The 131549-nt window shown below is 57.6% G+C and overlaps 14 protein-coding genes across 21 annotated transcripts; 4 read left to right on the forward strand and 10 right to left on the reverse strand.

The window, feature by feature from the left end:
- Positions 1-7093: 7093 nt before the first annotated feature.
- Positions 7094-9268, reverse strand: FXYD2 (FXYD domain containing ion transport regulator 2). The gene is made up of 6 exons (XM_064731870.1): positions 9131-9268; positions 8375-8413; positions 8189-8263; positions 7581-7617; positions 7416-7446; positions 7094-7289 (listed from the first exon to the last, which is right to left on the reverse strand). Exons 1-5 carry the CDS (start codon positions 9138-9140, stop codon positions 7422-7424), a joined length of 186 nt encoding a protein of 61 aa, XP_064587940.1. The 5' UTR covers positions 9141-9268; the 3' UTR covers positions 7094-7289; positions 7416-7421.
- A 1390-nt stretch (positions 9269-10658) lies between these two features.
- FXYD6 (FXYD domain containing ion transport regulator 6) lies at positions 10659-20677 on the reverse strand. 2 transcript variants are annotated; one of them, XM_064731868.1, is made up of 8 exons: positions 20558-20677; positions 13720-13782; positions 13487-13528; positions 13310-13384; positions 13150-13186; positions 12868-12917; positions 12724-12767; positions 10659-12357 (listed from the first exon to the last, which is right to left on the reverse strand). In XM_064731868.1, the coding sequence occupies exons 2-7, from the start codon at positions 13775-13777 to the stop codon at positions 12739-12741; spliced, it is 291 nt and encodes a 96-aa protein (XP_064587938.1). In that variant the 5' UTR covers positions 13778-13782; positions 20558-20677; the 3' UTR covers positions 10659-12357; positions 12724-12738. The 2 variants fall into 2 exon arrangements, with proteins under 2 accessions (XP_064587938.1, XP_064587939.1); XM_064731869.1 differs by having other exon boundaries at positions 13720-13779; positions 20558-20676.
- Positions 20678-26376: 5699 nt separating this feature from the next.
- TMPRSS13 (transmembrane serine protease 13) lies at positions 26377-35388 on the reverse strand. The gene is made up of 13 exons (XM_064732049.1): positions 35362-35388; positions 30615-30789; positions 30230-30331; positions 29497-29619; positions 29290-29419; positions 29047-29139; positions 28919-28962; positions 28520-28679; positions 27845-28017; positions 27305-27403; positions 26856-26998; positions 26613-26765; positions 26377-26510 (listed from the first exon to the last, which is right to left on the reverse strand). Exons 1-13 carry the CDS (start codon positions 35380-35382, stop codon positions 26496-26498), a joined length of 1431 nt encoding a protein of 476 aa, XP_064588119.1. The 5' UTR covers positions 35383-35388; the 3' UTR covers positions 26377-26495.
- A 3390-nt stretch (positions 35389-38778) lies between these two features.
- Positions 38779-43164, forward strand: IL10RA (interleukin 10 receptor subunit alpha). Its single transcript, XM_064732124.1, has 7 exons — positions 38779-38867; positions 39638-39758; positions 39852-40030; positions 40700-40866; positions 41171-41321; positions 41480-41604; positions 41707-43164. The coding sequence occupies exons 1-7, from the start codon at positions 38804-38806 to the stop codon at positions 42628-42630; spliced, it is 1731 nt and encodes a 576-aa protein (XP_064588194.1). The 5' UTR covers positions 38779-38803; the 3' UTR covers positions 42631-43164.
- On the reverse strand, positions 43165-49670 carry SMIM35 (small integral membrane protein 35). The gene is made up of 6 exons (XM_064731872.1): positions 49658-49670; positions 47941-48249; positions 46330-46446; positions 45815-45848; positions 45542-45671; positions 43165-45379 (listed from the first exon to the last, which is right to left on the reverse strand). Exons 1-5 carry the CDS (start codon positions 49668-49670, stop codon positions 45566-45568), a joined length of 579 nt encoding a protein of 192 aa, XP_064587942.1. The 3' UTR covers positions 43165-45379; positions 45542-45565.
- A 481-nt stretch (positions 49671-50151) lies between these two features.
- On the forward strand, positions 50152-57673 carry TMPRSS4 (transmembrane serine protease 4). Its single transcript, XM_064731873.1, is given in 13 exon segments — positions 50152-50316; positions 50319-50432; positions 53915-53945; positions 54085-54198; positions 54329-54481; positions 54568-54697; positions 55326-55427; positions 55515-55555; positions 55941-56100; positions 56477-56643; positions 56802-56897; positions 56986-57125; positions 57254-57673. Coding segments are annotated over 13 exon segments (1833 nt in total).
- Positions 57674-57998: 325 nt separating this feature from the next.
- On the reverse strand, positions 57999-66065 carry SCN4B (sodium voltage-gated channel beta subunit 4). 4 transcript variants are annotated; one of them, XM_064732107.1, is made up of 6 exons: positions 65962-66065; positions 64575-64828; positions 61894-62057; positions 61010-61235; positions 60702-60831; positions 57999-60333 (listed from the first exon to the last, which is right to left on the reverse strand). In XM_064732107.1, exons 1-6 carry the CDS (start codon positions 66006-66008, stop codon positions 60240-60242), a joined length of 915 nt encoding a protein of 304 aa, XP_064588177.1. In that variant the 5' UTR covers positions 66009-66065; the 3' UTR covers positions 57999-60239. The 4 variants fall into 4 exon arrangements, with proteins under 4 accessions (XP_064588177.1, XP_064588178.1, XP_064588181.1 ...); XM_064732108.1 differs by lacking the exons at positions 64575-64828; positions 65962-66065 and adding an exon at positions 64217-64561 and having other exon boundaries at positions 58000-60333; XM_064732110.1 differs by lacking the exons at positions 64575-64828; positions 65962-66065 and adding an exon at positions 65005-65132 and having other exon boundaries at positions 58002-60333.
- Positions 66066-70828: 4763 nt separating this feature from the next.
- Positions 70829-76652, reverse strand: SCN2B (sodium voltage-gated channel beta subunit 2). Of its 2 annotated transcripts, none has more exons than XM_064731884.1 (4): positions 76418-76652; positions 73579-73745; positions 73226-73436; positions 70829-72915 (listed from the first exon to the last, which is right to left on the reverse strand). In XM_064731884.1, exons 1-4 carry the CDS (start codon positions 76485-76487, stop codon positions 72716-72718), a joined length of 648 nt encoding a protein of 215 aa, XP_064587954.1. In that variant the 5' UTR covers positions 76488-76652; the 3' UTR covers positions 70829-72715. The 2 variants fall into 2 exon arrangements, with proteins under 2 accessions (XP_064587954.1, XP_064587955.1); XM_064731885.1 differs by lacking the exon at positions 76418-76652 and adding an exon at positions 74762-76403.
- A 1533-nt stretch (positions 76653-78185) lies between these two features.
- Positions 78186-84555, reverse strand: LOC135457362 (junctional adhesion molecule-like). Of its 3 annotated transcripts, none has more exons than XM_064731881.1 (9): positions 83731-83951; positions 83475-83620; positions 81850-81898; positions 80479-80636; positions 79754-79979; positions 79500-79611; positions 79121-79181; positions 78841-78936; positions 78186-78673 (listed from the first exon to the last, which is right to left on the reverse strand). In XM_064731881.1, the coding sequence occupies exons 3-9, from the start codon at positions 81890-81892 to the stop codon at positions 78512-78514; spliced, it is 858 nt and encodes a 285-aa protein (XP_064587951.1). In that variant the 5' UTR covers positions 81893-81898; positions 83475-83620; positions 83731-83951; the 3' UTR covers positions 78186-78511. The 3 variants fall into 3 exon arrangements, with proteins under 3 accessions (XP_064587951.1, XP_064587952.1, XP_064587950.1); XM_064731882.1 differs by lacking the exon at positions 83731-83951 and adding an exon at positions 84398-84555 and having other exon boundaries at positions 78189-78673; XM_064731880.1 differs by lacking the exons at positions 81850-81898; positions 83475-83620; positions 83731-83951 and having other exon boundaries at positions 78202-78673; positions 80479-81467.
- Positions 84556-85221: 666 nt separating this feature from the next.
- On the reverse strand, positions 85222-92202 carry MPZL3 (myelin protein zero like 3). The gene is made up of 6 exons (XM_064731883.1): positions 92081-92202; positions 91125-91291; positions 90524-90734; positions 89357-89522; positions 88556-88619; positions 85222-86305 (listed from the first exon to the last, which is right to left on the reverse strand). The coding sequence occupies exons 1-6, from the start codon at positions 92157-92159 to the stop codon at positions 86279-86281; spliced, it is 714 nt and encodes a 237-aa protein (XP_064587953.1). The 5' UTR covers positions 92160-92202; the 3' UTR covers positions 85222-86278.
- A 1047-nt stretch (positions 92203-93249) lies between these two features.
- MPZL2 (myelin protein zero like 2) lies at positions 93250-99186 on the reverse strand. Its single transcript, XM_064732024.1, has 6 exons — positions 98863-99186; positions 97303-97469; positions 96595-96805; positions 95537-95690; positions 94636-94723; positions 93250-94128 (listed from the first exon to the last, which is right to left on the reverse strand). The coding sequence occupies exons 1-5, from the start codon at positions 98909-98911 to the stop codon at positions 94663-94665; spliced, it is 642 nt and encodes a 213-aa protein (XP_064588094.1). The 5' UTR covers positions 98912-99186; the 3' UTR covers positions 93250-94128; positions 94636-94662.
- A 2325-nt stretch (positions 99187-101511) lies between these two features.
- LOC135457453 (T-cell surface glycoprotein CD3 epsilon chain) lies at positions 101512-105658 on the forward strand. The gene is made up of 7 exons (XM_064732046.1): positions 101512-101720; positions 102695-102715; positions 102968-102982; positions 103109-103312; positions 103523-103675; positions 104547-104593; positions 105402-105658. Exons 1-7 carry the CDS (start codon positions 101672-101674, stop codon positions 105456-105458), a joined length of 546 nt encoding a protein of 181 aa, XP_064588116.1. The 5' UTR covers positions 101512-101671; the 3' UTR covers positions 105459-105658.
- A 775-nt stretch (positions 105659-106433) lies between these two features.
- On the reverse strand, positions 106434-108139 carry LOC135457479 (T-cell surface glycoprotein CD3 gamma chain-like). Its single transcript, XM_064732092.1, has 5 exons — positions 107996-108139; positions 107503-107706; positions 107091-107222; positions 106890-106930; positions 106434-106652 (listed from the first exon to the last, which is right to left on the reverse strand). Exons 1-5 carry the CDS (start codon positions 108066-108068, stop codon positions 106590-106592), a joined length of 513 nt encoding a protein of 170 aa, XP_064588162.1. The 5' UTR covers positions 108069-108139; the 3' UTR covers positions 106434-106589.
- A 683-nt stretch (positions 108140-108822) lies between these two features.
- Positions 108823-117249, forward strand: ZW10 (zw10 kinetochore protein). The gene is made up of 16 exons (XM_064732091.1): positions 108823-108942; positions 109297-109431; positions 109927-110028; positions 110323-110400; positions 110503-110662; positions 110827-110976; positions 111376-111567; positions 111749-111900; positions 112085-112267; positions 112450-112688; positions 113461-113532; positions 114133-114302; positions 114882-115012; positions 115256-115387; positions 115587-115789; positions 116054-117249. The coding sequence occupies exons 1-16, from the start codon at positions 108826-108828 to the stop codon at positions 116172-116174; spliced, it is 2337 nt and encodes a 778-aa protein (XP_064588161.1). The 5' UTR covers positions 108823-108825; the 3' UTR covers positions 116175-117249.
- The last annotated feature ends 14300 nt before the right edge of the window (positions 117250-131549 follow it).

The following is a 131549-nucleotide window of genomic DNA, read 5'->3' on the forward strand; positions in this document are numbered from 1 at the left end:
GGGAAATTGGTATGCAGGCCCATTCCCAGGCAAGCGGCAGAGCCCGGGCTCTGGGGAGCCCCAGGCACATGCCAGGCATCTGCCCCCTTCCCTCCCCGGCAGCTGCTGCAGGATGGCAGCACAGCCCGGCCCAGCCTGCTCACAGCGAGCTGCCAGCCTGGAACCTGCCACAGCGCTTTGCCAACCAGCACCCAGCCCTCGGCCTCAGGTGGGATTGGTACCCTCCTACACTCGGGAGTGAATGAACGGGGGAGCGTGGGCTGGCTGGGCACCCGCTGGCACAGCACCCACGGGGCCCCACATCTCTGTGTGAGCCATGTGAGCAGGGGGAGTAAACGCTGCTCATTTTTAGCTCCTGTGGCTGCTCAGCAGCTCTCATGAGCTTCCTCACCATGCCCAGCTCAGAGGACCAACCCAGCACCCTGACCTGCCCCACCAAGGGCTCCTTCCTCCAGGACAGGGGCTGGGAGCAGCACCGGAGTGCAAACCTGAGGCTGGCAGGGCGAGTGCTCAGCCTGGCTCACACTGGGGCAGCCCTGGTGAGTCCTTGGGCTGCCTGTGCCGTTCTCTCTGGCCCTGTTTGCTCCTCCATGGATGGCTCAGCCCAGGCCCTGAGCATGGCTCAGCCCAGGCCCTGTGCCAGCTCACTGAGCCGGGCACACGTGCAGGGCTGGCAGCACTGGGCAGGCAGCCAGAGCTCTGGAGCAGGAGCTCCTGGCAGCCCACACCTGGGGCTCAGCTCTGGCCCAGCCACCCTTTGGGGACATCAGCCTGCCCACAGCCCCGTGTTTGGTGTGCACAGGAAGCGTTTGTGTGTCGCCTTTGCCCACAAAGCTGGTGTCCTGCTAGCAAGCAGAGCCGCAGCGTGTGCTTCGTGTGGTGTGATGAGGAAAGGCAGGAAATCTCCAGGGTAATTATTTGGGCAGCACAGGCGGCTCGCAGGCAGCCAGGCCAGCAGTGGCTGGTGAGGAGAAGTGTGTCCCAGGCTCCCCGTACCACTGCCCTGCTGCCAGGCAGCCAGCAGAGCCAGCAGCCAGCCCAGCTGCACGGTTCAAAGGTGAAACTCCCACTGAGGAATTCATTCCCTGGCCCAAACCCTGCATGAGACGCAGGAGAAATGATGGCAACGTGTGCCCACGCACAGCTCTGAGGCCCAGCAGGCCCTGGGAGGAGGGACCCTTCCTTCAGCACGGCAGGAATTGCACAGGATGGGTTCTGCTGCCTCTCCTGAGGTCACAGGGCATCCTGCAGCCCTCTGGAAACATCCCCCCTTCAATCTCCCGCTTGCCAGGCATTTCTTGTGCCTCTGGGCAGTTACACCCAGCTCCAGGCTGCCCCATAGCTCTGGGGATTTCAGCAGTGTCCCTGTGAGCCAGTGAGCTATTTCCCCCTAAAGGCAATTCTTCCACTAATACTCAGAAAACCCACTCTCCGTGCGGGCACACAGAGGGGAACGGCCAAGAGGAAGGTGGGCACAGCCCCCGGGGCCAATCCCCACATCCCTCCTGCCGGGGCACACCTCACCTCCCGCATCCCTCGGGCCGGGCACGTCCCATCTCCCACATCCTGCATCCCTCCGACCCGGGCACACCTCACCCACATCCTCCCGGTCTGGGCATATCCCACCTCCCGCATCCCCCCGGCCCGGGCACACCTCACATCCCGCATTCCCCCGACCCGGGCACTCCTCACCTCCCGCATCCCTCATCCCCCTGGTCTGGGCACATCCCACCTCCGGCCCGGGCACACCGCACCTCCCGCCGGCCCCAGCCCCGCGCCCTCGGCCGCCCTCGCAGACAAATCCCCGCAGGAAGCGCTCATTAAAACAACAGGGCTACTTATCTGTCTGGAGCCGATTGGCACAAAGCGCTTCCCACGCGTCCCAACTTACCCTCGCAGCCCCTCTCCGGGCAGGGCCAGCCCGCTGTGACCCCTCACCGGACAGCCCGGCCCGCAGAGACAAAGAGCTGGGTCCTGCACAGCCCCTGTGCCAGCCCAGCCCCACCTGGAACAGGTGGGCAGGTGTGGGGTAATTGCAGGATGGGGTTCAGCTGATTGTTGGGTGCACCTGTGTGGAAGAGCGCTGGGCACGCCTGGGTAGGATTCCTTCCAGCCAAACCTGTTCTGGAACACCGTGCTTCTCCTTCCCAACCCCAAGGCTGGCTCGGTGTGGATGCTGAGGGGGGAAGGACCCCACTGGGCTGTGGCTGCACCCCCAGTGCCTCAGTTTCCCCGGTGGCAGAGGGGACAGGTGGATGCCACATGGAGTGGAGGGAGGATAAACGCCCTGAAGGCGTCCAGGGCTGTGCCTCAGTAAAATCCCTGCACAAACAGGTGCCAGCAGGTCAGTGTACCCAAAAATGACATCCTGCTTGAGCCCTTTGTGCGTGCACTGCAGAACAGCTGCGTTTCCATAAGGGAACCCCGGCACTCGTGACTGCGAGCAGACAGCGACACCAAAACGGGGAACTGTTTAAAACCCCAGCCCAAACCATCCTGCGGTTCTGTTCTCCCGCGTTCCCCGTGCCCGAATCCTCGCCGGGCAGCCGGGATGCTCCCAAGGCTTCCCGAGGAGCAGCTCTTTCCCGGCGAGAAGCTGGGGTTTGGTTCCCTCTAGTGTCGCTGCGCTCCGCGGCTGAGCGGGACCGGGGCAGGGGGAACGGGGCCGGGGGTTCGAGGGGAGCGGGGAGCAGAACGGGATCCGGGTCCTCGCCAGCTCCAGGGGCTTTGCACGGTTTTACCAAGCTCCAGGGGCTAAACAGCCTGCCCAGGACAGCCGTGGAGGGATTTAAAGCAGGGATTTAGGAGACAGATGTGTACAGATGTGACCTCTGGGGACCACTAAACCTCTGCTTTAGTGCTGGCAGCGTTGGTTAATGGACTTGGATGGTCTTAGAGGGGTTTTCCAACCTCTGTGATTGCAAGGCACGGTCCTGAAACACGGGCTGGGTTCATGGGGACCCTCCTGTGCTTCCAGGCACGTCCTGCTGTGCATCCCACTGCAAATCCCACCGGGAGGAGCCAGCCTGCCCGTCCTGGGCTGCCTTGAGGAGATACTCCCAACCACCTCCTCTTTGGGGGACTTGTGACATGGAAATGGGGGCTGGAATTGCATTCTCTGGGGCTGGAATGGCATTTCCTGGGGCTGCAATGCCATTCCCTGGGCCAGTAATGCCATTCCCTGGGGCTAGAATGCCATTCCCTGGGGCAGTAATGCCTTTTTCTGGGCCTATAATGCCATTCCCTGGGCCTGTAATGCCATTTTCTGGGGCTATAATGCCCTTTCCTGGGTCAGTATTGCCATTTCCTGGGCCTGGAGGGTAATTCCAGCTCTGCTGCCCTTGCAGAGGTGCTGCTGCTGGATGTGCTGCCTTTTCGGGAGCAGAGCAGGGCAGAGAAAACCCAAGGCACGTGTCTGGCTGCCCGCCAGCCCAGCCCATCTCTCCTCTCTCCAGCGCTCCTCTCTGGCTCCCTGAGTCACCATTTGCTGCTCTCCTCTTTAAACTAACGAGGAGACATTTTGCATTTGTGCTTCCTCATGGGCGAAATGCGTCCCTGGCACCGCGGGCAGGGCTGGCAGCTCCTCCCTGGCTGCTCCGTGCTGCCTCATCTCCTCTCTCCCAGTCAGGGATGAGCACAGGCCACAGCCAGCCAGAGCCCCTCTCCCTCCTACCTGTCCATCCAGAGCCTGGTGAAGCAAACAGGGAATAAATAACCAGCTCCGAGGGGAAGCTGTTTGCCTCTGGAAGCCTTCCCAGAGGAAAAGGGCACTCCAGTTGCCCACTGTATTATTTACCAAATCCCCTTTGTGCCGCAGAAAAAGATTTGCTCTGAGAAGATTAATGGCTCAAGGGGCTGTGAGAGAAATCCCCCGGGATTGCCTGGTTCAGGGGAGAAGGCCAACACCTCCTCACCGAGGAGCACAGGGAAAGGGCCGGGGGCTGGCCTTGCCCGTGGGTTTGGGTGCTGCCCCTGTCCCCCATCAGTGTCCCCATAATATTTTCTGAAAAATCCTCTTTGCCCAGGATCTTGTCCTGGGGAGCTGAGAGGTCTCAGAAAAAAATGAAAGCAAAAATTGTCTGATTGCTTGCGAATGTGGTCTGGAGATGGTTTACCAACAGGTGCATCTTTGATTGGTTCCATGTGAATTGTTTTTAACTAGTGACAAATCACCACCAGCTGTGTCGGACTCTGAGGGGTCAGGCATGAGCTTTCATTTTCATTGTTGTTTAACCTTCTGATATGGCCTTTCTCTTTCTTTAATATGGTTTTGGTATATGATATGATATAGTAATATAATATAATATAATATAATATAATATAATATAATATAATATAATATAATATAATATAATATAATATAATATAATATAATATAATATAATATAATATATATTTCATTATAAAATTGTATAAATTATGTGTTATATATTATATATAATATATATTATATAGTATATATTATATAGTATAAAATTATACATATATATTATGTAATATATCACAAAAGAATAAATCAGCCTTCTGGAAACACGGAGTCAAATTCTCGCCTCTCACCTCGTCCCAGAAACCTCACACCCCATCTCCAGCTGGGGCGTGGGGCCGTGCAGGTGCAGGCACACGTGGCTGTCCCCAAGCCCCCAAGCCGTGCAGAATAATGCCATTAATGCCATCTGGTGCCCAGACAGAGCTCCAGACACGGCTTTTCCTCCCCTAATCCCCGGCCCCGGAGCCACGGGGGTTCTGTCTGCGGGGTCCTGGGGAGGGAAGGGCAGGGCAGGAGGGGAGCCCTGGGCTCAGGGCTGCGGGACCTGGATGAGGATGGGTTCACCTCACACCCTGCTGAGGATGAGTTCCCTTCACACCCTGCTGCCCTCCTCCCTGCTGGGACCCTCAGCTGCTGCTTTTGGGGGACACAGCCCCACCGGACCCAGTGAGGCACGGCCAGAGCAGTTCTGGTGTGACCAAACCCTTCAGTGCTGCTAAACAGGCACTTTGCATAGAATCTCAGGATCGTTTAGTTGCACAAACACCTCTAAGACGGATGGAGTTTAACCATTAACCATTTTCTTCCTTGGTTGAAGGACTCCTGTTCTGCTTGAGCTGTGCAAAGCTGTAACGAGTCTTTATTAGTGGGTCACTCTCAAGTCAAAATTATATTCCAAAATAATCTCCTTACTGTGTTAAATAAGCACCTCAGATTAGACAAATTGCACGGATTTTGCCTAATAACCTTCCCCCAGCTAATCCTATTTTTCTGTCAATGTCTGACCTCCATTGAAGCCCACAGGAACCCCAGAGTTGGTTTCTCCATCCCGGCTGTGCTGGGATGCTCGGGGTCACTGTGGGCGGCCCCTTGCACACCTGAACAACCACAGTGGCTTCAGGTGAGGGGAGGACACCCCTGAGCTGGGGTTCCTCACCCAAACCACTCCCGGGTCAAGCAGCCCCCAGACTGACAAATGTTCAGTAACACATAATAACAAAGTAATGAGATGGGACGGAACAGAGAAGAAAGGCAAGGTGAAATATTATTATTAGGATTATGTACGACTACTTACTAAAAGCTCTTAAAAAGGCTGATGGTGTTTTCAGGGGAGGAGTCAAATGCATATATTTCTGCATTCCATTTGCTGCAAATAAGCAGCTGTCATTTTGCTGAATTTTAGTAATTCTTGTTATTTATATGCTGCAGCCAAAATGACGTTTAAAACATATTTGGTGTCTTTGCGTTTGTGGGTTTTTCTCATTCTCTCAGCCCTTCAATATTCCAAATGATGCAATTAAGGTTTTTACAGTTGGGGTTTCACTTTATATTTCATTCCTGGTAAATGCATATCCATAAATGCTGCCCCAGGCTGGGAGTGAGCTCCCTCCTGCTGCATCCCTGCCTGATCCCTCCTTCTCTGCGTGCTTGGGGTGCCCAGGGCCCCTTTGTCCCCAGGCTGCAGGGGTTGGGGACAGGCAGCCCTGTGCCCTGCTGTCACTAGGTGTCTGTGTCGGGCCAGCTCTGGCGCTCAGAGCCAACCTCCCTCCTCCTCGCTCGCCGCCCAATTGTGGGAGAGTTTTGCTCTTTTTATTTTTTTCCTTTTTTTTTTTTTTTTTCTTTTTTTTTTAATAGGCGTTTCTGGCTGAATCCAAAGCTGAGAGAGGCCGAGAGTTCCCGCAGAGCTCCGTGCTTCATCTGAGCCCCGCTCCTGACCCAGAAGGATCATGTTCTATGGAGCTGGGCTGGGCTGACCTTGCCTGGACACCACTTACCCAGCTACTCCACCTCTCCCCTTCCCAGCAGGGCAGGCAGGGATTAAAAACAGGGAAAATCCCCCAAACGCGCGGGGAAAAAGATAAAGGCAGTTTATAAAGTGAAAGCAGGGGGAGCGTGAGCTCAAGAAAAGGGAAAAAGAGGAAACGCAGAAGGCTGAAATTCTCCGCTTGCCCTCTGCAGGTGATGCCCAACCCTCGCTGGGGAGTCAGGACTGTTCTGCGAGGCAAATGTAACTCACGAGCACCCCCCTTTCTCCTTTCCCTTTTCTCCCATACCTGAGCAGGGGTCACATTCCTGCTCTGGAATGTCCCTTTGGCCACTTTGGGGCTGTCCTGGCCGTGTCCCCTGGCGGGATCCTGCCCATCCCAGGGACAGCGCTGCTGTGGGAGCAGCAGGAACCAGAACTGGAGTGTTCCCAACACCTCCCCAGCTCCCAGCACACAGCCCAGCACGGCCAGGGTGCCAGGGAGAGAATTAACCCCATCCCAGCACACAGCCCAGCATGGCCAGGGACAGAATTAACCCCATCCCAGCACACAGCCCAGCACGGCCAGGGTGCCAGGGACAGAATTAACCCCATCCCAGCCAGACATGAGCACACAAAGAGCCCCGCGGTGCTGCCAGCTGCTGCCTGCGCATCCCAAGGGAAAGGGAGGTGCCGCAGGATCCAGGACCCGCAGCTGGGAGAAGAAACAACCGGAGCAAAGCCAGGGCGGAGGCGGCTGCCCCGTGCCCCGGGCTGCCGGAGCCTTTCCTGGGTCTGCAGGGCAGAAAAGGGGTTGGAGCCGGGCCAGGAGAGTGGGCGATTCAAACGCCTCGGGCACGCAGTTTAACCTCTCAGAGCTGAACTTTATTAGCCAAGGAACTGTCGATGGGTCCAAGAGAAGGGGAAGCACGAGGGTAATTTGCCTTCTGGCCCTGCGGGGTAATGGATCCACTGGAGCGGGGTCAGGGGTGGCCGCTGGCCAGGAGTGCTGGGCTTCGGCTGCAGCTCTGCTTCCATGGGGGCACCGCAGCTCTGGAGCTGGGGAGAGCGAGGGGGACATGGCCAGCGTGCCCCAGCCCCTCTCCTCCCGGACAGACCCCCAGGAGTATTTTCCTGGAGCACGAGTACCCCAGAGCATCGCTGCCCAGCGCAGGGAGCTCCTACCTGCACCTACAGCTCGTCCTCGTTCCCTTGTCTGTGGAGCAAAAAGCAAAGGGAGAAGTGTTACACTGGGCAACGCGGCTGAGAGAGGGGGGAACAGGGGTTGGACCCTGCCCTGTCAGCTGGCAGGACTGGAGCAGGCAGCAGAGATGAAAACCCAACACCCACCTCCTCTTCTTCCTCCCTCCGCAGTGGAACCGCTGGCCTGGGGGCGAGAGGAGCGACTGAGGCTGAGCCTTCCCCCACCCATCCCAGCCACCCTGCAGCCCTGGCACTGCCCACAGGCTCCAGCTGCCCCATGACTGCAAGTGCTGCTGCTTTCCATGGTTTTTTTTTCCCTAAAATTAGTGATCACCATCCTTGCAGCAGCTGTGACTGCGGCCACCCTGCACAGAGCGGTGCCAGAACACCCTGGCAGGGCCACAGTGCTGACACTGGGTCAGTCTGGGAGCTGCCGAGGTTGGAGGGCTCTGAGAACGCTGGCCCCCCTCTCTGGAAATGTCAGAGTTTTCTCTGCTATTTTTAATGAGTGACCTTCCCTCTGAAGCCCGGGCGCTGGCAGGGAAACACAAAATATTTACGTGGTCTCCCTCCCAACTCGCCCTGAGCTGGGAGCGTGCCTGGATGGAAAGTTCCCAGGCAGCCCCGAGGGCAGGCTGTGCCCACCCCTGCTGCTGTGGGCAGGGTTGGTGCCCCCCAGTCCCTTCCCGGCCAGAGCAGGGGCTGAGTGCAGCAGGAGCAGAGCCCAGGGGTGTCCGGCCCACCCAGGCACTTACTGAGGATGATGAGGAGCCCGATGACAAAAGCCACGACGGCGAAGATGAGCCCCCCGTTGCGGATGGTGTCATAGTCTGGGGAGGAGCACGGCCAGGAGGTGTCAGGCCAGCCCCAGGCTCTCGCAGAGCCCAATGCAGGGTATCAGGGGCTGCCTTCCCCCTGCCCAGCCCCGGGCACACACTCACCGTAGCTGAACCTGTCCTGGCCCTGCTCAGGCACTTGCTCTGAAAAGAGGAGAAACTCCAGTGAGAGCCACGTCTCCACAGTGCGGAGTGGGAGAGAGCAGGACCAGCAAGTGACAGCGCTGTGGCCTCCTTGGCACGCAGCTGAGCCAGGAAACTCCTGGGTCTCACCCCGGGAGCTTCAACATCCTTGGCAAATTCACGGCATGCACTGCAGGCTGCATTTGGAGGATGTTTGTCCTGGGCAAATTCACGGCATGCACTGCAGGCTGCACTTGCAGGATATTGGACAAATTGCAGGATCCTGGGCAAATTCACGGCATGCACTGCAAGCTGCACTTGCAGGATGCTCGGGAGCCTTTGAGCTCCAGGTGCAGCTGCAGGCAGGACCCAGTGCCCCCTCGGGAAGTGCCACTGCCTGCAGGACTCCAAAGCGGCTCTGTCCCCTCAGAGCACACACTGAACAAGCCCTGGGGCTCACACCTCGCACCAGACGCACCCCAACAACCCCTGTCCGTGTCACCGAGCTCGTCACCGTGTCACCGCTCCAGCCGCCTTACCTGACAGCTCAGCCCTGTGCCGGGAGCAGCTCGGAAGGAGAAATCACGCCCAGGAGAAGCCAGACTCCGGCTGGCACCGATGCGGAGCTCTGAGGATCCAACCCCGCGTGTGCCCACCCCAAATCCTCACCGAGAGCTTCCCCCGCGGTGGGAGGGACGGGCGCTGCTGTCGCAGGGAGGTGTCCCTTACTGTCCTTACCGTCACCCATGGCCTCGGCGTGTCGTCGCTCCGGCGGGCGCCTCGCTCTGCGAGTGGGCACCCACGGGAGCGCGCATTAATTGGGAGACAAACCTCATTAAACATTAATGGCCTCGGTGTAATGTTTATCGCAGTCACGAGGGGAGGCACAGGGCTCCCGCCCGCCTTTGGGAAAGAGGGAGGGCAGGGCAGGGGCAGCGCCCACCGTGCCAGCCGTGGGCAGGGCTGGGCACCCCGAGCTGCGCGTCCTTGTCGCGGCGCTCCCTCCCGTTCCCATTGTCCGCCCTGCTGGGCTTCACCTCCCGCCGCGGTGACCGGCCGAGGATGGGCTCACACACAGGCTGCGACCGCCTTTTGCTGGAGAGGAGCGGGCAGCACGGCCCGTCCTGCCAGCCTGGCACCGAGGGTGTGCCCCCTTGGCCGGGCCAACCCCTCCGTGCCAGCTCCGCGCCCTCCGGGCCCGGCGGCACCGCGCATCCCTGCGGACGGGGGGCACCGGGATGCCGCGCCCCTCCCCGGGCGGTGCCAGCCCCGGGCCCGGCGTGGCCAGCTGCCAGCAGGGCTGTGCAATCCAGTTTGCTCTAATCTCGCCATCAGCGAGCGGCAATCACGCGCTCGAACCGATTAACCCGGCCGGGGCTGGGAGCCGGCCCCGAGGGACGCTCGCTCCCCTCGGCAGGGCTGGCACAGCCCCGGAGCCCCCGGCAGCCCGGCCCCGGTGCCACGGGGCGCAGCCAAGCCCCAGGAGGGTGCTGGCCCAGGTGGGGCCGTCACAGCGGCTCCGCTGTCACCGCGCCCTGGCAGCGCTCAGCATCCGCCGGAGCGGCGCGCCAGCAGCGCGACACAGCGGCTCCCAAAAACCCAGGGACAAAAGTGCCCGTGGGAGGGTCCCCAGCAGCGCGACACAGCGGCTCCCAAAAACCCAGGGACAAAAGTGCCCGTGGCCGCGCCTCCAGGTACCGTGACACAGCTGTTCCCAAAAAACCGAGGGACAAAAGCGTCCGCGGCCGCTCCCCCAGCAGCCAGACACGGCGGCTCCCAAAAACCGAGAAACAAAAGTGTCCGCGGCCGCGCCTCCAGCACCGTGACACGGCGGCTCCCAAAAAACTGAGGGACAAAAGTGTCCATGGCCAAAGTGTCCGCGGCCGCGCCCCCAGCAGCCTGACCCAGAGTCTCCCAAAAAACCGAGGGACAAAAGCGTCCGCGACCGCTCCCCCAGCAGCCAGACACGGCGGCTCCCAAAAACCGAGAAACAAAAGTGTCCGCGGCCGCGCCCCCAGCACCGTGACACTGCCGCTCCCAAAAACCGAGGGACAAAAGCGTCCGCGGCCGCGGCCCCGCGCTCCCTTCCCACGGGCTCCGGCTCTCACTGAGCTGCAGAGGGAGCAGGAGGGGGCTCGGCCGGCACAAAGCCCGGCTGTGCTGCCCAGGGCGCTGCCCCCGCTCCCCTGACCCTGGCACGGCGTGGGAAGCTGCCAGGCTGCCCTGGGAACGCCGCGGCCCCCGAGACAAGGCAGGCAGGCACCGATAGAAACGATATTTTATTCCTTCCCCCTTAGGTCACAGCACAGAGCACACCAGCCCTCCAGCACAGCAGCACACTCGCCTATTTAAAAGGAGACACAATAGCTCAGTTTATTTTACAACAGTCAGGGTTTGGCCATTTCACACACCACAGGGAGCTCTTTGTTTCGTGGTAACACCGACGGCACACTAGGGACAGCACCGGGACACACACCGTGGCACTCGGGGGCCGGGCTGGGCTCTGCCCTGCACGGAGCTCTCTGCAACAGCCAGGACAGAGGGAAGGGACACAACACGAGAGACACGGCCCCTCTGCCTGGCACAGATGGGACAGGGCTTCCCGGTGCCACCGAGTGATGCCGAGCATGCAGGGACACAGAGCACGCTGGAGGCAGGCCGCCACAGTGGGATGGACACAGCAGAAACTCCTCTCAAAACCATCCTGGGGGACAGGATCCCCTTCCCGGTGTGGGGATGGCACCCTGAGGGGTTTCAGAGAAGCCCTGGGGACCCCCCAGTGCTGCCCCAGCCAAGCTGGCAGTGCCCAGCCCCAGCCGAGGCTTTACCTGCCCATGGATGAGGGGAAGAGCCAAAAATCACAGCTTTGCCTCTGGCCCATGAGAGGACACAGGGTGACAATGACCTCCGGGCTCAGCACGTTGTCACAGTGCAAGCTCAGGTGTGCAAAAGCCCCGAGGATCTCTCAGTGCCACTCGCTGCTGCTCCATGGGGAGAGGGGACAGCTGGCACAGGGGGTGACATGAAACCACCACGGGACAACACACAGCACTGACACAGGTGGCACAGGGGGTGACAAGGCGCCAGCAGGGGCAGGAGCACCAGGAGGAGATGGCCCTGCCCCTTCTGTGCCACAGACAAGCACAGACAGGATCTCTGGTTCCCTTCAGCTCCCAGACTGTGCCACCCACCCAGCTCTGGCTCACGGGCAGGAGTTGGTGTGTGCTGGTCAGGGAGGTCACTGCTGTGCCGCTGCCCTCACCCACGGTGTCACCGTGCTGGGGACCTCACGGGCTCCGCTGCCCCCACACTTAAAGCAGTGTAACACAGGTCTAACAGGGACAGAAACAACTCCTTGGCAGGGAGTGCCCAGCAGGAGAGCTCCCTTCAGCCCTGAATCCAGCACCCCAGTGACCCCAGCGAGGAGGGCTGAGCCATGGGAGGTCCCTGCCTGGCCCACCCCCCACCATGGCTGTTTTAGGCTGGGGCATGCAGGGGGTTATTGCTGAAATGGGGACGGGTGGCCCTGAAATGGCTGGGCAGCTCCCCAGGGCACTGCAGGTCCCCAAGCCCTGCCCAAAGCCAGGGGGGCTGTGCTGCTGACCCACAGCCCCCTGTCCCCAGGCGTGGGGGGCACCCCAAAGGGCAGCGACCTGCCAGTCCTACAGAGCCCGAACCACACACACAGCACGAGGAGGGTGAGGAGAAAGTCACGATTACAACACCAGCAACAACGAGCCCTAGAGGTAAGGATCATCTCACAGCAACGTGGCACACCACGGGAGGCAGAGAGGACGGTGAGCAGAGTTCAGTGGGGTTAGGGACAGAGAACCGGTGCTGGAGCACAGAGGGGACACGGACACGGCAGCCCCGCGGCTCCTGAGAGGTTCCTGCAGCTGGGGTTTCAGTCTCCTCACAGGCTGCGGGCATCTGCGCTCTGGGTGTCCCTCCTGGGGTCTCTGGCTCTGCGTGGGGAGCAGGGCAGGGGTCAGGCTTTAACCCATTGCTGCCATGGCCAGGCTATCCCCACCCTGCTGCCAACACCCTAACACCAAAACCGCTGAGGGGTGGAGGAGCAGCAGAAAAGGAAGTGTAACACAAGGGAAAATCCGGACAGATGCTTCCTTTTCCTGCTGGGCTGCCTGTGGACACTCAGGCCCTCACCAGTGCTGAGTTTCCCTGCTGTGGACCCCACCAGTGCTCACCCCCAGCCCATCCCAGGGATGCAGAGCTGCCCAGTCCCACTGCTGTGCTCAGAGCAGCCATCCCCACAGGCAGCCCCAGCTGTCCCTCCCATCCTGATTCTCCCTCCCATCCTGGCCTGGACTCACAGCATTGGCTCCTGCTCAGTTCTCTGCCTTCGGTGCCGCTGTTGCTGCAAAGGCAAGAGCAGAGAGGATTGTGGTGCCTGCCCAGCATTGGGAGGGGGCTGTGGCAGGGGGGGTGGCCCAGGGACCACAGGACAGTGACCTTACCATTTGAGGTGATCAGGGTCTCTGCCTGAGCCTCCTCGTCCCCTGGAGCCCTGCAAGGAGAGGAGCATGGTGAGGGCAGAGCTGGGGTCTGATGGGGCTGGGGTCTGAGCTCCACCAGGGGCTGGGGTGGCCAGGAAGGTGCAGGGGCAGCAGGCAGAGCTGCTCCCCCAGTTTGGGCACCCCAAAGGGACACCCAGAGAGTGCAGCCGCTGTGCCAGCTGTGAGAGGGAGCCCAGGAGGATCCAGAGGGGCTTTCCAAGGGAGATGCTCCCCACCACTCACCTGGGCTTCTGCTTGAAACTGCACCTGCACCTCCTGCCTGCAAGGGGAGAGAAGCAACGTGAGTGTGGCCCAAAGGGGAATGGGATGGGGCCTTTCCCACCACGGGAACAGCCCCGCAGCCCCACCTGCCAGCCCAGCACCCAGCACGTCCCCAACTCACTGAGGATGAGGAGAATGCCCACGGTGAACAGGACCACAGCGAACACCAGCCCCCCGATCCTCAGGCTCTGGTAATCTGGGAGGGGGGGACACACAGGGCTCATTGCTGCTGGCTCCAGGGCAGGGACAGCTCCCTGCTGCCCACGGCACCCCCACACACTCAGCCATGCTCACTCACCATAGTTAAAGGGATCCTCCTCCTCCTTCTCCTGGGTGGCCACTGCGAACGAGCAGAATGGGGTGTGAGGTGAGGGAGCCCCTGGTGAGCCCTGCCAGCTCCCCACAAACCCTGGGGCTCTGGGCTCTCATGGCTGCTGCCCCACATCCCCTCCAGCCCCTTGGGTCCGTGTGGAGGCTTTCCAGGTTCCCCAGCCCGTTCCTGAGCTGTGTGGGGGCAGCACGGGCACTCACCGTCTGCCAGGGCTGCGGGCACCAGCAGGGAGCACAGGAACATGAGCGCGGCCTCCATGGCTGCTGGAGAGAGGGGAGAGAGACTGTCAGCACTGGGACAAGGCCAGGGAGCACGGGGGAGGCTGCAGGCAGCCCAAGGCCAGCCCATGCCATGGGTAGAGCCAGGCTGGTCCTGGCAAACACCCAGGGCACCCGGTGCCATCGCTGTGCCCAGCCCAGCAGCTCAAAGGCAGAAAGGAAAGGGGTTCAGCAGCCACACAGACTTTTTTTGGATGCATTTTCGACCGTCTCCACTTGGCACAAATCTCAGTGCAGTCTCGAGTTTGTTCTGCAGGCAATGGGGCCAAGAGCCCAACAATCCCACCCTGGGCATCCCTGGAGCACTGTCCAAATGCTCCTGGAGCTCTGGCAGCCGCTGTGCCCATTCCCTGGGGAGCCTGGGCAGTGCCAGCACCCTCTGGGGGAAGAACCTTTTCCTAATATTCAACCTAAACCTCCACAGAGACAAAAATAATAAAAAAGAGGCTGGATTTACAGTTACCCTAGTTTGCTAAAACATCAAGCCTCAATCCCGCTGTCTTAGGAAGAAGTTGGCATCACTTAACCAGTTTGCTGAATATTTCCAGCCTCTAAACTGGGACAGACTCCATTCACACTTGGGATTATTATTTTTTTAATGTGGTTTTCGTTTCAATTAAAAACTTTCTTGAGAAGATTTAAGGGACGCCACGGAAGAAGAGGCAAGAAGAGCAATTTTAGTTCGCTCTTCCTACATCTGCTCTTAAAACTTCATTGGTTTTGAGCATCCCAGGGCTCTTCTCGGCACAGCACCCGGCCATGAGCCCCCGACCCGGCCCCTGGTGATGATCTGTCCCAATTAGCAGAGCAATTACACCGGCAATGAGGCCAGTGGCCCTGCTGGGACTGAGCTCAAAGACTCGCTCGCCCTCCGGGCTCCCTGCAGCACCAAGGAGAGGCCAGAAATAACCTCGGTGTCCCCTCCTGTCCCTGTCCCTTCACTGGGGACACCCGGCCGGAGCTCGGACCGTTCCCCCGGCTCTGAGGATGCTGTGGCCGGGCTGTGACGCTCCGGGCCAGCTCGGGCAGGGAGACACGACCCCAGCTGCCCTTGTGTCACTATAGGGCATGAAAGAACACAAGTGCACATCGCTGTTCTCAAGGTGAAGAGAAAAGGGAAGTTTATTTTCTGACTCTAACATTTATAGTTTTCCAAAAGTGACAGCGGATTGGAGGATGGCAGTGCCACCTCTCCAATGACACTGGTCAAACCAACAGTCCATCAACTTTCTCCTCTTCTATAAAGGAATGCAAAACAATGAGTTATTTACAGAAAGTGTGTGAGAAAGCTCACTACCAGAATGTCAACATCAGATGACTTAGAAAATCTTAAAAACCCAAGATGACACCCTTGGGATGGGCACCTTCACTGTCGGGGCAGCACTGCTGTGCCCAGGAGGGCATCGCTACCCACGGCCGGCTGCAGCATCGCTCCTGTCCCCCAGGGGACATCCGGGGACAGCCAGGGGACAGCGGGGAGCTGCTCCCCGTCCTGCACTGCAGACCCGGTTTTCTGCAGAGGGAACACCTGGCAGTGGAGGGCTGGGCCGATGCAGCCCCTCGGAGCGCGTGGTGCCAGGCTGGCCCTGTCAGTGTCCCCACAGCTCCCCATGCCGTGTCAGCGGTGCCAGGCGCTCACCCCGTGCCCTGTGCCGGGCTGGGTGCCCATACATGGTCCGGGCCATGGAGAGGGCTCGGGGCTGCCAGGGAGGTTATCGGGAGCGCCGAGCGCTCCGGAGCCACCGCAGCTGCCGCGCTGGATTAGTGCCGATAAGGAAGGGGCCCTGGACATGGCAGGAATTCAGCTCGCTCGCTGACGAGGCAGAGAGCCGCTCTCCAGCAGCCCCTGCGGAGCCTGACCTGATTCCGCTGCAAGCTCCAACCCCCAGACCCTGCCATGGCCCCTTCCCGCAGTTTGTGCTCCACACTCCCAGACAAGCACAGCAATGCCCACCAGGGCTGGCCCAGCAGCTCCCAGTGCACCCACAGAGGAGGCAGCTCCGGCCCCTTCTTGCACTTTGTGCTCCACATTCCCGGGACTGGCACAGCAGTGCCCACCAGGGCTGGCCCAGCAGTTCCCATCGCACCCATAGAGGAGGCAGCTCCGGCCCCTTTCCGCAGTTTGTGCTCCACATTCCCGGGACTGGCACAGCAATGCCCACCAGAGCCGGCCCCAGCAGCTCCCATCGCACCCACAGAGGTGGGAGCCCCACCGACCCTCCCAGACCCTGCCTTGCTCACCACAGCCAGCGGCATCCCAGGGTAACTCCCGTCCCTCCCTCCCTCCCACGGTTTGCATTCCGAAGGCGAAGTGTTAACCCGAACACTGCAGGGTTTCATCCCCCTCTGCTGCAGCTGCCGGGCAGACAAACGCCCTCGTTTGCTGAGATGCAGATTTCGGGGTAATTACCAGCTCTTAGAAACGCACACAAAGAGCCCACAGCTGGTGACACAGTCACTGCGAGCTGCACAAGCCCCTTTTCTTGCGTTGGAAGCTGCAAATTCAGCCACTTTACCCCACGAGGCCTCTGTGTGTGCACAAGGGCTGCGACCCAGCTCTCGTGCTGGGATCGATATTAATTGGCTCCCATATTTCTCAAACAAATAATTCACCAGATTTTTGCTGTTTTGCTGATGTTTGCTCACTGCTGGAGCATTCCCTAAAGAACACACTCGGGGAATTTTGTGTTATTTCCTGCCCTGAGCCCCTCCACGTGGCACTGGGCCCTGCCCAGCCATACACACACACACACCCCACAAAGCTTTTGCTCAGCGTTTGGCTCCTCGCACGCAGCGCGGCAGAGTTCGCTGCTGGGCCGAGCCAAGCACGCAGCACACATATGCTCTTTGTTTTTCCATCTCAGTTCCTAGAATTCACACACTTGCCTGCGCTCAGCCTTATCTCTGCACGAGTGAGCCGCCAGGGTTGGCAGTGTCCCTGCTCCCAAGGCAAACACGGCGCCGCGCAGCGCAAACCAACCCAGCTCGCCTCCAAGGGAGCATATGCCTTGCAAAGAGCCACAGGTTTTTTGGGTTGCTCCAAGCTGGCCCACCCACCTCTTCCTGAAGCTGAAATAAAGTGAGAAGAGCGAGCGCTGCCGAGGGTTTGCCGCTCTGCTTGCCTCATGGTGACTCCAGCTGTGCCTTGGCACAGGAACGGAGAGGAAAACAGCAGCTGCCACGTCCCACAGCCCAGATCTTTCCTTGTTTGCTCCCCACTGGTAACACAAAGTTTGGAGTCAGCACGGGCAGTGGCAATGCCTGTGACTCAGCCAAAACAAGGGGGTTTCCTGTTAAAACTGCGAGATCCGGTGAAAAATGGAGAGAGGCGGAGCAGCACCGGAGCTGAGCAGCAGCGTCCAGAACTCGCCTTCCCTCTCATGCCAGCTCAGCCTGCTGCTTTTTGGGGGACACCAGATATGTTCTCACCATCCCTACCCCCATAGAAAAGCCGGTGGCAGGAGGAGGCAGCAGGAATTTGTGAGAGGCTCAGGGGGCAGGAAGTGGCCGCAGAGTGAGGAAATACACGGAGTTTGCTGTTCTCTGGGAGGATGTGGATGGGAGTGGGCTGGGGTGTCACAGACATGTTTTATGAAAAATCCTTTCCTTAGGATTTTTCCTCCTGATAAGCTGAGAAGCCTCAGGAACAGAATGCAATCAATGGTTATCTGCTGCTGTGGAATGCAACAGGTGCATCTGGGATTGGTCTCATGTGGTTGTTTCTAATTAATGGCCAGTCACAGTCAGCTGGCTCGGACTCTCTGTCTGAGACAGAAGCCTTTGTTTTTCATTCTTTCTTTTTCTATTCTTAGCCAGCCCTCTGATGAAATCCTTTTTTTTATTCTTTTAGCATAGTTTTAATATAACATATATCATAAAATAATAAATCAAGACTTCTGAAACATGGAGCCAACATTCTCGTCTCTTCCCTCATCCTGGTACCCCTGTGAACACGGTCACATTGGGGGATTAACCCAGTGCTGCCAGAGGCCCCACGGTGAGGGTCAGTTCTCCGTGCCCAGCACAGCCAGGGTGACACCAACAAGGCTGGGTGACAGGGCAGGGTGCCACCCTGGCATTGGGAGCCGCCTGCACCCACGCGCGCCACCGATGATTCACAGCCCTGCCACACGCACAGCCACCACTCCCTCCATGCAGAGCACAGCCACGGCTCCTCCTCAGCCTCTTCCTCCTGCAGGATCCCTCCTTCCCATTCCCACTGGCTTGGTGTGTGTGCGTGCATGGAGCCCAGGCCAGGAGAGGAGCAGCAAATCCGGGCAGACAGAGCCAGTCTCTCCTGCCCGGCTCAGCTCTCTGCAGAACAGCAAATCCTGCCAGAGCGAGGCAGGTGAATTTGTAACGCCGTTGGATCTCCAAGTCCCCTTTTCCTTTTCATTGTTTTGCATGGCTCTGCCCTGTCAAGTCTCAGCCATCACAGCGCAGCCTCCGCCTTCCGTCAGGAGTCCTCAGGGCATCTCCTGAAGATCAGAGCCAGTTAAAATCTCTGGTTTCTGTGCAGAGCCCCCCAGACCGCGACAGCAGCGCTCCGTTGCCCGGGGCAGTGAAGAGCGTGCATGTGTGAATGGACATTTCCAGCTCTGCATAGATGGGCTCTTCTGCCATTTCACGTCAGCATCAATCTGCCTATTAATGTGCCTGTTGTTGTGCCTCGTGCTGCTAAATGAGAGAGGAGAGGAGATTTCCAGCCCTCACCATTCCGGTGTGGATGGCCCTTCCCAAATCCGGTGCTGATTCAGAGGCTGGGAGACACGCTTTGCTGCAGTGTGATTGTCTCTTCTGCTGGTTTGGGGTGTCTCTGAGCACACCATCCCTCACCTGTACCCCAGAACTCTGTTTGCCTCCTGCAGGGCTTCTTCCAGCCTCATGGACTGACCTTAAACCATTGAAGAGTCTCAGCCATGTGAGGCTCAGCACAGTCCCCAGACCCCCGAGGACACCCCAATGAGGCAGTGAGGTCAATCCTTCACTGGGTGAGGTGCAAACCCTGCTGAGCTTAAGGCTGCCTGGCCAGGGAACCCAGTCTGGGCTCCAGCAGGTACAAAGCATCACCTCCCACAGGAGTCTGTTGCTCCTGGTCCCTCCTTATTTGATTAACAGATAACCAAGGACTGTAAACCTGACCGTGCACCTGCCTGGACTCACCACACCCTGGTTTGGCCACACACCAGCTGAATAACCTGGCTCTGCAGGGGCATCAGCCAGGAGAATCCCACAGGTGAGACAAAGGAGGGGTTCCCTGGAGGATCCTGGTGGTGAGAGTGCCCCAGACCATCAGAACAGCCCGGCAGAGCAGCAGGGAGCTGTCTGAGGCTCCTGAGTGCGCTGGGTACCACAGCAGGGCCACGCTCTGCAGCACATCAGAGCAGACATTTTCTCCCTTCTCTCCTCTGCTGTCACCACCATGAGCACAAGGCAGGCAGCAGTGCCCAGCAGCACTGCCCCAGCACAGAGTGGTGGGAGGTGGCACAGCCCCTGGCTGGCACAGGGCAGGACAGGACACCTCCCTGCTGCCAGTGCCAGCGGTGCCCTTGCCATGCTCGGGGACACAACAGCTGCAGAGCTCAGCAGCCTCGTCACACCTTGCAAACACACAAACAGCCTGCAAGGCAAACATGGGGAGCAGCTGGACACAGAGCTGCTGCTTTGCTGTGCCAGGGAGTGCCCTCCATGCCCAGCACAGAGCCGTGGCTCTCCACCATGTTTTACCTGAATGGGCACGTTGGGACAAAGCAGATAGAATTTCCAGGTGAGTTTGGGCCATGAGGCCGATGGGGGGAAGGTGCAGGCAGACTCACACCTTGCAGGCACAGGATATCCTCCAGCAGGTTCCACAGGTGGCCTGGCTTGGCAGCCATGGCATCCATGCTGGCAGCTCTTCACTCCCCTCCGCTTTGGAACCGTGGTCCAGTTGTGCATGAGCAGGGATTCTCCGGGTTTGTCTTTGTTTCAAACTGGGAGCAAAACCACCCAGCGGGGCTGGAAATCCCAGCAGGACCCACCAGCATCTCGGAGCGCTGCGGGCTTGCCAACATGGGTGCTCCATTCCAATCCACACACGGCTTTCCCCGAGAGGAGAGGCTGCTCCTTCACGCTGCTCATTCACATCCACACAAACCACCTGTCACTCTCCCTCCCACAGAAACATCCCTGCGAGATCCAAGTTCCACCACATGGACTCCAAAACCCGTTTCTTTGGAAGCATTAATCACACACCCTGAGAGAGACACGCTGCTCTTCCCTTCCTCCCTCCCTCCGTACGCCTTCCCGGGCTGAGCGCTCGGCTGTTTACGCACGGTGTTACTACAACACGGAACAACAGGAGCCACAGCGCTGCCAAGGGCTGCCGGAGCGGGATCCCCCGGCTCCCCCCGGCTCCCCGGGATCCCCCCGCAGCCCGGGATCTCCCCGGGATCCCCCGGTTCCCCGCAGCTCTGCACATCGCCGCCCGTGCCCGGCTCTCCCCGCGGTGGTCGCGGGTGGGGCATCCCCCCCAGCACGGGGGGCTGGTAACCAGGCAACGGTGGGCTGAGGGAAAGCGCGGTACCCGGCGTTGCCATGGCAGCCGCCGGGGCCGGGATGCGGGCGGCGAGGGGCGATGCCCCGGGGCAGCGGGGCGGGGGCGCTGGCAGCGGGCTGGGCTCGGTCCCGCGGCCGGGACCGGGGCTCGCACCCCGAGCCCCCCGTTCCCTCCCTCCTTTCCTCCCCACCGCCCCCGAGACCCCTGGGCGGCCGGACCCACCTGAGCTGGCCGGGCGGAGCCGGGCCGAGCCGGGCTGGCCCCGCGGCTCCGGGCGGTGCCGGGGAGCGGAGCGGAGCGCGGAGCTCGGAGCGGGGCTGCCGCACAAAGGGGAGCGGGCGGGCGGGGCGGGGGCGGCGCTGCGGGGCGGGGGGCGCGGGCAGCGGCGGGGGCGCGGCCAGCACGGCCCGGCCCCCGCGGCTCCCTGAGCCCCCCAGAGGAAGGCACGGGGATGCTCAGGGGGATGGAGCAACGCTGCTCCGGACACTGCCGGGGTGTCCGGTCTGGAGAGGAGACGCTCCACGGAGAGCTCAGAGCCCCGTCCCGCGCCTAAAGGGGCTCCAGGAGAGCTGGAGAGGGACTGAGGGCAAGAAATGCATTGTAGACACAAGAGGGAATGGCTTCCACAGCCAGAGGACAGAGTTAAATGGGATATGGGGAGGAAATTCTTCCCTGTGTGGGCGGTGAGGCTCTGGCACAGGGTGACCAGAGGAGCTGTGGCTGCCCCATCCCTGGAAGTGTCCAAGACCAGGTTGGACAAGAAACGGACTGGAGACACAAGAGGGAATGGCTTCCACTGCCGGAGGACAGGGTTAAATGGGATATAGGGAAGAAATTCTTCCCCATGTGGGCGGTAAGGCTCTGGCCTAGAGAAACTGTGACTGCCCCGTCCCTGGAAGTGTCCAAGGCCAGGTTGGATGGGGCTTGGAGCAAGCTGGGATAGTGGAAGGTGTGTCAGGGATTTGGAGCTTGCTGGCCTTGAAGATCCCTTCCAGCCCGAAGCATTCAGTGGTTTTACAGCAGTCAGGGTGCCTGCAGGGTGCAGGTGTGGAGGGAAATGCTCACCTGGCTGTGAAACCTCCCTTCCCACAGCCCAGCAGGCCTGGACTCTGCCCTGAGCTGTGCTCAGAGCCAGGAACAGCCTGGGAGCTCAGAAAACACACACAGATGAATTGCAAACACAGCGCAGAGCCCCTGCTGCCTCCTGAGAGCTGGGAAAGGGGTGCCAGGCTGCCAGGCCAGGGGCACAGCTCACAGGGCTTCAGTCACATCACTCAGCCCATCTCAGGGCAGGCTGGGCAGCAGGGCCACGTCCAGCCTGGCTCAGTGTCAGGCACACCCAGGACCTGGTGCCTGCCCTGTATCCAGCAGCACCTGGCACAAAACCAGACCTGGAGTGGCCAGGGCAGGTCTGGAACCAGGGCGCGCTTCAGCCAGCCAGGACAGCACGCTGTGTGCCAGGAGGGCTGTGCAGAGCTCTGAAAGCCCTGACACAGAGCTTTGTGGCAGGCCCCAGCTCTCCCATCACACAGCCGGGCGTGCTGGGAGCAGCAGGATGGGCAGGAGATCCTCGGTCAGTCATTGGGAACAGGGTGCTGCGGGCACTGCCAGGCTGGAGCTGAGAGCTGTGGGCACCACCCTGTCGCAGACACATCTCTGCCTGCCTGGAGAGCCATTTCTGCTTGGAAAAACACCTCAGCAATGCTGTCAGCACCGAGCTGGCTCATCCCTGCCACCTCCAACGCAGCTGAGATAGAGATCAGGCAGTGACGGCACCGCTCCATCCTCAGCCATCTCCTGCTTCCAGTAAAACATAAAGAGAAAATAAACCAGCACTGGCATTTCAAGGCAATTATTCAAAGGGTCAGGAGATACAGACCAACACTGAGGAGCTGGAAAGCATCAAGTCCCTCTAATGCATGGGGATAACAGGATAAGGCTGTCAGTTACCCTGCAGAGAGGGAGGCAGGGATCAAACCATCATAATCAAGTTTTGGCCTTCTCTGACCTTATCTGCCTCTCAGCTGTCATTATCCACAGCACACAGTAAAACATGCAGGTGTGACCATGCCCTGGGGGCTGCAGTGAGCATGGTGGAGCTCTGAGCACAGATGTCCCATGCAGCAGCAGCCAGGACACAGCTGGGTGTGCTCTGTGCTTTCCCTCCCTCCCTTGGTTCTTTATTCACAAATTCCCAAGGAGCTGCCCAAAGTGAGTAGAATTTTAAAAATCAGCATCAATTGTCTTTTTTCCTGTAGAAGCTCAGGTAAAATGGAGATCCCAGTGTGAATGTGGGGAGGGAAGAGGAAAAGCAGCTCCAGCAGTCACTCGTGGTGAGCATCTGCTCCCCAGAGCTGGGCTGCTGGAGAGGCTGCACCGAGCTCCAGCTTCTCCTCTGGAGAAACTGGGCCAAAAGTAATGCAGAGGCCAGGCAGGAGACGCTGATTTATGTTAGCAAGGGGGCTGGGCTGGCTGCTCAGTGTCTGGGAGAGCAGGAGCACAGCCACAGCTCCAGCAGGGCAGGGCTGATCCTGATCCCAGCCTGTGTCCCTTACCCTGGAGCAGGCATCCCCTCTCTGTGGGCCTGGGGCAGGGATGGAGCCACCTGCTCTCCAGAAATTCCCCTCCTGTTTTAAGGTCTCTCTCTGTAATGCCAAGCCTGGAAATTGCCTGTTCAGAGGCAGTGCAGCCCTGGGTCCCATCTGGGAGATGGGAGAGCGGAGCAGCGACAAAGCTGTGTGCAGCCATAAGGCTGTGTTTACCCCAATAACATCATTTTCCATCAGGCCCAGCCAGTCCTGCTGCCCTGGATCCCTTCTGGGGGGGGATTGAGCATTTCTGGTGCTCTGGATCCATTCTGGAGGGAGATTAAGCATTCCTGGTGCCCTGGATCCCTGCTGGAGCAGGACTGAGCATTCCTGATGCTCTGGATTATTGGAATAGCAACACACTGCAACACTGGATCCCTGCAGAAGCAGGGGTTGAGCATTCTTGGTGCCCTGGATCCCTTTAGGAGCAGGAATTGAGCATTCCTGGATCCCTGCAGGAACAGGGATTGAGCATTCCTGGATCCCTGGATCCCTACAGAAGCAGGGATTGAGCATTCCTGGTGCCCTGGATCCCTGCAGGAACAGGGATTGAGCATTCCTGGTGCCTTGGATCCCTGCTGGAGCTGAAATTGAACATTCCTGGTGCTCCTGCCCCACCGAGCCCAGCTCCAGCTGAACTCCACCCGTGCCAAGTGATGATGTTACTGACCAGGGAAAGGAACCAATCCCCAACTAGAGGAAAGGCATTTTTGCAGGCAAACATCATCGCTGGAACCCTGTAAACAAAACGTGTTTTGACACAGCAGAACAAAGAGCTATAAAAGGAGAGATCTGGGAAAACCGCGGCTAATGGGCAGTAATTCACGTGGTGCCTGCCAGGCTGTATTTTTGTAATTTGTGTCCCTTTGGGATGCTGCCCACGACTTCCAGAGCTCAGAAGAGCTTGGGAACAGCTGTGGGGCGATGCTCAGCACCCTTTGTCTTGGAAGATGCTGTGGAGGAGGACATTGAGCAAACAAAGGGCTTTGTAAAAGCCACAGGTGATGGCCTGTGCTGTCCCTCGGGGCTGGGCTGGCACCCAGCACAGCTCTGCTCCCCCAGAAATGGAAGCAAAGTGGTGTCCAAGGCGTCTGCTCCATCTGCACAGCCTTTGGGAGCAGCACGACAGCCGTGGCCAGGCTGCACAGGAAATAATCACTGCTAATCTGCTTAGAAATCTCCATCCCCTGGGAAAGCACAGCATACCTGCCTGTGGGGCTGGGGGGACACACTGCTGGATGCCAGGCTGAGAATAAATAAATTACATTGGTATTAGGGGCTGAAAGCCTTTCTCTGCTGTTAGAGACTTTCAGAAGAGCAATAACCCCTGAGGAGGAGAAATCCACAGCAGAAGAGAAGGTCCCACACGTGCTGAAATGTTGCATTACTGGCCCCAGGAACACAGCTCCAGCAAGATCAGCTCTTTCTGGGTTCCAGTTTTTGGGTTATCCCTTCTCAAAAGATCAATTTGTCCAGTAATGAACCACCAGGAGCTGCTGCTCTGCTCTGACTTATCTACAGAAAATCCTAGGCCCCTCTGGACAAACCTAGGCTGGGTCTGTGCCTTAAGGCCCACTGAATTTCCACTTTAACCAGACTAGGGAAGCCAGAGCCCCATCTCTAACTCACAATCAGCTGCTTCTGTTTATGGAAACTTGTGCTGCCCTGCACACTGAGGTCAGGCACTGCTGCCTGTGCAGGCTTGGTGTGGGGGGAGCAGAGCCCCCCAGGCCAGGCTGGAGCCCAACAGGGCTGCCCAGGGCCCCCTTGTCCAGGTGGGGAGGTGGGAGCAGCCCCCTGGCCCTGGGGAGGTGGGATTAGCCCCTGGCCCTGCTCACCCCGTTCTCCAGGGCAGCTCCTGAGCCCTGAGAGGTTTCTGTTCTGCTGCTCTGAAATGGGATTTGAGGTCAGGCTGATTTGGCTCTTCCCAAAAGGCACAGGATCCCTCCCTTTGTTTCAGTTCAGGTCAGGGGCAGCCCCCCAGCCCTGTCCAAAGGCACAGAAGGGAACAAGGCCAGGGACTCCCCCAGCCCTTCCCAGCAGCAGCAGGTGCAGCCCCAGCCCCAGGAGAGGCAGGTGCTTTCTGCACACCCAGATATGCTATCACAGCACACACACAGCTGCCATAACCTTTTCCAGGGGAAGTGGTCAGCGCTGAGAACCCAGGGGATGTCCCCAGGACCTGAGCAGCAGAAAGATCCCTTTTCTCCCAGCCACGAGCAGCAGGTGATGAGCAGGAAGGGCCACTCCATAAACCCCGTGCTCCCCAGGGATCCTTGGCACGCTGCTCCTTCCTTTCCAGCCCGCCCCAAAGAGCCATCTCCACGGGGGACACTACCAAAACATTTATTAGACGAGTGCAGGGTGGCCAGGCTCCACAGGACCCCCCCCTGCAGCTGTCCTCAGGGCTGGGGAGGGGGGCAGGCAGGCTCTGCTCACCCTGGGCATCTCCCTGTGTGCCCAGCGCCCACCAGGAGATGAAGGCACTTGTTTCCCCGAGGGAAATGTCCCTGCTGGGGCACGGGCAGGGAGGACAGGCAGGGGGCAGCACCGCGGAGCTCCCAGCAGGGACATCCAGGGCTGCTCCCTCTGCTTCTGTCCCAGCTGCCACAGCCACCCCCGGGGCTCACAGTGCCCCAAACCCCGCCCGGAGCGCACTGAGAGCGGCCGCGGGGCTGGGAGGGAGCGCGGGCTCCGACCGGAGCCACGGCATGGAAAAATAAACAGCTCTGCGTTTCTCTGGCAGGCAGGGACATCCTTAAAAGGAACTTCCTAAATCCCTCGGCAAACAGCAGGGCAGCGGCCGCGCCTCCCAGAGGGAGGAATATCAGCAGCTCGGGGCTCCCCTTGGGGCAGAGCCCGCAGGTGTGGCAGGGTGGACACGGCTGCCACATCCTGCAGCCTGAGGTGGCACAGCTGTGACTGAAGGAGAGAGCTCCCTCTGCATGGGCACAGCTGTGACCTGGCTAAAGGAGAGAGCTCCATCTCCATGGGCACTGCTGGCTAAAGGAGAGGGTTCCCTCTGCATGGGCACTGCTGTGATCCAGCTAAAGGAGAGGGTTCCCTCTGCACGGGCACTGCTGGCAGCTGTGACTAAAGGAGAGAGCTCCCTCTCCAGGGGCAATACTGTGACCTGACTAAAGGAGAGAGCTCCAAATCCATGGGCACTGCAGTGACCCAGCTAAAGGAGAGGGTGCCCTCTCCACGGGCACAGCTGGCAGCCCCTCGCCTGCTGAGGATGCCAGGGCCCCTCCAGGAAGCACTCACACAGCCTGTCCAGACAGGTCTATTTACAGGAGAGCTACACACACGGGGCAGGGAGGTGTCCCCAGCCAGCACGGCCAGCTGCTGGCATGGGCTGTGTCCCCCCGGGCCCGGCTGGGTGCTGTGCCCAGCCACCACCACGCCACCCCTGGCACCAGGCGAGGGCAGGGGCGGTTTGCAGGTGCTGTTTCCAACTTCGGGGGCAGCCACGGGTCCCTGGCTGCAGGGACAGTCCGGAGAGGTGGGGGTTGGCAGGTGGCATCCTGCCCGGGGCAGTGGCCCGTGCCAGCCCAGTGTCCATCCTGCCCTTAGTCGTTCTCGCTCTGCAAGGGACAGAGAGGGGAGCGGGGTAAGTGCCAGGGCTGGGCTGGGGGCACAGCCCCTGTCCAGGGCCGCCCTGCCCAGGCCCAGCCCTGCCACCTCACCTCCATTTTGCTGTATATCCAGCTGAGGAGCTTTGTCACACGCGTGTACACCCCAGGCTTGTTCTTCTGGCCACATCCTGTCCCCCAGCTCGTCACCCCGGCCACGTACCAGCGGCCATCGTCCTCGCACACCAGGGGCCCTCCGCTGTCGCCCTGGCTCACAGGGGCAGAGCAGTGAGGAGGGGAGGCAGGAGATGGGTCCCCAAATGGGGGCAGCGGTGCCCAGGTGTGCCCCCGGCTCACCTGGCAGGCGTCCTTGCCTCCCTGCAGGTACCCAGCGCACATCATGCGGGGGGTCAGGTAGCCCTCGTACACCTTGTCGCTGTTGCAGATCTTGTAGTCGATCAGCTTCACCTCGGCCTCCCGCAGCTTCGGGGAGGTGTTATCTGCAAGGCAGGAAGAGCTGTGGGCCAGGGGGGGCCTCGCCATCCCCCGGCCCCTCACCAGCGAGGGAGGAAGCGGCCTCTTCTCGCAGGGGTGATTTCTGATAAGCCTCGAAGCCGCAGGGCTATCCCGGGAGTTATCCCTGGGGAAAGCCCTCCGGGGCAGTCCCAGGAGTTATCACTGTTATCCCTACGGGAAAGCCCTCCGGGGCAATCCCGGGAGTAATCCCTGCAGGAAAGCCCTCCAGGACCCCGGCAGGGCTGTGCTCGGGGCAGGGGCTGCCTGCGGGAGCCGCGGTCCCCCCTCACCTTCGTTCTCCCGGGTCTTGCCGAAGCCGGTGATGAAGCAGGACCGGCCGGTCTGGAATCGCTGGCCGTGCATGGGCAGGCAGGCGGGGCGCACCTGGGCTGCAGGAGCGGGATGGAGCCAGGGATGAGTCACCGGCACAGAAATCAGCACGGCCCCGCAGCCAGGGAGGAGCGTGGGGCGCAGGAGAGGCTCCCTCCGTGCCCATCCCTGCGGCCCCTGTGGGGCTGGGGGCACAGCTGAGCCCACGGCTGCTTCCTGGCCATGGGACAGGCAAGGTGGCCACAGCACAGCTGGATGTGTTTAGGAAAAGCCTGGATGTGGCACTGAGTGCCATGGTTAATTGAGGAGTTAGGGCATGGGTTGGACTCAATGCTCTCTAAGGTCTCTTCCAACCTGGTGATTCTGTGAGTTCTGTGGATGCCCCAGCTGGCAGCAGCCCCACACACCCCATGGTTCCCAGGGCACACCTCTCAGTCCTGCCCACCTCCCTGTCCCCCAAACACCAGCCAGCCAAGGCCAGGTGAGCCGGGTGACCTCACCTGAGAGCGCCAGTGGCCTGGAGAGCTTCATGAGGGCGATGTCGTAGTCGTCGTGGTCGTCACTGTAGTTGGAGTTGATGATGACCTGGGACACGGGGATGCCCTCCATGGGCTGCTTCAGGTCTGACACCCCCCCGTACACCTTCCAGTCATCCAGGATCTTCATGCTGTTCCTGGCAGGGCGAGAGGGGCAGGAGGGAGTGAGTGTGATGTTCACATGTACACAGGGGTCTTAGGATGAGGGAAGAGACGAGGATCTGACTCTGTGTTTCAGAAAGCTTGATTTATTATTTTATGATTTATATTATATTATATTATATTATATTATATTATATTATAAAGATACTAAAAGAATAGAAGAAAGGATTCCATCAGAAGGCTGGCTAAGAATAGAAAAAAAAAGAATGAAAAACAAAGGCTTCTGTCTCAGACAGAGAGTCCGAGCCAGCTGACTGTGATTGGCCATTAATTAGAAACAACCACATGAGGCCAATCACAGATGCACCTGTTGCATTCCACAGCAGCAGATAACCATTGTTTGCATTTTGTTCCTGAGGCTTCTCAGCTTCTCAGGAGGAAAGCTCCTAAGGAAAGGATTTTCCATAGAAGATGTCTGTGACAGAGAGAGCCGGGCGTGGGGCTGGGCTGGGTGCCCAGGCTGGCAGCAGCACTCACATGAAGAAGCAGTGGGCAGCCGTGAGCACCCACTGGGCATCAATGATTGTGCCGCCGCAGATGTGGATGGGCCCGTACTGCACGCTGACCTGCCAGGGCCATTTGTTCACAGAGGTCTCCTTCCCACCGATGATCCGGCCAGAAATCCTCTGCCCGCAGGCTGGGGGGACAGCAGGGCTGGGAGAAAGGCTCTGGGGGAAGGGAGCATGGAGGGGGACACACACAGAGCATCCCCACCACCCGCAGGAGCCACATTTATTGCAGGGAATGCAATGTTGGTGCTTTTCTAGCACCCAGAAGATGTCCCGTTTGCCCACCCCTGTGCTGAGAAGGGGATAAGGGCTCCCAAGCCTGTGCAAAGGGCACCCACCCTCGGCTGTGTCCTAGCCAGCTCCTTACTTGTGCATCGCAGGGAGACGTACTTTCCTGTGAGACACTGGGAGCTGCGGGAGAGAGGAGGGACAGCCAGCCTCAGCCTCAGCTCTGTCCCTGTGGCACCAGGACAGGGCTGAGGGGGACCCTGGTACCTGTTGAGGCTCTGCTGGATGGTCTCTCGCTCATCAGTCACCGTGAGGCTCTTGCCAGGGACACGCAGGGGGATGAACTCGGTCTGGGATGCGCTGGGAGGGGAGAGGACAGACAGTGAGGGTTCCCCCGTGGGTCACTCACTGTGCCCAGAGGGGGAAACAGCACAGCAGACCCTGCCCTCAGGCAGGGCAGGGCTTTGGCAGCACCCATCAGAGCAGAACAACCCATCCTCCAGGAGTTACTTCTGGAATCCCAGCTGCCGGCAGGTTTTCCTGGAGAAGGACTCGTCCCAGTCACTGCTGCACACTGGCAGCCACTGGCTCTCGGTGCTGGAGTACACGTGGAGCAAGGACTCCTCGGAGGAGAAGCGCACTGTGGGATGGAGCAGGAGGGTCAGGGGTGCTCCTGGGGCTCCCCCCATTGCCCCCATCCCATCTCCCGTGCCTCACCACAGCCCAGCTCGTCGCTCCTCTGGGAGCAGTCGACGACGCCGTCGCAGCGCACAGGGCTGTCCTTGCAGCTCTCTGCTGGCTCCTTGTACAGGATGCCCGTCTGTGACCTCCAGAACATGACTGGAAGCGGGAGAACACCACGCTGAGGCCAGGGCTGCCCATGGGTGACGGGCTGTGTCCCATCTGGGTGGGCATCTGGAGCGTTCACATTCACTGGGTGTGAGTGTGAGGTGTGTGTGAGCAAGAGTGAGGAGCTGCTGGGGGAGGTCTGGGCACCCTGAGCACCCCCTGTGCTGCCCAGCTGCTCCCAGCCCCTCTCCCTTCACCCACAGGAAATGCATTCAGCCTGTGAGGGCTTCGAGCCCGGGGCTGGAGAGTGGCAGCAGGATTGAAGGGATTCCCCGGTGTCTGTGCCTCTTCTGCCCACGGACCATGGTTTGCCTTGGGGAGGGCAGCTCTGGGTGCTGCTGGCTTGAGCTGCTCACCAGAAGGAAAGCCCACTGCAGCCCCAACCCCTGAAACTGGCACCAGCCCAGCAGCAGAGCTCATTTTCTCCATCCCCAGCTCCTGTCTCTCCAGCAGATGTCAGGAACGCTCAGGGAACGGGAGGAGCTCATCCCTGTCTCTGAGCCAGGGGATTCTCTCTGGGAATTCCCAGTGTGGGTATCCCCCGACTCTGCTGACCCCCAGCTCCCCTGAGCCCCCCGGGCAGGGCCCCCACCCCACTCACACAGCAGGATGAGGGCGATGAGCAGCACGATGAGCACCGAGACGCAGAAGATGAGCGCGAGCCGCCGCTGGCTCATGCAGGGAGCTCTGAACATGGAGGATCCTGGCAGCAGGGCAGGGGCAGGGTCAGGGTCAGGGTCAGGGTCAGGGTCAGGGTCAGGGTCAGGGTCAGGGTCAGGGTCAGGGTCAGGGTCAGGGTCAGGGTCAGGAGCCACCTCTGGGCTGTGGGAGAGCAGTGCCATGCACAGCCCAGCCTGTCCTGTGGTCACTGTGCTCTCCCTCGCCCCCACACCTCTCACACCCCAGCTGTGACCTCCCTGCCTCCCTCCATCCCTCCCCAGCCTGGCAGGCACCAGGCCATGGGTCAGCCCTGTCCCCATCCTCACGGGAGCTGTCACAGGCCGAGCAGGGGCTCGGGGCCGGGCCGGACTCGGGGCTGTAGGGTTTGAAGCTGATGCCCAGGACGTTCTCTCGAGGTGCTGGAGGTCGGGCACCGAAGATGCTGCTGGCCGTGGAGACATGGAGCAGGCTGGGAGGGACACTGCTGGGCGAGGCAGTGGTCTGTGGGCAGAGGGGACTGTCACCAGCAGTGACTGCTGCCCACCAGAGCCCCCCACCCTCAGAGACAGAGCTGAGCCCCCCTGGCACCACAATGAGCCAGCAGAGTCACTCCCCAGATCCTCTCTCTGTACCAGAACCTGAGCCACATCCCACCCAGGATGGCCAAAACCCTCCCTGGCACTGGGTTTTCCCCCTTCAGGCAGCTGAGCTCCCCAAAGGCATCACTGGGAGCCGAGCAATCAGCTGGGTATTTGGCACGGTGACAGTCACGCCGTGGCCCAGTTCCACGGGGCCAGTGCCCCAATTTATGCATCTATCCCTAATTAGCCATTTGAAAAATACAGTGCAATTTCCAGCTGTCGTTTAGTAACACTTAATAATCGGTGTTTTCCAAGCCCTGAAACGTCCTGCGCCCTGGAATGCTGCTCTGCAGTTGTGTCACTCCTGATCCATGAATTCACGAAAGAAAATGTATCTGTTTCCTTTCCTCAAAATGCACTCTCCCAAATGCTCCCTTGGTGACAGAAGCCAGGGCCTCTCATTTCCCTCCAGAGATGAACAAATCCCTAAATAAATGCTGCTTCCTCTACCTTTTGTGGGATGGATGGGGCTTGGAGCACCCTGGTCCAGTGGGAGGTGTCCCTGCCCATGGAAAGGGGCTGGAACTGGGTGAGCCTTCAATCCCCTTCCATCCAAACCATTCTGGGGAATGAGAACTGGGGAGCCCAAGGAGAGCCACCACCCTGCAGGGACCACTCACCACCCAGAGATGGGCTATACGACATTTCTCTGAGAGCCTGTCTCTGGTTTTTGGCCCTGCACTGCTCTGAGCACAGCTCTGGAGCGGGCCGGGCAGGGACACGGGCACAGGGGGACACTGCTGGGAGCCCCCTTACCCTCCCATCTGGCTTTTCTCCCCTCTCGTGTTCCCTGCCAGGAGCCTGGAGCCCTGCTGAGCAGCTCGAGAGGCTGCTGGTGCTGTGTGAGCGTGGCTGTGCCCTCCCTGGTGATGCTGCTGTCACTTCCTGGGCTTTACCTGTGAGTCACAGCCCGGCGTGGCCACGTGTCCTGTATGGGTCTGAGCCCAGCCATGCACTGGGGACACCTGTGCTGTACAGTGGGGGCACACCTGTGCTGTGCAGTGGGGATACACCTGTGCTGTACACTGGGGGCACACCTGAGCTGTACACTGGGGATACACCTGTGCTGTATAGTGAGCACACCTGTGCTGTACACCAGGGGCAAACCTGTGCCACACACCAGGGACATCTGCCCTGCACATCAGAGACACCTACCCTGAGCACCGGGCACACACCTGTGCTGCACACTGGGCACACACCTGTGCCCTGCACACCTGGCACACACCTGCCCTGCTTGGGCCATGCCTGCTGAGCCCATCCTACAGAGCTGGTGGCCACAGCACTCCTGGCTTGGGGCCACCCTCCCTGGCCAGCAGCGTGTGCAGGGCCACCCCCGGCACAAACCTCCTCCCACCCCCGGGCCCTTGGCACAGGCACTGCTGGTGTCCCCTGGCCATGGGGAGCCTCCTCCCCACTCTTGTGGAGCTCGCCGGGCTCCTGTGCACGGGGAGGAGCGAGAGAGGCACTTTCTGTTTCACTGCACCAGCCCCACTCCCAGCCCTTCCCCAGCAGCCGGGATCTGCTCCACGTTTGCCCACACCCCCATTTCCCAGCACTGCTGCAGCCTTGCCCTCTCCCAAGGGTGCCAGGGAGCCCAGGAGGGCCCCTCAGTTTCCTCCTCGAGGCTGGGGGTGCCCTGCAGTGCCCTAATGAGCCTGAGCAGTCACAGTGCTGATGGGATCTCAGTTCTCATGCACCCACATTGTGGGGCATCCCTGGGTACCCTCAGTGCCCGCTGTGGGTGACAGCCAGAGCTGTGGCAGCTCCTGGGCAGAGCAATGTGGGGATGCCCGGAACCCTTCCTGAGAAAGCAATTTCTCCTGCCTGCATTGAAATGAGGTTTTTGTAAATACCCTTTTCCCCTGGCATTTGTGTGCTGTCCCCACGCCTCATGTGTCACATCTCACCCTGCAGCAGCTGTGACCCTTTGCTCTAGCAGCTCTACAATCCCCCAAAGGACAAACCTCTCCACCACACACAGAAAGCACAGCCCAGCGTGCCCAGGGAGCCAGCAGTGCTGGATGCCACAGCACTCCCACCTGCAGTGTGCAAACACATCAAATTAACACCGAAACGTGCCACAGGTCATGCTGCTCCGAGCGCTCCTCAGCAGGAAGCACATGCCCTTGCTTACACGCAGGTGAACTCCCAGCTGCTTCTTTCCTTAAAAACTTTAAATAATTCTGTGGGCTGCCAGGAAGGGTGACAGAGCCCTTACCACGGTGAGCAGTGTGGAGCAAACTGAGGTGGTTTTGCAGAGATGTTCCTGTTGCTGGGGAGAGTGCGTGACCCCGGCGAGCGAGCGAGCGAGCGCCGGCTCCTGCCCACAAAACCTTTAAACCTTTACTCATCCCTCGCTGGCTTTTGAGTAAAAGTCAGAGGCAGAGCCCAGCCCGGATCACAGGCGCCGCTGCGGTTTCAGCCCTTTCCCCCACGGCTCTGCAGGTGCTGCAGCAGCCTCAGCAGTGATCCGTGCCCAGGGTGATCCATCCACAGCAGTGATCTGTGCCCAGGGCATGGGGGCACGGGCAGCCCCTGCCTGGCACAGAGGGCTGGCATCCACAGGACAGCCAGGAGGGACACTGGGACACTCAGGGGCTCCTGGCCAGCTTTGCTCACCTTGCAGACAGTGCACACTGCCTGTCTGCAGCTCGAGCCCTCTGCTAAACCTGTCAGGAGTGCAAACAGCACCTCACACCCCATCCCAGAGCAGAGCTGGGCACGGCCCCCAAACCAAGGGCAGCAGCTCTGCCCATCCCCTTTGCACCCTGCGCTGGGCACTGACCTGCAGCTCCACGCCCTGCCATGATGGAGGGAAGGCCCCCAAACCCACGGCAGCCAGGACAATGAGCAGGGGAAAGGTGATCCAGGCACGGCTGGAGGCTCCAGGGAAAGCAGCCAGCAGGCAGCCGCGGTTTCGGAGTGGGAGGGAAAGCGGAAGCCAGGGAACACCTGGGTGCTGTAACCAGACCTGGGCCCAGTCCTGGGGGAGCAGCAGGACACAGAGCCCCCAAAAACCCCGAGCAGCAAGGGGGGAGAGAGGGAAAGAGGCAGCCTGGCTTCAACGAGCTGCCTCAGATCCTCCTCCCCACCTGAGCCCACCCTCAGCACAGCTCCTGTGCCCAGTCTGGGAGCTCCTGAAGCACCCATTGTCTGCTCAGAGCAGCCCAGCCAGCACACAACTGAGACATTGTCCTCACCAGGACAGAGGTGTCCCCTGCCTAGAGAGTCCCCATCCTCTGGGTGACAGCATTCTGCTCAAGTGCCACTGCTGAGCGGGGCCTGCCTGGGAGGGGACAGAGCCCAGCACCAGAACAAGGACAGAGGGCACTGCCAAGGCCCTGACACACACAGCACAGTGAAATCCCAGTCAGGCACTGTCACTCTGCAAGTGCGGGTGAGTGACTGTTTATTGAGCCAGGGACAGCTCATTCTGTGCCACTGTGGGCACCCTTTGGGCACAGACCAGAAATGGTCCAGGGGCAGCGTAACCACTGCTCACCTCACTCCACAGAGGCGCAAACAGAGGCCTGGAAAGACAGAGAGACCCTGCTGCCATGGCAGAGCCAAGGGTGGCTCCTGGCACTCCTGATGGCCCATTTAACCCAGGTGACAATGCCAAGGTGCCCCAGTGGGGCTGTCCAGTATTGGGCAATGGTCCCTGCATGTGGCCATGCCAGTTCCTGCCCCACCATCACCAAGATGCAGTGATGCCACCCAGAGCTGGGACCACTCTGCATCTCCCCAGAGCCAGCCAACACCCAGCACGAGCCCGCTGTGCCCCTCCTGGCAGCCCCCCAGGCCCAGGGGCAGGAAGGGGACGCTGTCAGAGCCGGCTCTCCTCCCCTGGAGCCCCACACGTCCCGGATGTCGCTGGCACCCGGCGCTGCTCAGCACGGTAATTACTCGCTGCCTCGCCCGGTGCCCGGCCGGGATGGATGTTTTCCCCATGACAGGATGCTCAGCAGAGCCCCACATCCCGGGCTCAGCAGGTCCCAGCCAGCCCAGCCCAAAAGGGCGCAGGGAAAACTGCCTGGAGAGCAGGTGAGGGGAGCTGTGCCCACCAGCGCGGCGCTGCTGGAAACAGAGCCAGAGGGCTCAGCAACGTGCCAAGGGGCACCAGATCCTTCTGACAGCACCCTCAGCTCACAGCTCAGTGTGGCAAAGCACCCGGAGGAGCCTCGGCACCTCTGCCAGCACCAGGGATGCTGTGGTTGCCCTCCCTCCCTCCAGTGGGTGCCGGAGGCTGCGGCTCCTCAGGCAGCTCCTGCGGCTCCTTCTCCCTCCGGCTGCCGTGGGGAGCACCCGGAGAGCAGGAGCAGAGAGAGGGCAGGAGCAGAGAGCAGAGAGCAGGAGCAGAGAGCAGGAGCAGAGCCGGTCCCCCATACCCCGAGGGGAGCGGGTCCGCGGCGCCCGCAGCTCCCGCACTTACCGGGGAGGTTTTGCCGTCCATGGGCCGGGCTCGGGGCTGGGCTGGGCTCAGAGCCGCGGCTCGGCCATGCCAGCAGCGCGGTGCCGAGCGGGGCCAGCTCGGCTGGGGCCGGCCCAGGAGGTGTTTGGCGAGCGGGCTCGTACGTCAGTGCCGGCAGCGCAGCAAACCTGTCGGACCTGCCCGGCCCCGGCGCCGCCGGTTTCCCAACAGCTCCTCAACACCTGCGCTCTGCCGGCCGGCCAGGGGCCTGCGAGCGGGGCAGAGCCGGCCCCAGGGAACAGCGGCATCCCGGGGCTTCCCTGGCTCACCCGAACCCCCTTCCTCCCCTCCGTGCCCCCCACTCACTCACCCACCCGCGGCTCTCCTGCCCGGCACAGCGCAGAGCAGGGGATGCACAGCCGTGCCCAGCCAGGAGAACCTCGCTGCTGTGAGCCACAAGTCAGGAATTCCCTGTCCCAAAGGAAATGAAGCGCAGTTTCCCTCCGGTTCCTCTAGAGGATTTTAATTCCTTTGCTGATGGAGCGATGCTTCTGCCAGGAGCCAGCCCAGCGTCCTGCCTGCCCTGCAGGCACAGCCTGGGGATGCTCTGCTTGACCAAGGACTCAGGGAGGAACAGGTGAAAATTCCAGGATTAAGGGAGAAGGGCCCAGCTTCACCCTCCATCATGACCCTCAGTGCCACAGGTTTCTCCTGGCATCATTCTCAGTGTAAATCCCTCGTTCATCCAGCTCCCCACCCACGCCTGCTCATCAGAAGGGCAGGAGACAAATGGGGACATCCAGGCTTGGAGGAGCCCTGGTGCAAAACTCCTTTGGAGGCTGAAAAGTCTGGGCTGGATCCCTCTGACCTCTCATGCAAAATTCCTTTGGAAGCTGGAAAGTTTGGGCTGGATCCCTCTGACCCCTCCTGCTCCCAGCTCACAGAGGGGTTCTGAGCCAGCCCTCACCCCACAGTTCACACCTCTGTAGTTTTCACAGCCAGGAGTGGTTTTTGGGGGTTTTGTTTGCTTTCTGTGCCTCTGCAGGTGGTGCCTGCTGAGTGCCAAGGTGGCCAAGCACTGAGCTGCACCCCAGGCAGCCCTGAGCCCTCCTGAGCTGCTGCATCCACCCCAGAAAGGGATTCTCAGAAAACACCTCCAGGAATTGCTCATTGCCTGCTACAAAGCCACCTACAGAGAGCAGTTCCAGGGAACAGCGTGTGTGCCTTGACCCCAGCAGCCTGATGGTAAATGTCAGCATGCACACAGCTCCAGGCTGAAATCCTCACCTTTCCTGCTGCTGTGAGCCCTCCCTGCTCCCTCCTGCCCTCCCAGCCATGAAAGAGGAGCTGGAACGCACAGCCAGAGCCGGCTCCACCAGCCCAGGAGAGCTGCTCCAGCCTCTGGGCTCCAGGGAACTGGGCTGAGGATCCTGGATTGCTCTGTCCTGTGGCAGGGCTGTGCAGAACCAGCCCTCCGGGCCCATCCCTGCCCTGCTCCTGCAGCCTCACCTGCCTGGCCCTGCTGTCAGCCTGGGGAAGCTTCCTGAGGGACAGCAGGGAGGGAAATGCACAGCCCCAGGTGCTCCTGGGCTGGGTTTCTCCGTGGTGTGTCCTCAGGGAGGCATTTCAGGGTCAGCCTCATCAGCCCAGCTCTCAGTGTGCCCTCTCCTGTGGCACCTGGAGAGCTGTGCCCTCCCTGCAGAGCTCAGGCTCCAGCCCAAGCCCCCTCTGTGGCCACATTTTTCTTCCCAAGAATATTTCTGGGTTTCACATTCTCTGAACCTCAGAGAAAGGAAACAAAATTCTTATCATTTGCTATGCCTGTTGTGCCAAAGTAGGATGAAATACGGAGATTGTTTACCCACAGTGATGGGGTTTTGTTTCCTTGGCCTATCAGGGTGTGTGTGTGTTGGGACTGTTGGGTGACCGTCACGAGATTTGGGTAGTTGAATGCTTGGCACATTCAGTTTAGATGTAATGTAACATAGTGTAACATAGTATAATAAAGTATATAGTATAATATATATATTATATATATAATAAGGTATATAGTATAATATATATATAGTATAAAATAATATAGTATAATAAAGCAATTAATTAACCTTCTGATAAGATGGAGTCAGATGCATTTTCTCTCCCCTCTGTTGGGAGCAAAAACATCATCTACAGCCCTGCTGCAACATCATCCAAGCATTCTGCAGAACTCTTGTTCCTCCTCAGCCTCTTTCACTTTCCTCTAAATTGCCAACCGCTTCTCCCAGTTCTCTGAAGCGCCTCACCCGCAGGGCCAGCCCCTCTGTGGCTTTTCCACAGAACTCCCACTCTCCTGCCTTTTGGTCCCGTTGTTTCTCATTGCCATGACTTGCCCAAAACACAGTCTGTGCCTTTGGGGGGCAGCTGCAGAGTGGCAGGACACCACTCTGATGGGGATACACCAGGGCAGGGAGCAGATCTGCTGCTGGTGCTCCAGCCAGGCTGAGAGTTTTGGCAGCTCCTGGCCTTTGTCAGAAAGGATAAGTCCGAGAAAACAGGAGAAATCTCCCACTTCAGCCTTTAAGATGGTTCTTCCAAAAGGAGCCTGCATGTCTGTGCCCACCTTGATGCTCTCTGTCCACAGCACTTTTGGTTTCTCTTGCTCTTGTTGTCTGTGTTCTTTCCACGAATTCCCCAGCGGGAAATTCCTCTTGTTGTGCAAAATCACTCTCCATCACATGAGGACCCCAGGAAAGCCCTCAAGCCAGCTCTGGGGCAAAGCAGAGCACTCACACTCAGGCTGCTGGGTGGTGATTTGGGTAGGACATCCCCCAGACCCCACAACCACGGGATCACAGCCACACCTTTGGGGCCTCCAGAGCCCTGGGGACAGTGGCAGCCCCTGTGTCACACGGGATTTCCAATGCCACCCCTGTGTGAGGCTGTTTGCAGGACACAGGATAGCCCAGAGGGTTTCACTCAGCCCCAGGAATGGAGAAAGGGGAATTGCAGGCTGAGCCCAAAGGGAGGGACAGCCAGAACCCCCTCCTGGGGCTGCAGGGCTGCTGGAACCTGGCTGGATTCAGCTGCTGGCAGGACAGGACACGGAGCTGTGCTCAGGAAAACCCCTGTGCCAGGTCACCCTCGGTGCTACCACTCACCTGTGCCCTGCTTTTATCATCTCATTTCACAACAAAACGGCAGAGGCATCCCTTACTCGTTCTCTCCTTTCTCAGCACAGCCCAGCTCTGCTCAGAAAAGCCCCAGAGCTGTTCCTCTCCAGCTCTGTCGGAAAGCCCAGCCCAGGCTGAGGCTGGCGGTGAGTGGGTGGACAGCAAAGAGAAGTGGAAGTGGCTGCTCGGTGACTTTCCTGACGCCTCGGAGACGTCACTGAGCCGGCCCCTGGGGGAAAAACGAGCGCTCGGCTCCCGCCGGGGCACAGCCCGGCCCCGCTCTGCGCTGCTGCCACGGAGGATGCTGAGCGGCCATGGTCCCCTCTGCCACCGCCCTGGCGCTCGGCCTGGCGCTGCTCCTCGCCTGCCCTACCCACGGTGAGTCCCTCCTGCCGGCTTTCATCGCCCTGCTGGCCCAGGCTGAGCCTCGCAGCTCCGGGTGGGATCCGTGGGATGGGGGACAGGATGGGAGGCACAGCCTGGACGCCTTTGCTGGGTGCTCAGTGCTCAGATCGGCGCTTGGGAGCAGGGCATGGCCAGGGCTCCTCACTCACTGCTTGCCTTTCACTGCTGGTTGGGAGCCCCAGGACTCAGTGAATTGCAGCAGCCTCGCCTGTCCCCCCTGGTCCCCATGTCCCCATTGTCCCCATTGTCCCCATGAGGGGCCACAGGCAGTGGGGACATGGCACTGGGCTGGGGGTTGGCCAGCAGGCAGCAGCTGCCAGGGACACCTGCAAGCGAAAAGTGTCAGATGTCATCAGCGGGGCTTTTCTGCCAGGTGACAACACGGAGATCAGGCAGGAGGTGTGAAAAGTCTGGTTTCACCCAGGCAGCAGAAGAGCAAAACAGGAAAGCCGAGTCCAAACAGAGCTGGTGGCGAGCGGCAGGGGATGGGGGATGCAAATACAGCTCCTTCCCTGGGGCTGAGAAGCACCAAGAAACCCCAGCTGGGCTGTCCCAAAAAAGAAAGAGGAAGGAGAAGAGGGGGCTGAGCAAATCCTGGAAGCTGGAAAGAGAAACCTTTGGGGTGGTCAGTGCTGTCACGTCACCCATCACGGGTGAAGCTGCACGAGGCCGTCCCAAGGTTCCTGGGGGCTGAGGTGGGGCAGGGCTGTGCAGCCCCACCTGAGCCCAGGTGTGCCCCACAGGTGAGGAGCTGCCCATGCCCCGTTCTGTACACATCACCACAGAGATGGGCTGGCACCTGCTGCAGTGGGAGCCGGGGCACGGCAGCCCCAGCAACGCCAGCTACGAGGTGGAGTACATCGTGTGAGTAACAGCGAGGGGGAGTAACAACAACGGGTCCTGCCCTGCCCAGTGCCTGCCCCAGCTCTCTGCTCACCCCCGGTGCTTCTCCCACAGCTATGGCACCCGCGTGCCCTGGACAGCCATCCCCGAGTGCTGGAACACCACGGAGCTCTCCTGTGACCTCACCCACTACACCATGGACCCGGGGAAGCGCTACCACGCGAGGGTCAGGGCTGTGGCCGGGAACATCACGTCCGCCTGGAAAATGACTGGAAGCTTCTTGCCAGAGCAAGGTGCCTTGGGCTCTGTCTGCAGCCTGTGCTGGAGCTGGGGGGGTCAGGGTGCTCTTTTGCGGAGGGAGTCAAAAACTCTACAACTCTGTGAAAGTTGTAAAGCTGGTATGTTTATTATTGCAGCGCTGGACGCATGCGGAGGTTACTCTCTTTAAAAGGCATGCGTACCTTAGGGAGCTTCGGGTCTCTTTTTACCTCTTTTTCAAATACACATGCATACAGTTTCACAATAGGTTCATACATATTTATTTTTTACGGATTTCACGTGACATTTGCTGCTAGTTCTTTTTTTTATCAGAAAAAATTCTTAGGCCAAGTTGACTTGCTTCTACAGCAGTTTCTGTCTTTCTTTATTTGTCTCCTCTTGTCTCTCCTTTATCTGTCTTTCATTGGCTCAGTTTTCTCTTTAGCTTAGGCCTTACAGACTTAAGATGTATATTTCACCTAAATTGAAATGGATTTCTACTCTGGGGGATTTTTACTCTGTCTCAGGGCTAAGGGATGAACGGGAGCTGGGATATTTCCCTCCCCACCTTCCTGGAGGGCTGTGCAGGGGGATGGAGCAGCCCGAGGGCGGGTGGGATGGTCCCGGCTCGGTGTGGTGCTGCAGGGGCTGAGCTGTGAACAGGAAACAGCCCTGACCTGCCCTTGTGACTGCTCTGCTTCCAGCTGGCCCTCGCCTGGCCGGGCAGAGCCTCTCCGTGATGGGCAACTCCATCCAGGTGCGGCTGCGGCTGCTGCTGCGCCCCGGGAGCATCAGCCCCGAGAACAGCGAGCTGCAGAGGGAAATGAGCCGCTACCACGTGTACCTGCGGAGGACTCGGGACAACCACACGGTGAGAGGAGTGGCTGTTCCCCTGCTGTCCCCGTCTGTCCCACAGGGCGCTGCTCAATGGAAAAACAGACTGTTGGAGCAGGAGTAAGTGCTGAGCTTTGTCACAGCCACAGCGGCACAGAGAGGCTTCTCTGCGTGTTTTATGGCAGAGTTTTCCAGCTCTCGGGGGAATTCTGGATCTAGCTGCTGTCATCATTGTCACAGCACACCTTGGGGACTCTCCCAGGGCACAGCAGAGGAGGAGGAGGAGGGAGGGAAGCAGGAGCTGGAGGCTCCCAGGTTCCAGCCCGTGCTGTTTCTTGCAGATCACGGTGGTGAAGAACAGCACCGAGTTCACCATCAGGGAGCTGTTCTGGCTCACAGAGTACTGCCTGAGCGTGGAGCCCAGCCTGGCCAACATGCCCGTCCCCAGCATGCGCTCTGATGAGCAGTGTGTCACCACCGGCCCCAGGGACAGTAAGTGACACCCAGGGAGGGGGAACCATGGGATGCTGACCCCCCATCCCAGCCTCCTGGCCCTGGCAGTGTGGGGATCCACGCCAGGGCAGCCTCTGGGTGCTGTGAGCACTGAGGAATCCCCTCTCCCCCTCACCTGGTCACGTCCTCTCTTGCAGGGAGTGCAGAGCTCCTCCCGACCATCCTCAGCTCCTTCTTCATCACCCTGTCCTTGTTGGGGCTCCTGGGGGCTCTGCTGGCCTGTACCTACATCAGGAGACCTGTGAGGACACCGTCTGCCCTGGTAAGGCAGGGACAGTGCCCTGCAGGCTCGGGGAGGGCTGGGAGAGGCAGGCACCCACCAGGGATGAAGCACAGCTCACTCCCCTCTTCCTCTCCCTCCCAGAAGTCCCTCATGAAGCAGAGCTCGCTCTGGGTGGAGCAGGAGCCCCCATCCTCGGGCAGCCTGGATGCAGACCCCATCCAGCAGCTCTTCCTGTGCCACAAGGAGCCCCAGCTGGGCAGCAGCCCTGACAGCAGCACCAGCACAGCCCAGCAGCCCCTGGAGCAGGGCTGGAAGCTGTCAGCGTGGCCCAAGGACCGTCTGGGACCCACAGCGAGCAGAGACAGCAGCGGCACCAGCACTGACAGCGGAATCTGCCTGCACATCCCTTCCTCCTCCTCCTCATCCTCCTCCTCCTCCCTGAGCTGCTCCTTGGCCCCCGAGCCCCAGGGCTACAGGCAGCAGCTGCCCAGGGCTGAGGACAGCGGGGTGGGCTTGGGCAGCCCCTGCCCTGCTGCTGGCTGCTCCTCTGGCAGTGGGAACACCAGCCCAGGGCTGTGCCCTGCCCCTGGCCAGGCTGAAGTGGAGTTCAGGGGGTACCTGCAGCAGTCCAAGGGCACCGTGGAGCCAGAGAGGGCCCCGGGGCAGGGAGAGCCCCTCCTGGGCTGTGCAGGGTCCCTGCAGGGCCTGGGCAGCACCGACGCCGTGCTGGACATGGAGTGCTGTGAGCTGGCTGTGGCCAAGGGGTATCTGAAGCAGTCCAACCCCGAGCATCCCCTCACACAGCCCCTCTCTCCCTGGGGAGCCCCTGCCTGTGTGTTCTCCAGCCAGGAGGGGCCCCAGGTGCCCACTCTGCTGAGCTGGGCAGCCCCAGGGGCTCCACTGACCTCCAAAGCCAGCCCTGATCCGAAAACTCCCTTCGATCTGCACATCTTCTACAACACTGCCTTCCCTGGGGTGCTGCCCAGCCTCGGCTCCAGCTGGGTCCCGCTGCCCACCCCGCCCCTGGGCCAGATCAGCGGGGACAGCAAGGACAGCCGCCTGTGACCCTGGGGCCACCAGCCTGGGCTGCGACCCAACTACCTCGAATGCCACTGGATAAGCTACTCCTGACCCTGGATGTGCACAGTGCCAGCCGTGAACCAGGAGCACCAGCTCAGCCCCTGATGGGGGCACCCCTGCAGCCACCCCAGCTAAGGGGACACAGGGATGCGCTGTGCTGGGGGCTCATCCCCACCTCCTTGGGACACCAAGGTACACCCAGGGCACCTCTGCCTTGCCAGCACGGGCTGCAGGGCCACTCTGGGGGCTGGGCCGGTCCTGTGCTTCCACTTCCCCCTGTCCTGGGCCAGCTGGGCTGACGTCCCCACTCCCGGTGCCATCCCAGCCTTTCACAACACAGAGACTGAGGTCAGGCTGACATCAGCACCCTGCTGCTGGCAGCACGGGGCTCCTGCCCTGCCTGACCCCAGGGATGGACCCAGAGCCCTTCCCGACCCTACAGAGACCCCTGGGGGAGCCCAGGGCAGCATCTGGGATGCACCCACAGCCCCTGCAGGAGCCAGGGCACTCCTACCCACACTATGGTCTGTGTTCTGCCACTCTCGGACACAGACACTATTTATTGCATTTCATTTGTAAATACAGAAAGGATGTGTTATTTATTTGGTCTATTTGCCTGTTTATCCTCTCCTGAGGCCAAGCTGAGCTGTCTGTTTCCAGATTTGGATGTTGTCCATCAGCAGGATGCAATGTGCCTTTGCCTCGTGTGTGGAGGGGAATTTCCACGTCATAACTGGGAAAAAGGAGAACTAAGCCAGGTCTCCAGGAGCTTCTCAGGAATTTGTGGGGGCAATCACCAGAGGAGCAACAGGGAAAAGGAGCTGGGCTCTCCCAGTGATCCCATAGGAATGGAAAAGGAGCTGGGCTCTCCCAGTGGTCCCACAGGGATGCACATCCCATGGGACAGCCCCAGGGAGGGACAGGAGGACAAATCAAACCCAGGGGTGGAGGAAAGGCGAGAGCCAGGGCTCTGCTCAGCAACGTGGTGCTCGGTCACAGGTTGGGCTCCATGACCTCAGAGGTCTTTTCCAAACAAATCGATTCTGTGAACAGCTGTCATCAGAGTGGAAACAGGGTGAGCTCACCAGCAGCTCCTCCAGGTCTCAGGGAAGTTTTTCCAGAAGTCATTTCCAGGAACCTTCAGGGTGGGAAACCCTCCTGGGGGAATGTGGTTTTCAGGTGAAGGGTTTTTTGGGTTTCTTTTCAGCTTTTCCAGCGCAGGCAGGAGGAGGGGGCTGATCCTTTGTGTTTCCTTCTTTTACACCTCTCTTACATGGCACTGCTCACACATGAGATCCATCCCTGCATCCCACAGGGATGTGGAGGGCACTGAGAGCCTCCTCCTGCCCCTCCACTGGCCCCATCTCTTCTCCTCTGTGCATTTTGAGGGTTAAAACTTTTTGCTTTCTTTTTATTTTTTTCCAACTTCCTCTGGAAAATGCAGTCATCAAAAACGTGGCGCTTTTTTTTGTTTTTCTTTTGAACGCCGCTGACGTCGGGCCCCACGGGCGGATCCTGCGTCACGCAGGGCTCTGCTGGGTCCTGCTCACAACGAGGGCTCCCAGCCCCCAGCAGCTGCATTTCCCCTTCCCCTGAGCAGTCAGAGGTCTCCTTTGAGCCAGGAGAAAGCCGCAGACCACAGGGTTCAGTTTCGGTGGCCGAGAGCACAGCTGGTCCCTCTGAATTCTGAAATTTCCCTGGAAATCCCGCTCTGTCCTCACTGGTTTCCCTACGCACACAGCCACGTGGCTCTCGTGAGTTTTTCCTTTTTCTTCTGAGAGAAACTTGCAAAGAAATGGTCCCAAGGCTCCCCACCGTGCCTCACCAGCCCCCCTGGGCAAGCAGGGCCCCTCTCTGTGGCCACAGAACCTCCCCAGGGCTGTTCCTGTGCTCCAGGAACTTCACAGCCCCTTGTTCTGCTGAAAACAAAGGCAAGTGGCACCAAAAATCCACAAGGAACTTCCACAGGGGCTTTCTGAGGCGTTTCCTTGCACTGGGAGTGTGGAGAACCAACTTCCATCCATGTGGGTGCAGGTACTGGATGGAGGAGGAGGAGGAGGGTTGAGACAGATTTCCCATTTCCTCTCGGTGTTTTCTGCAGTTGCACCAATGCACTCACCCAGTTTTGGGGCTGCTCCTCAGCTGGTTCCCTGAGGACCAGCCTGGTGCCAGGGCTCTGGTGTGCAGGAGGCTGGGAGGTCTCTGAGCCGTGGGGAATGTTTTCTGCAGGATGCTGAGGAATCCTGGACAAAGCTGCATCCTCTTCCTCCATCCCAAGCACCAGCCCAGGCACCTCCTGTGCACTCGTGGCTGCAGGGACCCAGTGAGGGAGCTGCAGGTGGAGGAGATGCCCAGGGAATTCGTGGAGTTTCCCTCTCTGGAGATGTCCCAAACCCACCTGGGTGAGTTCCTGTGTCACCTGCTCCTGGTGACCTTGGGCACAGGGCGGTTGGGCCAGAGGTCCTTTCCAGCCCCAAGGATTCTGTGATCCTGGGAAGATTTTTCAGCAACAGAAACTGCACCGTGGCCATTTGGGTTGAAATCCAACAAATTCAGGGGCTGTTTCTTACAGAAGTGAAAACGGAGGAATTCCCCCCGGGCAGTTTTGGTTGCTTTTTCTGTTGGTGCTGGGCTGTGAGTGAGAGGCAGAGAGGGGAAGCTCTGCAGGAGCACCCGGGGCTCCAGCCCCATCCTCTGTGCCTGGGACAGCAGGAAAGGAGACACAAACCAAGGCCTGTGGGGGAAAAAGCAAACCCAGAGCTCAGGGAAAGGCTCTGAGCCCCAGAGCCGCAGGCAGGACTGGAAAACCTTGGGCTGTGCTGAGGAAAGCTGTGATGCCCAGGGGCTGCCAGGCAGCACGGAGGCTTTGGGGGGGACAAGGGGATGTCCTTCCTACCTGCTCAGCAGCCCAGCTCTCCCCTCACGGCCTCTGGCTGTGGAAGGGCTCGTAGGCACTGCCCGAGGTGCCCAGCGAGCCGCTGATGCTGAAGGGTGGCACCAGCTCCAGTGCCACCGAGCCCAGCCCGCTGCAGGGACAGCACAGAGGTCACCGAGCTGCAGACCCTTCCTCCTGCAGCCCCTGCCAGCAGCAGGACTGGCTGGGGAGGGGCTGTGGCTCTGCTCAAGGGGAGGTTCCAGCCTGCCCTGGTACCCCCATGGCATCACTCACCGCGAGTGGTAGAGGCTGAAGACAAAGTCAGGCCCTGGGGAGGCACGAGGAAGAGGAGGGAGAGGAGTCAGAGCCATGTGCTGCTGTGAACCCACCTTTGCTTTGCTGTGAGGGGCAGGGTGGGGACAGGCAGCAGGACATTGCTGTGCATCCTCCTCCTCCCCTCAGGGTGCCCCCAGCTTGACCCTGAGCCCCCTGCACCAGGGGTTCCCATCTGCCGTGTTCCCCACACCCCAGGCCCTGCAGCCCCATGCTCTGAGCCCCCCTGCCCTGTCCCCCCATTCCCTGAGCCCTCTGCCTTGCCCTGGCCCCCCATCCCTTGCCGTATCACCCTGTTCCATCCCCCTGTCCCCCTGTCCCCTGCCCTGTCCCCCCCATCCCATCCCATCCCATCCCATCCCATCCCATCCCATCCCATCCCATCCCATCCCATCCCATCCCATCCCATCCCATCCCATCCCATCCCATCCCATCCCATCCCCTTGCCCCCTCCCCATGTCCCCCGTCCCACTCACGGCGCTGGCATTGTCCCCGCCGGTACCAGCGGATGAAGGTGTAGCCAAAGCTGGCCAGGATCAGCAGGGCCAGCCCGATGCCCAAGACAACCCCGAGGACCCTGACGGGCTCTTGTCCTGGAAAGCAGAGGCAGGAGGGGCTCTGCACACAGACCCCCGGGAGGCTGCGGGTCCCCATTGTCCCCTGCAGGGCACAGGACAGCCGGGAGCGGGGTTCAACACTCCGGCATGAGCTGTCCCCACTGCAGCGCTGCCAGCACCGAGGCACAGCGATTTCTGCTGTCCCCAAAGCCCCATGGAGGGGATCAGCGCTGTCCCCAGGTGGGACGGTCACTGGGAGCCAAGGTGGCCACCCTGACCGGGCTGTGTCCCCACCGCTCGTGGGGCGCTGCTCCTTTCCTGGTGGCGCTGGAGCCATTCCTGGGCCGGCAGTTCCCTCTAGAGGATGCTTCTGTCAGCACCAGCAGCGGCTCCGCCAGCGCCGGGCGGGGACAGACACGGCCGGGGCTGTGCGGGACCTGTGCGGGCTCTGCACCGCCCCATCCCTGCCCTCCGGCAAAACCCAGCACCGATCAGAGCTCCCGGGGCTGCCAGGGCACCGAGGGGCCGGGCACAGCCCCTGAGCATCGATTCCTGCACGGACAGCTCTGCTGGGCTGTGCCAGGCGGGCACAGGGGGTTTGGGCATGGCCAGGAGGGCACAGGGAGTTTGGGCACTGCCCTGCAGCACGGCCAGGGGGGCTCAGGGGGTTTGGGCACTGCCCCCAGCACAGCCAGGAGGGCACAGGGACGGGAATCGATGCGGCACCGAGGAGACAGCGGAAGGGGATGACCTAAGAGCGGCTAAATTTAGGCAGATGCCAGCGGAGTGAGAACATTTCCCCTGTGGTCGCGGTGTTTACACGGCGAGCGCGGCCCCGGCGCGTCCTGCAGCCCGCAGCACCCGCTCCGCCTGGCGGGACGGACAAACAGCCGCGGAGCGCCGGCCGCCGCTCCCGGGGCTCGCGGGGAGGAGCGGGACCTGCCCTGCCCTTCCTTTCCCTGCCAGCCGGCCCTCCTGGCACGGCTCAGCATCCGTGGGTGCCAATGTGCCTGCTGGGGCAGGGGCGAGAGGCAGCGCCAGGACCCCCGAGAGGGCGAGGGCAGGGAGCCCCGGGACCCCCGGACAGGGTGAGCGAGGTCAGGGAGCTGTGACAGCCCCGGGACCCCCGCACAGGGCGAGGTCGCGGAGCTGTGACAGCCGTGAGTCACGGCGAGCCGCAGGGCCGGAGCAACATGCTGTAACAGCCTCCCTGAATCAGCCGGCTGCCGAAACTGCCCCGTCCCCACGCCCACGGCCCGTGGGAGGGTGACGGCGCCGTGCCCGGGCCCTGCCCCGTGCCCGGTGTGGGAGGCGTCCCTGCCCTGGCACCCTCGGCAGCAGAGGTGCCCGCATCCCAGGGCACGGCTCTGAGCAGCGCTGCAAGGGCACAGCACCCAGCAGTGAGCCCCAGCCCATGGGAGCAGGGAGGGAGGGCAGCAAAGCACTGCCCGGGCCGTGAACAGCCCAGCTCTGTCCCCTGAGGGGGGCAAACGCACCAGCTCACCTGTGCGGGGTCCATGTCCTGCTCACCTGTGTGGAGGTCCATGTCCTGTGCCACAGGAGCTGCTCTCGTTATCCCAGCCTGGCGCTGCTGCTGAGCCCTGTCTGTGCTGGAGCCTGGCACGTCCTGCCTGTCCCCTGGTGACACGGCTGCCTCCCTGCAGCGAGGCTGGGCTCCAGCCCTGGCCCACTGGTCCGACTGGTTCTCGGGGAGAAAGCAGAGGAGCTGCAGCAGGCACAACCGAGAGCACAGCGCCGTGCTCAGCCCGCCTGCGTGGGCAGCTCTGCCCTCCCGCTGCTGCAAGAGGCTGAACTGGGAGCACTGGGAGTACTGGGAGCCTGAGGGGCAGGGACAGCCCGGACACAGGTGTGTGCAGATCAAGGGACAGACCGGACACAGGTATGCCCAGCCCGAGGGACAGACCGGACACAGGTGTGCCCAGCTCTGGCAAGGTGCCCGAGTGGCCGTGTTCTGCGATTGTCACCTCTCAGCAGCTAGGAAGGGGCAGAGGCCCACGCAGAACCCAGGCTGGGTGGCTCAGGGGACAGGGAAGGACAAGGGGGACCCTCAGCAGCTGCTCCCAGTCAGACACATCCCAGAATGAGGCACTTACAGCTCTACTTGATCATCTCCAAGTCCCAAACCAGAGCTTCTCTTGGGAATCAGCTCCTGGTTGTAGAAAGAGGGAAAACCTCCTGTCGCTGCAGGGAAAAGTGACAAAAGTGTCTCCAGGGAAAAGTAACAGGCTGTGACCCTTAACAGCTGGGAACTGGGCGGGATTGCTCCTTGCCTTGGAGAGGACAGGGATGGGATGGGATGGGATGGGATGGGATGGGAAGGGATGGGATGGAGTGGGATGGGATGGGGCTGTGTCTGTGGGACTCAGGGATGGTCACTCAGCCCTGGCCAGCCCAGCCTGCCCTCTGCCTGACCCCAGCAGAGCCAGATGCCCAGAAGGCTGTGCCATGCCCAGAGCAGGGAAGGGTGACAGTGGCACTCCAGGAAGCACAGCCCCGGCGGCTTTGGGGCTGTGACACAACACCTGCAAAGCTCAGCTGCAGCCTCAGGGCCTGCGGGTCCCCAAGGGAGGAGCGGCTGTTTCTGCCGTGGCTCCCGGGCTGCTCTGCCTTCCATGGCAGAACTGGGATGCTCTGGGGAGGCTGCCAGGACCTGCCAGGTGCACCAAGGCCTGCCCAGCTCCCACTGCTGCAGCCCGTGAGACGTTTCTCAAGCTGAAACCTGCCACAGCAGCACAGGGCCCTGCATCCCTGGCTGCACATCCCACATCCTCTGGGCATCCCGCACCTCCCAGTGGGGCTGGATGCTCAGTGTGAATGTGGGGAGGGTGCCCCTTACTGCAGAGCCACAGGAGCATCCCTGGCCAGGCTGTGCAATGGGCAGGATCCTGCTGGCAGGGCTGGGCTGGCACAGCTCCCTGAGGAGCTGCAGGCCGTGGGTGCTCTGCCACTGGCAGCAGCAGCAGGGCCGTTGGGAAAGCTGCATTTCCACGGGAGAAGGGGGTAATTAGCTGCATTTCCATAGGAGAATGGGGTAATTAGCTGCTCGGCACATCCTGCACACCCAGCACCTCCAGCATGAGTGGCAGAGGGCACCAGCAGCCTCCCCGACCCCAGCCCGCTCCCTGGGCACCCTCACCCCCTTGGGTGCTCCCTCCCATCCTGCCGGGCTAAGGCAGACAGCCCCATCCCAGAGGGATTGGTTATTCCTGGATAATCACGGACCCACGAACCTCAGTCATCCCGAGATCACCCCACAGCTCTCCTACTACCATCCCTGGACAATCGATGAATCACTGACTCTCAGCCCTCCAACTATGATTTATTAATCTAGTTACAAAACAACTAATAATGCCCCAGACAGAAAAGGACACCTTATGGTGCCCCCCTTGCAGCCTGGGGTCACCTCCCACGGGCACCCCCTGCCTTCCCTTAACTCCCCCAGCCCTGGCAGCCGTGACCCGGTCCTGGCGGGGACACAGAGCCCGAGTGACCCAGAGCACAAACTCTGCTCCTTTCCTCCTCCACCTACTCGAACCTCGCTTTGACAACAGCCCCGCGCAACGCGGAAGAGCCGCACAAAGAGCGGGATGGCCCTGGATCCTCTTATCATCAGGAGGAGCAGGAAAAATCAGTCCGTTCCCTCCTGATAAGCCACTTGGTGACAGCAGCCCGGCAGGTGAGTCACCTGCGGTGCAGATGCTCGGGAGATTAGCGCAGGTGATGGTGCTGCTGATAGACCGGTGTTGTATTACAATACAAACCAGAATTCCTGTTTCACAACTCCCCTTGTGGGTTTTAAGGAGGGCCGGGGCGGCGCTGCCCCAGTGCGAGCGCGGCGTGGGCAAGGAGCGGGCACGGAGTGGGCACGGAGCGCAGGGCACGGGCTGCGGAGCACCGCGGGCCGGCTCCAGGGCAGCCGCAGCCTCCGCGGGCCCGCACCGGGCACAGCCGCCGGCATTCTGCGGGCAAAGGACCCCGCCGGAGCTGCACGGACATGGTGAGTCTGTGGCAGCGCTGCCCCCAGCCCCGGGATGGGCACCGGCCCCACGAATACCCCGTGCTCCCAGCCCGGAGCGGTGCTGAGGGGATGGGGCAGCCCAGAGCCAGGGAGCTGCTGCTCCCCAGCAGCCAAAGAAGGGTTTCCCCTGTTCCCCACATCCCTCCGTGGCTGGGCACGGAGCTTGGGGGCCAAGGAAGGGTTTCCCCTGCCCCTCACATCCTCCATGGCTGGGCACGGAGCTTGGGTGCCAAGGAAGGGTTTCTCCTGCTCCTCACACCCCTTCTGTGGCTGTGCATGGACCTTGGGTGCCAAGGAACGGTTTCCCCTGCTCCTCACCTGGCACAGAGGTTGGGTGCCAAGGAAGGGTTTCCCGTTGCTCCTCACACCCTTTTGTGGCTGGGCATGGTGCTTGGGTGCCAAGGGAGGTTTTCTCCTTGCTCCTCACCTGGGCACAATGCTTGGGTGCCCCCATCTCTCTCTCCCACATTTCTGGGGCTGCATTTCCCTTTCCTGGCCCAGGGAACAGACAAGCAAGGCAATGCCCCCCATGCCAAGGGGAACAGCACCTCCTGAAGGGTCTGATCCCCCTCCTGGGCACTGCCTGGGGGAGAGCCAGGCCCTCCCAGCACAGCTGCCAGTGCCTCTGCTCAGCACAGAGGACACACCTGGGCAGGTAGAGCCACCAAAGCCCGGGCAGTCCCTCCCTGGCAGGGGGACACTTCCCCAGGAGGGCACAGGGGTATGGCCAGGCTCGCTGGGCACTGCCAACCCCCCAGCAGCAGCAGCAGCAGAGCGGCACATCAGCCCTGCAGGGTGGGGAGCTGCCCTGCAGCGCCTGCACACACCCATGGGGTAAATCCCCCAGCCAAGGAGTCACCCTCGCAATCCGATCGCCCTGAGAAGCTCGGCGGGGTGAGGGAAGAGCAGCTGCTCCCGAGGGAGGGACAGAGCCCTCAGCACACCCTGCATGGATCCCTGCTCACAGAGGGGAAGAGGCTCTGCAGAACTGCACGGGCAGAGCTGGAGCTGGCACGGCCACGGTGCCATGGAGAGCTCCAGGAGAACGCAGCAAGGGAGCTCAATCAGTCACGGTAGCACGGAGCTCTGCAGGAAATCATGGGCCTCCACTCCTGCCCTGGCTGTGGATTTAACCAGTGCAGCTCCTGCTCGTGGTGGGGCTGGAGAGGAGTCACGGAGAGGCAGCCCCAAGCTCTGGATCCCTTTGGAACTGAGCAGATTCATGGACTGAAGAAAATGCAAAAAAAAACCCCAAACCCAATTATCACCCATCTCATCTGCATCCACACCAGACTTGGTGTCTTAGAAAGGAGCCCAGCAGGGCATGAGGACATGGGGACAGCTCTGGGCAGTGTATGAGGTGATGGGGACAGCTCTGGGCAGTGGCTGAGGTGATGGGGACAGCTCTGGGCAGTGGATGAGGTGATGGGGACAGCTCTGGGTGGTGTCTGATGTGATGGGGACAGCTCTGGCCCTGTGGGGACAGAGGAACAGCCGTGCTGCTGCAGAGGGCCCTGCAGGATCCATCCCAGCCCGGGCCCGTTCCCACAGGGAACCGTTAGGATCCCATTATCCAGGAGGTGCCCAGCCCAGGCCCAGGTGACACAGGAGGTCAGCAGGAGGCAGGACCAGCCCCACGTGCCCTGGGCTGGCAGAGGTTGGGGCAGCATTACAAAACTCCCCAGCCTCGGGAGCTCTTCCCTTCTCTGCAGAGAGGTGGCTCAGGAAGGGCAGCGAGGTGGGAGATGCAGGGCTCAGGTTCCCTGCCCACCCTGCCCTCCTGCTCCAGCAGCTCCCTGGCACCAGGAAACAGGTTCTGCACCCCAGAGCCCGTGCAGGGGTGGGGAATTGGCACAGGCTGCCCACACTGGGCATGGGTGCCAGCTGAGCCTGGCTTTGGGAGGAAGGCTGCTGGCATCTCCTCAAGGAGCCAGACTCCAGCGTGCTGGGACACGGTCACACGGCACCAGGCAGGAGACAGCCCTCCCCTGCACAGGTCACTGCTTGTCCCCAGCGCCAGCAGCCCCAGCCACGCTGCAGGGACACGGCAGGGAGGCGACAGCTCCTGGCTCACGCAGCCAGCCTGCCTTTGTGTGCCAGCCCAGGGATAATGGCTTGGCACTGGCTGTAAACCCTGCTGGAAGGGTGTGTGTGCATGGCTGAGCATGCCCTGGCACTGTGACCCGGGGCACAGAGGGCTCCCCTCTCCTCTGACCTTGGCACACAGCCCCAGTGCCCCCACACTGCTGTGCCAGGCCTCTGAGCCCCGGGATGGCACAGGGACCTCTGGTGTGACAAACACACTGCTGTGCCAGGTCTCTGAGCCCTGGGATGGCACAGGGACCTCTGCTCCCCTCTGGTGTGACAAACTTCTCCAGACTGTGCTGCTCTTGGAGCAAAGGCTCCCAAACTCTTCTGGATCGTGCACCTGGATCTGTGGGTTTATCACAGCGGGTTTAACCCCCCTTACCTGCGCTCATGCAAAATCCTGGTCTTACCTGTGGTGGCAGAGCCCAGCAGCAGCAGCAGAGGATCTCGCTAGGGCTGGCAGGGAGCAGGCTCAGCGCAGCAGGAGCTCCTTTCCAGAGGGCTGCTCTGTGGCACGGCACAAGCACGGCTGGAAATCACGGAGCGGACACCGGCAGTGCCCACCTGAGCCTCCCGAGGGGGCTCAGGGCTCCAGCCTGCCCACCGAGCATGGACTCACAGCACCTGCCCGCCCATGGCCGGGGTTTCTCGTACGAGGAGCTGCTCCAGGAGGACAATTCTGAGATAACTCCGAGCAGCTCAAGCGGATCGATGCCTGACTCATCCCCTGTGCAGCCCCGGCTGTGTTTACCCCGTCTCTTAGCAGCGGCACAGCCCTCCCCGCCCTGGGAGCGCAGGTTCCCCGGGCTCGGGCTGGTTCCTCCGGTGTCCCTGCAGCCCGGCAGGAGCACCAGGGCTGTGCCACCCCCTTGTGACCCTGCCGGAGCCACAACCCCCCCGTGGTGACATGCCCTGTGCCACGGCCCCGCAGGCGTGTGTATTTTGACTCAGGGTGTCTCTGCTCACCAGAGAGCGCCTCTTTCGCAACACCTGTGACTTTTTAAGCCTCAGGTGTGTTAATGACAGTAACTCTGTGCCACTGGGAGCCACTTACTGGAACTGCACAGGTGGTGTCTATGGGAACACGGCGGCGGGTGACCCTGGGTGACCCAGAGCTGGGTGTTGTCACCGCAGCAGCACAAGCCATTCCTGGCAGCTCTGAAGTCACCTCAGGTGAAGGTTGGGGCAGTGCCCCTGCTCATCCCTGCTGCCATCCCTGGGCTGTGAAGGTTGGGGCCGTGTCCCTGCTCATCCCTGCTGCCCTCCCTGGGCTGTGAGCTCACCACGGGGCCAACCACCCTGGCTACAGCTGCCTCTCCAACCTTCCAGCTGCTCTCTGAGTCTCAGCTCGTGACTGTTTCCCTCTCTGCTTTGCAGGACTCGGCCTCGGAGCGGCTCAACGGCAGAGGTAACACGGCTGGGAGATGGGAGCTGGGGGGGATGAGAGGTGCCAGGCTGAGCCTGGCCGTGCAGGGCCATGCCCCTCTGTGTTACAGGTCCTTACACGAGGTGCCAGCCATGCAGGGTCATGCTCCTCTGTGTTTCAGGTCCCTACACGAGACCCAAATCCTCCAGGCCATCAGGCTCCTTCAAGCGTGTTGGGATCCTCGTCCTGGCCGTGGTGCTCACCCTGGCCTGTCTGGTGGCCATTGGGTTCCTGGGTACAGCTCCTGCCCTCTGCCCCTCCTTGTCCATGGCCAGGGCTCGGCCAGCACAGACCCAGCTCCCTGCTGATCCCCCCAAGCCTGCCCAGGAGCTGGAGCTGGGCACTGAGCCCCCCTCTCCCCGCAGTGAAGATTTACCTGGACCACCACTACCTGTTCTGCAAGCAGCCCCTGAAGCTGGTGCCACTGAAGCATGTGTGCGACGGGCATCTGGACTGTCTGCAGGGCGAGGACGAGGCCAACTGTCCCCAGTGGTTCTCTGAGGGGCCACCAGCCTGGGGTGAGTGCAGAACACCCCAACACAGCTCGGGGGGCCGGGCTGCTGCGTCCATCCCATGCCACAGCTGACTGTGTGTCTGCCTGCAGCCCGCGTGTCCAAGGACAGATCCATCCTGCAGGTGCTCCAGAGCCACACGGGCACCTGGTCCTGTGTGTGCCACGACCACTTCACCCCGGCGCTGGCCAGAGCTGCCTGTGAGCAGATGGGCTACAGCAGGTACCTGGCTGCTTGCCCTGCTTCGCCTTTCCTAAAAGCTGCTCAGGAGTGGGGCTCTGCTGCTCTGTGAAGCACTCAGAGCTCTGCACGAATGGTTTCAGTCCGTCCCCAGCACGCAGAGCACTCTGTGGGTGCCCAAGAGCTGCCTCAGAGCCTGGCAGCCTCCTGTGAGAGCAGAGTGCTGTGCCCAGCTCTGTCCCAGCCCGCGGGCACCCTGCCCTGCCCCTGCTCTGCCTCCATGTCCCCTACCTGCAGCCCTGCCCTCCCCAGAGCAGCCCAGAGTACCAGCACAGCTCACCTGGGCAGCGAGGCTCATCCCTTTTAAGATGGGTTCTGGTGTTTGAGCCACTGCAGGAGCCCAGACTGAGTCAAACCTGGCATTCTCCAGGTCCCAAATGAAACAGCAAGGAGGCCCCTGAGTCCTCCCAGAGCCACCTGCTCACTCCTCTGCATAGCAGGGAATTCTCTCCCCTCCCTGTCCCTGGGCCCTCCAGGGCTGTGACATCCCCACTTTGGCACCCCTGTCCCACAGAATCCCCTTTTCCCATGGGATCCAGGCTCTTGATGTGCTGAGGCACCCATGCCTGTCTCCCCCACACCTGAAGCCCTGTCCCCCCATGTCTCCCAGCACCCCAACATTCCAGGGCGTGGAGGTGAGCGCGGGGCAGCCTCTGCCTCCCCGCGAGGTCGTGCTGAGCAATGGGAGCCTCCAGGTGCTTGAGCCAGGCAGGTGAGTGGGGACGGTGTGCACCCCATCAGGAGCCTCTGGTGGTGCCTGGCAGAGGAGCCAAACCAGCTCTCTTCCTTCCTCCTGCAGGAAATGCCTCTCGGGGCTGGTTGTGTCACTCTTTTGCTCCAGTAAGTACCACCATGGTGCCCGGCCCTTGTGGGCACCGGGGCCTCTCTCCTGGCACAGCCCCGTGGGAATGTGGCTCCATCCCAAGCCCGTTCCATGGTGTTTGCACGAGGAAAGATGGATTTAATTACTGCTCACCTCGTTACGCCAGCATGAACCTCCCAGCAATGAAACACCTAAGGGAGGCTTACCCAGCTTTACCTTTACCGGCAAATTACCCTGATTAAACTAATTATCAGTTTAATTATCCGGGGGGCTGGAGCAGGCAGGGGGTGGCTGGACCCCTTCCAGCAGGCCTGGGGACGAGGGGGGACAGCAGCGCTGTGGGGATGAGGCACTGTGGGCACGCTGCTGTCCCTGGTTTGCCGTGTCCCTGTGTCCCCACAGACTGCGGGCAGAGCGTGCGGACCCCGCGGGTGCTGGGGGGCAGCCCGGCCGCCATCGAGGCGTGGCCCTGGCAGGTGAGCCTGCAGTACAGGAAGGAGCACATCTGCGGGGGCAGCATCATCGGGCCCGGCTGGGTGCTGACGGCCGCGCACTGCTTCAAGTGAGTGAGCACCGCCCGCGGCTCCGGGCGCTGCTGGATCTCCTGCCAGCCTAGGCCTGCTCCTCCCATCAGCCATGCCGAGCTTAGCAGTGCACTCCATCCTATGGTCAGGCTGATCCAATCCAAAATACACCCTGATTGGGGCACTATGGGCAGGAGCTCAATATCTGCTATGAGGTCACCCTAGCAATTATCCTCCTCTCCGTTGTTCTCCTCAGCGGTAACTGCACCCTCAGCACTCTGGCAATCACCCAGGAACCTCTGTACCTTATTTTCTCTATAATATGATACCTCTCTATGCTCGCTGAGACCAACGGGGCTGGCAGGGGGCTCTGGGGCTGTCCCCACAAGTGACAGCAGCGCTCTCTGTGCACAGGAACAACCCCATCATCCAGAGCTGGCGTGTGAAGGCCGGCTCGGACCTGCTGTCGGGCGCTGCCACCATCGCCGTGGAGAAGGTGTTCCTGGCCGAGGTGACCCCCGCGTCCCCCAAGGACAACGACATCGCCCTGGTGAAGCTGCGCTCCCCCGTGCACGACTCAGGTGCGCCCGGCAGAGCCCTGCCCTGGGCAGGGGGCACAATGTCCCCTGCTGGCACTGAGCATCGGGCTGGAGTGGTGATGCACAGTGTGGCACCGAGTGGGTGCCCAGCTGGTGGCTGTCCCCAGCCAGCCTGGGCCCCCCTCACATCTCCTTTCCAGACAGCACCAAGCCCATCTGCCTGCCCTACTTTGATGAGGAGCTGGTGCCGGGCACCCCTCTGTGGGTGATTGGCTGGGGCTACACAGAGGAGCACGGTGAGTGGCACAGCCCGGGGGCGGCAGGGACGAGGCAGAGCCCCCAGCAGGAGCAGAGGGTCCCTCTGAGAGGCCGTGTGTCCCCCAGGGAAGCTGTCGGAGCGCCTGCAGCAGGCTGAGGTGGAGCTCATCGACGCGCAGAGCTGTAACCTGGCCGCCTACCACGGCGATGTCACCGACAGGATGCTGTGTGCCGGGCTGCCCCAGGGCGGCGTGGACACCTGCCAGGTGTGGGGCAGGGCTGGCCAGGGCCTGGGTGGGTTCACACCCATCTGTGCCACGGCTCCTGGGAGGGAAGAGCTGCTCTGGCACGGCTGTGGCTCTGTGGGGCCATCCTGAGGGTCTGTCCTTGCCAGGGGGACAGCGGCGGGCCCCTGCTCTACTCGGGAGGGCACTGGCAGGTCGTGGGCATCGTCAGCTGGGGCCAGGGCTGCGGCACCCCCAGCACTCCTGGAGTCTACACCAGCGTCCGTGCATACCTGGACTGGATCTACGCCGTGCGCAGGGTCAGTGCCGTCCTGCAGCTCCCTTCGCTGAGCTGCCCCCAAAGGGACACTTCTGCTGCTTTGCTCTTGTTCTGGCCGCCCTTCCAGAGCCCTCAATGCCCTCTGTGCCTCTCTCTCCCCGCAGTCAGAGCTCTGAGACCTGCTGGAACAGGTCGCTCCTCGCCCCCAGCCTCCCCTCCCACCCTCTGCCCTGGCTCTGGCAGTAGCAGGGCCACAGATCTCCAGCCACGGAAGGTGAGCAAGGCTCCCAACGCCTCGTGGCAGCTGTGATTGAGGGTGCCAGAGCCCAGCCAAGGAGGCAAAGGGTGACTCGGAGTGGCGGCCGCTGAAGGAATCTCTCTGGCCTGAGCTCCCTTCCGGAGGAAGATTAATTTATTGCCCTGTGCTGACCCCGCTGTGGCAGGATGGCTCCTGGGGGGCCAAGCTGCTGTCAGCTCACTCCTGTTGTACAGAGAGAAATGATGTTTGTGCTCTACAGCCTCCCCCCATTCCCATTAAAGGAAAGGATTTGTTTTTCACTCAGCCTCCCGAGCCTTCCTCCTGCTTCCTCACGGGATTATTTTCACTCAGCCGCCCCCCAGACCTAAACAAACACCCACAGCAACCCCAAACACCGGCGAGTTTCTCTAGTAAACGTAAACTTTATTTCATTCAAGGCAAAGCTAACTAAACCTCTACAGTGCAAAGATGTGCTGTAAGTCATCACAGAGCCCGGCGCACACCCCCCTGTGCTTACCCCCAGCTTCCCCACCAGCTCTATCTGTGCTTGGACACACACACGTGTCTGTGGCAGCACACACCTCAGGGTGCCCCTGCAGCCCCCCCAAAGCCCTGGGGACAGCAGGGACCCCGCTGGCGCTGGCACAAGCCCCCAGGGCAGCCCGCTCCCCCGGAGCACCCGTGTGATCACGGGGTCGCATTCCCAAAAGTGCACCCATGGGATCACGGGGTCGCATTCCCAAAAGTGCTTTTGTGGCCGTTTCCCAGCGAGCCAGAGGAGTAATCTGTAGCAGACTTCACAGAGCTTGGGAAAGCTCCATGGAGGCTCCCAGACCATCCTGCACGGCTCGATAGAAAGGCCAGGATCGAAGCTTTATTATTGTAGTAACCCATGCATAGTGCAGCATTGCATATCCGGCGGGAAGTGGAGCCGTGTCCACGCGCCGGCTAAAAAAGGCCCAACAGGTCAGGACAGCTAAAAATAGTCTTTAAAAAACTCCCTCCGTCGCCTCCTCGCTGTCCTCCCCCGCGGGAGGGCTCCTCCAGGGCGGGCCGGGGTCTCTTGGGGTGGCTGGGAGGTCTCGGGCTCCTCCCAGGCTCACACAGGTGGCACTGGCGGTGTCACAACACCTGGTGCGTCACAACACTTGGCACGTCACAACACCTGGCACAGGGTGGCACCTTCTACCAGGGGCTGTGCAGAGCCGGGCAGGGTGCCCCATCCCTCCTCAGAGGTAGCTCAGACTGTCCCCAGCGTGCAGGTGGGGACACTGAAGCGCAGATTGGGTCCTACAGACCCTCAGGGAGAAGATCAGGTCCTGACTCCCACTTGCCTGTCTTATCAACAGCCAGGGGACTGTCCCCTGTCCCCCAGTGCCTGTCCCCTGTCCTGAGCACACAGCCCTGCTCCAATGGGTGTCCCCAGGCCCAGCCTGGGGTGACCAGCCCGCTGTGCTCCAGCATCTCCAGAGAAAGTAGCACCCAGCCTTTCCTTGTCACCTTGGCCACCAAATCCCCACCTGCTCCCACTGCAGCACCTCTGCCAGGGCACCCCACAGCAAGCCATGGCTCTGCTGAGAATCCCAATTTACTGTGGGGCCAGGGGAGCTGCCTGTCCTGCAGCATCACTGCCAGACACTCACAAATTGGAGAAATAGGGAACAAATCATGTTTTAAAGGAAATTGTCAAGCTCAGATGTAGCTTGCCCACTTTGTGTCTCACGTCCTGTGAGTCCACTCACTCCTCACAGCCAAGGAAACCTCACACCCACCCCGTGAGGTAGAGCAGTATTTTTGTCCCCATTTTACAGACGGGGAAACTGAGGCATGGAGAGGCAGGGCAACTTGCCCAGGGTTGCCCAGCGGGTCGGTGGCACAGCCCCAGCCTGGCTCCCCTGGCCTGGGCTCGGCCGTGCTCCCTCCCTGCCGCGGTGAAAGGGAAACACAATTGGCTGCTTTCCCCTGGAATCTCACACAAAAACATCCACGTAACGAGCTCAGCCTTGGCACGGGCATCAAAAGCACCGAGCTCCAGAGAGAGGGGAGGGAGCAGCACCAAGCCGGGGGGCTGCCTGGGGAGAAGCCCCCTGCCCCCAGGGATGCCCTGGGACACGGGCACCTCCCCAGCCCTGCCCTGGGAGGGAGGCACCGAGGCACAGCCAGGGCCCTGTCACTGATTTGGTTCTCCAGTGTGCTTATCACAGCCCTGCATCCTCCTGCACCATGCCATCTGCACGGCCGGCTCTGAGCATCCTGCTCCAGAAACCTTTTGGATGCAGCAGCAGCCGCTCCCAGCCACCCCAGCTCAGCACCCAGCGGGCCCCGGTGCCAGCACCCGGCCCTGGGCACGGCACCCACCCTGCCCGTGCCCCTGCCCTGCCCGGCACCCTCTTGCCTGTGCTCAACCCAGCAGCCTCCCAGTGCGAGTCCGCGAGAAGCTCCCAGTCCCCCCGGCAGCCGCAGCCCTGTCGGAGAAGCAGTGCAGGTTGCAGGCACGTGTGTAATAGGAACATGTCTCAAGCGCTGGCAGTTCGGAAAGAAAACAAAAGGGGAAGGCTGGTCCCGTGCCCGGGCTGCCGCGGCGGGGCGAGGCGGGCGCGGGGCGCCGCCGCTCTGTTCATGCCTTTGGTGGAGCTTTTTGTTCCGCCTTGGAGCCGGCCAGGCCGTTCTCGGTGTTGTCGTTCCCTGACGAGCTCACCAGACATTCCTTCCTGCAGGGGGAGAGCGCACGGGCAGCTGAGAGCACCCCGAGCCCAGCCCTGAGAATCCCCCAACTCTGAGAGCCCCCCGAGTCCAGCCCCAAAAGCCCCCAAATCTGACCCTGAGAATCCTCCAAGCCCAGCCTTGAGAGCCTCTTGAGCCCGGTCCTGAGAGCCCCCCAAAGCCTGGACCCGAGAAACCCCCAAATCTGACCCCGAGAATCTCCCAAGCCCGGCCCCAAGAGCCCCCTGAGCCCATCCCTGAGAGCCCCCTGAGCCTGGCCCCAAGAGCCCCCAAGTCTGACCCTGAGAATCCCCCAAGCCCAGCCCTGAGAGCCCCCTGAGCCCGGCCCCCTCACCCCGACCCCACCCCAACTCACTTCCCATCCTGCATCTTCTTGATGATGAACAGCACCACCCTCTTGATGAGCATGAAGAGGATGAGGAGGCCGATGAGCCCCCCCACCACGCTCAAGATGATGATGGTCACAGTGTTGTCCGTCTCCACCACTGCGGGAAAGAAGGTGCCGAGGGGGCTTGGGAAAGCGAGCAGGGAGCTCCCAGCTGGACATCCCACCCCAAAAACCCAAAACCTCATCCCCACAAGGCTTCCAGGGATGCCAACCAGCACAACCACAAACCAAGGGGCATTGCCACCAGCCCAGAGCCACCCCTGGCCAGCACTCACTCTTGTGCACCACGGTGAGGAAGATGGTGGCGTTCTGCTCGGCGTTCCTCTCCTTGGGGTTCTTGACGTAGCAGGTGTACTTGCCAGCATCGCTGAACTCCACGCCGTTCAGCACGATGGAGATGTTGTTGTCCTTCTTGGTGGTGGAGCCCACGAACTCCACCCGCGGGTTGTGCCACACCAGGGTGGGCTCCGTGGTCTTGGCCTTTATCTTGCCATGGTAAATCTGCAGGGGCAGGGGGCAAGATCAGCTGGGTGAGGGAAAGGCTCACGCTCTCCTGGTGGTGCCCAGACTCAGCTCTGCCCACACAGACACCCCCACCAAATGTCCCATTGCACCCCATTAAAGCAGGAATGGCCATGGAGAGGAACCTGATGAACATCCTGGTGGGGAGCAGCAGATCCTGCCCTGAAGAAATGGAACAGACCATGCAAAAAATGGGAGATCCCCAGAGAAAGTGAGCTCCTTTGATGGCCAGAGCTGCTCCAAATCGGCCCTCCTGCTGAGGAATTGAGGAGCCAAATATTCCCAGCAGGAAGCAAATCTATACAGAACCTTTCATATTTCAAAGCAAGCCAAGGAGGAGGAAATGAACCATATTTTGCCCTAAGTGCAGATTTGCACCTGAACAGCCAATTTATGAAAACAAATGAGCCTGTGGGCAGCAGCAAATCTAGTTCAGCTTTGTGCCAAAAGCACGATGTTCTGGGGTATTTGAGTCACCCCTTGGCACAGCCTTGTCCCCCCCAGAGCTGGTGACACGGAGAGAAGGACATCCTGCACGAGGAGAAAGGGAACTGTGAGAACTTCAGTGCCAGCTGTGCTGGGGAAGCACAACAGGAGCTGCCAGGGAAGCAGAGGCAGAGCCCGGAGAGCCACCCACCAGCTCTGTCGTGTTGAAATACCATTTGAAGACCAGGTCCTGGAAGCCTATGCAGGTGGCAAAGGTGCAGGGCAGCAGGACATTGGAGTTATTCAGAGCTGTCACCGTGTTGGTTTTCCCCACCGACACCTCCAGGGCGAAGGCGATGGCCAGGACGTGCAAACCTGGCAGGGAGAGGGGAGCAGAGAGTGAGGCCAAGGCTTTGTCACCCGTCATCCCCTTTGGCACACCTGGCTGCCATGGCAGGAGCCTGTCCCCAGCCCTGGAAGGGCTCAGTGATAGAGGGGGCTGGGGCTGGGTCACCCTCAGAGACAGCGCGGGTTCAAAGTAACCAGAATATCCCCAGGAAGAAAGCGTGCAAATGAGAGCCCTGATTTGCATGTTATCCACAGGCCTCAGCTGGACCTTGAAGGGGGAGAAAAAAGCCAAGGCGAAGCAGAGCTCTGTTCCTCAGGCGGGAGCTGGAGCAGCAATTAGCGAGGCTGTCCTGGCCGCCTGCCACCCACTGCCCTGCCCTGCCCTGCCCTCGGGAGCAGCCCCCACGTCCAGCTGAGAGAGCCCTGCCTCCCTCCAGAGCTGCCTGACGACCTTCAAAGTGCAGGAGGCGGCTGTCCTGCTCCTCCTCGGCTCCCCCGAGCAGGGAGAGAGGGGCAGGGAGAGAGGGGCAGGTAGGAGCCCAGCTCCAACTCCTGGGTGCAGGGCCTGGCATTGCACGGGGCTGGGCCACCGCTGTCCCCACAGATCCTTTCTGGGAGCACAGGGATGCTCTGGTCCTGCCCAGAGGAGCAGCCCCGCTCCCCATCCCAGGATTGCCCTGTCCTGTTTGTGTGATGTGACATGGCTAAGATGTGGCACGGCCCACCAAAGCGCTGTCCTCCCCTTTCCCAGACCTCAGCCAGCCCTGCAGAGCTTTCCCTGGGCACAAAACCCAGGGGTCAGAGCTTTTCCCAGGGCTGCAGGACGATCCCCAGCTGCCCCAACAGCTCAGCTCGGACACGCTGCCCTCTGTCAGGATTCTCCTCTCTCCGCAGCCGCCTCAGCTGCTGATTTATTCTCCCACACAAGCCGGTGCTAACAACTCCCCAGGCACGTCGCAGCCGGAGCCAAGCCCGAGAGCCCTGCATCCTGGGCTGCGGGCCCTGCTGCAGTGCTGCATTGCAAGCACTGCAGGCGAGGAGTTATTTAACTTTACACAGGAGCACTCCTCATTCTGCTCGGCAGGCAGGGAGTGGTTCCCGGCAGATGGAATCTCCTGCAGCTCCTCGAGCAGCTCTGGGGGTGCTGCAGAGGGGGATTCACAGGCAGGAGTGTCCCAGGGGACAGGAGCTGCACCCCGGGAGCAGGAGTTGGCAGGGGGATGCCTGGCTCTGCAGGTACCTCTGAGGCTGCAGCGCGCTGCAAGCGGACACTCGCAGGAAAGATGATTCCTTGCAGCTTGCAACACTTTAAAACCTGTCTGCCACCCTTAGAATGTAACCTGAATTGAACGTGTAGGGTAAATCGAGGCTGACCTTGCTCCTGTCATCCTGTGCTCTCAGGAAGACAAAGCTGATATGTTACCACTAAATAAAGCACCCAGGAAAACACGCTGGGGGAGCAGCGCCACACACCAGCTCTCAGCGCTGCCTTTCCAAACCCTCCCAAAGCTGCTGCACTTTGCACCACCAGACCCCCAAGCCTCAGGGCCACTCTCCTGGGGGGTGCAGGCTCCCTCCCATGCCTGCAGGCTCCAGCGTTTCCCAGGGAAGCAGGGAGCAGCCACTGCTGCCACCAGAGCCTGGGCTGCCTGTGCTTTGCCCCTGCAGAGGGAGAGCCCCCAGAGCGAGGGGGCTCCGCGCTCACCCCGGGCTGCCATCTGTGGGAAAGCTGCTCGAGAGAAACTTTCACTGCCCAGAGAAGGCAGCGTGACAGGCTGGCGCAGGCAGCAAGCCATGCCTGCCAGGCTGGCCGGGCTCCTCTCCAGCGGGCTCAAAGAGAGGAGCTCCGTGCGCAGCCCGAGCCAGGTGCGCTGGGGGACAGGACACACGGCCCCCAGCTCTCCCTGGGAGGAGCTGTGCCCTGCTCCGTGCTGCAGCCAGGAGCCTGCTGACATTCCCGGCGGAGCACGGCATCCCCAACACCTACAGAGAGACCCGCCCTGCACTCCCTGCCCAGCGCCCTCCCAGCTCCCAGCCCACCTGAGCGACTTGTGGGACCCTGTTCGCACCTCCACGCCCTGCACCCCCGACCCCTGAGCGCTCTCAAGCCTCTCCGAGCCTCTCCTACCACCCCAGTGCCAGCTCAGGTGCTGGCACCCAAATCTTGCAGGGGGTCAGGTACTTACATGGCTTGTTTGTGTCTCCAGCATCCTTTAACATAAGAACTTTGCCCTCTAAAACGCCTCCCACGGGAGTGCCCCAGCAGCAAGCGCTGCCCAGCCAGCCCTGGGTTGCGGGCTGGGGCGAGGGTGACCCGCGGGAGGAGCAGGAGTGCAGCGGGGGCGTGAGGCTGATGCAGGCGGCCGGAGCCTGCCCCAGGTGTGCAGCGGGGAGGGAACGGCTGCCAGCCCCTCCCTGCGCCCTGTGGCGGGGGATCTCGGGCATCCCCGGCCACAGCGCCGGGCGTCATGCTCCAAGCAGCGGCCCCGCGGCGGGGACAAGCACATGCGGGCGGTTGTACCAAAGGAACCGTAAGACAATGACCTGTCGGCGGGCGTGCTGGCGCTGAAGCAGTGCACGGGCTCCCCGCGGGCATCCCCCGGTGCCGGGCGGGCAGCAGCGCGGTCCCCGCCGGCCGGGGCTCGGCAGCGGGGCAAAGCGGGGTGCAGCCGCAGTGCTCGCAGGAGAAGCGCCGGCTGCGGGCAGGGCAGGGGCTGGAGCCGGGACTTCGGAGCTGGGGCTCGGCTGCGAAGTCACCTTGGCCGAGTGACTTATCCCCGGCGCTCCGGACCGTCCGTCTGCAGAGCGGAGAGCGGCGTTAGCGGCATCCCCGGGCGCGGCGGGCGGGGCGCAGGGACGGGTGCGGAGCGGGGACCCCCGCCTGGGGCTGAGTCCCCGCCGGGGAGCCGGGGTGGGGGGACACGGGACGCGGGCGGTACCCGGAGGGGTCCCCGCAGCCCTCGGCGCCCCTTACCCAGGAGCGCGGCCAGCAGGCGCGGCGCGGCGCGGCGGCGAGCGGCGGGCGAGCCCGGGGCCATGGCTGCGGCGCGGGGCGGCGCGGAGCGGAGCGGTCCCTGCTGCCCGCAGCGCCCGGCTCTGGCCGCCCCCGCCGAGGGCGAGCGGCGCCGGGCGGGGCCGCGCCGGGCGGGGCTGCGCTGAGCCCTCCTCCGCTCTCCTCCGCGCTCCTCCGCATCCCCCCGCTCTCCTTCGCGCTCCTCCGCATCCCTCCGCGCTCCTCCGCGCTCCTCCGCATCCCCCCGCGCTCCTCCGCATCCCCCCGCGCTCCTTCGCACTCCTCCACATCCATCGCATCCCTCCGCGCTCCTCCGCATCCCCCCGCGCACCCGCCCGCCCGGGGATGGGGGATCGGGGATCGGGGGGCGCTCCCCGGGCCGGGGCAGTGACGGTGCCCCTGGGCTCGCCACTAATGGAGCCGCACCCCGAATCCTTGGAGCAGTTTTGGGCCCCTCGAAAGAAGGACATTGAGGTGCCGGAGTGTGTCAAGAGAAGGGGCTGGAGAACCAGCGGGATGAGGAGAGGCCGAGGGAGCTGGGGGGTTTAAACTGGAGGAAAGGAGGCTCGAGGGGACCTTCTCGAAAAGGAGGGTGGAGCCAGGCGGGGGTCGGGCTTTTCTGCCAGGTAACAAATGACAGGACAAAAGGAAGCAGCCTTAAGCTGTGTCAGGGGAGGTTTAGGTTGGATTTTAGGGAAGATTTCTTCACTGAAAGGGTTGTCCAGCCCTGGTACAGGCTGCCAAGGGCAGTGGTGGAGTCACCAACCCTGGAAGAGTTCAAACCATATGGCTGTGCTGACTTTGTTCCCCAAGGATTTTGGGTTCTCAATCTCCATTTTTGGGTTCAAATCCCCATTTTTTGTGTTTCAAACACCAATTTTTGGGTCTAAAACCCCAGATTTGGATATTTTGACTCACCCTCGAGCATCTGGGGTGGGAAATGCTCGGCAGCTTTGTCCTTTCATACCCGTGGTCTGTCCATTGGCCACCCATGCCGGTCCAGCCCCAGGTACAGGGCCGAGGCCTAGAGCACGTGAGAGTTCTTGAACACGCAGTGCCGTCCTTGAAACGGCACTGGGGGGTGAAATGTACCTGAAAACACACCTGAGAGTTACCTGAGATACACCTCAGATACGCCTGGGCACACCTGGATACACCTGGGATACACTGGGATTTTGGGGTGGTTTTTGCGGTGGATTTTGGGATGGATTTAGGGATTTTTTTGGGGTGGATTTTTTGATAGATTTTGAGGTTTTTTGTTTTTTGGGATGTATTTTGGGTGTTTTGGGTCACTCACAGAGGCACAGACAACAACTGCCCAGTTCATGGCCACGCCTACTCGCTGTCAGGTCCCGCCCCCTCCCCTTTAAGGCCACGCCCATTCACTGATAGGCCCCGCCCCCTGTCCCAAGCCCCACACTTGGCCATGTGGTTTGGAGATAGCCTTGGCAGTGCTGGGTTGATCGTTGGGCTTGATCTTAGAGGTTTTTCCTACCTCAGTGGTCCTGTGGTGGCCTGGAAACACTGGGCTGTTGTTGGCCTGGGCCACCTTGGGAAGAGGCCAAAGTGCCACTAAGGCCGGTGGCTTCCCAGGACAACAAACCAGGATGAGGCTGAGGCTCAGCTCTGCTTTGGGGCACCTCGGCAGTGTGGCACCAGGTGTCCCTGCCCTCCATCCCCGACACGGACAGCAGACACAGGTGGGATGCAGAGCCAGACCCCAATGGCTGCAGAGGGACCTGCCCGGTGCCAAAGAGAACACCCAGAACTCATTTTTTCTCACCGTGCTCTTGTTCCGGGATAATTGGCTGTGCAAAGTTCCATCTCAGCCACCTTTTCTCGCATCCATTAGGCCTGGGGCTCTCCTAATGGAAGCCCTGGGGTGTGGTGCGGGCAGGCAGAGCCTCACCTCGGTGCCCAGGTCCATTAGCCAGGGAGCTCTGTGCAGAGAGCGGCGTTTGCGGAGGGTGACGCATCCCAAAACAGCCACGGCGGGAAGGAAGGAACAGGAGCAGGAACGGCGCTGCATTTTCTCTGGGCTGCAGTGACACAGGGCACACGTCCTGGCAAAGCTCGCCCCAGGGACCAGGCATGGCCTTCCCGAACTGGACTGATTGGGTTTTGGGTGTGAGAGCAGCTCACCTGCAGGGATGCTGCCTGCACGTCTAAAATGCCACAGCCTGTCACCTTCAGGGCGTCTTACAGCTCCCCATCCCCGTCCAGCCCCCTCTGCAGCACAAGGCAGCAGAGAGGAGGGAGAGCAGGAGGCTTTGCAGGGCACGGGGACATCCCAGGGGAGCCTGAGAGGATGCCAGCAGTGCCCGTGGGTTGAGGCGTTAGGGCTGCAGAGCTGGCAGGAGAGGCAGGAAAAATACCGGCGGAGCAGGCAGGGCAGCGCTGGCAGCCGGTGCTGCAGGAGCAGCGTGCTCGGCTCTGCTGATGCAGCAGAAGGTGCCTTGGCGGGCACGGGGATGGATTCGGGGAGGGGAGGGAGTTAGGGAGGGATTCAGGGAGGGGAGGGAGTCAGGGAAGGGAGGGAGTCAGGGAGGGGATGGATTCAGGGAAGGGAGGGACTCAGGGAGTGGATGCACTCAGGGAAGGGATGCACTCAGGGAGAGGATGGACTCAGGGAGCTAATGGATACAGAGAGGTGATGGACACAGGGAGGTGATGGATGCAGGGAGGTGATGGATGCAGTGAGGTGATGGATACACAGAGGTGATGGATGCAGTGAGGTGATGGACACAGGGAGGTGATGGATGCAGTGAGATGATGGATACAGTGAGGTGATGGATGCAGGAAGGTGATGGATAAAAGGAGGTGATGATGCAGTGAGGTGATGGATACAGTGAGGTGATGGATACACAGGATGGTGATGGATGCAGTGAGATGATGGATACAGTGAGGTGATGGATACAGAGAGGTGATGGACACAGGGAGGTGATGGATGCAGTGAGATGATGGATACACAGAGGTGATGGATACACAGAGGTGATGGATACAGTGAGGGGAGCAGCGCCTCAGGCACTCTGTGGGGACGGGAGGAGCAGCACAGCGTTTGCTGGAGCATCACTAATTGTGAGAGGGCAGGCAGAGGGATCCTCGGGGTGCAGGGATGCCTGTCACCCCTGCAGAGGTGCCTGAGGGCTGCTGGGGCCAGAGAAACAGGTGAGTTTGACGCCAGCATTCACATCTCCCTGCTGAGAATGGGCAGCCTGGCACCCCCTGCCCGCTCCCCGGGGCTGGCAGCGGGACAGTGGCTGTCACCAGCGCCTGATGGAGCTGTCACACTCGGCAGCTCCAGCCGGTCTCCTCGGCCGACTGATCCCGTGAGACAGCTGCCACCGCCGCGGGCCGGGGCAGGGCTCTGCTGTCCCCAGCCCCGCCGGTCGCAGCTGCCCTGGCATTTCGGAGCAGGCAGGTGTCCGGAGTGGGGGCCGCGGTTCCTGCGGAACCTCTTCTGCTGATCCCAGCAGCAGGATGCCGTGTCTGGTTTCAGGGAAGGCGAGCACCCTGTGCTCGGACACTGTCACCTCCCCGGGGACAGGAAGGGGGGCTCAGGGTGCTGCCAGCTGGCTCACAGCCTGCCGGGGGGCACAGTGTACCCTCAGTCCTTCTCGCCTTGCACTGGCGGAGCCGGGAGGGTTAAATGCCAGGCTGCTGCTCTCCGAGCAGGGCTCCTGCCTCCCTCCACGTGGCTCCCGACCAGGTAGGGCTGAGCAGAGCTCTTGGGCTGCAGCTCTGGCACAGCGCTGGCCCCGGCTGCCCTGGAGCATCTGCCAGGCTCTGCCCCCGAGGACAGCCCCAGCCTCCTCCCAGAGCCGCCCGAGGCAGACGATGCTGAGCTCCCGGAGCAGGCAGAGCCCACCTGCGATGGAGGGGGAGGAGGAGGCGGCAACAGAGCTGGAACGGAGCTTCCCATCAGCACCTTATGTTTACTGCAAGGTCCTCTGGCTGTGACCTTTGAGAGACAAGGCGGGCTGGCATCCCGGCAGCTGGCGGTGGGCAGGAGGCACCGCAGCGATCCGGCTCTGCAGGACTGTCCTGGCTGGGCTGCGAGCTGAGCGAGAGCTCCCGGGCACAGACTGCGGTGAGTACCTGGCTGCTTCTGCCATCCCAGCGCTCGGCTGCCCGCAGCTCTGCCTCGGAGCGGTGCTTTCCCCTCTCGCTGCGCTGCCGCTGCCTGCTCGCCCCCGCCGGGGGTTCCCTGCCCTCCGGAGCGCGCAGGTTCCTCATCCCCTTCGTTCCTTGCTTCCCTCCTTCTACCGGCCCTTTAAACGCGCCGGGGAAGAGCGGCCGCGTCCCCCGGCAGCACTGCAGAGCATCTGCAAGGATCGCTGAGGCAGCCCTGCTGTATCCCGGGAGAAAGTTTGATCCTGACCCGGCACAGCCCGAGGCCACCCGCACCGGAGCCTCCCTGTGCTGTCCCCCAGAGCTGCCCCTCACACCCCTCACTGCCCCGGACCCCACTGTCCCAGGCTGTTCCCTTTCCTGTGCCCCTCTATGCAGGGATGTGGCTCTGGACTCCCCCTGAGACACCCCAGCATCCCCTGTGACTGCACAGGAGCAGGCAGGGGTGCCTGCCGCCTCCCAGCCCCTGTCTTGCTCTTTAACACCTGTAATCCCACCTGGCCCCGGGAAATTTCAGCGTTCTGTAACAGGGAATGTCCATGGTTCTGGAGAACCTGTGAAACCCCAGTGCTGGGGGATTCTGCACTGCCCTCAGTCCCTGCAATGAGGAGAACTCACCCTTGGTGTGTCCCACGGGGTCTCCTCTGTGATCCCGCTGCTCTCCTAAAGTTTTTGTCAGCAACATTCCAACGAGCATCCTAAAAGCTCCGAGGGGTCCCCCACCCCCTTTGCCCATGGCTGAAGCTGGTGGGGACAACCCCACATTGTCCTCGGGGGAGCTGCTCCTCCCTGCAGGCCAAAGTTGTTCCAGGGATCGATTTGCTGCGCTCCCCGGAGCTGCAGGACTGTGCCAGCAGGACAGTGGAGGTGATTTGGGTGCCCTTCCTCGGCAAGGGAGAGGTGCCACGGGAAGCTGCGAGTTTCCCGCAGCGCTGACCCCACGCTGAGGTGCCCAGGGCGCCGTGCCCAGCAGGGACAGGGACAGGGACACTGGGAGAGCTCATCCTGCTGGCACTGCTGCTGAGAATGGTGAGGGGCTGGGGAGGGGGCAGCAAGAGGGGTGGCAGTGCCCTGGGGCAGCCCCTGCCTGTGTGAGGGGTTGGGATGCAGCGGTGCTTGGCAGCCCCAGTGAAGGGCAGCAGGGAGAGGCAGGGTGGAGGGCGCTGTCAGAGCTTCCCCCGTGTCTCCACGGTGGCTGAGCTGATGGATGTGCCCATTAGCTGTGCCCCAGTTGTGTCGTGGTGTTCCAGAGCATCCCCACGGCGCTGCTGGACCAGGAGAACAGCCGGGTACGGGTGTCCATCACCCAGTGCGTGCCCTGGGCTCTGCTGGAGCCTGCTGAGCCTTACCTGCCACGGGCAGCCATCAGCCCCAGCTCTCTGGGCAGCACAGTGCAGAGGCTGGCAGGGCACAGGAGGCCCCACAGTGGGTGTGGAGCACCCCTGGCATCTCCCTGGCCACGCTCCCACCCCCAGCCCTGCCCTGGCTCCGTGCCACCCTCCAGGACAGAGCTATGCACCCACAGGGTGCCCTGGGCTCCCTCAGCACCCAAACCACCCCACAGGACCAAGGAATGGGCTCATCCCCCAGGCAGAGCAGGCCAGGGGCCCGTCCTGCCCCTCCAGGCTGCGGCACAAAAGCATCGAGGGCAAAGTCGGTGTTTTGTTGTTCTTTTGTTTGTTTGACTGTACAAAGAGCAATAAAAACATCCCACACTCGGCAGAGCGCTTGGCACGCCCGGGTCAGAGCAGCCCCTCCTGTGGGTACAGATCTGTGTTTGTCAGCTCTGCCGGGCACGGCCGCGTACAGACAGATGCATTGGCGAGTTGCAATCCAAGGATAGTGCACGAGAAGAAATGAAAGGCAGATGCAAGAGTGCTTGTGTGCAATGCTCAGAGGCCTCAGCGCCCCCGAGGTGCTGGCTCAGTCCCACCAGGAGCCGGGGACAGCCTGGCTCTGGCAGAAAGTGGTGCGGGAGCCCTGCGGCACTGCGGGCACTGTGCGGGGCGGGACAGCCCGGGGACAGCGCGGGGACAGCCCAGGGACAGCCCGGGGACAGCCTGGCCCTCGCGGGGAAGGGGATGGGCGTGGGACACGGCACATTCCTGCTGCGGAGGGACGGGAGGAGCGTGGAGCCCAGCGGGGTCAGGTGAGATGGACGGGTGGGAAGCGATGGGGCAGAGCGGGGGGGGCAGAGCTGTCCCCATCCCTGGGGCCTGATGGCATTGCCGGGATGGCACCTGCACGGGGACATGGCAAAGGTGTCCCTTCTCTGCATGGGGACACTGCACAGGTGTCCCTTCTCTGCACAGGGACGTGTCAAAGCTGTCCCTTCTCCCGTGGCAGTGCTGCTCATGGGTGACAGGACCTCCATCCCCTGCCCCAGGGCAGTGTCCCCTGTGGCTCCGGGCACTGTCCCCCTCCTGGCATCCACGGGAGGAGAGAAGCTCAGGCCTGGTGCCACAGGGGACACTGCCCTGGGTCATTCCCTGCCTGCAGCCCGGTGCTGCAGCCAGCACAGCTCACCTGGCAGGTGAGGCAGGTGGCACACGGGGCTGGGCACACTGGCAGTGCATTGCCATGGCAGTTACAGTGTGGAGTGCTCTGCAGGGAGGCTGGAGGAGGCAGTCTCAGCATCACAGAGCTGTCCTAACTCTGGGCCTGCTGCTGTGCCCAGTCCTTCCCAGCAAGTGCCCAAAGGCTCCTCTCCCTTTCAGCAGCTCCTTGGCCCGAGCAGCCTCACCCCAGCACTCCCCACACCCCAGTCTGACACATCAGCAGGACATTTCCACCACAGCCACCCTCCCCAAGAAGGAAAGGAGCACACAAAAGTCAGCCCAGCACCTTGGGCTGAGATGCTCAGACCCAAAACCAGCCCGAGAGGCAGAAGGGTGCATCCCTCACACACCAAGGGCTGGTCATGGTTCCAAAACACTGCACAGCTCCAGGACTCTGGGTGGGTTCATGGCCTTGGCCTCTGACTTCTGAGCAGCCTGGGACAGTCCCTGAGGAGCAGGAGCTTGCAAGGAGGAGCCTGGCAGCTATTGGGGTCCCTGGGGATGGGAACACCAGTGCCAGTGGCCCAGGCACAGCAGGAGCAGCTCGGGATGAGTCCTGGCCCCAAGGGCACACTGCTGGCTCACATTTTCCACTGGGACAGAGTGCAGACAATGGGGCACGGGGCTGCCCAGACCCCTCTGTCCCTCCTGGCACCCCCTGCTCCAGCCCCTCTGTGTGTGGGGGCTGCACAGATCCCCCTCACCCACCCCAGCCTGTCCCCAGCACCTCCTCACTACACTGGCACAACCCAGAGCAAGGGACAGGCCGGTGCCAGCTCAGCCTCAGGGCCTCAACCCCTCTCCCCAGCCCTGCCCAGCCCAGCCAGGCTCCAGGGACCTCCTCTCTGCGCCCTGCTCCAGGCTGGGGTGGGTGTTGGCATGGAAGGAGGGATGCTCTGGGGACACAGAAATCCTTGCTCTGGAAGCACATCAAGAGGGTCACACTGTACAGGGGGCAGGAGGGAGGGGCGGGCACGGGGCCTTTACTTGGTGCCCTCGTCCGGGTTGCCTTCACCATCCGTCTTCCCTTCCTCCTCCGTCTTCTGGTCGTCCGTGTTGAGCCTCTGCTGCTTTTTCCGGCGCACGCATTTCACCACCATCAGCACCAGGATCACCACGGCCAGGAAGCCGCCCACGGAGGCGCCCACGATCACGGCCACCGTCGAGTCGTGCTTGGGGGGCTCTGGGGACACAGGGACGGGCTCAGGGTGTGCAGGGGCGGGGAGCGATGGGGCAGAGCGGGGAGGGCACCGCTGTCCCCCATCCCTGGGGCCTGATGGCATTGCCGGGATGGCACCTGCACAGGGATGCTGCAAAGTGTCCCTTGTCTGCACGGGGATGCTGCAAAGTGTCCCTTCTCTGCACAGGGACGTGGGGGCACCCACAGGGACGTGCAGAGAAGGGGCACCTGTTCAGCATTGCTGTGTAGGTGCCATGCTGGGCTCTGCCAGCATCCTGCCCCCTGGGTGCCCCCAGCGCCGGGCACCACTGACCTTGGGTGAGCACCTTCAGGCTGATCTTGCCGTGGCCCCGGTGCCGGTCCGGGGGATTCAGCACGTAGCAGTTGTAGGTGCCCTCGTCCTCCAGCTGCACGTTCTTGAGGGTGAAGGACACGTCGTACTTGGCGGGGTTGCCGGTGAACTCCACGCGGTTCCCGAAGCGATCCAGCTGCTTGTTCATGATCTTGGTGCGGAACTGCAGGAACTGGGCAGCCGTGGGGACAGAGGGTGAGGCAGCACCCCATGGTCATTTCCCAGCCAGGCACCCCCTCCCTGCATGCAAGAAACCCCCAGGAACACCCTCTGAGCTGCTCCCAGGCCCCCAGCACATCCCCAGCGAGACTCACCAGCTCCTCCGAGCAGTTACTGCACTCCTGGTACGTCCAGTTGAGGGAAAACTGCTTGTTCTCCACCTTGTAGCAGGAGTTGAAGGTGCAGGAGAGCTTCACAGAGGAGCCGTTCAGGGCGTTGATGATGGGGGGGGCCATGACCTCCATGCCCAGCCTCGGGGGCGCTGCCAATGCAGATGGATTCGGGGGGTGTCACAGGCAGCCACCCTGGCAGCTGAGCTGCCACCCTGTCCCCACGCTGCCCTGCCTGCACAGAGCTCTGCCTGGGGCCTGGCATTGCCTTCCAGGCACATCCACACACTCTGCATCCAGCCAGGAGCGGAATTTCCCAGCAGGAGCAGGGGGAGCAGCCCTGGCACCATCCCTGGGCTGGACAGGCAGAGCATTGTCCCTGCTCTGCCAGGGCTGGTGACCCTCCTGTGCCCCCCGGTGCTGCCTGCAGGCCAGCCCTGCTCCCGGCCATCCCCCGGGGCTGTGCTGCTGCTGCGGGATCGATGGCGCTGGGCGAGGCTGCAGCGTCAGCAGCGGGGCCGGCGCCACCGCCACACGCAAACCATGGCTGAGCTCATCACATCGCATTGCCGGCAGGACACGGCTCGGCAGCAGCGCTGGCACCTGCCAGGGCCGGCCCGGGGCTCCCCGGGGAATGCAGATGCTTTCCCTGCCACGAGAGGATTCTCCAGCTGGGAATGACCAGAGCGAGCTCCAGGTCTCTGCTGGGAGAACGAGGCAGTCCCTGACCCCTGGTCCTGCTGAGAGAGAGGGGCTGTACCTGGTGCAGGGCGGGACTCACCTGGGGAGGGGCAGGGATGGGGGTCTGTGCCCTGCTCCCTCCTCCACTGCTCCCTGCAGCTCCCCTGAGCAGCCCCCAAGCATCCAGCACTGTCCCCAGGGTGGGCAGGGGGAAGAGGCTCCTGTGCAGCCCCCAAGCATCCAGCACTGTCCCCAGGGTGGGCAGGGGGAACAGGCTCCTGTGCAGCCCCCAAGCATCCAGCACTGTCCCCATGCTGGACAGGGGGGACAGGCTCCTGTGCAGCCCAGCTGGCTGCAAACACCAGGCCAGGCCCTGAGAGGCACAGGGACAAGGGGGACAGCGAGTCCTGGGAGGGGACAGCGTGTCCTGGGGGGCTGTGACACCCTGCAGGGCCACTGCCAGCAGGTGCTTCAGTGATCACCTCACCTCTCCCCTTGGGCTGCTGCTCTTTGCTCTCAGCGCTTCTTGCCGAGGCCAAGCTGGGCGCAGGTCAGGGCTGCTCCGGGCTGCTCCGCCTGCAAGCAGGGCAGGAAAGGGGCCAGGCTCTGCAGCAGGGACAGGAGCCGTGCCCGGGCTGCAGGCACAGCTGGGCTGGGCAGCTCCCACTGCCAGCTGGGAGCCAGCAGCACCCTGAGGCTCCTGGGGGAGCGGTGCCCTCGGGTATGGCCAAACCATGGGATGGATCCTGGCTGGGCTGGCCGCCATGGGGACACCCCCATCCAGCCCCAGAGGGCTCAGGGACACAGGGATGGGTGCATGGGGATGGGTCACAGCACCCAAGGCAGGAGGAAGTGTCCCGGTGTCACAGCCTTGCTGCCCCATGGCAGCCTCCACCTTTGGTGCCTCCAAGGAATCCTTGCAGGGATGGCAGAGAGGAGCCAGGAGCTGGCCTGTCCCAGCAGGAGCGGCTGGAGGGGATCCCTGCAGGGAATCATTGTCTGGGTGTCCCTCACAGGGTGCCCTGTGTGCCTGCAGGTGCTGACCTGGCCTTGTCCCTTGTCCTCAGTGCTCCCCAGGGCTCTACAGAGGATGAGGTGCCACCAGCAGCAAACGCAGGGACACCACGGCCTGGCAGGACATAGGGGCACCCAGGTGGGTCTGAACCTTGCCACTGGCCGGGCACTCAGCCCTGGGGGACAACAGAGGTGGGGGAAGAACCCCCAAAACCCCCGGGACCATCCAGGCCGTGTCCTGCAGCGCTGTGCTGGCTCCCAGTGCTCCCAGCGCTGCACCCGGGCTGGGGGGGACAAACAGCAGCGTCTGCAGCAGCCCTGGCCGGGTGTTGTACCCTCCTTTGCCAGGCTCTGTCCTCGGGGCCAGGCAGCCCGACAGGAGCTCAGGGACAGCCATCAGAGGAGCGGAGCATTCCCCTTCCCGGCCGGCAGCGATCGATGCGGCCGCGGGGCTGCTGACACAGCGCTGCTGCTGCTGCTGCTGCGGCCGCGGGGCAGGCACGGAACCGGCCCCAGCACGGAGCCGGCCGGGGGACACACACAGACACCGCCACAGCACCCGCAGGACACCGCAAGGCAGCACAGGGCAGCACAGCACACCTGGCAGCACCCAAAGGACAGCAGAGCCCACCTGGAAGAACCCAAAGGACAGCGCAGCAAGCTTGGCAGCACCCAAAGGACAGCACAAGGCAGCACCCAAAGGACAGCAGAGCCCACCTGGCATCACCCAAAGGACACCCTAAGGACAGCACAGCCCACCTGGCAGCAGCCAAAGAACAGCCACAGGACAGCAGAGCCCACCTAGCAGCACCCAAAGGACAGCTCAGCCCACCTGGCAGCACCCTAAGGACACCACCAGGCAGCCCAGCACCTTCCCAGCCCTGTCCCCACTGCAGCCCGCTCCCCTGCCCACCATGCCAGGGCTGTGTGCTTCAGGGATGCAGGGCGTTTTTAGGAGGAGATGCGGTGGCACCAGAGCCCCCACCCTGCCCAAAAGCAGGTCACCCTGGCTGGTGGCTCTCTGCACCTCCGTGCCCGTCCCTGCTGGCACACACAGGGCAGGGCTCCTGGCAGGGCACGGGTGTCTCCCCAGCTGGGCACATGCAAGGGGGCTCAAGCCGACACTTACCCAGCGAGAGGAGCAAGGTGAGGCCAGTGAGGAGCAGGGTGGGCTGCGGGAGCCAGCCTTCCGGGCCCATTTTGGCGGACTTTAGTGTGTGGAGAGGACGTGGTGTTGGTGTGGGTGGTGGAGGAGGTGGAGGTGCTTTTTCGAACGCCCGGGTTATTTGCAGGTGACATAGAACATTAGAGCCGCTTTCTCCCCACAGCCCAATATGGCTGGAGCGGCGCTGGGGCGAAAAAAAGCAGTAAATGCTGTGGTTGGTGGATTGCAGCCGCCGGAGTGGGAGGGCGGAAAAATTTTCCCCTGAACTGCAGGCACAGACAGCTCCTGGCGCTGCCGGCTCCGTGCTCCGTGCCGGCCTGGGGCACACGGGGGGTTCCCGAGCCCCGGGTGGGGTGGGGACACTCGGGTGTGTCCCCTGTGCCCCGCTGGAGGCTGGCACCCAGCCCTGCTCACGCCTTCCACGGCAGCATCCCCGTTGTGCAGAGCCCAGCGGGGCCCAGGAGGGTCGGAAATGCCCTCCTGGAGGCTGGCAGGGAGCTGAGGGGCTGCCCCAGGCTGGCACAGCACAGGCAGGATGCCCCAGGTGGGCTGCAGCAGGTGGGGGTGCTCTTGCTCACCTGCCCAATCCTGGACAGCTCCATCACTGCCCAGGGCTGCCAAACTGCTGGGGCTCCTTCCCCTTCTCCAGCAGCCTCTTTTCCCGGGATAACAGCTCTCTTTTCCCGGGATAACAGCTCTCCTCTCCCGGGATAACAGCTGTCCTCTTCCAGCCCCGGGACGGGGAGGCTCTGCCCAGCAGCAACAGGGCAGGAGAAACTCTTTGGTCCCCTTTGCACCACCAAGGAAACCTTTGGGCCCCACACCTGGGTTCCACTGCAGGGATGGGGGCAGGAGGACAAGGAGGGACCTCCTGGGGCCCAGAGGGGCAGTGACAGCGCTGCTCAGGCCCTGGGACACGGGGACAGCATCCCTGGGGACAGAGGGGAGGGATGCCCCAGGGCCAGGGCACAGCAGAGCCGGAGAGGCAGGAGGGATGCAGAGGGCAGGGATGGAGAGGGCAGGGATGGAGAGGACAGGGGTGCAGAGGGGCTCTGCTGCCTGACCACAGCCAGCACAGCCGGGAGAGGAGGCACGGCAGTGTCCCAGCAGCTCTGCCCAGCAAACACTGCACACACAGCACTCTGCCACCCATCCCGGGCAGGCAAAGCCCTCTCTGCTCTGCTGCCACGACCCTGCAAAGACGCTGTGCCATCCCCCGAGCCCCCAGACCCAGCTCCGGGGGCTGGCTGCTCCCAGATCCCGTCCCGCTGCTGCCTGCGGGAAAAGAGAGCCGGGTGTCAACGAGAACCAAGGAGCGCAGCGCGGCGCTGCAGTGAGCGGCAGCGGTGGGAGGTGGAGGGTCCCGGCTCCCTCCGCACCTGGAGGTGTCAAACATCTATAGATAGCGCCCGGCACCCGAGATAGCGCCCGGCACCCAGAGATAGCGCGGGAGCAGCGCCAGCGCCCGCCCCGGCGCTGCCCCGGGGTTGAACGATGGCCCCCTGCCCATCACCGGCTGCTCCCCATGGCCAGTGACACACGGCGGGATCCCAGGGCCCCCGGGCTCGGTCCTGCTCCCCCCAGTCCCCATCCTGCTGCCAGGGACCCCGTTTGTGCCCCGTTTGGCTTTGCTCCCGCCTGGTGCCCCGTGCCAGGCTGCCCACGGGTTCAGGGGCTGCCAGGCCCTGGGCCAGGCAGGTTTTGGCACACTTGGACATCACATGCTCAGGCTGGAGGTAAAACGAAGACAGCATCAGGGAAGACTCCCTGAGTTTTATTATGTACAGAAAAACGCTGTGACAGCTCCTGCTGCCTCTGCCCCCTCGGGGATGCTCACCTGGGCCAGGAGCAGAGCTGGAGCGTGAGGCTGTGCCCGCTCTCTGGAGGCCCAAGAGCCACAGGGACAGGTGTCCCCTGGTGCCCTGCACACAGCTGGGGTGGGCTGTGCCCAGCAGTGCCCTGGCACGGGGCACACAGATACGTGTCACCAGTTCTCGGTCCTCACAGGGACAAAGGTGTGTCGGACACACCTGGAACGGGGCTGCATCCCCAGCACAGCTACTTCTGCTGCTCTGGGGGCTGGGGAGGTGCCTCCTCTGGCCTGCTGAGGGGCTCCTGGCCCTGTCCATGCCCCTGGGTCTCCTCTGCCATCCATTCTGATGGGATGGCCCTCTTGGCCAGCTCCACGTAGACGCCGTTGTCGCGGCAGTGAGATGGGTGCTGCAGGAGCAAGGGACAGGGTGTGAGCCTCACCACGGGTGTCAGGGGGGTTTGGGGGTGTGGGATGCTGGGCTCTGGCACAGGGAGGGATGCCCTGGGTGCCATGGCCCTGGAGAGGGGAGCAGTGAGTGGTGTGGGGGTCCCAGCACGCCTGCTGAGCTCCTCACCATGGTTATGTACGTGTCCTCAGCTCTCCTCTTCTTCTTCGCCTCCTGCTCAGCCTTGGGCACCTCAGCTCCGGGGATGGAGGTGTAAATTGCTTCCTGCGAGGGGCAGATCAGGCTGTTTGGGACTGAGCAGCCCCCAAACACCCAGGTTGGCCCAGACACAGGGCGAGCTGCAAGAGCCATGGCTGGAGCTGGCAGCAAAGGGCCCCGGGTGCCTGGGCAGGGTGGGATCCCCTCCCTGGCCTCCCCAGCCCTGAGACCCCTCCAGCCTCACTCTCACCTCTGCTTTGCCCTTGTTGGTGCTGTTCCCCATCCTCTCCAGCGCTGAGACGGTCGCAAACCTCGAGGGAAGGCGGCAGCAGTGTCACCCCCGGCCAGGAGCATCCCCTGCTCCTCCCGTCCCTCCCTCCCTCCCTTTGCCGGGACACCGACACCCCTCAGCACACGCCCGGGCCGGGCTATCCGTGCTGCTGGCACAGCCCAGGAGGTTTGGGAGCCGAGGGGACACGCACGGTGACACTAGATGGCAGCAGGAGGCTGGCACCCCACACCTGGGCAGCTGAACCCTCCCACCTGCAAAGCCTGGCCAGGGAGAGCAGCACGGGAGGGCTGCAGGGAGCTGGTTCCTCACCCCCCTAAACCCAGAGCGGCGTTTTTACCTCTTCCTCACGCACAGCCCGGCCAGGAACGCCACCACCACGGCCACGCAGCCACAGCCCACCACGGCCGGCCAGAACCCGGAGTCCCTCGGGGGCGCCGCATCCTCGGTACCTGCGGGGGGACACCGAGGCGGGGATGGATGGCACCGGGGGAACGGCACTGAGGCACGGGATGGCACCGGGGGGACCCCCAGAGCAGGGGATGGCACCCCAGGGATCCCCCGAGCCGGGGCAGCCCCGGGAGCATCGCGCACCTCTGGGCGCCGCGGGGCTGACGAGCAGCACCGTGCGGCTCCTGAAGACGCTGCTGGTCTCCAGCAGGCGCAGCTCGCACTCGTAGGTGCCGCTGTCGTTGAGGCGCAGGTCCTGCAGCAGGATGGAGCCGTCCCAGCCGGAGATGTTCCCCCGCCACTGCGCCCGCTGCTTGAAGCGGCCCGCGGGGATGCCGCGGTTGCTGTAGTAAAAAAACACCATCTCCTCCTGCCGGGGCAGTGCAGGGTGGCAGGGACAGCATGTCAGGCGCCTGTTCCTCCTCAGGAGCTCTCAGTTCACACTGTCTCCCTGTCCTGTGGCTGTTCTGGGTGACTCTCAGGGAAAGCCCCAGGATGCTGCTCCCCCTCTGTGCAGGAGCTGCCCCCACACCGGGACCCTTCTTCCTCTCATGGAAACTTCCTCTCCTCATGGCCTGGTGGCAGGAGGATGGGCTCACCCACAGCCCCTCTAGGGCTACTTCCCCATGGCTGCATCCCCATGGCTGCATCCCCACAGCCTTTCTTTCTAGGGTTGCATCCCCACAGCCTCCCCACAGCTGCTTCCCCATGGCTGCATCCCCACATCCTTTCTAGGGCTACTTCCCCATGGCTGCTTCCCCACATCCTCCCCATGGCTGCATCCCCACATCCTCCCCACGGCTGCCTCACCCTCCCTCCCCTGCCACCATCCCCATGTCCCCTGTTGTCCCAGCCCTGTCCTGACCCACCTGCATGCCAGCTCCTGCCCTGTACAGCCAGTCCACTTTGTGCAGGGTCCATCCCTTGCTGTCGGGGTCCAGGAAGAGGCACTGCAGCAGCACGGAGTCCCCGGCCCTAGCTCGGAGCTGGGGCTCTGTGAACACCCCTGCAGCCCCCGAGCAGAGCCCTGCCAGGGACAGGGACAGCAGCATGAGCCCGGGCAGGAGGGCCAGCTGCAGCCTGCCTGTGCCCATGGCTGTGTGCTGTGCAGGGCAGCCCAGAGGCCCAGCCCGTGCCCCGGCCCTGCTCAGGGATGTGCGATGTGGGGCAGAGCATCCTCCCGCCGCCACACCAAGGGCTGCAGCCGGTGATGCGGCCGAAGGGGAGATGGGAGGCTCGGCCCCTGCCCTCCTGAGGCTCAGCCCCTGCCCTCCTGAGGCTCAGCCCCTGCCCTCCTCGCCTCGGAGCCACAGCCTGCAGCTCCTGCATGACTCACTGCCTGGGAGAACCTGCGCTGCTCTCATCTCCGCCAGGCCAGCGGCGATTCCAGCGCTTCACACGAATTTCAGTTCCTCCCTCACTGCCCATTTGGCTTCCTTCCCCTTTGCTCACAGGCTCCAGACCTGGGCTTGTGCTTGTCTGGCCACGTAACCACAGCTTGGGGTTCCCAGGGCGGCCGGACAGTGGGAAAAGAGCAAAGCAGGGGAACATGAAAGGCACAGGGCTGACAGCAACACGAGGCAGCTGCGGCTGCAGGCAGGAAGGACATTAAAGGTCTCTGAGCTAAAAGGTTCTGCAAAACGAGCGGGGTAGAAAATGTCACAGGAGCTCGGCAGCCCCACCTGGCCCAGCCTGCAGAGCCCTGCAAGGGGGGGCTGAGGCTCTGTTTGCTGAGAGCTGATTCAGCCCCGGGAGCTGCTCAGACAGGTATGCTCATCCTCTGCGCCCAGCCTGTCCACAAGCACCGAGGGCTGGGCCCTGGCCGAGCACCAAGTGTTTGTCTGAAACCCTGTAAATAATGAATGCAAAGTGCTGCAGCTCCCCAAACAAGTTCTGTTGGTCTTGACCAGCTGAGGAGCTGCAAATGACAAATATTTGCCAGCGGAGAGGACCGAGGGAGCTGCCTGCCTCGAGCAGAGCCAAAATCAATACCTTGGGAACCTCTCCCTGTATTTAGAGCTGGTGAAGAAGCAGTTCTGTTTCTTTCAAAGCCTTGGAGGCTCAGTGCAGGGCAGATCCAGGGATGGCAGTGCAGTTTGCAGGTGTTTACAGGGGAGATCAGCACACACAGGGCCAGAGAGGCGCCCAGGAGAGGAGCAGCCCCACAGGAGGAGAGACACTGATGGCTCTGAGAGCAAAGGCAGAGGGGAAAACAGAGGGGAATAAAACTTAGAGCTTACCCAGCCATGTCAGCAGCAGGGCCAGGCTCAGCACCACCTTCATCTCCCTCTGCAAAGAACAGCACAGGTGACACCTGGGGCAGGACACCAAGGGCTGGCAGCCAGCTCGGGGTCAGAGGAAGACTCTGGGAGGCTGGAAATCAGCACAGCACAGAGGCAGAGACAGGGCTCTGGTTTGTGAGACCACACTGAGCCTGGAAAGGAGGAGCGAGCGTGGGGAGAGGGCTCAGCCCCTTCATCTCTTCACCTAAGCAAGTCACGAATCTTTCCGGTGGTTTGGGGGTCGAGCTCTGACATCTGAGCTGAGATGTTCACAGCCCTTTACTGTGCTCATCACAGAAGCTGGGTCCTAAACCAAGAGCTCCTGCTCCAGATCTAACCCTGCCCCTGGGTGCTGTCTCTGCTGCAGCTGCACCTGCTCCACATCTCAGAACAAAGCTGATTTCTCCTTTCTGTAGGTCTGTCCTGCAGCCCAGGGAAGGACTGGCTGCCACCCCAGGAGGTGCCAGGCAGTGTCCCAAGGGAGGCAGGGTCAGCACCCTGCTCCCTGTCCCTGCTCCATGACTCCCAGCTCTGGCCCTTCATTTGAGGGTGAGTGGTTCCTGAGAGCAGCTCTCCTGCCCCGAGAGCCCTCACGTGAAGCTGCTGCAATTGGGGCTGCCATTACCAGCAGGTATTTTCCAATACTGCAGCAAAAATGAAATAGAAATAGAAAGACAAGAGCTGAATCATCTCTGGCATTTTGGTGGCTTCTCTCTTTTTGTTCCACTGTGAAAGGGAGAGGCTCTCCAGGCCAGCCTCAGCCAGGGATTCCAGACCCAGACCCTTGGATCAGTTCTAGGCTGAGAAAATCACTCCAGCTTTGTACCTTCATCACCCCGCCCTTTCCACAAACAAAAAAATCCTGAGAAGTGGCAGCAAGCCTTCTGGAATCCTGTGCCATCTGCCTCTCCTCACACAGGACCCCTCTGGGGCTGGCTTTTTGCGTGGTTTGCTGTGCTCTGTGCAGCTCTGCCATGGTGACACACTTGGCTGCACAGTTGCCCTACAAACACAGCTCCTGCTCAGCCCCAAGCCCTCAGCACAGCCAGGACAGAGCCAAACCTGCAGAGCTGCACTCTCAGGACCACCCCATGCAGCAGCCAGCTCAACCCCAGTCCTGTTTCACGGCAGAAAACTGAGATCTCTGTGCCCAGCACCTCCCAAAGCTCTGGGGCTCTGGGCTGTGTTTGCCAGCAGGTCCTTGCTGGGTTTATTGCCCTGGTTTTGAGGAGGATTCATTGCCCTGGTTTCTGGTCCTTTGCTGGGTTTATTGCTCTGGTTTAGAGCAGGATTTCTGCTCCTGGCTGGGAACACATTTCTGCAGGGTGTCCCCTGTGACACACAGCAGTGAGAGGGTGCTGGGAGGCACCAGCTGGAACCAGCACCCACTCACCAGGCTGCTCTGAGTGTGCCAGTGCTGACACATCCAAATCAGACTGGGGGAAAAGGGGCACAGCCAGCACATGGCATCACATCCCCTGCTTTTGCACATGGCACTTCTGCTCCCCTGGTTCTCTTGTCACGAAAAACAAATGAAAAAAAAAAACCATCCAGAAATAAATATCACAGCAAAAATTACTCACCTAGAGTGGCCTGGAAAGGTCAGCTCGTCTTGCACGTTCCTCAGCAGCTGATTCAGTGTCTGAACCCGGAGTATCTGAATCAGTTGCTAAATCATCTCGAGGTTGCATATGCAGGATGTTTCTTGGCAGGTTGGGTCTGATGGTCACTTTTACACAACAGAAAGCAGAACAAGAAATCAGGATGTGCAACAGAGAGGGGAAATCAACCGCAGATGCATCTGTCCCAGAGGGGTGATGGGGCAGCTCCGGGAGGCACCTGACAGGAGAGCTGGGGCTCAGGCCAAGGTGAGGGACCGGCCTGACCAGTCCCAATGACCAGTCCAGGACACAGAGGTTCCTGGCACACCCCCTGCGCTCCCTCGTGTGTTGTTTGGGGCCCAGAGCTGCTCAGAGAGCTGTCCCTGCTGGATGCTGTCCCAGCGAGGCAGCAGCACTGGTGACAGGGGTGTGCCTTCCTCCTGGGGCTGCCAGGGCTCTGAACCTGCCTGGCACAGCGTGGGCAGCTGCCTCCTCCTGAGACACACACCAGGCACAGATTGGCCTCTGCTGCAACCCCCCTGGGCACTTTGAAAAACCATTCTGACCCTTCCTCTTTCTGTGGAACACCAGAGCAGCTCCTGCTCCCCATTCCAGCATCCCATTGTTCTCAATTCCAGCATCCCCTCTCCCCATTCCCGTATCCCCATTCCCCATTCCAGTATCCCACTGTTCTCCATTCCAGCATCCCCTCCCTCCATTCCAGTATCCCCTCTCCCCATACCAGTATCCCCATTCCAGTATCCCCATTCTCCATTCCAGCATCCCCATTCCCCATCCCAGTATCCCCTCTCTCTATTCCAGTATCAGTGCCTTCCATGGCACACTGTTGCAATAAAGCAGTCAAAACTCAGTTTTTAATGCAGAAAAGCCCCTTCTTTACTCACAAAACTCATTTTTCACAGACTTTGTGTTCAGTTCCAATTGGCAGCAGTTTCCTTGCTGCACTCATTGGTTAGTAAATGGCATTTTACCTTTCCATCAAATCTCTCTATTCTTGGGTTGTTTACATATTTTGCTCACTGATTCTCACAGGACAAATTTCTTGTTATTACAGCTGCAGCCTGTTTTCCTTACTAGATTGTTTGGGTAACTTATGAGAACTTACAAGCTAGCTGCACTGAGGAGTACCAGGCCAGCTGATTCGCCTGATTATAGATGATTTAGCTGGAAATTTAGGCCTGATTTCAGGTAATTTATCTGGTAATTTAGGCCTGATTTTCTAAGACATTTGTTTTATCTGTCCTTGTCTGCATCAGCACACCAAGAAATTCCATATGGGTGGCAGAGGAGGAGGAAGCTCAGCAGCATCCACAGCTCAGCTTTGCAGCAGGAACACTTGCCCAGGATGCAGCAGACTCCTGGCCAAGGAGGCCCAGCTGAAATGCAGAATTTTGCAGCAAAAAGGAGCCTCTGGTTCCCCAGGGGAAGTCGCGAGTGCTGAGAGGGGAACAGCAAAGCCACTTCCCCAGGCTCTGTGATCCCAGCAGCCTTTCCCAGGGAAGGTTCGGCTGACAGAGATGTTGTGTCGCCAGGGAGCACAAACACTTGAAATATTGCTTTAGAGCAGAGAGGGGGGATATGTTTTTATCTGGAGCACAGATCTGACCTACTTGTCAGGGAGAGCCTCACCACACCTGAAAGCTGCAGCCAGCACAGATGCTCAAGGGGGGGACTTGTCCCCTTTAGGGTTAAATCTGCTCCCTAAAAACCTTCACCCATCATCAAATGACAATTTTTACACCTCAGGATGGCAGTTTTATGAGTCCAGCTGTATTTAGCCAAATAAACAGATGCGCAGCCCAGAATGGAATAATGGAATTTATTGGTAATTGCACAGCAAAATCCGCAGTAAACCTGGAGCACGACTGTAAAAGGAGAATATTTGAGTGATACAGAAAGAAAGCAGCTTTTTAGGGATTGAGTGAATGAATCCCACTGCTGTCTGCCATTCATGGGTGGATAAGGCTGGTGAAAGAGGAAATGCCCTTCACCACCAAGGGGAAGTAATTGCTTCACAATTAACCATTTCCCTAAAGCAGGTCCTAGAAGAAGGGAGGAAGAAAACAACTACTGCAACCAGAACATTCCTTTGGCAGTGCTTGAGTCCATGGCTGAGGTAGATGGGGTTGTGTGTCCCCAGAAACAGAGTCCCCATTTGCATTTCTGATTTCAAAAAAGAAGAAAATAAAATTGTTTTCTATGAATTGTGCTTCGCTTCTACAGGTAGAAGGAGCAATACCCAGTGGTGCAGCTGAATAATAAAAAATACTTCAAAAGCAGTAGGTTCTCTTCACTCCAGCACAGAGGATGCCAGGTATCACTTCATCAAACTGCTGTGAGTCAGTATGTTCCAAAAAATCCTGAGAACAAACCTTGGCAGTGCCCAGAGAGCTGGAGCAGCTTTTTCTTCAAAAAAGTTGGGTTTCCAGGGCTCAGGAAAAGAGGGATGTCACCAAAAAACCAAACCAATGAACCAAAGCAGCTTGCAGGAAAATCAAGGCACATTGGCACTGTGGGCACTGAGGCTTCTCTGGGCCCCGCAGATCCGAGGGCGAGAGATTTTCTTTTCCCCAATAAATTAGAAAGATTTTTAGAACATCATTATTTTGTGTTTAAATGGAAGTGAATTATCCCATCAGCATTATTCCTCCAATCCACTGAGAGCAGATCGTGTCCTTCAGTCTGCACTGGTCACCCAGCAGCCTCTGGAAGGGTCTAACCAGGATTTTCAGTGCTGTAATTTTGGTCTTTTTGCACAGCTTTGGTCAGTAGGGATCTTCCTCATCCGTGTCCTAAACGGGGAACAAGGAGAGAAACAGATTATGTGTGAAGAAAATGAACCAAGCCATGAGCTCAGCCAAAGGCTGAGCCTGGCTGGGCTTCTGAAATGTTTCCCAAAAATCCTGCTGCGCTTGAGCAGGCCAGAGGACCTGGAAAACCACTGCTATAAATATAAATATAAATATAAATATAAATATAAATATAAATATAAATATAAATATAAATATAAATATAAATATAAATATAAATATAAATATACTTAATCTGTTAACTGTTTGTTTGACTTCTCCCAGACACAACCACCATGCTATAACCCACACGAAATGTATTTTAGGAGAAGCAGCAGCTAAAGATGAACCAGAAAGTGCAGCAGGGCCCTGCAGAGAGCCCTGAGCATCACCAATTATTGGTTTTCAGCCACTTTTAGAAGCCAACCACAGCAGGTTCGATGGTGTCCCACAGGCTGCTCTGCAGCTCTGAGCTCACCCAACAGCTCAGCTCTGCAAGGCCAATCTCACTGACACCCAGAAATTGCAATCTAAAGGGATTTTCCATTGGCTTTGCAATTTTGTCTGGTCACATATGGAGCATGAAAAAGCACATTGGAGGAACTCCAAACACGCAGAATTGTTAAAATGAGAGGGCAGCTTTCTCAGAGACCTGATCAGATGAATATTTCAGAGATAAATATTTCAGTATCAGACAGCAAAGGATCAAACCTGGCAGAGCACTGCCATGAAAGCAGCAGGATTTTATCATTCCAATTCCACTCCTCCCAAGGGATGAGAGGATAATTTTCAACTTTTAACATCTCCCATGTCCTGACAGCATTTCCTCACCAAGCTGGGGCTCCATCCTTCCCCATCTGTCCTCCTGGCACCTCCCTGATTCCAGAACATCACCTGAACAGCCCTCCCACCTCTGGCCCGAGGCGTTTCCTGCTTCCCCCACCTCTCCAAACCCTCATTCCCAACGCTGCAGCTCAGTGCCTGCCGTGTCTAATGCAGAACTGTAAATATTTTATGTCCAACTTACATAATTGCCTGTTTTTCATCCTGTATCTCATAGAAACCATCAGCGCACGCCTGTCTGAAGGCTTGGGCATTTAGGGCAGTTTGAAATCACTGGCATTAGGAGAGTAGAGCAAACAACACATATTTAAACCCTCCTTAACTCACGTCCTGAGCGTGTGCAGGAGAGGCAGAGGTGCCCCAGAGGGAAATGAGCTCTGCAGGACACAGAGACAATGAAAGCCCTCTCCAATCGGGCATTACTCTGGAATGTGGCTCCCATTCCAGAGAGCAGGACTCACACAGAACCAGGGCAGCAGGTGGCAAAAGCACTCCGGGGCTGGAGCACAGGCACCTCAATAACAGGAGCTGCTGCTGGGCTGGCCAGGGGAGCAGCAGGATTAGAAGGCAGCCAGCACTTCAGAGAGCACCACAAACAAAAAGCAGAAACAAACAAACAAACCGCCAGGGTTTAGCAATGCTCTGCTGCGGCGAAAAGGAGGCGAAAGGAGGAAGAAAACACAGAGGGCTGAGGGGTCGCAGCCTGCCTTCCCTGTCACAGGCATATCTTCATTAAAAATCTTGCCTTAGGATTTTTCCTCCTGAGAAGCTGAGAGGCCTCAGGAACAGAATGCAAACAATGATTATCTGCTGCTGTGGAATGCAACAGGTGCATCTGGGATTGGTCTCATGTGGTTGTTTCTAATTAATGGCCAATCACAGCCCAGCTGGCTCGGACTCTGTCCGAGCCACAAACCTTTGTTATCATTCCTTCTTTTTCTATTCTTAACCAGCCTTCTGAGATGAAACTTTTTCTTCTATTCTTTAGTATGGTTTTAATGTAATATATATCATAAAATAATAAATCAAGTCTTCTGAAATATGGAGTCAAATTCTCATCTCTTCCCTCAACCTGAGACCCCTGTGAGCACGGTCACACTTCCCCAGCACAGCACTGCCAGCCCCAAACTGCTCCTGCAGAGCCCCCAAAGAGCCCCCACGGCAGCTGCCACTGCACCCCTGATTTCTCATCTCCAAATGACAGCTTTGATTCCACTGAGTCCAGAAAAATCAGTTTGATGGATGTCAGGACAGCTTTCCCAGCAGCACAGCCAGCAGCTCTCACTGCAAGGAGCCTTTGGGACAGCTTGGACACCCAGAGGTGTTGGGACACTCTGCCTGCTGCTCTCAGCGCCTCCTTGGAGCACCCAGATTGGCAAAACCACTGTAAAAACAGCAATTTTCACTTACCACGCAGTTCAGGCACCACTCCTTGAGCTTCCCCCCGCAGCCAGCCCTGTCTGGGCGCTCAGGCCTGCAGAAAAGCACAGCATCAGGCTGGACTTACCACCAGACACCCCAGTGCCACCCCTGGACTGTGAATTCTGGTGGTACCGCATGGAACTGAAGGGTTTTCATGGTGAGGAAAAGCCTTTAAGTCAGCTCAGCAAAGCCAAAAGGACTGAAAGCTGCCAGATGCCTCATTTTGAAGGTGAAATGAAAACAAAAAATGAAAACAAGAGTTGCTTTTTGACTGGCAAATCTTACACCACTAATCAAATCATTAAAAGACTGCAGTAAAACAAAATCATTTTGCAAGGGGTTGAGCAGAAGGGAGCTCAGTCTCCAAGGCTCTTTCAGCACCTGGCAGCCCTGCTCAGCCCACCACAGGAGGCATTATTGGGTTTGTTTTGCCTTTATAGGGACTTCACCCCAAAATGCAGCACACAAATCTCTCATGCAAAACATCCCGCTGACTCAGGCTCAGATAAACCTCATTACAGAAGTGAAATATGTCTGAGCCCAACGTGCCTCAGCTCCATGGCTCTGCTCACTCGAATGGCAGCACACAGGGGATGTGCAGCACACAGGGGATGTGCAGCACTGGGTCTGTGCTCCAGCTCAGGGATTTCCCAGGGCTTTCTGCCTGCTGGGTGAGCAGCACATCCCAGTGACTGAGCTGCACTGGAGGCCAGTGGGGAAATCATCCCTCGTGCCTGAGCCAACACCCCAAAGTGGAAATACAGGCTCCAGCCTGCAGCCAGGACTTACTCATCAGACACTTCAATGGAGGATTTCTTGTAGCCATATTTTCCTTTCTCCTTCAGCAGCCGGAATTTCCTCCCCATCCTCACCAGCAGCAGGACGACCACGAGGGCAGAAGGGAGGAACACCAGGATGGAGAGCAGAGCTGCTGAGCTCAGCTGGAAGGCCAGGCCTGGAACACAGCGAGGCACGGTGTGGCTGAGCCCTGGGACAAACCCCAGCCAGGGCACAGCCTGGTGGCCCTTCCATGTGGGACACGGGGCTGGCAGGCTGGGAACAGCCTGTCCCCAAATCTGCAGGGCTCCTGTCCCCAAACCTGCAGTCCCCAAACCTGTGGGGCTCCTGTCCCCAAATCTGAGGTACCCAAACCTATGGGAGTCCTGTTCCCAAACCCGTGGGGGTCTTGTCCTCAAATCTGTGGGGCTCCTGATCCCACACCTGTGGGGCTCCTGTGGTTCCTGTCCCCAAACCTGTGGTCCCCAAACCTGTGGGGCTCCTGCCACCAAACCTGTGAGGCTCTTGTCCCCAAACCTGCAGTCCCCAAATCTATGGGGCTCCTGTCCCCAAACCTGAGGTCCCTGAATCTGTAGGGCTCCTATCTCCAAATCTGTGGGGTTCCTGTCCCCAAACCTGAGGTCCCCAAACCCTTGGGGTTCCTGTCCCCACACCTGTGAGGTTCCTGTCCCCAAACCCTGGGGCTCCTGTCCCCAAGCCCAGCCCAGGCTCAGGGCTCAGGAGCTGCACAGGAAGGCATGGCACAGTTCTATCAGCATGCTGAGCTGAGAATTTGGGGCAGGGCTGGCACGCAGGGCAGATGAGGAAATTGGTGCTGACAATCAGCGCTTGTGATGTGGGGATTATTTTTAGGCCAGCGTTTCCTCAATGTTTAACTTGTTCTGCTGCAATTTGCGGAGGCTGAGACTCCTGAACAAAGGGACACTTTTGATTTCTGCTGTCACCACAGCTCCCCCCGTCCCTTCCTGCCCCAAATCCATGCAGCAAAGCAATCAATTCTCAAAGCACTGAGCTCAGAGAGCGGGGCTGGGGCAGCCCCTGCTGAAACTCCAGCGTGGAGGTCCAGGGAGCATTTCCCACGTGATGCTCGGGATTCCAGGATCCCACAAAGCCACTTTTGTCATGGGGTGATGCCAAAGCCAGGGCAGGGAGCCTTACCCCGCTCTGTCACCAGCAGCACGGTCTGGGGGATGTTGTGATAAACATCTGGAGGGTTCTTCACGCTGCAGATGAATGTCCCGTTGTCGCTGAGCTCCGGGCTTTGGATGGCGATGGAGGCATCGCCGTTAGCAACGTTCCCAACCCAGATGATCCTGTCCTTGAACCTCCCCGCTGTTGTGGGGTGTGGGACGGAGCGATAGTGAAAAATCTGCGAGGAGGGAAAGGCAGGGATTGTGGCGCCAGAACACTCGTGCAAGAAAGCAGAGCGAACTGCTTCTGCATTGCAAAACTAGGAATAATGTCACACTAAGAAGTCAGGAAGAGTATTTCCTATGCAAGAGAAATAAAGCCACCAACTGAATCTTTACAGCCATCCTGCGCAGTGCACAGTGCAGCACTTATGACAACCCCCTAAATTGATCTACGTTATCATTATTATGCCATTTCATATTTACCTGGGATATTTTCTTCCCCCCAGAGAACACCAAAGGAATTTTACAGGGGGAAGAAGGCAACAACGAGAGTCCCAAACCGCAAAGTGAGGCAGCAGCCCAGCAAAGCAAACAGAAAATTCTGATTTTGGCCCTGTTCCACCTACTGTCTCCATCTGGCCCCCAGCGAGGGGCCGGTAGGTCCAGTCCACCAGCAGGCTCTCGGTGATGGGGGAGCTGGATCTGAAGGAGCATTTCAGCAGCGCCTGCTCGCCCACAAAAGCTCGGACTTTAGGATTGACTTTAATTTCCAGGGAAAGGGCATTGCAGACACCTGATGGAACGGGAACAAAAGGAGGGATTCATTTTGTGCTACCTGAGAGGAGCTAAATTGTCCCAAAAATGCCGACTCGTGCGCAGGACTGAAGCACAGCAGTGACTCCCTCCCCTCCCTCCCCAGCACTGAAATTTGCAGGAAAACAGAAATCTCCCCTGCCCTATTCTCTGTGGGACTGGAACCGGCACCAAATGAGGCACCGGGGCAGCACCACCAGGAATGTTCAGATTTGGAGACAAAGAGCTGAGAAACGGAATCAGTGGGGTCTCAGACGAGTCACCAAGCACCAGCTTTAGGGACTTGGAGCAGTTCTGCCCTGCGGTTCTGGCCACAGCGCTTGAATTTCACACGAACCGGGTCAAAAGTCTCCCCACAGCTCCAGATTCTTTCAGTTCTCGTTCCCAGGGTGCGCGGCCGCCTCTGCCCCGTTCAACCCCGGCCGTTCCCGAGCCTCCCCTGCCCCGGGACGGCTCTTCCCGAGATTCCCGGCTCCTCCAGAGCACCGGGACCGCCCTTCCCGACCCTTCCACCGCTCCGGGACGGCTCTTCCCGAGATTCCCGGCTCCTCCAGAGTACCGGGACCGCCCTTCCCGACCCTTCCACCGCTCCGGGACGGCTCTTCCCGAGTTCCTCCGCTCCTCCAGAGCACCGGGGCCGCCCTGCCCGAGCCTCCCCTGCCCCCGGAGCCGCATCCCGAGCGCTCCCGGCCCGGTTCCAACGCGGGACCCCCCGGGCACCGCCAATCCCGTCCCGTCCATCCCGTCCCGTCCCGGAGCCCCCCGGTACCGAGCAGCAGCAGAGCCCCCCGCGGGAGGAGGAGGAGGAGGAGGCGGCCGCCGGGCCCCGCCGCCCCTGGGCGCCGCATCCCGGCCGGGCTCAGCCCCGGAACATGGCGCTCACCTGGCGCAGGTGAGGGCGGGGCAGCCCCGAAATGGCCGCGGCGCCTGGGCAGCTCTGGGTACACATGGGTGGGACACCTGGGAACACCTGGGCACACCTGGGAATGCCACAGCACACCTGGGTACACCTGGAAACGCCTGGGAACACCTGGGAATGCCACAGCACACCTGGGTACACCTGGGTGGGAATACCTGGGAACACCTGGAAATACCGGGGTACACCTGGGAGCACCTGGGCACACCTGGGAACATCTGAATACCCCTGGGCACACCTGGGTGGGAACACCTGGGCACACCTGGGTGGCCCTGCTGGGAAAGGTCGGGCACAGCCACGGTGTTTGTCCCCAAATCCCCAGGTGGCTCCTGTCACTGTCACCGCCAGCCCGCTTACTGAGCTTTGGTGTTTTGGGTGCCACACAATGAGGAATGTGTCAGAATTACATTATTTAGTCAGGATGTTCCTTGCTGTGAGATTTTTGTAGATTTTCCAGGACAATCACCAAAAACGAGAGACCTAATCAGGGGAACAGAGCAGCGAAGGACACCCTGGAACTGACAAGTTTTAGGGATGCAATAAATCAATATGCTGATGTGTGTCTGTGTTGCTAACCTCCGTCCTATACCTGAGGTTTGTATATCCTAGAGCTGAACTATCTTGGTTATAATACCAAAAATCACACATACAGGCCAAAAAGAGCCTGGCCAGGTGAAGAGCCTGCCCTGAGCAGGGGTAGAAGTTGGCTGGGTGACATAACTTGTATGGGAATTAATAAGCCATTGTAAGAGAGGGGCTGGACTTGGAGAGTTACTAACTCTGAATTCTGTGCACAAAAAGTGCTGGTAAAAGTCCAGTGGATGTGCTGGATTTGTGGGACACCACCAAGCACCCACCCAGGCTTGGGCTCTTCTGAAGGTATGTCAGTCTCCCTGAAGTATTACATTATCGGTTTGTTGCACACAGGGTAACAAATCTGATTTTGGGGACAAGCAGTGCAAATGTGCTCATCTGAGGTGTCAGGGCTCCCCAGGTCACAGCCCACTCCACACCAGCACAGCTCTCAGCAAGGTGCCTTTATTTACAACACAGGTGAGTGCAAATGAAAACAGCCAGGGAAGAGCCAGGAAATGTTGGCACTTCACAGCTTATAAAGCCATAAAGACACTCTACAAACAAAGAGGCCAGTGCTGTGATTTGGGGCTGGGTAAATACTGTAACAGCATCCCTTTGGGGCTGGTCAGACCCCTTAGAACCGTGTGGGTTCCAGTTTTGGGGAGCAGGGGGGAGCACTGGGATAGTGGGAATGGGAACAGGAATAGGGGGAGCACTGGGATAGTGGGAATGGGAACAGAGGGGAGCTGCTGAAGCCAGGCAGAAAACTCTCCTCAACCCCCAGATTCTCCCAAAGCTGCCAGAGAAGGATGTGCAAAGCGCCCTGGCTGGTGAATATCATCTCTGGTAACAACCAGCACACCTTGCCCAGCTCCAACTCTGTCCATCTAATGCAGAAAAGGGATTCCAAGGATGCTTGTTGTACCAGCTGAGACCTCACTGCTCAGTCTTCCTTCTCAAGGTGCCAGGGAGAGTCTCAGGGGATGAAACCAGGGCAGGTTTAAAACAAAGGCACGTTGTGGTTTCCAAGGTGCAGGAGTGCATCTGCTCAAACGCCTCCCAGCCCCTGTCCAGTCAGTCTTGGCACTTCCAGAGAAGCTCCCATTCCACAGGTGAGAAGATGAAGGAAAAGTTCTTTGTTCATGGGGCAGGATCCTCCTGCTCTGCTTCACTGAAGGGAACTCACAGCTCATGCAAAGTCACCCTCTTTCCATGCAAGACTTTCAGGTTGAGCAGAGCCCCACACGGGCAGCGTGGGGCGTCTGTAATCCAGTTTTGTTCTAACACCCCAAATTACAAGCTTTCACCAGCTGCTTTGGAAGCACCTGAGAAGAAAGATGGTAAGAAAAGCAAACATCCATTACTCAGGGTTATTGTCAAAAGGCAAAATAATAGAGGCAACTGCTGACCTCAGAATCTGTGGGTAAAATTTATGCTGACACGTTTAAGCAAAGACAATGAATGTGGAAACAGTGCCAGACTTCCTGATGCAATTTTAAAACAATAAAGGTTAAAGTAATCAAAAAGCAGATTTCAAACTGACAAAAGGGGAGTAATTCATTCCTCTTCATCTACAAAGCAGGAATGCCATGGAAAGCAGCAACAATGGCTTTCCTACAAAGGCTCCTCAACAGCAGGGTGGAGAATCTCTTGTACATTAAAGAGGTTGTGATTGTTCAGAGATTGTTCAGCTGTCCCTGAATGATCCTCAACAGCAAAGTGTGACTGTGGCCTCAGTTCTGACTGTGAACAGCAGGGAAGTACCCGAGGGAATGTCTTGGAGAGTCCACAGGAGCACTGAGACATTAATTAGAGAAGGTTTGGATGGGTACCTGCATTGTGCACACCAGCAAAGACCTTTAATCTTCCAATGGAATGGATTCCTTCTTTTCCCCCATCTTCAGGCTCTCCTTTTCTTTACTGTTATAACAATGGGAGGAAACAAGAGAGAAAAAAAGCCCAAATGAGTGTCAGGCAGAGCAGCAGGATGTCCTGAGTCACACACAGCACACCCAAGGTGACATGGTGAGTGTGCCACACCAGTGGTGACCACAGCTCAGGGGACAGGGTGGTCATCTCCCCTCCACCACCACAGCAGCTGTGTCCTCCTGAGTGAGGAGCCACTGAGGAGGGCAAGAGCCAGATGAGGGCTCCAGAGCTGGCCCATCCTGGGGCTCTGTTCAGCCAGCAGACAGCCAATTATCCCTAATTGAGTTGGCAGTTTTGCATTGTGGATGCTCCGTGCAGGGTCCAAGCCAAGAATTCAGGAGGGCCATGGGGATAAACTGGCCAAGGATTCAGAAGGGCTGTGGAAATGAACTGGCAAAGGATTTAGAAAGGCCATGGAGATGAACTGGCCAAGAATTCAGAAGGGCCATGGAGATGAACTGGCCAAGAATTCAGAAAGGCCATGGGGATGAACTGGCCAAGGATTCAGAAGGGCTGTGGAAATGAACTGGCCAAGAATTCAGAAAGGCCATGGGGATGAATTGGCCAAGGATTCAGAAAGGCCATGGAGATAAACTGGCCAAGAATTCAGGAGGGCCATGGGGATGAACTGGCCAAGGATTCAGAAAGGCCATGGGGATGAACTGGCCAAGGATTCAGAAAGGCCATGGAGATAAACTGGCCAAGGATTCAGAAAGGCCATGGAGATAAACTGGCCAAGAATTCAGAAGGGCTGTGGAAATGAACTGTCCAGGCTGCCCCAGGAGCCCCCCTGCCCTCGCTCACCGCTCGCTGTCTGCCGCCTCCGCCGCCTCGGTTCTCCTGTCTCGCGCCTTCCTGCGGTGCTGCCGGCAGATGATCACGGCTGTCACCACGATGATCATCAGCCCAGAGGCAGAGCCGATGGCCACGGCCAGGAAATGGATTTCTGAGAAGCTCACTGCGTGGGGAGAGACAAGGGAATGAAACAGAGGGACGCACAGGGGGAGCGAGGCTGGGATGCTGTGCGTGTCAATGAAACCTTTCCTCAGGCTCCTCTTCTCCCCTCATGCTTTCTGCTTGTGAAGATCACTTGTTTTTAAAATGTTAAATGTTTAATAGCAATAAAATGGTTATAAAAATAGTAATTTAATTAGTGTAATAATAATTTGGACAATTAGGATTTAGGAAAATATGAGACAATAAAAACAAAGGGTTATAGACAGTCTGGGTCTCTCTTTCTGGGCAAAATAAGCTCGAAAAAGGACCCATGTTAACAGAGGATTAACCCTTAAAAGCAACAGCCTGTTGCATATTCATCCAGCTCATCCATGCTGCATAAATTCCATTCAAACACAGGATTCTGTCTGGCCAGTGTCAGCTTCTTCCTCTGAGTCCTGACAGCGTCTTTAGGACTGAGCAAGGCAGGAAGAAATTAATTTCTCCTGATAAGGGAGCAATAAATTCTCTTTCTCTGGAAGATTCAGATGTCCTGTGGCTGCTCTCAGTGAGAGTACCTCATCCCTCTCTTTAAAAAAAGTATCTTACACAGCATTTCTATAGTAGCATTGTAACCTGAAATTATATATAACCTAAAACTTATAACCTAATAATACCTAATAACCTTGCAACCTTATAACATTAACTTATAACCTAACATTATAACCTATAACTATATTTAACACACTACTTAAAAAAAATTAACACAGCATCACTTTCTAACACAACACATATAATATTCATTTTAATATTTGCGACAAGCCAATCATAAAATACGCATTTTTCACAACTTACAGCCCCTTTTCTCCCATGATTTTCTCTCTGCTTAAACCCACACAATCTCTGGGGGGTTTTTGGCCTCTCACCTTTCTGCACAACCCGGAGCCGCACCTCCCCGATGGTGCCATAGACGTCTGGCCAGTTTGTCACCTGGCAGGTGAAGGTCCCGTTGTCACTGGGCTTCAGGTTCCAGACCATGATGGAAACGTCGTGGCGCTCGATGTTCCCATCCCAGGTGACTCGGTCCTTAAACCTTCCCGAGGGGGGCTGGTAGGGCTCCTTCAGGTAGTAAAATACCTGCAAAAGTCACAGGAACACCCAATGGCCTGGGCTGGAAGGGACCTGGGCGATTCCTGAAGTCTCATCAGGTGCAGCAGGTCCAGCTTCGTGAAGCCACAAATATTTTAACCTGACCACCCAAAACTAAACATGAGAGCGTTTTTTAGGCAAGGACTGTAAACAGGACTCGGATTAATCACTGCAAGTGACGAAAGCTCAGATGTACTTGTGGGTTTGGGGTGTGTCTGTATCCATTTACTGCTCACCCAGCGTTGGGTTTTGGGGTGAGAGGAACCCCTAGAAGGGAGCAGAGGGGTCTCACTGCTCACCCACTGCTGGGTTTTGGGGTGAGAGGAACCCCTGGAAGGGAGCAGAGGGGTCTCACTGCTCACCCACTGCTGGGTTTTGGGATGAGAGGTACCCCTGGAAGGGAGCACAGGGATCTCACTGCTCACCCACTGCTGGGTTTTGGGGTTAGAGGAACCCCTGGAAAGGAGCACAGGGGTCTCACTCACCGGCTCGTGGGCGCTCAGGTCCTCGGGCTGGAAGTTCCAGCTCACGGACAGCTGCTGGCTCACGGGGCTGCTGCTGGAGAAGGTGCATTTCAGCCGCTGGTTGGTGCCGTTCACGGCCACCACCTCCTTGGCAGTGTGAACTTCCACTGCTGCCGCCAGCCACAGCGCTGCAGGGCAAACACGGGGGGAAATCAGTGTCAGAGTGAGCTCATCCCTGCTCTTATCGCCTTTAGATCCCCGGGAGCCTTATCTGTGCTGGCAAGGCATGGCCTGAGTGGCTCAGGCATTCCAAAGGGGGTGATCCTGCCGGTTTATTCGGAAAAACCCATTCAAACTGGACTGAACTCACCCAATAATTGCTATTTCCCATGCCAGAATTCCCCTTTCTACACTTTCTACTCCCTTTCTTCCCTTTCTACACTTTCTCCTCAGCCTCGTGCACACCACGGTGGAACGGCTCCTACAGGGATGTCCAGAGCCAATTTTAGAGGCTTTATAAAGCTGGGCAGCTGCAGGAAAATTCGGTCAGGTCTAGAGGAAATCCTCAAGGAAAACGTGGATTTGTTTTTCCAAGAAACATCACCACCACCACCATGGCCGCTGCTTTAAAAATAAGTGAGCATCGCTCACTTGATGCTCTCCTGGAAGAGGGACAACCAGCAGGAGGGAGAGCATGGAAAGGAGAGGAGGAGAGTGAAAAATAAGAAAAAATAATGGTTTGCTAGTGAAGGAAATAGAAAATATTAATATCCTGTCACATTAAGAAGATAACTCAACACAGTGTGATTCAAGCAAAAAAACAAAAAGCTTTTCTAGGGTTTTAAAATATAGCTTCAAAATAAAGATGTATTTGGAAATAATTCATGACTAAATACTTCCTTCCAAATAATTCCTTATCTCAAAGGGAAAAATACTTGAATGCCAAAGCACTGAAAGCATTCCCACGTGAAAAACCTCACTGGCAGAGATCATGTTGGTCATACACGGATTCGGTGCCAAATCTTTTCGTTTTAAACTCCTTGAAAAGGACTAAGCGAGAAATAAGAATATAATACTTTTTTTCAAGGCAGATTACATCCATGCGCTGATGCATTTGGGAAAGGAGGATGCGTTTTGTTAAAACCCAGTTGTTTTTTTGATATAAACCAGTGAAAATTCAGGTGAGTTTCGTGTCAGTCTGGATCCTTTGCTGTGTAAAGGATCTGAGGCCGGAGCTCCTGGACAATCCCCGACTGTTTAGGAACAAAGGTAGCAAAAAAAAAAAAAAAAAGAAGAAAGAAAGGCTGGGTGTAAAGTTCAGATTCCAGCAGGAGAGAAAAAGACTTTGAAAGCGGAGCTGAGGAGGAAATCAGAGGAGGAGATCGGTGCTTTCCTCCCGAATACGCCCAAACCTGTTGGGGAAGAAACCCAACCGCTTCGTGCCACTTCCAGCGAACCCCGCGCAGGAAGAATGGCAGCAGGGACGGGGAAAAGCCTCAGCCTTGGGGATAATTTCAGTAATTTCAGGGATCGGAAGAAGGGAGAGAGGGCAGCACGGCCAGGACAGGTTTCCTTCCTTACCTCGGAGCTGCGCCCCAAGGACGAGCGCAGCGCGCAGCCAGGCGCGCATCGGGGACACGAATCCGGGCTGCAAAGGCAAATCCGCTTGGGGGAAAAGATGAGTTTCTCGAAGTCCTGCCAGCACAACGGGGCAGGTTCCTCGCCCCCAGCCCGGCCTGTGGCTGGGGAAGGTGAGCGCTCCCTGCCCGAGTCACGGCGCGCTCCTTGCCAAGGTGTGCCCAGCCCCTCCTCGCTGGCTCCTGCCGTAAATCAGCGATTCCCAAGGTAAGATTAATTTCTTCTCCCTCCCATATTGCCCTGCTCTTTGGTGTTGCAATCATTCCTCCTCCCAGCCGCCGCCCGAAACCACTCCCCTTTTGTGGGAGGTAAAAGAAGATTTGCCCGGAGGTGTGCATAGGTGGCTCGAAGGAATGAGGGCCATTTGTTCGGAAAAACAAAAAACTGCAAACGATCCTAAAAAGAGCAGCCCAAAACTGACAATCCGTGGCTGCACTGCGGGCCCTCACCCAGAGGATGGAAACGTCCCACCAAACACAGACACCTACCCGAAAGTGATTTGAATGTTCCTTGGTTGTAGCCAAGGACTGGGAGCCTGGTGCTGGGGAACTTCTGGGAAAAATCGGGTGGGAAATGGGCCCAGCCCGGCCATGAGTGAGAAATTCCGTGGGACACAAAATATTCTGCAGTCGGCACGTGGCTGTTGTGAGAGTGAAACCAATCAGAGCCTGTGTGTTGGTAAAATGAGGATGTTTACACTCGAGGGCCATAAATCACTGGAGCGGCAGTGTTTGTGTCTGGCTCTCCATCCGTCCCAGAAGTCATCCCAGGTCAGCGATTCCACTTGTGCCTGGTGCGGATTTCCCTTGCAGGGATGCAAGGAGAGGGTGCCCCAACCTCGGGGTGTTTGAGGGTTCCCTTCAGCGATTTGGTGATGGAAAAACAGCGCTGAGGCCGTCAGCTCCCTGGGCCGTCCCCAGAACAGAGCCGGGAATCCCGTGTGTGCTAACGTACCCCTGCTAACGCCTCCGGGACACCAAGGATCTCCATTTTCCCGGAACGATTCGATCCCACATTAGCCCTCCATCACTTCACGTCCCCAGATTCCCACTCAGTTACAGTTCCGGCATATCGCCTCCTTTTGTTTCCTCGCCATTGTGAATATTTATCGCTCTGGGGCTTTGTTCGGAATGTGTTTAATGTTTAGCAGCCAATTTGCTGCCACTTCCTAGTCCTGTTTCTGCACAGGGCTGGGAACAGCCCCTTTGCCTGCAGACTTTTGTTAATCTTTATCTTTTAACAAAACACGTGGACTCCAACTTTTAAGAGAAGACAACGTCCCTGGCACACTCACCAGTAACCTGAATTCTCTGATGTTCTACTCGGAAACACAAATAAGGAAAAGAAAGCCCTGACAAAGAGAGCACCCCAATAAAGGAAATGGGGCACAGCAGCACCCCCCTGTCCCTTTAGAGCTTTTACAGGTACTCTGCATCTGCGCTTCATCCCAAGGCAGCCGGGCCAGGAGCCCCCTCTAGCGGGGCCAGCCACGGCCACGGCAGCGCCCGAGCGGGAGAACATCCCAAAAATGCCGCTGGAATAGGAGCTGAGTGCAGGGGATGTGTTACAGACGTGTTTTATGAAACATCCTTTCTTTAGGATTTTTTTCTCTTGAGAAGCCTCAAGAACAAAATGCAAACAATAACTATCTGCTGCTGCAGATTGCAACAGGTGTATCTTTGGTTAGTTTCATGTAGTTGTTTTTAATAAATAGCTAATCACAGTCTAGCTGTGTCTCTCTCTAGTTAGACACAAGATTTTGTAATCATTCTATTTTTCTCTTTTGCTTTCAAGCTTTCTAATAAAATCTTATATTCTTTTAGTATAATTTTAATATAATATATATCATAGAATAATAAATCAAGCTTTTTAAAGTATAGAGTCAACATTCTGGTCTCTTCCCTCATCCTGGAGCCCCTGTGAACGCCACCATGGGGATGGGCAGGGAGCCACAGCCTCGGCTCTGTGCCCGTGCAGGGCTCTGGGTGCTCAGCTTTGGGGGCAGCTCCTGCTCCCCTCATTCCAGCCTGCCAGTGCCTGAAGGGAGCTGCAGGAGGGTGGAGAGGGGCTCTTGGCAGCAGCTGTGGGGTAGAACAAGGGGGAATGGGCTCACACTGCCAGAGGGCAGGGCTGGATGGGATATTGGGAATGAGGAATCGTTCCCTGGCAGGGTGGGCAGGCCCTGGCACAGCTGTGGCTGCCCCCGGATCCCTGGCAGTGCCCAAGGCTGGGCTGGATGGGGTTTGGAGCAGCCTGGGACAGTGAGGGTGTCCCTCATGGCAGGGGTGGGATGGGATGGGCTTTATGGTCCCTTCCCACCCAAACCACGCTGGGATTCCACGTGAAGTCCTTTGCCACATTTGGAGCATCTCAGACTCTCACTTTGAGGAGCTGTTGGGAAGGCCCTGATGGATTCCAGCTCCTTTCTCTCTCCTCGGCTCCCAGGGCAGCCCCAGGAGCTGTACCAGGCCCCGCAGAGCTGGTGCAGGGCAGAGCAGCCACTCCTGGCTGCCGGTGACGTCCCATGAAGACATTTTGAGCCTCCGCACTTCCTGACCTGGGCTTATTTCACGTGTCTGCCTCTGCCTCGGCTGCTCTGGAAAGCGTGAGTGCCCCAGCCCTGCTCGGGTGGGCAACAATTCTGGGAAAAACAATCCTGGGCTTCTTTCCAGGAAAGCCACCGTGCTCTTTCCTGCCACAGCCATGGCAGTCTGATGTGGTGGAGAGGAGCAGCAGCAGCAGGAACACGAGGATGAGGTTGGAGCAGTGCCTGCCCCTCCTGGGGCTCCTGCTGTGTGCAGGTGAGTCCCCAAACTTCAGGCAGCTGGGTGCAGTGTGAGTGTAAGGTTCCACGCTCCTAATTTTGGGGTTTTTATCCTTTATCAGTGCACTTTTCTCAAAGTGTTTGGTGATCCTGGGTAAGTGACTCAGGCTTGGTAGAACTTCAGGGGTGGGGTGGCAGCTGGGGTGCCCCACTGGCTTAGGATGAAGTGCAGAGTACCTGGAAAGGCTCTAAAGAACCCAGTAATGAGGAGAGATGAGTGTACAGGATAATCCATTACGAGTTGTTACCAGACTCCAGCTACTCTGCCCAAGTGCTGCGAGTACCAACTTTGTGAAGATAGAAAATGTGGTTTATCAATGGCCTGTTCTTTTTCCACATTTAAATTTGTCTCTGTAAAATAAAAACCATCAGGTCACCTTCTCTCCAAGGAATTCCGCTGTGGAATTCAAATCTGCAGTCGCTTATTTACGTTACGTTTTGCAAAAGGACAAATGTCTTGAAAGGAAATCACAACTGTGATTCACACCTCCTAAAAACTCTTTCTTTAATATTCCAGCTCCAGAGCCTCTCATGGAGCAAGTTGTTTCCTACAAGGCAGAAAAACCACACAGATAAACAGTTTTACAGCGTTAAGCCAACGTCAGGCTCCCACTCTTGCAGAGGTTCTTACCAGGATTTTCCAGCAGTGTTTGCTCCACGATAATAAAGCAGAATTTCTGGGTTTGCATCTTGCAATAACAACCTTTTTTTTTCTGAACTGGGTTGGAAAATGATTCAAGTTTCCATTCTGCGTTAGGCTGTGTTGAAAATGGCTTCCAAGTTCAGAACAACATCCTGTCTCACCAGCAGAATATTTCTGATGCCTTCAGCATGAATGTGGGATTGTAAATATCTCTTTCAAGCTGATTCAGAAAGGATGTCCTGGGAGTAGGAAAGGTGTGTGATAGCTGAAGTTCAATTATTTAACATTTCTTATTCCTTTTTTTGCAGTTGGCACCACAGCTCAGCTGGGTAAGTGTATTTTACTGCCATCCTTAGCTATTTATCATGCTAAAAGCCCTCAAAAGTGAGGACTAAAAGTCAAATAGAAAGATTTGAATTTTGTAAATATTGCAAGATAGGAAAAATTCACTGTTCATTAATTGACAGTGGTCTTACTGATTGGAGGAATTGGTATGTAATTATTACCAGTGTTGGGCATTTCCAGCATGGTGAGGCAATGGTGAGATGATTTTTTAACACTCTTTGTTTTCTGTTTTGCAGATGAAGAACTGGAGGGTAAGTGAACTTTACCAGCATTCTTTAGTGTTTAGCGGGGTATAAAGATTGTAGCTGACTAAAAACCAGGTGGAAATATCTGACTTTTGCCCTTGGTTTCCTTTCTCATTGGTGCGTCCTCCCAAGAGGAATTCCTGGTGGAGATTTCTGGCACCACGGTGACCGTCACATGTCCCGTGGATGAAGACGAGGACATCCAGTGGGAGCTGTCTGGGAAAACCCAGGACACCAAGAGCAGGAAGTTCACTATAAAGGACCACGACAGCTCCCCTGCCAACCTCAGCTGCTCCTTTGGTAACACAAAGCATCAGCTGTACCTGAATGCCAAAGGTGAGCGCTGCCCCCTCACCTGGCAGGTTTGGGGGCTGATTGGGTTTCCAGTGGGGTGGGATGAATGTGATGCTGCTGAGGCCAGTCCCAGAGCCCATTTTGGGCAAATCTTCCCTCCCAGTTTGCCCTTTTCCCCTTCCCAGCTGCCCATAGCCCTGTGCCAGGCTGGGCTCTCCTGGCTCTGAGCATCCCCTGCCCTCATCCCTGCAGTTTGTGCCACCTGCGAGGAGCTGGACGCCCTGATCGTGGCAGGGATCATCACTGCAGACCTCCTCATCACCCTGGGCGTGCTCATCCTGGTCTATTACTTCAGCAAAGGCAGGAAGGGACGAGCCAGCTCTGCTGGGGACAGCCGGCCACGAGGTGAGAGCCACTGCAGGCACCCCTGCTGTCTGTGCCACCCTCTGGGCACCCAGGTGTGGTATTTTCGGGGTCCCCAGATGGAGGAGGAAGGAAATGGTGAATCTGACTCCATGGTTTTAGAAGGCTGATATGTTATGATATGATATTAATATATTATATTATATTATATTATATTATATTATATTATATTATATTATATTATATTATATTATATTATATTATATTATATTATATTATATTATATTATATTATATTATATTATATTATATTATATTATATTATATTATATTACGCTATACTAAAATTAAACTAAAGAATAGAGAAAGGATACAGACAGAAGGCTACAAAGAATGATAATGAAATCTTGTGGCTCTCTCTTCAGAGTCTGACACAGCTTAGCACTGACTGGCCATTAAGTAAAAATAATTCACATGTTAGATAAACAATCTCCAAGCACATTCCAAAGCAGCAAAACGCAGGAGAAGCCAATGAGATAATATAATTTTCCTTTTTCCCTGAGGTTCTCAGCTTCCCAGGAGCAAATCCTGGACAAGGGGATTTTTCAGAAAAAAGACAGTCACACCCAGGGAAACCCTCATTCCATCCTCTGCTCCCCATGACCTTCCAGGCAGTGCTCCTGCATCCCAGGGATGTTCTCCAGGAGTTCTCTGTGCAGGGATGGGCTGGCTGCTGCAATGGAGCTCATTTCCCAGGCAGCTGTGCTGGAGCCAGCCCTGCAGCTGTGTGTATTCTGAGCTCTTCAGGAGCTCAGAATGAATCCATGGGGGTTGATCCGTGGTGTGCCTGGCCCTGGGATCAGCCTGGAGGCCCCTCATGGCAGGGACTCACCCTCTCTGTGCCTCTGTTTCAGGTCCGAAGATGCAGCGGCCTCCCCCTGTCCCCAACCCGGACTATGAGGTGAGGACAGGCCCTTTCCATGCTGCTGCTGGGGAGGGACAGCCAGGTCATCCATCCCTGAAGGAGCATCCGGCCAAGCTCCCAGATTTCCTGGCAGGAATTGGGAAAAGGGTGGTTGGGGTGCAGCCCCTTTCCCTGGTGCTACCATGGGGATTTATGTGGGGGCAGAGCTGCAGCTCCCTGGGCACTGCCCCTGCTCTGCTGTGCTTTTCTCCACGCCTGTGTGGGCTTAGTGAGAGCTCTTAGAGCTCGTGCTATGGAGGAATGATGAGGAGGACTCCATCTTATCAGAACACTAATGCATTACTTTATTATACTGTATTATTCTGTACATCTAAAACTGAACCTGCCAAGCACTCAACTCTGCACACACTGCACAGAATCTCGTGACTGTCGCCCTCAGTCCTGACACACACACACACACACCTGGCCCTGACAGGCCAAGGAAACAAAACACCATCACTGTTGGTAAACAGTCTCCACATTGCATTCTACTATTGCACATTCTACTATTGCACATTCTACTATTGCATTCTACTTTGGCACAGCAAATGAGATACGAATAATCTTGGGAAGAATTGTGCCTTGCTTTTCTCTGTGAAATGTACACACTAGGCCCTGACAGGCCATGGAAAGAAAACCCCATCACTGTGGGGAAACAATCTCCACACTGCATTCTACTTTGGCACAAAAACAGGCGCAGCAAATGAGATGAGAATAATCTTGGGAAGAATTGTGCCCTGCTTTTCTCTGTGAGGAGAAATGTGGGGCTCCAGCTCCTGACCCAGGATCTCATGTCTCCCCACAGCCCATCCGGAAGGGGCAGCGGGAGGTGTACGCAGGCCTGGCCCCCAGGGCCATCTGAAACTCCTCTGATGGCAGCCTGGACCAGCAGCTCGGGATGAAACGCTTCTGCCCACCTTGTCCCAGCTCTCTGCAGCTCTGCTGAGCCTCTGGCGTTCTGGCCACAGGACAGGGATGGGCTGTCCCACCCTGGGGTGTGCTTGGGTTTGCCAGCCCGGAGCAGAAATGAGCACATTGGCATGAGATTTCCTTCTCATTAAAGGACTGCAGCCTCACTGGGCCTCCCTGGTCTCCTTTTCCCCTCACACTTCCCTCTGCTCCTGCTGCCTTTCCCTCAGGTTTAATGTCTGCCCTGAGTGCCCCCACTTGGTAGTGGTGTTCCCTGGGCTGAGAACGGATCCTCCTCAGGGGGATTTGCCTCTGACCCGGTCCTGCTCTCCCCTTCCCAGCCTGGCCCCATTTGCAGCAGTGCTGCTCACAGAAGGTGACAGCGTGGCCCTGTGTGGGTTTGGGGCTCTGGGGCTGGTTGGTGCTGTGTGTATCTCGCCATCTCCCCGCCGGGGTGTGGGGCCTGCTGTGGTGAAGGAGCCCAGCTGTGCTCTAAACCGCATCCTGGAGCTGCTGGGGTGCAGCTCAACGCCCCCAGCCCTGCTCTGCTGCTGCTTCCTCTGCTCAGGGCTGCCTCAGCCAGGCTTCGAGCTCAAACAGGCACCAAAACAACCCACGGGCCCCTCTTCACTGCTGCACCCCCACTTTGGGGTTTACTGCCTGCAGGGCTGCAAATTTCCTCATCCTTCCAAGGTGAAGTGATGCTGGCTGGCCCTGTTGGTGTCTGTGTCCTGTTTTGGGGGCTCAGACCACATGAGCTGTTTCTGCTTGGGGCTGGGGAGTGGAGACCTGGCATTGCCATCCCAAATCCCATCCTGTGCACCTTCCCAGTGACCAGATCTTCCCAGTGACCAGACCCCATCCCTGTGCCCTTCCCAGTGACCAGACCCCATCCCTGTGCCCTCCCCCAGGAGCAGCACACAGTAGATGGAGCAGGGAGCCCGTGGGACAGGCTCATCTTTATTGGCATTAATACAGAAGTGCAAGAGGTGTGCAATGGGCACAGGGCTGCAAGCAGCCCACCCTGGAGGGACCCCCGAGCAAAGCCAGCACGCTGATGAAGGCAGTCCCAGAGTCTTCCTCCTCACCTGCGCGCACGGGCGGGAGCCAGCCGGCTGTACTGATCCTCCTCCCGCTCTCCCAGGGGCTGCCAGGGGGAAAAATAAGGGGACATGAACCCAAACTGCACCTGCCAAACCCTGGGAGGGTGAGCTGGGTCAGCCTTGGGCAAGATTCTCTCCACACTGAGGGGTTGAAGGTGCACAAACACACACAGGGGTGCTGGAGGTGTCCCCACACACACCCAGGAATGCTGAAGGTGTCCCCAAACACACACAGGAGTGCTGGAGGTGTCCCCACACACACAGGGGTGCCCCACACTCACCTGGTAGAGCTCGTTGGAGATCAGGTTCTGCTTGTCAGAGGCTGAAGGAAAAAAGAACAACAAGCTCAGAAACCAGGGGAGCCTTGGGCAATATGGGGAACATTTCCAAACAAACCCAAGAGCTGGCTGCAGCCCCCCGGGGTGCCACACAGAGCCCCCAGGGGTGCCAGGCACAGCCCCCGGGCTGGCCCCATCCCTCACCTCGCGAGGTGTGTCCCCTGTCATGGCCACTGATGCAGTACACGGCCACTGCCAGGAGCAGCGTGGCCACCAGGTCGGCGATGACGATGCCCGAGATGGTGGGAGCGTCCACCTCGATGCAGTTCTGGCACACTGCAAACCCAAAAGGACACAAACACTGAGGGCAGGGGCACATCCATCTGTGCCAGTGCAACAGAGCCCAGCTGGCTTTGCTGTGTGACCCCCGTGTCCCCCACAGCAGTGCAGGGCAGAGGAGCAGGTCATGGCACTGAACTGCAGGGCTCTCACAGGGACACCACACGCAGAGGAACCACTGGAGACACTCCCAGGTGAGGGGAAATTCCCTCAAGGCTCGGCTTGGGGGAAAACTCCGAGCAGCCCTGGCTCTGGCAAGGCAGCAGTGAACACTTACTGCGGTAGTGCACCTGGAGCCTGCTCTTCTGGCCTCCTGTCTCACACGTGTAGAGGCCCCTGGGGTCATCATAAACCCCGCTCAGGTCCAGCTGTGCCTCATGCCCTACAGGGCTCCCATCTCTCCACCACGTGATGTTCTTGCCTTGGCCCCTCACACACTCCAGGAACACCTTCCCGCTGAATTCCTTCACGAATATCTGCCCTGTGCAAGGAGAAGGGAGCAGAGAGCTTCACCTCTGAGCGATGAGCAGCAGGGCAGAGCTCGGAGCTCCTTCCTGGGCAGGACGCATCACATCAAACTGTCCCAAAAAATCTCTGGCCAAACTCCCCCAACCTCCTGCACTGATTCCTTTTTCCCCATGGACATTCCAAACTTTCTCTGCAGGAAAACCTCACCAAGCCCTGGGGTTCCCAAGCCCTGGGGCTCCTTCCCAGCATGTCCAGGGACCACGGCGAGTGTCCGGCCGCTGACCCCACATCCCCGGACTCACCTCGGACCCCCCAGCTGGCCAGGGCCAGGCTGGCCAGCAGCCCCCAGGCACTCAGAGCCTTTCCCCCCGGCATGGCACGGCGGTGGTGGCTCTGTCCCCGCTCCGGGACGTGGGGACAGCTGTCACCACGAGGCACCTCCCGCCCGGGCTGCGTCAGGCACCGGATGCCGGGGGCTGATCCTCCCTCCCCCGGCAAGAATGGATGGTGGCTCGGTGCCTGCCTCCTCACCCCAGCACCCACGGAACCCTCTGAGCCCCGCATCTCCCTGTCCCCCTGCAGCCATGGACATCCACTGATGGATACCCCAACCAGGAGACACTGCAGAGCTGGGGAGTCCCCAGAATTTCCACATTCCCTGCAGCCACTGGTCCCCCATAGCCACGAACCCTCAGCATAGACGGGTGTCCCCTGCAAGCCATAGACCCTCAGCATCCAGTGGTGTACTCCAGCAGCCACAGGTCACGCCATCCACAGATTCCCCGGCATCTCCGTGTCCCCATAACCGCGGTTCCCAATCCCCATGGGATCTCCGTGTCCCTATAACCGCGGTCCCTGCTCCCTCTCATCTCCGGGTGTCACCATAACGCCGGTCCTCTCTCCCCTCGATCTCCAGATGTTCCCATAACTGCGGTTCCCGCTCCCCGGTATCTCCGTGTCCCCATAACCGCGGTCCACTATCCCCATGGGATCTCTGGGTGTCTCCATAACAGCGGTCCCCTCTCCTCCCCCTACGTCCTGCTGTCTGCGGTCAGTCTCGAACCCGCGGTGTCCCGATCGAGCTCCGCGCCGCGGTCCCGTGTCCCTCGCGGCCGCCGTAGGGCGCGCAGCCATGGCGGCGCGGGCGGGCTCGCTGGTGGCGGCCGTGCTGGCGCACTCGGGCCGGCTGGACAAGGAGCACCTGGGGGCCCGCGTCGGGCGCCTCTCCCGCCGCGTCGAGGAGCTCAAGGCAAGGGACGGGGAACGGAGGGGGCGCGGGGAGAGACAGGGAGCCGGCACTGCGGCGGAGCTGGTCGGGACTGGGTGTCCAGCTGTGTGTCACTCGGGTGTCCAGATGTCCAGCTCTGGGTCAGCTGGATCGGGGTGTCCAGCCCTGGGTTATTTCGGGTGCCCAGCCCTGGTTTGGGCCGGGTGTCCAGCCCTGGGTCAGCTGGATTGGGGTGCCCAGCCTTGGTTCAGCCTCGGGTGTCCAGCCCTGCTCAGGGGTGCCCAGCCCTCTCCATCCCGCGGTGCCCCAGCTCTGCCCTCTCACCCTGTCCCTGTGTCACCGAGGTGACGCTGTCCTTTTGCTCGCTGTCCTCAGGGAGAGGTGTGCACCATGATCAACAAGAAGTACAGCGAGTTCCTGCCCAGCATGCAGAGCGCAGAGGACCTGGTGGCGCAGGTGGAGGGGCTGTCCAACAACATCGACCTGCTCAAGGCGGGCATCGAGAACGAGGTGACTCCCAGGGACATCCTGCTCCATTTCAGCCCAAATCTGGAGCCCCCAGCCCATCCCGGAGTGCTTGGTCGCAGCCCCAAACCTGCCTGAGCTCAGGGAGTGTCTGGACAACACTTTCATGATGGGATTTTGGGGTTTGTGGCAGGACTCGATGATCCCGTCCAGCTCAGGGATTCTGTGATTCTCTGGCTGGGATCCCTGGGTGATATCAGCCCTAAAGAATGGCTTGAGGTGACACCAGGGTGCACATTAAGAGCTGCCATTAAGGGGTTGTCACTCCTGTATGGGTGGAAAAGTGTGTCACAGTGTCCTTCAGAGAGAAGGACCAGCCTTGGCTGGGGCAGGGGGTGGGACACAGGAGTAAAAAGGATGGAGTTTTTCCCTCCTCACCAAATCATTCTATGCACAGAAATAAATGATAAGTGAAATTTAAGAGGAGAATGTGTGTGCTAGCCAGTGCTGTCAGTGAAATGAAAAATGCTGTTGTTTTAGGTCCAGCGAGATCTAAATGTGGCTGTTGCTGAGTTCACAGAGCTGAAGCAGCAGCTGGAGAGGGACACCCTGGTCCTGAGTGTCCTGAAAAAGCTGCAGGAGGTGAGGAGGGGGAGCAGAATAATCCTGCTCCTCAGTGTGAGCATTGTTCTGGGCTTCTGATTCGGATGAGTGTCTCACAGGTTTGGGGAGTGTCTGTAGCTCACAGGTTTGGGTGTCTATGGCCCACAGATTTGGGAGTGTCTGTAGCTCACAGATTGAGGTGAGTGGCAGCAGCTCACCGGTCTGGGAGTGTCTGTAGTTTACAGGTTTGGGTGAGTGTGTAGCTCACAGGTCTGGGAGTGTCTGCAGTAGCAGAGCTGCAGTGACACCCCCTGTGTGTGTTCCCCTTTGCAGTTTGACACAACTATCAAGGAGTGCAACTCTGCCCTGCAGGAGAAGCAGTACGTGGCAGCAGCTCAGCAGCTGGAGAAGGTAGCAGTGCCCCTGGCAGCAGGCTGGATGCCAGGGGTGGGTTCCAGGGGATGCTTTCCCTGGCAGGGCAGTGCCCACCTGAGCTGTGTCTGCTCTCCCCAGGCACGGAGCAGCCTCAGGAGCCTGGAGTCCCGCAGGGGCTTTGAGCTGAAGATCCTGAAGGCCCTGGGCACAGAGCTCACAGTGCAGACACAGAACATGATCTACCACCTCGGGGAGGAGTGGCAGAAGCTCATTGTGTGGAAGCTTCCCCCTTCCAAAGGTGCTCACAGGGGTTTTTTCACTCTTTCTGCCCCACTGAAGTTCTCACCTGCAGGGTGGGACATGCAGTGGAGCTGTTGGGCTGAGGGGGCTGAAGGAGCTCTGGGGAGGCTGGATCTGCTTCTGCTGTGCCCTGTGACAGCCCTGGCTGTGCTTTGTGTGCAGGGAGCAGCAGCCTGGAGGCCCTGGTGCTCTCGGAGCTGCACTTGCACACGGTGCCACCCCAGGACGAGGACACTGCTGTGCCCCCCGTGGCTGCTGTGCTGCAGGCCCTGGCTGTCCTGGGAGAGCTGCACTCCAAGCTCAAAGATTTCGGTAAGGCAGACCCCAGGAACAGCCCCAGTAGCTCAGGGGGGATACTTCAGGCTTGTTTTAACACTTCACTCCAGCAGGACACTGAAAAACTTCCTCCTCTCCTGGCTTGTGTTTCCCACTGAGGTGAATGCTGGAGCTCTTACTAATAGGAAAATATTTATCCCATTATCTACCTGGAATTATTTCTCCTTTCCTGACAGTTCCGTGTACTTCTGGTCTGTGACTATGTGGTTTAATAGCCTGGTGCTCAAGAGTTTTACCTCATTGCTAATTCCCTGATAGAGCTGATCAAGGGATTATTCCTCCCACTTATTGCAGTCTCTAAATCCAGAATAGTCAGGGCTGGACCTCACTGGAGCCATCTGCTGTTGGAAAACCTCTGTTTTTCCCTTTCCTCAGGCCACTTGTTGCTGCAGTACATCCTGAAGCCTCTGATCTCACACCCATCTCTGGAGCCAGTCCCAGAGGAGCAGCCAGATGTGTTCATCCTGAGGTTCAGGTCCCAGGAGCTTGCTCTGGACGAGTCCTCTCCCATGGAGGTGTTTGAGAAGATCAAGCTGGTGTTTGAAGTTCTGCACAAATACCTGCTAAGTATGCACTTCTGGAGTTAGTTATGATCAGTACCTTGTTCATTTAATGGCAGTTTTCTAGAATATCTGATTGTTAATCAGAATTATGGGAGAGGTAAATGGAGGAAAGGCTTTTGAGCTGATGGAGGGCCTGGCCCAGGAAGCAGCTGTGTTAAAATCCATTTTTCTTCTCTGGGATGCAGATGTGCCTCTGGAGCAGCCTGGGGAAGGCAGAATCACCCTGGCAGAGCTGCTGGGGGAACTCATCTGGGAGGAGCTCTCAGACTGCCTCATCCACAACTGCCTGGTGAACTCCATCCCAACCAACAGCAGCAAACTGGAGCAGTACAAAGAGGTGGGTCCCAAAAACCCTCCCAGGTTTGAACATAGAGCCCAGGCACTCCAGTGGAATGGCATTCCAGTGGTTAATGCCCTCCAAAACCTCCTTCATCCTCTGCTTTCAGCCTTTATACCCAATTTAACTTTGTTCCCTGATTTTTGGGGGCTGTGCTAACACAGAACACATCTGCTCTCCTCAGGTGATCGAATCCACAGAGGAGTTTGAGAAGGCCCTGAAGAAGATGCAGTTTCTGAAGGAAGACACGACAGCCCTGCTGAAATACGCCTGCAATGTGGATTCCCACTTTGCCAACAAGAAGTGCCAGGATGTGATCATGGCAGCCAGGAACCTGATGACCTCAGAAATACACAACACTGTCAAGGTGACTGGGGATGCCTCACACAGTTGTTCCATGTGGAAAACAATCTCTAAATATTTTTTAATAGTGCTGCAGTGTTGTGTTTATCTTGAGTCTTAAACCTCTGCCGTTGAGTGCTTTTTAGTTTTGCAGATTTTTCTTTCAGAGCTCTGAATTCTGTTACCCTATCTCTCTGTTTCCCTTAGATCACACCTGATTCCAGCATAGCCCTCCCAGAGCTCCCTGATCCTGGCTCAGGAGACCACATGATGCTGCCCAGAGCCTGCAGCCCGGTGCCCAATGGCACAGTGAGTGTGGGCACTGAGAGCAGGCTGAGCCCGCTGACGCTGTGCCTGCCCTGCTGCCGCATCAGCTGCTCCGTGCAGCAGCTCGTGGAGCTGGCTTACCACACCCTGCTGGAGGCCACAGCCAGCACTGACCTCTGGTAGGGATTGCCTGGCATTCCTCAGTTAGCATCCCTTGTCAAAGCAGTGTTTATTTATTGTGCGTCAGCCCCTAGCAGCGCCCAGCATCTGGGAATAGATTTAAGGAACTTTAAAAATTGGACTCAGGCATTGCTCTTGTTTTGGCTGGAGGATGTATCTCTGGGTTTGGGCAGGAGACTGACACTGCTGCGGGCTGTTCCTTCAGGTTTTTAGAAAAATCAGTTGTTTAGAAAAATCAAACCCATCTCTTTTTGCCAAAACCAAGTGGTGGCCTCAGTGTGAGCAGAGTTCTTTGTGCTGGTGAAAACAAAGAGCTCCAGGCTGCAGCTGGCAGGGCTCTTGGGGATAAACAAGCAGGATCCACATAAACTCGATTTTAACCAGAGCCCTGACGCAGGAGAGTTGCCCAGGTAACAGGTGCCCTCGAGGGGCAGGGACAGTGTCCCTGGGTGTTCCTGCCCACCTGGAGGGACAGGGACAGTGTCCCCTTTGTTCTGGGCTTTCATGGATCTCCCTTCCACACTGACCCTCAAGGTCAGCACAGCCTTTGAGAGTTTTCCAGAGTGTTGACAGTGCTGTCATTGATGCCGACAATCCCCTCTTTGTGCCAGTGCTTCACTGCTCCTAAAACCTTGTTGTGGGGCAGGCTGAGGGTCAGCTGTGAGCAGGACATCAGTGCCAGGCTGCCATGAGCCCTGTCTGGGCAGGCTGAGGGTCAGCTGTGAGCAGGACATCAGTGCCAGGCTGCCATGAGCCCTCTTTCCCTTGCAGCTGTGTGCAGCTCTTTGACTGTGTCAGGAACATCTTCCAGCTCTTCTATGAGGTGGTGCCCACATACCACAGGTGAGTGTGTCCACATTTCCTGTTCTGAGGGGGAATACTGCTGTTGGAACAGTCCCACTTGTCCACTACAGCAAAAATCAGCTACTCAGTCTCTAACTAAGCCTTACCTGTGCAAAGCGGGTGCTGGAGAGTTTCTGTGTTGTCAGTCTGTGATCAAGGGTGTGGGTGAAGCTCTCACACAGCTGTAATTGTTTCCAGCCATGTAACTTTGACCTCAGATCTGATGCACAGATTTTTCAGGATGTTTTTCATGTGAAAAAAAGAGCAGCAGTGAAAATGGAAAATACACAATTCTGTCAGAGACCTTCTCTCCCCTTTCCTCTCTGTGACTTTGCTCTAACAAAATACATTCCTGTTTGAAAGCCCATGGCTGGGAACAGTGTGGGATAGCACAGGGTTCAAGTGCCTCAGTGCCATTTCAGACTCTTTTCCTGCCAGTTCCTGTGGGGTTTGTGAGATTAAATGTTTTCACTCTGATGTCAGTCAGGCCTTGCTGGCACCTGACAGACCATGTGTTTCTTTAGGATAGACACAAGCATTTTTTTAACAGAACCAGCTCGAAATAAACCCATTTCTCCTTTTCCCTTCTTGCTGGGCCAGGGAGAACCTGCAGAAGCTGCCCCAGCTGGCTGCCATCCACCACAACAACTGCATGTACATCGCCCACCACCTGCTGACCCTGGGCCACCAGTTCCGCTACCACAGCACCAGCGTGCTCAGCAACGGGGCTGCCACCTTCGTGGACCTGGTGCCTGCCTTCAGGAGGCTGGGTAACTCCCCTGCCCCTTCCCCTCTCCAGATGTGCTTGTGGCTCACCTGGGAGCTCACCCTGGCACTGGCTGCTGAGGGCTTTCATGGAGAAACTGCAACTGTTGTGTCTAAACCTCCCTTGCTCAGTGCGAGCAGTGGGTTGGTGGCGTTTGGACAAGTGGCAGAAACATTTCTGAATTTGGAAGTTTTGGCTCTTTCAAACCTTTATCTTCTTGTGAGCTTAGTCCCAAGAACAGCTCAGTATGCAGCAAGATGTGTTCTGGGATCTGCTGCTCAGTCCTTTGATATTTTCATTAGTTATTCCACAGAAATAAATTCAGAGATAGGTTTGTGTGAGCTAACAGGAGCCATCCACAATTCCTTCTGCTGCTCTGCTGCTTTTCCAGCAGTGTTGTAGCAATGCAAGCTGCACAAGAGCTCACTGGTTAAACTGGCTCTGGGAGACTGTTTGGAGACTGGAAATTGATTAAAAATAAAACGTTATAGCAAGTTCATTATTCAGCACTTGCAGTCATAAATAGGCAGAGCAAATTTAGTAATTGTTTAATTGCTTCTCTCTGCTTGTTTTGCTCCTAAAGGGATGGAGTGTTTTCTGGCCCAGATGCGAGTGCAGAAGGGAGAAATCCTGGAGAGGCTCTCGAGTGCCAGGAACTTTTCCAACATGGATGATGAGGAGAATTACTGTGCAGCAAATAAAGCCATAAAGCAGGTGAGGAAAGCAGAGACAGAACATCCCATGCCTGCAGGTATCCTGGGGAGGGTGCACTGTGGAATCTCAGCCCTGACAGCTGTGCAGCTGCTAAAAACCCTATTTTCTGATGTGATTGTTTGGGGTTTTGTCCTGGGCTGTGTCTTTAGCAGGATTGCTCACAGTTCCTCCCCATCTGTACTCTCCTGATGCCCTGGTGCCTTTCCCAGGGTTCTGCTGTCACACTCAGCTGTTGCCTTGCAGGTGCTGCACCAGCTGAGGAGGCTGGGCATGGTGTGGCAGGACGTGCTCCCTGTGAACGTGTACTGCAAGGCCATGGGGGCCCTCCTGAACACAGCCCTGGCAGAGATTGTCACCAGGATTGCTGCCCTGGAGGTAACAGCCATGGGGGTGCTGGGGACAGCGTTTGTCACCTCCAGGAACTCTCCCCACCATCACATTTTAGGGGAGCAGTTCATTCACACAGAAATAATCATGTATCCACAGGAAACCTTCATAATCCCAATTTTTCATTTCACTTGGCACTCCCAAAATAAGCCTCACTTCAGCTCTGTTGATGTTCTCCCCATCCCAGGATATCTCTGCAGAGGATGCAGACAGGCTGTACTCACTGTGCAGGATCATGGTGGAGGAGGGACCCCAAGTTTTCACCCCTCTGCTTGAAGAGGACAAAAACAAGAAATACCAGGAGGAAGTTCCAGTCTATGTGCAGAAGTGGATGACATTCAAGGAGCTGATGATCATCCTGCAGGCCAACCTCCAAGAAATTGTGGATCAGTAGGTGTTTTCCTTTCCAGCTGCTTCTCCAGCCTGTGCAGGGAGCTGCAGTTCAGAGGAAGAGCAGGAACTTCCCTTTCCCTTCCCCTTTCCCTTTCCCTTTCCCTTTCCCTTTCCCTTTCCCTTTCCCTTTCCCTTCCCCTTTCCCTTTTCTTTTCCAGAGGAGAGGGTCGGGATCAGCTGCTGGCACAGGTCCTTGGAGGCTTGCTGGAGGTGCCATTTCTGGGCAGTTGGTGCCATAAAGCTCTCCCTGTCTCCCTGCAGGTGGGCAGATGGGAAGGGGCCTCTGGCAGAGGAGTTTTCAGCAGCTGAGGTGAAGAGTCTGATCCGAGCCTTGTTCCAGAACACAGAGAGGAGAGCAGCAGCCCTGGCCAAGATCAAGTGACTCCAGTTTACACCTGCACCTTGTGGCACAGCGAGAGCAAGCTGACACTTCCAAATACTCTTTTTGATTTCACCTTTCTTATTTCTGCTGGTCTGGGAAACCTTGGGATTGGGTTGGTGCTTCCTGGAGCTTGCCCGGGGGAAGGAGCATTTCCTGCTCAGTGTTCTGTAACCTCATCTCAGGCTGGGCCCTTCCAGTGCTCAGCTGGGACTCTTCTATGCACTGCTACATGTGGGAGCTGCAGCCCCTCTGTGGCCTCTGCTGTCCCCCAAAGCACACGTGGAACCCAGAGATTGGGGAGTTCCTGATGTCCCTCCAGGAGTGCCAGAGTTTCCCACCTCAGCTTCCCCTGAGACCTCCAGGGAGAGACTTCAGAGGGGGATGTGGGGAAAGGAGATCCTGTGCTGGGTGACCATGGGTCAGGTCACAGGATTTCTCACAAAGTAGGAAAAGTCTCTTCTTTCTCATGGAAAATATCCTCAAACTGATTTAGAGCTTTCCAGTGTCACTTTCCCAAGTGTAGAGGGCAGTTCAGCTCCTTCCTTTATGTTTGTGTTGGGTGTGCACTGCACACCTCTGTGTCTTTCTGGTGTATTTTCTGTCCTTCAGGAGTGATGAGAGAAATGTAAACCAATATGCAAAGGGAATGCAAGGTGCCCTCACAGCAGGAAGTCACAAAAGGCTGTTTGACACTTGCATTGTTGTACATTTATTTTAATTGAAAAACTCACTGAGCATTCACTGAGCTCAGCCCAGAGACCAAGGTGCTGCCAATCCCTCCTGCCCTGTAGTGCTTAGAAGAGTTTCAGTCACAGTTTCATGTTTTAATCTGTTGTCTGCTGTTCTGTCCCACTCCTGTTCCCATTCCCAGGCGTTTGTGCAGGGGCTGAGGCTTTCCTGTCAGCCCAGTCCTTGCAGAACCTTTGTGTGTTTGTTTTCCCACAACACCTCATGGGATCCCCTGTCCCTTCAAACACAGTCATCCAAAATGGTCTATTTTGAAAAACACTTCTCCCCTGTTGATTGTTCACAGAATTGGAATTTGCTATTTTCTTTAATAAACTATTTATACTGAGCATGTTTGGGAGTCTGTTTGGGTTAAGTGAGGCAGGAGGAGCCAGTCCTGGGCTGTTCCTCACTTTTGGGAAGGGCAGTGTGTTTCCATGTGCAGTCTGTCCTTTCCTGAATTCTAGTGGGTCTAAGAAAATCAGACTGGAAGAGCTGTCCCATGCAAGAAAGGCATTTTCCCCCTGCTCCTCCATCCCTGGCAGCCACAGCTGCTGGCTCGGTGCTCCAGTGAAGCACCAATGAATTTTTAATGCTGTTTAACCAAAGGAACTCCCATGAATGTTTCATTACCTGTTCTGCAGTTTCAGGTGGGTTTGTTCTCCCTCTGAGCAGCACCAGGTGTGTTGTGACACAAACCTGGTGTGTTTGCTGCTCTGAAAATGGGAGTTTGGGCTTGGTTTGGGTTTTTTCTCCAAGCCCCCTGTCTCATTTAGAGTTCAGGACAGAAAAGCTGCAAATATTCCCCAAATCACCCCTGGCCCAGCTCCTGAGCCTTCCTGTGCCTGTGCTGTGCCCTGAGCCTCTGGAGCGCCCTGGCAGGACTGTAGATGGTGCTGGAGCTCCAGTGGGAGAGGAGGGAACAGCCCGGGCACAGAACCCGCCCTGAGCATCCTGTGCCAGCTCTCCTGGGCACGCAGGGACTCACCAGGCTGCTCCTCCAGCGCGGGGCTGCTGCCGGGCATCTCCCCGGGCATCTCCCCTCCGAGATCTGCCAGAAACGGAACCTTTTCAGGGTGAAAAGAAGACCAAAAATTAAGGGGTGTGAATGCCAAGATAGAGACATCTCCCAGCACAGCTCCTGGAGGATTTTCCTGCTCATTCCCCACTGCAGAGCAGCCCCCACTCCCTGCCTCTCTAGCAGGGCAATTTCCTGGGTAATGATCATGGAGCTGAGAAGGCAATTTCAGCAAAACTGGTTTCTGCCTGGCAGGAATTGAATGGAGGCACTGCTATAACCTGCCACAGTAATCTCTTGAAAAAGCAGCTGGCAATTTCCAGGCAATTCCCTGCAGGGATGTGCCAACCTCCCCAGAGGGCACAGGAGGAATGTCCTGACCCCTGTGATGCTGTGACTGTGGTGGGGACACCTCAGTGCCCACCCTGAGCAGGCACTGCCACCTCCCTGTCACCTGGCACATCTGATGCCCTCTGCTGTGTTTCTGCAGAGCCAGGAGAGGGCTGGGCCCTGGCTTCTCATCCATCTGCCAATAAAGGGAGAATTTAGGGATGGCAGGGATGAAATGTTTTCATTCTCTGCGCCGTGTTCCAGCACAAAGATATCCCGGGGGATTTATTCTCGGAGATGAGTCAAAGAGGAAGAATAATTGTTACAGAGAAATTAATTTATGCTCTTTTCCCTCCCGTCTCCAAACAGTTTATTTGTCTCTTGTCAGCTGAACCTTTGCCCTCACAAGCTGCTGAGGACCCAAATCCCAGGAATGGAAAATGTTTTTCAGGAGGCCGGATGGTGTTTCTGCTTTGCTGTACCCTCAGTCCCTGCATTGAAACCGGAGCTTTTAACAGTGGGGAGTCACCCCGGGGTGACATTTGCCACCTCGAGAGGGAGCAGAGCCGGGCTGGGCTCACAGCCAGCCCAGACAGTGACACAGAGGCCGCCGAGCCTGCATGAAGTCACAGCTGATGTCACCGGGGCTGGCGGGTCCTGCAGCATCTCTGTGTGTGGCACAGCCTCCTTTTAATCCAATTTCCAGCCACATTTCCCTTCCCTCCTAACCCATTCCTGAGCTACTCGAGAGGTTCAGACTCCCCAAAACGCCTCATCCTGAAGAATTCCCAAAGATTCCTCTCTCTAATGTATAACCCTCCCTTTTAACTTTTAATTCTTATGGAACTCAGGGGTTTTCCCCATTTCTGAGGTACCTGAGAGGTTCAGACTCCCCAGAACACCTGATCCCAAAGATTTCCCTCTAATGTATAACCCTCTCTTTTAATTTTTAATTCTTATGGAATTTAGGGGTTTTTCCCCATTTCTGAGGCACTTTCTCAAGTGTCTCGGTTCAGGCTCCCCAGAACACCTGATCCCAAAGATTCCCCTCTAATGTATAACCCTCCCTTTTAATTTTTAATTCTTACAGAATTTAGGGATTTTTCTTCCCCATTGTTTCTTTCACCTTTCAACGTCTAATTTCATTTCTCAGCAAACCTAAAGTTTATTTGTAAAAGCAAATCTCTTTTTCCATTGATCAATCAGTGGAATCCTTCCCATTGTTTCTTTTCTCTCCCAGTGCTGGTTTTATCCCCCAGCAGACCCACGGCTTGTTTGGAAACACAAATCTGCCATTCCTCTCATTTGGGACAGAAATCCAGGTTTCCCCAGCCAGCAGCAGAATTTTCCTGCTCTCGGTTCCTCCTGGATCCCAACTTTCTTCCCCTCCAAAAGCACAAAGCCTTGGCCAGCGCTGCTCCCCACAAACATCAGCCTTAGAGCTCCCTCCCACAGCCTCATTAAGGATCCTAATTAAATAATTGCACATTTGCATTCTCTGTAATTACAGCCACTGCTGATGTAAATAAATACGCCGCCTGCAATTACAAAGGTATGAAAAGCTATTAGAAAATATGGATTTGGCTAAAGAGAAAATCACTTCAGGGAGCTCCCCCTGGTCCCCTTCACACCCTGACACCTCCTTTGGCACCAGGAACCCCCTTCCCACCTGGAATTCTCTGCATTTCTCCAGGCTACAAAGGGAAACACCTTTAATGCATCTTGGCAGAGAAACAACTCCCCTTGTGCCAGCATTCACCAGCAACAGTGCTGCAAGGCACAACATTTGGGAGTAAAGGTCCAAACCAGCCTTTCCTTATTTATTTGCCCCACCTTCCTTATTTATTTCCTCCCATAAATTCACTCTGGGGAGTTCCTCAGCACTTTAAAGCAGCAGCCTCCATATCTCCCTGAAGGAGATAAACCTCAAAAAAATTTAAAAATTCCAAATTTCTCTTTCTGTTTCATTTTTGCAGCACTTTGGGAATCACAGCCTTTCCTGGGCACAAAGCTTCCTGCAGCTCTGAATGCTCAGGTTTGCAAAGCAGCCCGTGCTGACTGGAAAAGGGGAGAAAAAAAATAAAAGGGATTTTAATTAGGAAGTGCCTGAATGGGAGAACAACGATCCTGAGCCCTGGGATTGTGCCAGCAGAGTTTTTGTGTGTGCTGAGAAGGTGCTTGGCTTGCCAGAGCTGCCACGTGTGACTCAAAGATATAACATGTTTTAGGAGGTCCTGACAACCCAAATATATCTTTTCTCCTTTTCTTTTCCCCATTCTTCTCTTTTCTCTTCTTTTCCCTTCTCCTTTTCTTTTCCCCTATTCTTCTCTTTTCTCTTCTTTTCCCTTCTCCTTTTCTTTTCCCCTATTCTTCTCTTTTCTCTTCTTTTCCCTTCTCCTTTTCTTTTCCCCTATTCTTCTCTTTTCTCTTCTTTTCCCCTATTCTTCTCTTTTCTCTTCTTTTCCCTTCTCCTTTTCTTTTCCCCTATTCTTCTCTTCTCTCTTCTTTTCCCTTCTCCTTTTCTTTTCTCCTTTCCCCTTTCCTTTCCACCATAAAGCCCACAGGAGGCCACGCTGACACACGCACAGCGCACGGGCTGCAGTTTCTCACTCATTAATTCTGTTTTTCCAGCATCTGGAGCCGCGCAGGGCTCAGGGCAGTGACTCAGCCCGGCTCACCCAGCTGTGAATCCTCGTTTAGCGCCGATGGAGCCGCGGGCAGCGCTGCCTGGCCAGCCCAGAGCGGGGAATTTTGGCTGCTGTGAACTCCCCATGTCACTGTAAAACACAAATAACACCATGTGGACACGCAGCTCTCCCAAGGTAAAAAGAGAATTTTTTAATTTCTGACTCCAACATTTATAGATTTCCAAAAGTGACCCTGGATTGGAAGGTGACAGTGCCACCTGTCCAATGACGCTGGATAAACCAACAGTTTATCAAATTTCTCCTTATCTATAAAAGAATGCCAAACAATGAGTTATTTACAGAAAATGTTTGAGAAAGTTCGCTGCAAGAATGCAAACATAGAAGGCTTAGAAGAATTTTAAAAATATAAATAATAAATAAATAAACAGGGTGATAGGGTCCTTCTGTTGCTTTAGGACATGAAATAAAACCACGTGGACACTGATTTCCCTTTAAAAGTCAAATTTGATCCCTCCTGGGCAAGGTGCAGTGTCACAGACAGATTTTATGAAAAATCCTTTTGTCAGGATTTTTTCTCCTGAGAAGCTTCAGATGAAAAGAAAAGCAATAATTATCTGCTGCTGTGGAATGAGCATCACAGGTGCATCTGTGATTGGTCTCGTGGGGCTGTTTTTAATTAATGGCCAATCACAGTCAGCTGGCTCAGACTCTCTGGTCAGTCACAAGATTTTATCATTCCATTCCCTTCTATTCCTTGCTGGCCTTCTGGTGAAATCCTTTCTTCGATTATTTTAGTATAATTTTCATGCATCATTTTCTTTTAATATAATATATTAAATATATATATAATCTATATATATATATATTTATATTTTTATATTATTATATGTATTTATAATATATATTATTTTTATATATTTATATATTAATATAATATATATAATTAATATATAATATATTATATCTATTATAAAATAATAAATCAGCCTTCTGAAACATGGAGTCAAGATTCTCATCTCTTCCCTCACCCTGAGAACACCAGCACAGTGCAGAGCTGATTTACCCCGTTCACCCTGCACAGAAAGCAGAATTCCAACCCTTCCTGCAGCAGGGTGATGTTTTTAACCCACGGTGCCCCATGCCCTTGAAGAGCCCCTCAGGAGCCACCTCCGCATGGGATTTGTGTCCCAAAAAAAAGCAAAACAAGCCCAGCTCCCATCCCAAAGCAGCCTCCAGAGCTGCCTGCCAGCCTTTCCTCAGAGCAGCTTTATTGCTTCCTCATTTCAGAGGTGATGATCTAATGAGTCATTAAAGACAAACAAGAAACAGGAGAAAGCGTTTGACTTAGCACTTCTCCTTCCCAAAAAATCCTGCAACTGCAGAATTTTAAGCAGAGCGAGCCAGGGCAATTTTAATAATATTAAGCTCAAATTGACAGCGAAAGGGGTGAATACAAAAGAGTAACAAAAACCCAAATATATATAAACCATAAGGCTTTGTGAAAAGAAGATGATTAAGCTTTCAAAGTTATACATCGAAAATTGAGCAGTGCTGGGAGCGAGGGCTTGTTCTATTGCAGCGCAGAACAAAGGCTGCAATAACCCAGATAAAGGGACTTGGAGCCTTCTGGCTTCCATGTCCAGCTCGGGTGTGCCCCTGGGCAGGTGTGGCATCACAACTGTCACCTTCTTGTGCCAGGGAAAGCAGGAATTGTGAAAGCAGAGCCCAGCTCTGAGTGCCTTGGCTGCTCTCCCTCAGCCCCAGGAAGAAACTGCAGAGTAACAGTAAAAATAAACAGGTTTACTGTGCAAATTCACCTGAAGGTCCCTGCACACTTTCCCTGCGTTAATTGTCGTTGTTAATAATTGTAATTGTTGTTAATTGTGGTTGTTGCAGCCCTGCAAAGCAGAGCCAGGCTGTCACAGGGGCTGGGTTCCCCAGCAGCAGCAGCAGAGGCTGCAGAGCACGGGGGATGCTGAGGGGCAGGGCTGGACCAGCAGCCCCCAAAACCTCCCTGGGGATGGATTTTTGTTCCTCAGCTCTGCCCTTGATGCTCACTTTGCCAAGCTGGACAGAGAAAAGCATCAACACACCCAAAAGAGCCTTTTGGCCCCTGATTGCATCTCCAGAGCATCTCCACACCAAGAAGAGCTTTTGGCTCCTGGTTTAGGACAAACCCCAGCATTTCCCAGGACCAGCCCAGGAGCTGCTGGCAGCACTCTCTCCCCAGCCCGAGCTCTTTGTGAAATGCCAGGCTCAGGGGGTTTTGAAATGGCTCTATTGATCCCAGCGGGTCATTACTGGTTAATGATGGCGTTCCTGCTAATTGCAGCTCCTGTCGCTTCTCTCCAGGTGAGGTTTGATGAATTGTCACCTCCTGTTTGGCAGCCTAACAGGTTTGCAGTTATTTTGTTTGTTTGTTTGTTTGTTAAAGGACGGTGGAGGGATTAAAAGAGCGGAGTGAGGCTGTGGTGTCCCTGTCCCCTCCTCAAAAGTGTCACCTGTCCCTTTGTGACCACACTGGGGTGACACTGCCCAGGGTGGCAAGAGAGCAACTGGGATTTGGCAAATGAACGGTAACTAATTAAGGATATGACTCCTGCAGGGCTGATTTTTCACTGTCACATAAACAACAGCAATAGCAACGACAATAACAGGCCAATATTGCCAGATACCAGGGGGATTAAACATCAAATTAATACTTAGCAAGGTTAGGATTAAACAGAAATAACAGCTTTATGATTAGAGCCTGAAACTGCCGCTGATAATGACTGATTATGCTCCTGCAGAGGAAGAATTACAAGTACTTAAGGACAAATAACCCTCCCGAAGTCGCTGGCAGCCTAAAGCTGAGGAGCACAGCCATAAATCGTCTGTGTAATGGGGCTGGAGCTCTGCGGACAGAGCAGGGAGGTGAGGGAGGATGGCAGTGGTTTCCAGGAGATAAAACACTTGCTTGTCTCCATGTCACCGCCACCAAAGTGCCGGGGAGGAGTTAAACTGAGCAAAAAAGGATAAAAAAAAAAAAAAATCTTCTCAAGTCCTCTCTCTGCGTGGGATTTGGAGCTCTTGTGGCAGAGCCCTCGTTTGTGTGAAATGGTTTTATCTGGAGCTTGGCAGCGTCTGGCTGCAGTTTCCAGCCCATTAGGTCGGTGTTCCTGGAGCTCCTCTGGGCTCCTCTCCACGGGCTGGGCTCCCCTGGGCTTGTTCCTGCCAGCCTGGGCACGGCAGCCAGGCAGGGACAGCACATCTGTGCCCTTGGGCACGGCTGGGCATGGGGAGAGACAGTCCTGGGGTGCCAGGGCAGTAACTGGGGTGCCAGGGCAATAACTGGGGTACCATGGCAATAACTGGGGTGCCAGGGCAATAACTGGGATGCCAGGGCAGTGACTGTAGTGCCAGGGCAATAACTGTGGTACTAAAGCAGTAACTGTGGTACCATGGCAATAACTGTGGTGCCAGTGCAGTAACTGTGGTACTAAAGCACTAAATGTGGTGCCAGGGCAGTAACTGTGGTACCAGGGCAGTGACTGTGGTACTAGGGCAATAACCATGATGTCAGAGCAATAACTGTGGTACCAGGACAATAACCGTGGTGCCAGGGCAGTAACCAAGGCAATAACTGTGGTGCCAGTGCAGTAACTGTGGTACCAAGGCACTAACTGTGGTGCCAGGGCAGTGACTGTGGTACCAAAACAATAACTGTGGTGCCAGGGCAGTGACTGTGGTGCCAGGGCCAGCAGAGAAGCTCCATGCCAGGCTGGTGAGGAGGAACAGCTCTTTCTCCGCTCGCTGGTGGCTCCCAGCTCTGGATTTTCCAGCTTTCCTGCAGACACGTTTCCTTTCCCCTGCCTGCCTCTCCGTGCCTGATTTACTGTCCCCACGACAGTCTGGCCATGCAGCTTGGCTCGTCTGGCTCCAGCTGGCTGCTGCCCCTTGGAGAGCCTCCCTCAGCCCTGTCCCTGTCCCCACATCCTGCCCAGCCCCTCCTGAGCCTGCCCAGCCCTGCTGCTCCCTGCTCTGGGGAAGGAGGGCACAGGAGCTGGCATGGACGGGCTCTGTGTGCTCCAAAACTCCCTGAGCCTGGCACAAGCCCAGCCTGAAAAAAAAATAAAAATGGGTTATTCTCCATGATTCCATCAGGGACACAATAACGGGTTAGTCCCATGAATCCATCAGGGCCCTGGTTTGGGCAGGGACACCATAATGGGTTATTTTTTGTGAATCCGTCAGGGACACAAGAATGGGTTATTCTCCATGAATACATCAGAGCACTGGGTTTGGGCAGGGACACAGCAATGGATTATCCTTGGTGAATCCACCAGGCACTGGTTTTGGGCAATGACACAATCGTGGGTTATTTTTGGGTTTGCTTAGCTGGGGCCACTAAAGGCAATGAAAAGGAATTTATAGGAAATATAGACTGGGCTGCAGTCAGCTGGGCTAATGAGGTTACACAAGGGCCTGGGGATGGGGTGGTGCTGCCAGTGCCACGGCATGAGGGGACTGGAATTAATCTGAGCCCACAGGGCCCAGTGTCTCCCCGTACAGGTTCGATTGCTTTGATCTTTGTCAGCAGCAAGGATCGATTTTATTAAAAATGATGCAGAGCAAAAGCCCCTTTTCTCATTTACTGCAGCTGCATCCCACCAGGCTGGGTGAAAACAACTCCCTGCTCCCTGGAAAGTGCCCTGCTGGAACTTTGCTTTTGGAATGTGTACCAGTTTGGGCTGGATTAGCCAGAAACCCACGCAGGACAGTTTTCTTTCCCCACTGCTGGATTAGCCTGGATAATCTGAATGTTTTCAAGCTGAGAAAAAAAAAAAATGACCAAGACAAACATCCTTCCATAAGCCTGAGAGCTGAGCTCTGCTGTTTAATTACTGTGCAGATGTAAATGCTTTTTTCTTTATTTAATGACCCCTGTGTGCCAGGCAGGAGCAAGGACAGCCCCCGTGCTTTGAGGAGAGCTCTCCCAGAGGAGCTGCCAGCAATCCCTCCCCTGCCAGGAGCCAGCATCCCCATGCAGCTGGGTGAAGAGTTCTCCCTCCTGCCTACACAGCCAGGTAAACGTGGGCTGGCAATTAAAGTCCGGATTTCAAACTCTGAGCGAGTTTGCCTTTGATTGCCGTGCGTCAGTCGCAGAGCACATCATGTTTATTCATGATCTGCCTCCCAGCCTCGGGCTCGGGGAGCTGCTGCTCCCTCCTCGCCCTGGGGAGCTCCTGGCACCCCTTTGGGCAGCTGGAGCAGCCAGGCTGGGCTGGCACAGCACAGAGCCCTGCATGGAGAGCCTGCCAATGGAAGGGTCCCTGCCCATGGAAGGGTCCCTGCCCATATGTTGGGGTCTCTGCTGCTCACAGTGACTCTGAGAAATGTTAGAAAATCTCTTTTCCCAGCCCAACACTTGATGGAGGAGTCAGGGCTCTTCATTTTTCGTTTTCAACATTGTTTATTGTATCTTATCTATAAAATTCTTTCTCCTGCCTTGCCGAGGTCCAGTTCCAGGCACTCTGCCTGCCCCCAGGGCAGTGTTATCTTTTTATACTAAAAACTTCATCTACAGTATTTACCATAACTTCCCAATACCCATCACCTATGTTAGAGAGTGAGCTTTTACTCTAAACCAATCCAAAAGTGCCAGCACAGCAGAAGATGGAGGCCAAGAAGAAGAAGGACAAAGGCTGGACATGCCCAGATCCCTCCATCTTGCCCCCTGAACTCCCATACCAAAAACTCAAAAATCTACTTTTCCACCCCCTGATAACTTCACTATCATTCTGTCTAAACTGTTGTGGCTTGATGATCTTCATAGAAGGTTGGTAATTTGCTCCATGGGTCATAATGAAACCCAAATGCCCACACAGGGGCATTTTGGGCTCTGTGCCAGGGTCTCTGAGCCCCCTGGCAGGGTCTTGGCAATCCTGGACAGCCAGAGGGATGCTCTGGGTTCCCACACCCATGGAAGGGGTGCAGCTGGAAATATTTCGTGTGCTTCCACCCCAAACCTTCCTGTGGTTCCATATTTCACACAGCACCTTCTCTGTGCCCCTCCTGCCCGGGCTGTGGGGTGCAGCTCCTGCTCTCCACCCCACTGCCCTTTGTTCTCCCCCAAAAGGGGAACATTTCCAACAGTGCCCAGCCAGAGATGCTCCAAAGCCCAGCCCAGCACTCCTGGACATTTGCCCTTGGTTATAAACCTGGACATTTGCCCTTGGTTATAAACCTGGACATTTGCCCTTGGTTATAAACGTGGTGGAACAGAAACCTGCACAACTGAACAGCCCTGGCCTCTTTACTCAGGCAATTTCCTTTCACAACTGCTGGTGGAAATTACCCAGGGCAGCCATGGCAAATCAGAGCCTGGACTGGTCACAGCCCTGTCTCTCATTCATATTTATACATTTGGCTTCATTTCCTGGCTGGTTTGCCATGTATGTGTTTGCTCCAAGGACTGGGCACCCCAGTTTTGGCATTTTCCACACCACAGTTCCCAGGGTGGGCAGAGCCTTGCTTTGCACTGGGAAATTTTGCTGCTCTTTGCACGTAGGGATGCACATCCAGACACTGAAACAACACCCAACAACAACCAGAACAGAGGCCAGGGGGGAGCACTGGGTGGGATCCATGGATTTCTCCAATATTCCTTCAGAGCACTGGGTGGGATCCATGGATTTCTCCAATATTCCTTTAGAGCACTGAGTGAGATCCATGGATTTCTCCAATATTCCTTCAGAGCACGGGGTGGGATCCATGGATTTCTCCAATATTCCTTTAGAGCACTGGGTGGGATCCATGGATTTGTCCAATATTCCTTCAGAGCACGGGTTGGGATCCATGGATTTGTCCAATATTCCTTTAGAGCACTGGGTGGGATCCATGGATTTCTCCAATATTCCTTTAGAGCACTGAGTGAGATCCATGGATTTCTCCAATATTCCTTCAGAGATGGTGTAAAACCAAAAATTAAAACCAGTTTGTGTGAAGGTCTGTGACAAGGCCTGAGTGCCACAGACTGGGCTGGGCCTCACTCACTGCTCTGGGAATATTGGAAATGGAACTGGGAATAAATGGAAATGGAAATATTTCAAGTGGCTGGAAACCTTCTCCATCTCAAGAGGTGGAACAACATCCTGCAAGCTTTGCTAAGAGATTTCAGAGATCCCTCCTTTCATATAAATCTGAATTGTCAGAACATTTCTGAGCAATGGGAGCCAACAGATGCTCCACTATTAGGTTTAATTCTGGTCTTGGTGCAGCCACAGAATCTGCCCCTTGGGAGGGGATGAAGGAGCACCTGGGAAGAATTTTTCCCCTAATCAAACCTTAGTCCTGATTCTCATTTGTGAAATATTTGGTATTTTTTTGTGTAGGTCTGATGCAGTCCTTCACACCTGTACATCACCCTCAGGCAATGCCCAGCAGAAAATCCACATTCTAGTCTGTTTACCTGCTGTTTTGGAGAGCAGAGGAACAAAATATATATATATATTTTTATTTTTTTTTTCTGCAGGCTTGAATCCTAATGTTTATTCTCCCAAGATCCACAGAGCCCATAATAAGGAGATATCACCTCTTTTCCTCAAAAAATCAGGAAGGGATTTCTCACTGGGGAGGTTCCTGAGCTGTCTGGCAGCACCTGGAGAGATTTAGGAAGTTTTATTTTGTTGTGACACAGAGAACCCCGATCCTGGGCTGGGAGGATCCTGCGAGCACAGCCCAAGGTGAAGCAGTGGACTGAGACTCCACCTGGGCAGTGCCAGAAAAGTCCTCTGAAAACCTCCCATGCCTTATTTTAATAACACACAAAAAAGTTATAATTTCTGTCATTTGAATTTCAAATCCAACAGAAAGATCTACCTGATGCTGCTATTTTAAAATGCAATTCTTTCTTCTCTTTTCTTTTCAACTCCTTTGCAGAACCAAACATCATGTTTCATCTCCAAGCACTGAGATTAAAAAAAGCCAAAACAATTAGTGGGGAGCTGATGAAGGTGACAGGGTCATAATTAGTGCTGTTCCTCTCCAGCATGTGTTTATCATGCTAACAGAACAAGTCACTCACAGTGCCAGAGTCATGAGCTGCAGGAGCACACATGCCTTGTGCAGCTCTCACTCTGCAAGGGGAAAAAAAGCCCAAATTTCATGTTTTAAAGCCGGTTGGAGAGGTAAATAAACAGGGATGCTTTGGATGCTGCTGGTGGCTGAGTTAAAGTGGCATTGCACAGCTCCCAAATTCTCTCTGTTTGGTGTTTTGGGGGTGGTCCCTGGTGATAATTCTGGGATATTCCAAAAGGAATTGGGTTTGTGGCAGCAGAGACCCTGCAGCATCCTGCACAGAGAGTCCATCAGGGTTTGGGTTTGGTGAGCACAGAGAGCAGGAAGAGGCAAATCCCTCATCAGCCCCACACCAAACTGGGGGAAATCTGTGTCATTAAATAAAGAACCCCTTGTAAATCCCTCCGTTCCACCCTCCCCACTCAAACACTGCGTGCTCCTCGCAGGGTTTTGCACGGAATTGAAAAATTCAAATTTAATAAATTCAAATCGAACAAATTCAAATCTAATAAATTCAAATTAAATAAATTCAAATTGAATAAATTCAAATGGAATAAATTCAAATCTAATAAATTCAAATGGAATAAAGTCTCCCTAAAACAATTTTGTCTTCCTGAATCCGCGGCTGAAAATGAGCAGCAATCACCCGGGGAGGATGTCCCTGTGAGAGTCCCTTGCTAATTAGTTCTTAAGTGATTAGTTCCCTTCCCATCCTGCCCTAAATCTCTGCATTTTTCCCCCTGGTGTTGGAAAGTCAGCAGTTGGAGAAAAAGAAACAGTTGGGAACTCTTATTGAGGACAGGCAAAGAAATGTCCAGGAGGAGCAGAGCCAGTGGGAAAAGGGAATTGTGTAAGCTCTGGAATGAACTTTACATGGGATGTAAGGTCTTGCTCTGAAATGGGACTAAAAACTGGATGATTTTGGATGATTTTAAAGAGATAGTGACACCTCTGCTTCAAGATCCTCCAGTCCTGCACTGAGAGGCCAAGGGAAAGCTCTCCCTGCTTTACCCATCCTGCACTTCATTGCCACATCCCCCTGGCAAACCCCAAAACTGCATTTCCATGGCTAAATCCTCCTTTTTGCTGGGTGTTTCTGCATTTGTGTGGCAGAAATCTGCAGGAGAATGCCCTGGGCCACCAGAAATAGCTTTGAATCAGCCCAGCTCCATCTGCCCCTGCTGCAGGATGGCTCCACATCATGGAAATGATAATTAACACAGGGCCATGATAATTAACACAGGTCCATGACTGCCTTAATGAGCAGGTGGCTGTCACTGCTGCCCCTGTGAATGAAAGGTGCAGCTCTGGAGCTCTGATCCGAGAGGAAAATGATTAATTGAGCTCATTGACACCTGCCTCCCAAACCCACTTTGCATTGGGGATTTCTTGCTGTGATACTTGGGCAAATTTTAGTGCAAGAAAAGTGGGAATAGGGTTCCCAAACCCAGGGAACACAGCATTTCCATTGCTCAGCCTTATGGGGATTTCTTGCTGCCATATGTGGGCAAATTTTAGTGCAAGAAAAGTGGGAATTGGGCATCTCATCTGCCACCAAATTATGGCAGATCTAGGGCAACCCCAGCTCCTCCCTCCCTGCCTGGTGTTTGCATGGGGCTGTTTGGAGCAGGAGCAGGGGATGCTCCAGGTTCTTGGTACAGGTGCAGGGGATGCTCCAGGTTTTTGGGGCAGGAGCAGAGGATGCTCCACTCGAGGCAGGACATGGTGCTGGGGCATTCCAGAGCTGCTCCCAGCCAGGAACAGGCAGATCCTGCTGGATTTGCTGCCCACAGAGCCTCGTTTGCCAGAGCTCTGCTGTTCCTGTCACCTGCCACGCTTTGGAAATGCCATTGGGATGGGATCAATACTGCGATCAATACTGGGATGGATGGGGCTGGGGTGACAGGACAAAGCAGGGATGGGGTTTGGTTAATCAGGCAGCAGGAGAGGTGACAGGCAGGGAAAACACCTGGATGGATCCCACAAAAGCATCTCCTGCTCCCCGAATTCCAGCCCAGCAGCCAGACAAGAGCCCTGCCAAGCCCCACAGCTCTGCTCCCAAAGACAGAGCTTTCCTGTGTGTTGGTTCAATAAACAGCAGCCTGTTATCATATTTATTTGCTGATTGAATCTAAATTACAAGTGAGCTGCGAGCTGCAGAATGGCTCTGTGGAATTAGCAGCTCAATCCTGCTCCCTTTTAATAAGGATTCTGATTGCAGCAGTGATGCATCCTGCAGGCTCCACGGGTAAGCCTGAAATGAATTCAAAATAAAAGGGAAAAAACGAGAGTGGAGATAATCTCCAAGTGTTAATTTGCCTTTTAAACCCAATTTGCCAGCTCCTGGAACAGCCCTTGGCTGGCAGTGGAGGAGGCAGCGAGCTGGAACGCTTTTGAGGAGATGTTTTATCCCTAAATCAGCTGGGTTTAAAGGTTTAGCTGGGCAAAACTCGGGGAAAAGCCAGGCCTGGGGGCTGCCAGAGCCCTGAATCAGCTGCTGTCCCCCGGGCAGAGCTGCTCATCAGGCATGCAGAGCTGACCTTTCCTGTTTTATTGCTGAGCTGCTCCGCTGGGAGGGCGCAGGCAGCAGGTGAG

This window comes from Zonotrichia leucophrys, chromosome 24 (assembly GCF_028769735.1).
Source record: "Zonotrichia leucophrys gambelii isolate GWCS_2022_RI chromosome 24, RI_Zleu_2.0, whole genome shotgun sequence".
Classification (NCBI taxonomy): domain Eukaryota; kingdom Metazoa; phylum Chordata; class Aves; order Passeriformes; family Passerellidae; genus Zonotrichia; species Zonotrichia leucophrys.

What these genes read in the sequence shown, in the direction of transcription:
- LOC135457479 (XM_064732092.1), bottom strand. Translation starts at nt 108,068, where the DNA reads ATGCCGGGGGGAAAGGCTCTGAGTGCCTGGGGGCTGCTGGCCAGCCTG. An exon ending in GGCCAGCTGGGGGGTCCGAG is followed by an intron (nt 107,707 to 107,995) that starts GTGAGTCCGGGG and finishes CTCCTTGCACAG; the next exon opens with GGCAGATATTCGTGAAGGAA. An exon ending in TCTCCAACGAGCTCTACCAG is followed by an intron (nt 106,653 to 106,889) that starts GTGAGTGTGGGG and finishes TCCCCCTGGCAG; the next exon opens with CCCCTGGGAGAGCGGGAGGA.
- MPZL3 (XM_064731883.1), bottom strand. Translation starts at nt 92,159, where the DNA reads ATGCGGCGCCCAGGGGCGGCGGGGCCCGGCGGCCGCCTCCTCCTCCTC. An exon ending in GGGGGCTCTGCTGCTGCTCG is followed by an intron (nt 91,292 to 92,080) that starts GTACCGGGGGGC and finishes CCGTTCCATCAG; the next exon opens with GTGTCTGCAATGCCCTTTCC. An exon ending in TCCATTGAAGTGTCTGATGA is followed by an intron (nt 88,620 to 89,356) that starts GTAAGTCCTGGC and finishes GCTTTTCTGCAG; the next exon opens with GCCTGAGCGCCCAGACAGGG.
- FXYD2 (XM_064731870.1), bottom strand. An exon ending in CCAGGACAGGTTCAGCTACG is followed by an intron (nt 8,264 to 8,374) that starts GTGAGTGTGTGC and finishes GCTCCTCCCCAG; the next exon opens with ACTATGACACCATCCGCAAC. An exon ending in CGGGCTCCTCATCATCCTCA is followed by an intron (nt 7,618 to 8,188) that starts GTAAGTGCCTGG and finishes TCTCGCCCCCAG; the next exon opens with GCCAGCGGTTCCACTGCGGA.
- LOC135457453 (XM_064732046.1), top strand. Translation starts at nt 101,672, where the DNA reads ATGAGGTTGGAGCAGTGCCTGCCCCTCCTGGGGCTCCTGCTGTGTGCA. An exon ending in GCTGTACCTGAATGCCAAAG is followed by an intron (nt 103,313 to 103,522) that starts GTGAGCGCTGCC and finishes TCATCCCTGCAG; the next exon opens with TTTGTGCCACCTGCGAGGAG. An exon ending in TGGGGACAGCCGGCCACGAG is followed by an intron (nt 103,676 to 104,546) that starts GTGAGAGCCACT and finishes CCTCTGTTTCAG; the next exon opens with GTCCGAAGATGCAGCGGCCT.
- SCN2B (XM_064731884.1), bottom strand. Translation starts at nt 76,487, where the DNA reads ATGGGCCCGGAAGGCTGGCTCCCGCAGCCCACCCTGCTCCTCACTGGC. An exon ending in CACCTTGCTCCTCTCGCTGG is followed by an intron (nt 73,746 to 76,417) that starts GTAAGTGTCGGC and finishes CTGCATTGGCAG; the next exon opens with CGCCCCCGAGGCTGGGCATG. An exon ending in GTAACTGCTCGGAGGAGCTG is followed by an intron (nt 73,437 to 73,578) that starts GTGAGTCTCGCT and finishes ACGGCTGCCCAG; the next exon opens with TTCCTGCAGTTCCGCACCAA.
- SMIM35 (XM_064731872.1), bottom strand. An exon ending in GGACATGGACCTCCACACAG is followed by an intron (nt 46,447 to 47,940) that starts GTGAGCAGGACA and finishes TCTGCTTTCCAG; the next exon opens with GACAAGAGCCCGTCAGGGTC. An exon ending in GCGGGGACAATGCCAGCGCC is followed by an intron (nt 45,849 to 46,329) that starts GTGAGTGGGACG and finishes GTGCCTCCCCAG; the next exon opens with GGCCTGACTTTGTCTTCAGC.
- ZW10 (XM_064732091.1), top strand. Translation starts at nt 108,826, where the DNA reads ATGGCGGCGCGGGCGGGCTCGCTGGTGGCGGCCGTGCTGGCGCACTCG. An exon ending in AGGCGGGCATCGAGAACGAG is followed by an intron (nt 109,432 to 109,926) that starts GTGACTCCCAGG and finishes CTGTTGTTTTAG; the next exon opens with GTCCAGCGAGATCTAAATGT. An exon ending in TCTGCACAAATACCTGCTAA is followed by an intron (nt 111,568 to 111,748) that starts GTATGCACTTCT and finishes TCTGGGATGCAG; the next exon opens with ATGTGCCTCTGGAGCAGCCT.
- LOC135457362 (XM_064731880.1), bottom strand. Translation starts at nt 80,703, where the DNA reads ATGGGCACAGGCAGGCTGCAGCTGGCCCTCCTGCCCGGGCTCATGCTG. An exon ending in CAGCCCCGCGGCGCCCAGAG is followed by an intron (nt 79,612 to 79,753) that starts GTGCGCGATGCT and finishes GTCCCCCCGCAG; the next exon opens with GTACCGAGGATGCGGCGCCC. An exon ending in GGGCTGTGCGTGAGGAAGAG is followed by an intron (nt 79,182 to 79,499) that starts GTAAAAACGCCG and finishes CCTTCCCTCGAG; the next exon opens with GTTTGCGACCGTCTCAGCGC.
- SCN4B (XM_064732107.1), bottom strand. Translation starts at nt 66,008, where the DNA reads ATGAAAGGACAAAGCTGCCGAGCATTTCCCACCCCAGATGCTCGAGG. An exon ending in GCCAGCACGCCCGCCGACAG is followed by an intron (nt 62,058 to 64,574) that starts GTCATTGTCTTA and finishes TCTCCCTGCCAG; the next exon opens with GTTTGCACGTCCTGGCCATC. An exon ending in AAGAAGATGCAGGATGGGAA is followed by an intron (nt 60,334 to 60,701) that starts GTGAGTTGGGGT and finishes CTCCCCCTGCAG; the next exon opens with GAAGGAATGTCTGGTGAGCT.
- FXYD6 (XM_064731868.1), bottom strand. Translation starts at nt 13,777, where the DNA reads ATGGAGGCCGCGCTCATGTTCCTGTGCTCCCTGCTGGTGCCCGCAGCC. An exon ending in GGAGGATCCCTTTAACTATG is followed by an intron (nt 13,385 to 13,486) that starts GTGAGTGAGCAT and finishes CCCCCCTCCCAG; the next exon opens with ATTACCAGAGCCTGAGGATC. An exon ending in GGGCATTCTCCTCATCCTCA is followed by an intron (nt 13,187 to 13,309) that starts GTGAGTTGGGGA and finishes CTCCCCTTGCAG; the next exon opens with GCAGGAGGTGCAGGTGCAGT.
- IL10RA (XM_064732124.1), top strand. Translation starts at nt 38,804, where the DNA reads ATGGTCCCCTCTGCCACCGCCCTGGCGCTCGGCCTGGCGCTGCTCCTC. An exon ending in TACGAGGTGGAGTACATCGT is followed by an intron (nt 39,759 to 39,851) that starts GTGAGTAACAGC and finishes CTTCTCCCACAG; the next exon opens with CTATGGCACCCGCGTGCCCT. An exon ending in AAGCTTCTTGCCAGAGCAAG is followed by an intron (nt 40,031 to 40,699) that starts GTGCCTTGGGCT and finishes CTCTGCTTCCAG; the next exon opens with CTGGCCCTCGCCTGGCCGGG.
- MPZL2 (XM_064732024.1), bottom strand. Translation starts at nt 98,911, where the DNA reads ATGCGCGCCTGGCTGCGCGCTGCGCTCGTCCTTGGGGCGCAGCTCCGA. An exon ending in CCTTGGGGCGCAGCTCCGAG is followed by an intron (nt 97,470 to 98,862) that starts GTAAGGAAGGAA and finishes TTTGCCCTGCAG; the next exon opens with CGCTGTGGCTGGCGGCAGCA. An exon ending in GCTCCGGGTTGTGCAGAAAG is followed by an intron (nt 95,691 to 96,594) that starts GTGAGAGGCCAA and finishes CTCCCCACGCAG; the next exon opens with TGAGCTTCTCAGAAATCCAT.
- TMPRSS13 (XM_064732049.1), bottom strand. Translation starts at nt 35,382, where the DNA reads ATGGACGGCAAAACCTCCCCG. An exon ending in CTCGGCCTGTGACAGCTCCC is followed by an intron (nt 30,332 to 30,614) that starts GTGAGGATGGGG and finishes CCCTGCTGCCAG; the next exon opens with GATCCTCCATGTTCAGAGCT. An exon ending in ATCCAGCAGAGCCTCAACAG is followed by an intron (nt 28,963 to 29,046) that starts GTACCAGGGTCC and finishes TCTCTCCCGCAG; the next exon opens with CTCCCAGTGTCTCACAGGAA.